Here is a 132,376-nt window from a genome sequence, read left to right as displayed (position 1 = left end):
TTCGCTTAGCTAATTACAGATCCACCTAACCGTAGTTTTGTCTAGCCCACATTTTACTAGTTTGTTTGCCAGAAGGTCATGGGGGACTTTGTCGAAGGCCTTACTGAAATCCAGGTAGGCTACATCCACAGCATTCCCTGTATCGACCCAACTCGTAACTCTATCGAAAAAAGAGATCAGATTAGTCTGGCATGACTTGTTTTTGGTAAATCCATATTGACTATTAGCAATGACCGCATTTGTTTCCAAGTGTTTGCAGACCACTTCCTTAATGATCTTTTCCAGAATCTTGCCTGGTATCGACGTGAGGCTGACCGGAGGGTAATTGTTTGGGTCTTTCTTTTTTCCCTTCTTGAAGATAGGGACCACATTCGCCCTCTTCCAATCTGCTGGGACTTCTCCTGTTCTCCAAGAACTCTCGAAGATGATTGCCAGTGATTCTGAAATAACTTCCGCTAGTTCCTTCAATACTCTTGGATGTAGCTGATCTGGCCCTGGGGACTTGAATTCGTTTAGAGTGGCCAGGTGTTCCTGGACAACTTGTTTCCCTATTTGGGGTTAGATTTCCCCCAATCCTACGTCCATTCCAGGTTGCTGAGGTTGAAGATGGCTTTCTTTTTGTGAGAAGACCGAGGCAAAGAAGGCATTAAGTAGTTCTGCCTTTTCCCTGTCCCTTGTCACCATCACCCCATCTTCTCCTTGCAGTGGCCCTATCGCCTCCTTGTTCTTCCTTTTTCTACCAACGAAAGCAAAAAAGCCTTTTTTGTTGTTTTTTATGTCCCTGGCAACCCTGAGCTCATTTTGCGCTTTTCTTTTTGTTGTATCAACCTAGAGCCGTGGATGATGGGTTGTGTTGTCAAATTTCGAAGTTGGGGGGCCTGTAGTTTTGTTGTTTTGTCCGCTGCCCTGATGCCATCACTCTTTTATATATATAGATATATATTGGGATTAAACCGCTGAGCTGCTGAACTTGCTGGCTGAAAGTTTGGTGATTTGAATCCAAGGAGCGAGGTGAGCTCCTGCTGTTAGCCCCAGCTTCTGCCAACCTAGCAGTTTGAAAACATGCAAATGTGAGTAGATCAATGATGCCTATTCCTGGGGTTATTTGAGGCATTGATTCAGAAACTTGCATTGGATAGACCATGTCATCTTTAGTTTCTTAGATATGGTTATAATTATTCTTTATGGGTGAGCAGATGGTGACTGGTATATGGCATATGTTCTGTATTTCAAAAACTAAAGCTGATAAGGGGAAACTGGTGCCATTTTTGGAATTGACAAGTCAACTATACCCAGAAGCAGGTCTAATATTTGAAGCACCAAAATGTGTGTTGTCTAGTGTAATCTTTAAATATCTGATGGAATGTCATGTAGAAGAAGGAGCCAGCTTGGGTTCTGCTGCTCCAGAGGACATAAACCACTGGGTTAAATTACAAGCCAATAGATCCCATCTAAACATCAGGAAGTATGTCCTGATGTTAAAAAGTCTTCCACAGTAGAATAAACTTCTTTGAAGACTCTCCTTCTTTGGAGATCTTTAAACTGGGGTATGTCCATATCTTGGGAGTGCTTACCTACGCATTGGACTAGATGGCCCTTACAGTTCCTTCAAAGTCAATTATTCTATGTTTCTATGATGACACAGCACTGATGGTCAACAATCAGCATGATTTCTCCTACAATTCACTGAAAAGGACAAAGGATGCCTTGAGACTGAATGCTGATAATGCTAACTAGCAACAGGAATTGTGCAACTATTCACCTTTTCTTCCTTAATGGGTTTTTTCTTCTAATAAGAGACCAAATGAAGCAATTGGAAAACATGGAAGGAGAACTAGAAACTGGTATTGATATGTCTATCTGGAAAATTTAGTGAATGCAACTGCACAATAAAATCCACTTCTGAAAGCACCCACAAACAACAAGGTACACAAAGGGGTGATAAAAAGCACAGCTGCAGCCTATAACTAGTAAAGAAGAATAGGATAAGAACTAAATGTGGCTGGGCTTAGGACACAAGAGACAGAGCTTTGGAAGAAATAAGTGAGTTTGCAACAAAAAATTAGAAGGTGCAATGCAAATTCCAAACAGTCATGCCATTGTCTGGCATAGTCAATAGTCACCACTTTACTATTTTGCCATTCTATGGCAGCTGAGCATACCAAGTCCCTGCTCTGCTGTTTTAGGTTCTTCCCACACCTTTACATTTATTTTATTTTATACTTCAGCAAATGGGGAGGTTCCCACAAGCCAGCTAATACCTCCCTCTTGTACATGGAAAATGCAATTTTGGCAATGTAGAGAAATACACTATATTCACTCTTTCTACACAGATAATGAAAGAGATATTCTAACTCTGTTCCAGAAGAATGGCTTGCATTGCCTTCCATTCTATCTTTTTAAGCCAGGATAAATTGGCTTACATATTCAATAAGAGTGATTAAAATGCCGAAATATATATTAAAAATTAACTCACCACACATTAGAAGCCAGCATTGAAAAAGAGGGCTTAAAAATAATTTTAAAACTTGGAAGTGCTATCATGAAGCAACTGAATTTTTAAAAAGCATATTTTCTCATAGCCCTAATTTTGATATAAACTTTCAGTGTAAAAATTTGTAAGACAATGGCATATAGTAAACACAATTATCTGTGAATATGTCCCATTTATCTCAATGAAACACGCTTCTATTTATTGAAGGATTTACTTATTTATTTGTTTGTTTTTATTTTTATCTCACCTAAATATGCAAAGGATTGTACTTAAGGTACACAGAAGGAAAAAATTCCTAACAGGTGTTTTTTTTTTTTACTAACTTGTGTTCTAACTTTCTCTTGAAAGTAAAGAACAATGATTTTGCTTGATTTGTTTTCAGATCAGAGAACTATAATAGTCAGCTATGTCTCTTTAATTCTTCTACTCTAAATGCATAAAATGTTTCAGTCTTGCCATTTTCCTTCTAAATAATCATTACCCATTTTATTGGGTTATTTCTTTTGACAAGTATTGCTCCTGATGCACACCATTGTAAACGCAAGCCTCGGTAATAACACAATATTTTACAATCTCTAATTCACCTGATACGTTAAATAATACATCCTTTGAGCACATTTTCCCCAGAATTCTGAAGTTGTCTATGCAATTTAATAAAATTGTCTAGACCAAAAAGGATTATGGTCTCAAGAGAAAAAATAAAAATAAAACTGCTTTATCACTAATCGATTCTTATACAGACTCTGAAAGAAAATATAGTGAACTAGTAGAATATGTTGCAGCATGAAGTGCTCTGTCCTATTCCTCCCATCTCACCTGCAATCTAACTATCCCATTTAACTACACCTCACATGATCACACTGCATTCAAAGCATGTTTATTCTCCAATGCAACTCTTTGGTATGAAATAATTTAATGGTGTTTGGTCATATCTGCAATTTCATGTAACTGTGCTCTGGCCAAGAAAGTATCCTCTATGGGTACAGAGGTCTTATTGTGTTATTCTTTGTAACATGTAAAATAAGTTTACTGAAGATATAAGGATATAGGATAATCTTTCTCCAGAAAAAGGATTCCAGATTTTACACAAAAATCGTATTATGTAAAAGGTTCAGAACAGATCCCTCATGTAATACAAGGGCCTATTGTAGTTCTTCCGTGTAGTGTATACATTAGGGCTGTGCAAAATTTTGTTTCTGCCACATTTGTCGTATCTATTTTGTAAGATTCATACATACGACCAGATATTAAGAAATAGGAGGGGCACCCACGCAAAAAACAAAATTCAAAACACTGACCTATGACTTTCAGAAGAGTTATGTAAGTCTTGTAAATGGTTCCAGTTCTCCGTTGCAAGTGCCGCTTCTCCCCCAAAGGGGCTGAATTTAGTTCACCCAAAGAGTCCTGAGGAGATGGCAAGGGCGGAGTGGAGGGAGGGAGGGATGCCTGGCTGGATGGATGGCCAAGGAAAGAAGAAGCCCCTCTGGCACATGGCCGGCCCAGAGAGAGACAGGTAGAGACCATACTCACATTGAGGCTCTAACGAGCAGAATTCTGGGAAATGTTTTATTTTTTAAAATGTTGTTCATAAAAACGTTTTAAAATGGACCTCTTGCTATATTTTAGAAACAATTTAGAAACTATTTGCCATCATCACCACCCCTCTAATTTAGTAATGAGTATTGAAATATTTTTTTTCATTAATTGCACAGGCTTAGTATCCATTATCTCTTTATTTCTGTTTGGTTGTGTAATGTATTCTTCTGCTGGTCACAGAACATCCCCACTCTTAGATTTCCCTTTGATTTCTCTAAATATGTGGAAGAAGTCTCTTGTTCTTCCTTTTTTATTGTCATCTTCCATTTCTTTGCATTATTATAGTAGTTCTTGTTCCTGTGCACACCTCAAGAACATAGAATCATAGAGTTGCATTCAGGGTTCTGACTATTTCTGTCACCTTTCATTTTTGTCTTGTCTTCAATAGTTTAATCTGTTATTCATTGAGACTTCTCTAGAGACTTTTTTCATTCCTTCCTGGCAATGTCCCTGGCTTCAGTGCAAAGTTTTTGTGGCTCCTGATCAATTAGGCTTAATAATGCAAATCTATTTTTCATGTTCCCTTTAAATTCTACGGGGGTGTTCTTTGGGTATTTAAGAATTAGGGTTGGTTAAGGGTTTTTCTTTAGTTTTACTGTAATATTTTACATTAGCAGTCCCTGACATGTGCCGCAATCTGCTCCTAGTCTTGTTTTTGCAGAAAGAATTGAGCTTATCCATCTGCGGCTTCCAGCTATACAGTCCGGTTGATTTCTATAGAAGCAATCAGAAGATGCCACTTGAAGAATGTGTTTGCAATAAACTAGCTGTTGGCCAAGCAAAATTCAGTCAGGTGGTCTCCTACTTCCTTTCGCGATCCCTAACCACATTTTTCTACAGTCTTTCATTCTGCTCTGTTTCTTATTTTTGCTTTCCAATCACCTATGATTAACAAACAAATCTGTTTTGATGTGTGATCAGTTTCCTGAAATCCAGAATAGAATCATTACATTTATTTTTGTTCCCCATTAGTTGGATTAAGTCAGTTTTCCCTGAAGTCTTTTTCACATGATTTGGTCAGACCTTGCATGATATGCTTTGATTGCTTTTGCTGTATCTCTCCTTGCTATAAATGCCACCCCATTTCTCTTTAGGTTTTTATTGCCTGAATGAAATATTGTGTAATCATCTGTCTCAAAATATTCCATTCCTATCCACTTTAGCTCACTCACCCAATGTTGTAAATAAATAAATAAATGTTTATTCTTCAATTTCTTGTTTTATTATGTCTAGTTTCCCCAACTCCCGCTTCTCACATTCTATGTTCCCATAATATGTGTTGTGCAGTTTTGAACTTTCCTTTCACCTCTCAGCACAAAAACAGATGAACATATTTCTGATCTGGATCCAGTTGCCAGGAAGCATCACTGGCACCAATACTGAGAGAAAGTGCTCAATACCAATAGTGGCAAAGGCCCCTTCTACGCTGCCCTATATCCCATGATCTGATCCCAGATTATCTGCTTATCCCAGATTATCTAACAGTGTAGACTCATATAATCCAGTTCAAAGCAAACAATCTGGGATCAGATCCTGGGATATAGGGCTGTGTAGATCTAGCCAAAGCTGCAAGTAAAAATAAGTGACAGCAGAGGGAGGCAGAAATAGCAGGCAGAGAGAATGCAGCTTAGCAAGTGGCAAGGTAGGCAGCCACCTACACCAGAAGAACAAATATCCTTGCAAGGAGTATACCAAAACCCTTGTTAAAGATGCATAAGAGACTATGGGCATGGCCAAATGCAACACCTCCTGTAACAGCTTTGTTTTGGTGCCTGCTGCATTGCGGACAGCAGAGCCCAACTAAACCACAATAGCTTTTATAAGGACTACCGCTAGAATGCGGTTATTGAGTCACTTCATGTCCTGGACAATAATAAGAAGAAACCTGTAACAGGAAAAGCTCTGGAGATTTGCCAGCCTAGTGAGCTGCCATACTTAAGGCTGCCCATTCCCTTGGTAATCTAGGATTGGTGCATAAGGTATATCTAGGAATGCTTAATCCTTCATTCTATACTTATTAAAGAAAGAGAGTGGAACTATATCTGTCCTTTGTAAGACTCCCTAATCCCCTTTTTCTGTGTTGAAACCATTCTCCCTGCCCTGCTTTTCGTTGCTGCTTATCTTGTGATAAGGAGCTGGGGTAATTATTTACTGATTATCTTCATAGCTATAATTGATTCTCTCACTATTCAGATACTAAACTTAGTAGGATCATGTAACTTAAAGAGGCTAAAACAGGATTAAACATTTCCTGCTGACATTCTCAATTATAATTCAAGGAGGAAGGTGCCAGCCAAGACAATCTGAAGGAACAACGAAGAGACAGCCTTCCCCATCCGGGACCAACTGCCAGGTGAGCTGACCTTGGAAGTCACTGGATGAGCTTACATCAGTAAGAAAGCAGAAAGCAGATGAGAAACAGAAGACATCCCCAAGCAGGAATTTAACAAGGAAAGCACAACATCATTCAATAGATGACCCTGGAACCAGATATTAAAGCTGCAGGTTTCAACACTGGTCTTTTTCTATTCAGTCTTGGAATGCCTTCCTCCTGTTGTTCTTATGCTTGTATGCCTTCAAGTCATTTCAGACTTTAAAAAATCAAAGGAAGGCTTATCACATGGTTTTCTTAGTAAGAGTTGTTCAGAAAAGGTTTGCCTTTTGCCTTCCTGTAGGACTGAGAAAGTATGACTTGCCCAAGGTCATCCAGTAGGTTTCCATGGCTGAACGGGGTCTACAGAGTCAGAGCCCAACATTGAAGCCACTACACCATACTGGCTCACTAATATAAACTGCCTTCCTGCCCATCCTCTAATTCAAAGTTTTCTGCTATGCCTTTCTCACTATTTTAACAGTACAGTATGAATCAAGGTTTATTTGATTTATTTGAGCACAGCCTCAAGTTGAGGGCCATTTTAAGCGTCTGTGGAGGTGCAGGTAAACACAAGAAACTCCTGGCTCCCAGGTCACGAGGAAATAGCACAATGGTAGATCCTCACTGTCTTCCCACTGTTGCCCCCTGGCATTCTGGTCAGAAGTTGGGGCTCATCACAGATGGTAGGCAAGGATCTGTGACACACCAGCACTTTATAGCTATAATAATAAAGCTGTGGCCTTTTAAAATTTTCTGGTCCAAAAGCTGTTTCATTCTATGACATTAATCCACCCACCTCTACCAACTTCTCGTTATTAGACATGTAACTACAGGCTATGGTTGGGGATTAACTATGATTTTCAAAAGCATGCATGTAAAGGGAAGACTTGCACAAATAGAAGGAGTAACTTTTCTTGAAAATCCAAGCACAGTTAAAAGATTTAAATAGATCGTACCTAGTTACATCTACTTTGAATCCCCAGAAGTTTTACTGCAGATTTGCAACTCTGCACAGTATACATAATTTTTATCTTGAAGTCTTCAGCAATAATAAATTATCATATTGCAGACAGAAAGACAATATAACTTGGGTTTTATTCAATAGTGATGATTTCATTTAATTAATGAATATAAAACCACACAACCGCACTCACATATACTCATCCATTTTCAACACAGAGAACACCCACACTGATGCATCAATCAGCCATTCCCAAATGAGTTAAGCAATTAAAAAAACTTATGCTTACCAAATACTATTGCTTTAGCAAAAGGCGGAAACAATTCTGTATGCCTGAATAAGTGTTTATGAATCTGCCAGAGTTCTTTGTGCAATTTCTTAAAGTCACTGTATCTCTTCCAAACGACTATCTGAAGCAAAACAGAAAACAAACACACCCATAAAGCAATTATTACTGCTAGTTGAGCATTTACCAAGTATGGCAGAAACAAACACAATAGCTTACTGTAAGGAGACATATTTTAAATCACTTGCATCCTTAGCTAAAGTAATAAATTCTCCCCACACCTTCGTCACTGCACAGTTCCTTTCCACCACCTTTTTACACTTCTTCCTAATTAGTCATTGTATTAAGAAACGGTTAGTGTCCAATACAGTCCATCAAACCACTGAAAGCATCATTTTTGCTCAGAAAATGATGGATAAATAACAGAAAAGTTCAAGCACACCATCAACCTTAAAGATCATTTCTATAATATTAGAAAAAGAAGAAAATTTGACCATGGCTTGCTTTTTGTAGAATTAATTCAGTTTGACAGCACTTTAAATGCCATAGCTCAATGCTATGAAATGCTATGCTATGGCATTTGCAGTTTTAAAATGTCTTTGCCAGAGAGTGCTGGAGTCTCACCAAGCTACAAATCCCTGCATTCCAGAGCATCAATTCATGGCAATTAAAGTGGTGTCAGACTGCATTCATTCTACAGTACAGATGCACCCTTGGTGATTTCTCATATGTAAAAATAGGAATGCTAACTGGTTGCTTTTGCCTGCCTTTTGTCAGCTCTACTAATCAGTTTTGGGGTTTCATATTAAGAATCTCTGCTATCTGGTCGCTGAGATATAGAATTCCCAAACCAACATGGCTTACCTGATTTGCAATTTGCTTTGGGGAGAAACAAATATTTTGAAATATTTGATTTGTTTACATATATGCAGGAGGCATCTTATATCATTTTAGGGAGTTTGACAAGCTTCATCTACACATACACAAACTGATGGTAAGCCACGGATGAAGACAAACAATGTTATGGTTTCCATACTGTCCCCCTATCACAGAAAGAGGCTCTCAATATCCCAAGATGGTTTGGCCTTCAACTAATGTTCTTTATGCCCTCTCACAAACCCAAATAACACCACACCACTGTCCTACATCAAACCAGAAAATAGCTAGAATATCTGTAGAGGTGTAGGACTTAAAATTATGCACACTAAACCAATGGCAGGATGGTTTCTAAGTATTTTTAGACAAACACTCCAGAAAGTTAAAAGATGGTTATAAAAAAATGTGTGAGCAAAGGGAGCAATGAACCCATTGTTGTCTTTACATGGAGAGCAACAGTGTGAAAAAAGAAAGCCTCTACTATTAATGCAGCCTTTCCACACTAATCAGAAACCCCGATTTTTTTGGTGATCTCCTTACATGAAGGGTTTATACAGGTACTGAAGTTTCCTCTTTTCAGACTATTATTTGCTATCTGAAAGGAATAATAAAAAAGAGCTGGAATTAACCTGTTCTCTTTGTTAACCCTATCTGAGCACTTGAACAAGGCTTCAGAAGCCCTCTTGAGATTTTCACACAGAATGTGTAAGCATCTAAAGGAGAGCCGGTATGCACAAGAACATTCTGGATGTCACTGGCAAGCATGCCTCCTCCACTGTTTAAAGCCCTCATGTATTCATTCAAACATCTAAATAAGAATAATTCATTGCCTATTACTCATGCACAGACTTTAGCCTGAAATATTGCATCTGTAGTAGACTGTCAGTTAACTCAACACCTAGGTTAAAAAATAAGAAATAATATTTGTTTAATTTAAAGTTGTTTTTTATACTACAACTGCAAAACAGTGAAACTGTGTTACATTAAGTTAGTAAAGGTAAAGGCTTCCCCTTGACATTAAGTCGAGTTGAGTCTGACACTAAGGTGTGGTGCTCATCTCCATTTCTAAGCCAAACAGCCAGCGTTGTCCATAGATGCCTCCAAGGTCATGTGGGCGACATGACTGCATGGAGCACTGTTACCTTCCTGCCGGAGCGGTACCTATTGATCTACTCACATTTGCATGTTTTTGAACTGCTAGGTAGGCAGAAGCTGGGGCTAACAGCGGGAGTTCACCCTGCTTCCCGGATTCAAACCTTCCAGTCAGGAAGTTCAGCAGGTCAGCGGTTTAACCTGCTATATCACCGGAGGCTCTAACATTGTTAAGTTTGCCTATATTTCTTTATTTGCTTTTAATTGTTGTATTTTGATATTAATATCTAGTCAATACAGAGTTTATGGTATGGTATAGCATGGGGTGCCATATTTGTTAGGCTTATTTTTAAGAGTAAAACTCAGGTAACCAGAAACTACATTTATCCCGCATCTCCAAATCCCCAGGGATGCCAGTTAACTGGAAGTCTACTGTACTTCTAGACACCACAATTCAAGAAGGATATTGACAAGTTGGAATGTATCAAGAAGAGGAGGGTGACCAAGATACTGACAGATCTGTAAATCAAGCCATATGAGCTGGGTATGCTGGAGAAGACTGATCCTTGCATTTGAAGCAACATCACGGAGAAGACAGAACAGGCTTTGTTTCCACTACTCCAAAATAAGACACAAACTGATAGATTCAAATAACAAGACAAGAAATGTCACCTAAATATTAGGACAGTGGATCAGATTCTCCTTTTTTGGAGGTCTTGCCACCTGCTCCATGACAGGGGATTGAACTAGATGGCCCTTGTGGTCTCTACCAACCCAAACTAAAATGCTTATATTCTATGGTACTCCAAATCCCGGACTCATTTAGAACCATCAGGGAGCAAACATCACCACAGTTTTGTGGTACCTCATAATGGATGGCAACTGTAAGAGATAAGCAGAATGATACAAATTCTGTGGGCATGACAAATACTTTCTGCCTGGTGTTAAGCACATCTTGAAGATTGGAGGATATACTAGAAATCACCAAAAATATTAGAACTAAAATTATACTACTAAAGAAATTATACACTTGCGAAAAATGGATTATACATAACCCTCTTATGTGCACCACAGGCACTGGAATTGAGAATAATTGCATCTTTTGGGTTAGAAAGAAAAAGGAAAAAGACTATAGCCTATTAAGTCCAATAAAAAGATACTGTACTGTATACTGAAAAGGTGGGTAACATTAACACTGGTTGCAAACTAAAGATGAGTAGCTGCAAAGCTTTTATTTATGATGGTATAAAAGGATTTAATCAGGGTTAGGGAACCTTTGCCTATCTAAATGTCAAAACTCCAATGGACATCCAATTTGCCCATCTAGTCAATAATTAGGGACAATGGGAATAACAGTTCATCAACATCAGGAGAACAACTTTTCTATCCCTGGCCTTGTACTTTCTCTCTCACACATAACATAAAGGGCAAGATGTGGACATCTCTTGACACACATTCAAGTGTGAAATTTCTCCATACTCTTTAAAATTGAAAGAATCAGGGATACCTGCAAGTACACCACCACATGTTCTTATTTATTTATTTATTTATTTATTTGCAGTATTTATATTCCGCCCTTCTCACCCCGAAGGGGACTCAGGGTGGATCACAATGTACATATACATGGCAAACATTCAATGCTATGTGTGTTATATGTCTAATGAGACATACAACACACATAGACAGAGACACAGAACCTATTTAACATTTTCCAGCTTCTGGCTTTGTGAGGGTATGACAGATTCCGGCCACAGGGGGACTGCTGCTTCATTATCCACTGTGACGCCGAGTCCTTGATGGAGTACGCACGCTGCTGGACATTTTTAAGGTGACGTAAATTAGTTAAATTAGCCTCCCCACGTGGGCTCCTTCCAAGGGGTGAGGGCTCCTTTAGGACGGGGAGGGGGGCCCAGTGCCCCCCCCCCCCGGGTAATCCAGAGCCTCGGATCACCAGGGCTCGGATTACCGAGATTTTACTGTATGTTATAAGGGGCCGGTCTGTGGCACAGCTGGTTAGTAGCCAGCTGCAGTAAATCATTACTGACCAAGTGATAGGATCTACATCATGTGCGCAAGATTTCTGACTGATTTAATCAATTTTGTGTTCTATCAAGACTATTCTTTTATCTGTTTCTTTCATTCACCGTAGTGCAAATAATGGACTTGAACCATTCATAATTTAGATATGCTTCCTTCTCATAGTACTGAAGGTTTTAACTCAGCCCTTACTGTAAAATAAAACCAAGGTTTCACCATTTGACTCCAAGTTTAATTTAGTCAAAGCCTTCTAATAAAAAATGCCTCTTGGTTAAGATACTGAAGTAAAAGGGGGGGGGGTCACCCAACAGGATTGTGAAGTGACCGGCTTTAGCTTTAATAGGCATTAGTACATAAAACTTACAAGATGTTACACATCAATCATCTCAAAGACGTCCATCAAGACTCTCACACCAGTTTACCAAAGAGTTCTAAGTAGCCATCTATTTACTCACAACTTGCCCCAAGACGTTTTAAATGCACCAGCTTGGTTAACTTACATAGGTAAACAGGCTCATCCACTTTTTCTGGACTAGTAACTTCTGTGGAAGTATTTATGGGAATGTTTTAATTTGGGATAGCTTTCTTGGCTAATTTAGTAGAAAGAGTAAAAAAAATAACGTTGACCACACCTTCCTCTTGAGTAACAACCAGGAGCTGGTTGGTTCTCGCAGAAGCAGAGGAAGCAGGAGGACATTTTTGCTCCCTGGCTTCAGGTAGGATTTGGCTAAGATTTGGCTAAAATTTTAAACTGAGTTTGGGCTTGGCTCCTGTGGTCAAAGTCTAACTGTTGTGTGACTGTTGTGTTGAAAGAGAGCCAGGTACTTAAGTTGATTGACAGCAGGCATTGTCCCCTGTTAATTGAGTTTCTGGGAAAGCTTTATTTGCCAGTGTGAGTTTCTGCCAGAGCCTGATCCCAGAAGGGCAGTTGGTTCTCGCAGAAGCAGAGGAAGCAGGAGGACATTTTTGCTCCCTGGCTTCAGGTAGGATTTGGCTAAGATTTGGCTAAGATTTTAAACTGAGTTTGGGCTTGGCTCCTGTGGTCAAAGTCTAACTGTTGTGTGACTGTTGTGTTGAAAGAGAGCCAGGTACTTAAGTTGATTGACAGCAGGCATTGTCCCCTGTTAATTGAGTTTCTGGAAAAGCTTTATTTGCCAGTGTGAGTTTCTGCCAGAGCCTGATCCCAGAAGGGCAGTTGGTTCTCGCAGAAGCAGAGGAAGCAGGAGGACATTTTTGCTCCCTGGCTTCAGGTAGGATTTGGCTAAGATTTGGCTAAAATTTTAAACTGAGTTTGGGCTTGGCTCCTGTGGTCAAAGGCACCTTTACTAACTATCCTTTGCAGTACATACAGGAAACAAAGCAACATAAACAAATACACAAAGACGTGGTTTGTTGCAGTCTGCACATAAAGTGCGTGCTTATTACTTAACTGTACAAAGATCCCACTTGGCCACCACGCTCACCAAGAGATGCAACAAAAGCAAAACATTCCCATCACATGCACCAGCTGTGGCATGTTCCGCTTTTTCACACAAAAACTAGACAACTACATCTGCTCCAAATGCAAACAGATGACTCTGATGGAGCAGAGGATCCAACAGCTCGAGCACCATATTAAGACCCTTAAGGACATTCAGGCACTCGAGCTCTTCTTGGACACTGCACAACACACTGCTGTAGATCAGCAGCCTGCATCACACCAACACCACCAAGACCATGATCAGGAACCTTATGGGGAGATCAACTCAAAGGTAGACAACCCTCAGGCTTGGAAGGAGGTCACCCATAGAAGGAGACCCAGGACCAGGCAGCCTCCACAGAACTCCTCTGCTCAGCTGCATTTACACAACAGATATGAAATTCTTACATCATTAACATACAATCAGGAAACACATCTTGTGGAGGACCACAGTTTCTTAGATACCACTCAGTGGACCATCCTGGATCAATGCGCAGGGGATAGCCCTGACGGGGACAGTGCATCACCACAGTCACACTTATGTAATCATGCAAATGCTCCATCCCCAATCATAGACCAGGAGCAACAGGAACATCCTTGGGAGAGTAATGGGCTCTCGGATGTATCTCAATGGATTGTCATTGATGAATGCACTGGGGATGTTGAGGAGGAGGACAACACTTTACACCTACATGATTCACTTCAACAGGAACACTCTTCAGGGGACATACACACTGTCTTGCACAAAAGGGACCCTGTCAATCCTCAAAGGAAACAGGTCTTGGTAGTAGGTGACTCCCTCCTTAGAGGAACGGAAGCCATCATTTCCAGACCGGATGGGATGGCTCGAGAAACATGCTGCCTCCCGGGGGCAAAAATACACCATATCACTCAGAGGCTCAGCAGGCTCCTAAAGTGACCATGTGCTCCTGCAGTTTGCAATACAAAGGAATGCTGAAACTAAGACAAGTCAAACACGCATTCTGGACTTTAAGAGAGCTGACTTCCAAAAAATGAAGGAATTACTGAGCGGCATTCCATGGACGCCGATATTAAAAAACAAGGGAGTTAAGGATGGATGGGAGTTTTTCAAAAGTGAAATACTCAAGGCGCAAATGCAAACAGTGCCAACAAAGAAGAAAAATAAGACAAGTGCAAAGAAGCCAGAATGGATGTCCAAAGAACTTCTAACTGAGCTAAAGCTCAAAAGTGACATGCACAAGAAGTGGAAAAGGGGAGAAATCACCAAAGAAGAATTCAAACGTATAGCCAACTCCTGTAGGGAAAAGGTTCGCAAGGCTAAAGCGCAAAATGAGCTCAGGCTTGCCAGGGACATAAAAAACAACAAAAAAGGTTTTTTTGCTTATGTTGGTAGAAAAAGGAAGAAAAAGGAGGCGATAGGGCCACTGCAAGGAGTAGATGGGGTGATGGTGACAGGGGATAGGGAAAAGGCAGAACTGCTTAATGCCTTCTTTGCCTCGGTCTTCTCACAAAAAGAAAGCCATCTTCAACCTCAGCAACATGGAATGGACGAAGGATTGGGGGAAATCCAACCCCAAATAGGGAAACAAGTTGTCCAGGAACACCTGGCCACTCTAAACGAATTCAAGTCCCCAGGGCCAGATCAGCTACATCCAAGAGTATTGAAGGAACTAGCGGAAGTTATTTCAGAACCACTGGCAATCATCTTCGAGAGTTCTTGGAGAACAGGAGAAGTCCCAGCAGATTGGAGGAGGGCGAATGTGGTCCCTATCTTCAAGAAGGGAAAAAAGAACGACCCAAACAATTACCGTCCGGTCAGCCTCACATCAATACCAGGCAAGATTCTGGAAAAGATCATTAAGGAAGTGGTCTGCAAACACTTAGAAACAAATGCGGTCATTGCTAATAGTCAACACGGATTTACCAAAAACAAGTCATGCCAGACTAATCTGATCTCTTTTTTCGATAGAGTTACGAGTTGGGTCGATACAGGGAATGCCGTGGATGTAGCATATCTAGATTTCAGTAAGGCCTTCGACAAAGTCCCCCACGACCTTCTGGCAAACAAACTAGTAAAATGTGGGCTAGACAAAACTACGGTTAGGTGGATCTGTAATTGGCTAAGCGAACGAACCCAAAGGGTGCTCACCAATGCGTCGTCTTCATCATGGAAAGAAGTGACAAGTGGAGTGCCGCAGGGCTCCGTCCTGGGCCCGGTTCTGTTCAACATCTTTATTAACGACTTAGACGAAGGGTTAGAAGGCACGATCATCAAGTTTGCAGATGACACCAAACTCGGAGGGATAGCTAACACTCCAGAAGACAGGAGCAGAATTCAAAACGATCTTGACAGACTAGAGAGATGGGCCGAAACTAACAAAATGAAGTTCAACAGGGACAAATGCAAGATACTTCACTTCGGCAGAAAAAATGGAAATCAAAGATACAGAATGGGGGACGCCTGGCTTGACAGCAGTGTGTGCGAAAAAGATCTTGGAGTCCTCGTGGACAACAAGTTAAACATGAGCCTACAATGTGATGCGGCAGCTAAAAAAGCCAATGGGATTTTGGCCTGCATCAATAGGGGAATAACGTCTAGATCCAGGGAAGTCATGCTCCCCCCCTATTCTGCCTTGGTCAGACCACACCTGGAATACTGTGTCCAGTTTTGGGCACCGCAGATGAAGGGAGATGCTGACAAGCTGGAAAGCGTCCAGAGGAGGGCAACTAAAATGATTAAGGGTCTGGAGAACAAGCCCTATGAGGAGAGGCTTAAAGAGCTGGGCATGTTTAGCCTGCAGAAGAGAAGGCTGAGAGGAGACATGATAGCCATGTACAAATATGTGAGGGGAAGTCATAGGGAGGAGGGAGCAAGCTTATTTTCTGCTGCCCTGCAGACTAGGACACGGAACAATGGCTTCAAACTACAGGAAAGGAGATTCCACCTGAACATCAGGAAGAACTTCCTCACTGTGAGGGCTGTTCGGCAGTGGAACTCTCTCCCCCGGGCCGTGGTGGAGGCTCCTTCTTTGGAGGCTTTTAAGCAGAGGCTGGATGGCCATCTGTCGGGGGTGCTTTGAATGCGATTTCCTGCTTCTTAGCGGGGGGTTGGACTAGATGGCCCTTGAGGTCTCTTCCAACTCTACTATTCTATGATTCTATGATTCTATGAGCTGACAAGGCAGGACACAGTATCCAAACCACAACTTCAGAAAATAGGGATGGAAAATAAATACAAGTCTTCTAGGTCCACAGAATGAAGATCTCAGAGTCTTGCTCACTGCACTGCTTCTTTCCAATCCTACGTCCAAGCCTTAAGTATCTTCATTCTTCTATCTATCCCTGGGCACCACAGCTCAAAAGAGATATTGACAAACTGGAAGGTGTTCAGGGGAGAGAGACTATAACAATCAAAGGTCTGGAGACCTGTGAGAAGCGTCTTAAAGAACTGGGTATGTTTAGCCTGTAGAACAGAAGGTTGAGAGGAGACATGATAGCCATGTATACATATGTGAAAAGGTGTCATAAGGAAGAGGGAACAGACTTGTTTTCTGTTGCCCTTGAAACTAGGACTAGAAGCAATGGGTTCAAATTACAGGAAAGGAGATTCCACCTGAACATTAGGAAGAACTTCCTGACCATACAAGCTGTTCAACGGTGGAACTCTCTGCCTCGGAGTGTGGTGGAAGCTCCTTCCTTGGAAACTTTTAAACAGAGGTTGGATGGCCATTTGCCAGGGATACTTTGATTGTGCTTTTCCTGCATGACAGGAGATTGGACTAGGTGGCCCATGTGGTCTCTTCCAACTCAATATTCTATGATTCTATGATCCATCTAAGAAAAAATCCAAATTCTTGCTAAGCCTGATTCTTAGAGGTAAAAACTAATTAGACAATATTTAGATGTAATTTATTTTGGAAGTTAGTTCCCTAAAAAAGAACATCTTCCTAACTTTAACTAACTAATTTTGTGGAAATACAAATGTGAGGTTCTGAGAAAGTGGAGGAATATATTCCCCCCCCCCATTTTTTTAAAATTTGAGGATAGACTATCCCCACCTTTTTTTTAAGGTTTACATCCTTTTATCCAGCAATGTAGAATATGTGTATTCTTGTAGGAAAGGAGATGTGGTATGTATGTGTGAGGATGACAAAAGCATAAAAAGAGCACAGACACATATCAACAAATACACACACAAAACAATGTTGACTGAGATCTATCAAAATAATTCTATCAGTACTATAATTAACTATTTTCCAGCCATTTCGCCCTTTTCCCCCCAGTTTTAAACATCAGACATTCCATAGGGACAAATGGCAGAATGTTTTCTGGTAGGCAGAAAAACGATTCACTGCACCTTGCGCCTGAGCCAAAGTGTACTTTTCATGTATAAACTCTGATTTTCCAAAGTACTGTCAATATGCTTTATGCTTAATGTCTAATTTGACAAATTGTTTGTATTTTTTAAATAAAAAACCCACTAATAATAATATACAAGTAATAAAATACCTGTGATTGATGCTTTAAGGGCCTAAAAGGTGCTTTTAGGATGTTTTAAAGATTTTTTTAAAATGATGTTTTTAAAATGTTTTTTAAATTGTTGATTTTAGCCGGTTCTTGTAAGCCGCTCCGAGCCCTAGGGGAGTGGCGGCATATAAGTTTGAAAAATAAATAAATAAATAAATAAATAACAGGCCTCCTTTCTGTTTTCAGTAGATTAAAATAAGAGGAATTACGTTAGAATGAAGTTCCTCCGGTTAGAAGATGTTTGTGGGCCACTAAACAATCTGCTAAGAATGTCTGAGTTTTGTTACTTCGGTGTATTTGCAAAGACAGGTAAAGTTGTGTAGGAATGTCATTGTTTTCAAAGCCACCAACGTTTCCAATTTCTTCATAACTGATTAGAAAAGATGAAATCTTAAAAATCTAAATGTAAATGAAAGCAATCAACAGCCTGGTTCATCAAGACAGAAATGAGTGTAAAGCCAGGGTTCGAGTGGCATGTTTCATTATCTTAATACCAAATTATCTTAATACTGAAGTATCTTAATACTGAAAGGTACCTGTTTGTTTGTATATGTGCCTGCAAGGCACTTGTCAACTTAAGGGGACCCCATGAATTTCGTAGTGTTTTCTTAGTCAAGGAATGCTCAAAGGTAGTTTTGCCAGTTTGTCCTCTCAAATATCACCTACAGCTGGCATTCTTAAGACTTTTCCACTCTTAATCCCTTTTACGTGTTCCCAGGTATATATGTATATAAATGATGTATTCTAACATCCGTGTCTCCAAGCAATCACATATTATGTAGAAGAATAGCAGGAGAGAAACAAAACAAAAAACAAAAAGTACAGAATGCCAATGAATGAAAACGTATTTAAGAATTTGCTATTATTGTTTTATCCGGACGTTTACCTCCTGAGATGAAAAAAGGTGATAATGCACACTTAACTTTAAAGTAAGAACTACTGAAATCACTAGGGCCCCTTCCATGCAGCTGAATAAAATCCCACATTTTCCACTCTGAACTGGGATATATGACAGTGTGGACTCAGCCCAGTTCAAAGCAGATACTGCGGGATTTTCTACCTTGATATTCTGAGTTATATGGCTGTGTGGAAGTGCCCTATGTTTGCTTCTGAAAAGTAGTTGGAACACAGAAGTAATCCCCCCAAATCCATCAAATATTCAAAGAGAAGAAGCAGTGACAAGAGATGCATATAAGCTTGAGAAATAAACTAGCAATTCAGCCTCACTCCAGGGTATTTGAAGTCCATTCCATAGAAAGTTCAAGCAATTATCTTCAGTCACCAGGCTACAAACTGCTCCTTGTCACTATCACATGAGAATGTCTTGACACTAACAAGGAAACTTTGTTCTTCTGTATTAACAGATGAATAGAGCTACATCTACTATGCTGTCTTCCCGCAGATATGAGGAACTAGAGCGCCCATCATTTCCAACCATTTGCTGCCTATGGTTTGTGGATGTGCAGAGCATCTATGTTCCTCTGTACATTGCTAAAAGCAACATACACTACATAATGAGAGGAGCAATGACAATCTGGTGCTCAACTATAATACCCAACTTTATCATACAACTTAACCACCAAACACACTCTTCTTTCAACAGAGATTTCAACCCATCTGGAGAGCACCAAGCTGAGGAAGAATGGTATTCATTACAGTTTTCATTACACAAAAGATAATATTCTGAAATATTTATGCCCAAGACTACAGCCAACAAAACTTTACAATATGCCCTCCACTTTCACAGATGTTAGGGATGCAGAATCTGTGGAAGGTCTCTTGTAGAAAAAAAACATGAAAACACTTTTTTAAAAATATGAGATAAAACCTCTTTAGGAATCTCTAGGACCTACAGCACAATTCTATGGTCAATTTCTAGAGAGTCATTCTAAAGGAGTTAAAGATTCTTAGAGAGACCATAGCAATCAAATCTGCAACTAGTCAAACAGGCAAGAGTTAAATCCACAGATGTGGAGGGGCAACTGTATATATCCTAGTTATCTTCAAAAGTACTCGGTTTCACACAAGTTGGAGTAGCCCTTCATTTAATACACCAAAACCTCCAAGCAAAGACTGTCATAGTCAGACACACTGGTTGAATCCTATTTGTTCCGTCCCCCAGGACGATGGTTTACCTTACCTATTGGTCGTTTGTTTGTTTTCCCTCCTTTGCATCTTGTTTCAGCCTCTGGCTGCAAAGCCCAGGAAAAGTGGCTTGGAATCTGCAAAAGCTGGCTGCAGTTTTCTTTGCAGTGATTGGTCAAAGAGTGCAACATCTTAGGACCGCCCTTTTTACCAGGGTCTAGTCTCCATTTTGGAGCTTCATTCTGGCTATAGTTTTCCAACGTGCTGGAGCTGTGCAAGGCTAACTGGGACAAATCATCCTCAAAACCAGGCCAATCTAAGCCTATCCAAATTAGATAAGTATTGAATTATACTGATCTGGAATAGGAATTCTAGTTAGAGGAGCAGGGTTATTCCATCGCTTCTAGAACTAATCTTTGCTGTAAAGATAGGGAAGGAAAGAGTTTCTCCTTCTAATATAGACAGCGTGATTAGGGTATAGTGGTTTTATAATCACTTTTGCCTTCTGGAACCAGGGATAATTCTGTGACTAAAACCTATAGAAATTTGTTTCATTTTCTGCAACTTTAAGATCTGTGCCAGGTTTACAACCTTGTATGAATAAACATCCTTTTTTGAAGTTATCCAGACTCAGTCGTTCAATATCTATAGGACAGCTTATAGGGATTTGCAGTTCGCCCGGATAAAGGACAGCACGTTTCAGTTTTATAGTTTTTTATTGTCCGGCGGACGGCACAGTTTTGAGGCAGATCAGCGGTTTTTCCGCTTCAGCTAGCTTGCACGGCTTTATAGTTTTTTATAGTTTAGGAAGTTTTAGTATAGGCTGCGGCTTTTCCGCCTGAGCTCAGTCTGCATACCTAAAGACTCTACCAGCGTCTGAGGCAGTGGAGCCCACTCTCAGACCTGAAGGAGTCAAATAGTGGGGCTCTATTTCCTTGCTATTTGGCTCGCGTGTGCGCACGTGGCCCAGTGGCTTTCTGGGTTTGCACAGGCTGTGCAGTTCCCAGCAACGTCCAGGGCTCCCTCGGCGGTAGACCTCGAGCCGCGGAGCACCAGCGACAGTTCTTTGGCTGGCTCTGAGGCGTGAAGCCCACCAGAACCAGGCTAGAACCTGGACAGGCCTGGCAACGCTGCTGCGAGTTCGGCCGGAGCACTCGGCCGGCTTCGACCTGCCTCATCGTCCTGCGGTGGTGACCTGCCTCATGGTCCGGCGGTGGTGACCTGCCTCATCGTCCTGCGGTGGTGACCTGCCTCATCGTCCTGCGGTGGTGACCTGCCTCATCGCCTGGCGGTGGTGACCTGCCTCATCTTCCTGCGGTGGTGACCTGCCTCATCGTCCTGCGGTGGTGACCTGCCTCATCGTCCTGCGGTGGTGACCTGCCTTATCGTCCTGCGGTGGTGACCTGCCTCATCGTCCTGCGGTGGTGACCTGCCTCATCGTCCTGCGGTGGTGACCTGCCTCATCGTCCTGCGGTGGTGACCTGCTTCATCGTCCTGCGGTGGTGACCTGTTTCATCGTCCTGCGGTGGTGACCTCCCTTCACAGCGGGGAGGAGGCGTCTCTTCTCTCCTCCTTTCCAAAGCCAGCCTCGGTGCTCCTTCGGCGGCAGGCCTCGAGCCGCGGAGCACAAGGTGCTTGAAAATTTGGCGAAGTCGCCATTTTGGCAGTTTACGTCACTCGGGCAAGGGAGGTATCAAGTGGCAAGTTGCTGTCAGTTGGCATTTTGCAGCTTGCCTACCAAAGTTTGGCGCCAAAGGTCACAATCTTTGTAAAGTATAGTTACTTAGTGATATATACTGCTATGGTTAAGTGTTGTGCATTGTGTTATATGTTGTATTTGCTTTTGTTGTAAATTTACTTGCTATTAAGAATACATAATGTCTATGCAATTTCAAGATGATACAGATGGCGTACCTCCTTCTGAGGCTGAAAGTAGGAATGAAAGGCCCCAAAGGATAAAGCACCCTTCAGCCAAGATGCTAGCCCATCTAATAGATGAAAAGGAGCTCCTCCATGTGAGGTTAGGTTCGGCATGGGAGCGAATTGTAACATTGATGGACAGAATTGAGAGCTTGGGTATTACAAGGGTGCCATCCATATTACAGACAGACCTTGAAGAGACCTTCGGTCTCTGGAGGGGTTTGGTGTCTAAGATAGTCCAGGTCCTCGAGCGCATTAACGCCAAGGATTCAGAGTTAGAAATAGTGAGTGTCTTAGCTGACACTAATGAGAAAGAAAATAAGGTGAGGGCAATTCTAGATGCCTTGGAATTTAGTTCTCCACCTGTTAATCTAAGGTCTGAGCCAAAAGGAAATCAGTCTTCCTTATGCAGCCATGAGACCAATCTTTTGAAATCACCTGCTGTGGCACTTAGTCTTAAGTCCAACCGCTCTAGCCAGGTATCTAAACTAAGGGAGCGTGCATCGTCTAAACACAGCCACTCTAGCAAGTCTTCTGCTGCTGGGAGTGCCATCTCTTCCCTAGCTGCCTTGCACATTAAGGAGGCTGCACGTCTGGAGCTAAAGAGCAAAGTAGCGGGGGCGGAGGCTGATGCTAAGGCAGCTGATCTCACCCTTCCCTTTAAAGAAGAAGAGCAACGACTGCAAATAGAACAGGCCCGTAGACAAAGCGAAATGCAAATGGAACAGGCCCGTAGACAAAGCGAAATGCAAATGGAACAGGCCCAAAGACAAAGCGAAATGCAAATAGAACAGGCCCGTAGACAAAGCGAAATGCAAATAGAACAGGCTCGTATAGAGATGCTTAGAATAAAGATGGATGCCGCAGCCAAAAGGGTAAGGGCTGAGACTTTGGCCAAGGCCCTAATTGAGCCACTCACAGAAGAAAATGTAAGCCAGTTACCAATACAGGATCCTTCTGCCAAAGTGTTTGCGCACCTTGGCAGCATGAACAGCCAGTTTTCGGATGAGGAACAGGAAGACTTCTCTCCTTACCCAGAGCAGGGCCCCAAAGTCACGTTTGAGTTTCCTGCAGAGCAGAGCGTCATAGCGGGGAGCTCACCCTTGCTCGAGCTACCTGTGCCTCCTGCTAAAACCCTAGGTCAGTCAATCAGGGCCCCAAGGCCGAGCGCTAGTTGGCCCCTACAGACAGCTGCACAGGGAACCATCGATTCGTCAGTGGTCGATGTCATCCCTCCAAGAGGCCAAAGGTTGACGCAAGGTACACGGTGGGAGTCCACTCCACAACAGCAAACTCCTCAATTGTTCCCTTCAACGCCGGAGTCCCAGCTTGTCTCCATCATCAGAAGTCCCAGAAGAGATCTTAAGGACAAGGGTGTCGAAAAGTTTTCGGACAAGCCTGAGGAATTTCTTCTCTGGAAGGCCACCTTCCAGAGAGCAATCAGAGACTTAAAGTTATTGCCTGAGGAAGAACTGACTCTTCTGGCTGCATGGTTGGGCCCAGCCTCATCCTCACAAGTTAAGAAGATCTACGCAGCCCACGTAGCCGATCCCGACAAAGCCCTGGAAAAGGCCTGGGCCAGGTTGCAGCAGAGGTATGGGGCCAGCACAGAGATTGAAGCATCTCTTATGGACAAGCTCCAAAGGTTCCCAGCTTTAAAACTCAAAGACTTCAAACTCTTGTGGGACCTCAGCGATCTCCTTGCGGAATTAGAGTCGGCCAAGGAGAATCCAGAACTGCCCGGTTTGAAGTGCCTCGATCAGCACCTGTCCCAGAGGCAGATCTTGACCAAGCTGCCCTTCACTTTGCAAGAACGCTGGGGACAGGAGGTCTTCAACTACAAGGAGGCCCACTCCCAGGCATACCCTCCATTTTCTCATTTGGTCCAGTTCATCACCAGGGCAGCCAGAGAAAGGAATGATCCACAGACGGGCCTCCCCACCTTATACCAAGGGACCCAGCCAGAGAAGGCACCTGAAGTGGACAAGAAACCACCTAGAGAGGCCAATAGACCTGTCAGCGTAAAGGCAGTCGAAACTCAACTCAAGACTGACGAACCCAGGTCGGAGGTAAAAGAGTTGCTTTGCCCTATTCACCAAAAGCCTCACAGCTTGGCCAACTGCAGGGAGTTTAGTAGAAAGACATACAAAGAAAGGCAACAGCTAGTTCAAAAGCAGGGAATCTGCTTTAGATGCTGTGGAGCAACTCCACACTTTGCATCCAACTGCAAAGAAAACATCAAGTGTGAGAAATGCAACAGCCTCAAGCATTGCACCGCAATGCACAACTCCAATATCATCTCCCACCCCAAAGAGAACGCTTCACCAAAAGAAAAGTCAGCAGTCGAAGACACCGACAAGCCAGCCGCACCAGAGATGCAGGTGGAAGTTTCAGCAGTCGCCTGTACAGAGCTGTGTTCTGACTCGCACCAGTACAGAGTTTGTCATCCTATCTGCCTAGCGGATGTATATCCAGCCAAGAGCCCTTGGCTTAGAAAGAGACTCTATGTGGCCCTGGATTCACAGAGCGACGCCTCCCTGGCTACTCCAGAGTTCTTCCGCATGTTTGACCTTAAAACCAAGATGGTCGACTACACTATGACTACGTGTGCAGGAAAAAAGAAGTTGCAGGGTCGCATAGCATCTGGCTTTGTTGTCTCCTCTTGCGACCAGAAGAGACAGTTCAAGTTGCCAGACCTGATTGAGTGTTCCTCCATCCCTCGGAACAAAAAACAAATTGTAACTAGAAAAGTTGTGGAGGCTCATCCACATTTGCGACGGTTAAAGAATGCTATACCAGCCTTTCGGCCAGATGTGGACATTGCCCTTTTGCTTGGCTTGGACTGCCCGAGCTTGTTCTGTGTGAACGACCAAGTTAAAGGACCTCCAGGTGCACCTATCGCACAACAATTGCCATTAGGCTGGACAGTCATAGGCCCAGTGTGCATAAACAAGATGCACCCACCATCGTCGTTGGACTCCAATCAAGCACAGGTGCTTAAAGGTGGACGTCCTACACTTGTGCGCAGTTGCCTAAGTCATATCTCGGTCTACTGCCAAGCAATAACTCCAGAGTATTCCTCCATCTTCAAAGTCTCTGAGAGAGACGAAGCCACAGCGCTCTCGAAAGATAAGCAAAGGTTTTCGGACATTATGAAGGCTAAGGGAGTAATATTCAGGTCAGTTCAGAGGCATGAGTTTAGTCTAGAAATAGCCAGGTTAGAACAAGGGCTTAACACCCCCAACCGGAGTTTCTTGCGTGAGCTGAACCCATTTCTGGATAAAGAGGGCATTTTAAGAGTGGGAGGGAGATTAGCTAAGGCTAAACTCAAAGTGTGTATAAGGAACCCTATCATTGTACCCCCCAATAGCCATATTGCTTTGTTGTTGGTTCGTCACTACCATGAGAAAATTCATCATCAGGGTAGAACTCTAACTGAGGCAGCCCTTAGAGATGAAAGTCTGTGGGTGGTAAATGCTAAAAGTTTGGTCAGCAGTGTTATTTTTATGTGTGTCAAATGTCGGCGACTCAGACGCAACTGTCAGAGTCAGCTGATGGCTGAGTTACCTCAGGATAGGACTTTGACAGACCCACCCCTTTCCCATGTGGGAATCGATGTGTTTGGTCCTTGGGAGGTTGTCACTAGGAAAACCAGGGGTGGTGTTGTAAATAACAAAAGATGTGCGGTTTTGTTTACTTGTTTGTCAGTACGAGCTGTCCATATAGAGGTTGCAGAGGGAATGGACACTTCATCATTCATAAACGCATTGAAAAGGTTCATAGCCCTCAGTGGGCCAATTAAGTCAATTCGATCGGACTGTGGCACCAATTTTGCATGTGCAGACCTTAGCCAACCACTTCTGGAAGAGGTGGAAGGCCGAATACTTAAGCCAGCTTCCAACCAGAAGACTCTGGCAAACCCCAGAGGACAATTTCAAGGTGGGAAACCTTGTGTTGCTAAAGGACAAAGACTTGCCCCGCTATGCCTGGCCTATGGGCATTATACTAAAGACCTTTCCTTGCCCTGACGGTAAGGTTAGAAAAGTTCAGGTAAAGACTCATAGTAAGGACAAAATGTCTGTCCTGGACAGACCAACCAGCAATTTCGTGTTGCCTGTCCAAAGTGTGTAAGTTTTATACTGTTTTATTGTTGTGTATACAAAGGTGTTTGTATGTTTTTGATTGGTAAATTCCCACATCCTGGGAATTTAGCGGGGAGTGTTCCGTCCCCCAGGACGATGGTTTACCTTACCTATTGGTCGTTTGTTTGTTTTCCCTCCTTTGCATCTTGTTTCAGCCTCTGGCTGCAAAGCCCAGGAAAAGTGGCTTGGAATCTGCAAAAGCTGGCTGCAGTTTTCTTTGCAGTGATTGGTCAAAGAGTGCAACATCTTAGGACCGCCCTTTTTACCAGGGTCTAGTCTCCATTTTGGAGCTTCATTCTGGCTATAGTTTTCCAACGTGCTGGAGCTGTGCAAGGCTAACTGGGACAAATCATCCTCAAAACCAGGCCAATCTAAGCCTATCCAAATTAGATAAGTATTGAATTATACTGATCTGGAATAGGAATTCTAGTTAGAGGAGCAGGGTTATTCCATCGCTTCTAGAACTAATCTTTGCTGTAAAGATAGGGAAGGAAAGAGTTTCTCCTTCTAATATAGACAGCGTGATTAGGGTATAGTGGTTTTATAATCACTTTTGCCTTCTGGAACCAGGGATAATTCTGTGACTAAAACCTATAGAAATTTGTTTCATTTTCTGCAACTTTAAGATCTGTGCCAGGTTTACAACCTTGTATGAATAAACATCCTTTTTTGAAGTTATCCAGACTCAGTCGTTCAATATCTATAGGACAGCTTATAGGGATTTGCAGTTCGCCCGGATAAAGGACAGCACGTTTCAGTTTTATAGTTTTTTATTGTCCGGCGGACGGCACACTATTGATTAGACCTAAGTAAACCCGACCCATTCAACAGTGACCAGTAAGTTAAGGCATCTGGAAGGCAATCAAATCCAATGGATTCAATGGCCAGAAGACTTCTCCAGCATCAAACTTTATCATCTGAAAATCTGTGTGCTGCTTATGGAAGTCTGTCATCTTGTAGTTGAAGTTGCTACTACAAGGCACATAGAAATTAATATTAAATGATAGAATTTAAAAACCAAGTAACCATCAGATGCACATCCCTGTTATTGCACATGCCATTCTGCTGCTCTCTCAACTGCCTGGTCTTGGAACTATGACTCTGATAGACAGACAGACCTCCTCTTGTTATTATCATAGTAACACAGAGAGAATTATGATTTAATCTGCTCCCACACAATAACCACAGTTCTCAGTATGAGCTGGTATGAGCTGGCACTAAAGGAAGCCTCTTTTCTAATATGATTGGGGACTGTGTGTCTAGTTTTCATTAAAACTGCATCTGAGATGGAAAAAAACTTCCCCTATCAGCAGATCGAATACGGATTAAACAATTTAACAAACATGTTACTATATACTACCTATTTAATGCAGTGTCTATCTGGATCTTCAGCTTATATTCTTCAGTCAATTTAAAGTGCTTCTCTTTGAATCCCATCTTACTGTAGTCACAGCAGCCTCATTCTCCCCAAATTTGCTTGCTGTTCCTTTCTGTACTGGCTCCAAATCATCATGTCCTCATAACTTAATGCTTTCAATCCACCCTCCTCTGACTCACTTTCTCACTCCTTTCACTGCCTACAGACTCATCTTCGGTTACTAATTTTGGATGCAAGCGTCCCACAGCCCATTCTCACAACCGGTTCTTCATGGCATATCCAGACATTGGCTTCATGTGGCAACATAATCTTTGTATAAAGAAAAAGATTTGTCCTCACACAAACTTCTCCTGCAGAAGCCTTGTATATGACAAATATGTCAAGCTACATTAAACAGATTTGTTGTGATGTTCCTCACAACTCACGGCATATTAACCATGAGCATTTTCCTCTCCCGTGGCAAAGAACAGTACAAGCAGCATTTTTTGTTCCACTGATGGACCCATCAATTCTGTTCTATACCAGGAATAGTCCTTCTGTCTTACCCTCCCTGGCCAGTGCCCAACAACGCAATTTTCTTTTCTGTTCCATGAGCAGCTGTAACTCCATTGTTCGGTATTGTTTCTACCCTTGCTCCTTCCTCCACTTGTGTACAGCTTCATATTTCTGTGGTAGAGTAGACATACTCTTCAGGGCAAAGGTCCCAGGTACGTAAAGGTTTATGTAGCAGGTAATAAAAGACCTTTGCCTCAGACTCCAAAGAGTAGCTGCTAATCAAAGTAGCTGGCATAACTGGACAAACAAACTGACCTAGTATAAAGGCAATTTCCTAAATTCCTACCCTTGAGCATTCTTTATCAGCTTCATTTTCCATTGTTTTCCTCCGCCTTCTTGATATATCACTTTTATTTATAGCAGGGCTTATTTAACATTTCCCCACCCCTTTCTGCCCAGGTATATACAGTAGAGTCTCACTTATCCAAGCCTCGCTTATCCAAGCCTCTGGATTATCCAAGCCATTTTTGTAGTCAATGTTTTCAATATATTGTGATATTTTGGTGCTAAATTCATAAATACAGTAATTAAAACATAGCATTAATGCGTAATGAACTACTTTTTCTGTCAAATTTGTTGTATAACTTGATGTTTTGGTGCTTAATTTGTAAAATCATAACCTAATTTGATGTTTAATAGGCTTTTCTGTAATCCCTCCTTGTTATCCAAGATATTCACTTATCCAAGCTTCTGCCGGCCCGTTTAGCTTGGATAAGTGAGACTACTGTAGCTATATAAAATAGGTATAAAAATTAAACACTGACTGGTAATAAATCAGCATTTGTAAAGCTTGCCTAACAGGCTGATTCTCTTTTTATGAAGTATAGAAGAAATATTACTGCAGTCTACTGTAGACACTGCACACTGTTGCTAACAGATTTGTGTAAATCAGTGGTTCCCAACCTTTGGTCCTCCAGGTGTTTTGGACTTCAGCTCCCACGATTCCTAACAGCTGGTAACCTGGCTAGGATTTCTGGGAGTTGAAGTCCAAAACACCTGGAGAATCAAAGGTTGGGAACTACTGATGTAAACATCTAGATGGAATTCAGAAACCTTTGCCAATTTTTTCACAACCTCAACATTGAGCTACAAAGACCCCATTTGAGGTGGGGACCCACAATTTAAGAAGCAATGGTGTACGTATAGTACCCAGTAATTATGGCCACTACAATAATGATGATGATGATGATGATGATGACGATGACGACATACACAATTACAGCACATATCAATTCTTCAGCAAACAAACAACTGCTACTTATAGTACCTCTTTGGCCACCTGACTTTTCACTTTCTTTCTCTGCTAGTCAGCCTCAGTTCAAGCTCTCACATTTTATTATGAACCTAAACATACATTTACAGCAAGGCTACAGTGTGCAAAGAATTAATATTGCATTTAAAAAAATCATAGAGCCCACCATATATTTACTGTATCTTCATGACATATCCCCTCCCCTCCCCCTCCACACACACACACATTCGGCTGGCACTGAAGACATGACACACACTCGTATAATTAAATTGACATTAAGTAAATATTATGAAGGGAGAAAATATGCTTTTCCAAGCTCTTTTGTTAAACATACCAATTTTCATCCATTTGAAAATTTTGTATATATCTCATATATGAGATAGAAGATCGTTAATACACACAGATCAAAGTCTCTGGAGTTGGCTTGTATACAAATAACCAATAGAATTATTATTATTATTATTATTATTATTATTATTATTATTATTATTATTTGACAGGAGTAAAGTTAGCTATCAATTATCAATATATTTCTATTAATCTGGATTCAGGCAGCTTGGGTTAAAATTATGATGCTCAGCTATCCCCACTTACTAGTGTCTACCTAGCCTAAGACAGGGCAGAGCCACACATAGGTTTGTGCCATACATATGTTGAGAAATATTATGGCAAGTGTCAAAACGGATTTTTTTAAAAAGAAGAAGAAGAAGAAGAAGAAGAAGAAGAAGAAGAAGAAGAAGAAGAAGAAGAAGATAAAAACAAGAATGTGAATAAAAGCATTGTTCAAAGTGCAAACACATTACCTCCTGGACATCTTCTGGGTTTTTCCGTGAAACAATCTGAAAAACAAAAGCAGACGCCTTGTGAGTGGTTTAACTTTTATAAATATAAAGGAAAGGATCCAATGATTAATGCAGATCAAGGGTGAGAGAATTGCATCCCTAGGGCCCCATGGAGCTTTTGAATTAATTTACTCCGCCATTGGCCAAATCACAAAAATCCACTCTTAGTGATCAGCCCCTTTTCAGATTACAATTCCCAGACTCCTGCAGCCACCATGGCTGGTAGAAATTATTCTGGAAATTATAATCCCCAAAAATGAATGTTTTGAATTTTTCAAATTTCCAAATTAGATTTCTCTTTGGAGAAAACAAGTGAGTTGTTCTATCTAAAGCAGTTTAAATGCTAAGGAATGGATTGGGATGCAAATCAGGATAGCGGCCAATACAGGGTGAGTACAATTTGTTTTGTCTCTGTAGAGAGGGCCAAAGCATAAATAACATACATTGCAGAAACCATAATTAGAGGTGCTATGTGAGAGTCCTCAGAGATACTGCACACATCTATTCAAGAATCAGATGAAGCATTTGAGATTATCTTTTCATCATTATCTAGGTTTGCATGGTTTTCGGGCCACATAAATATTCAGAACTAACCCTGTTCCACCAGAAATTCCAAAAACATGGGCTACTTCCACATACCTTCCTTTCCTGTCACCGTTTTGAAAAGGACTATAGAGAAAATTGAAGTTGTTTTGGCTAGCTGTAGGAGGTGCCATCATGTCCTCCCATAGTTGCTCACCCCTACTCTAAACCAACCATGATAAGGGGAAATATTTCTTCAGCAATAGAAATAATGCTGGTCAAGCAAGTTTGTGTGGGCTCAACCAAGTCATCACTATTAGAAATACAATACCAAATCTTTAAAGACTATTTTTAGGATGGGTGTGTATGTAGCATATACAGGATGTTTGAAAAAGAACACATTTAAATTAAATGGTGAATAGGGATTTCTTTTTCAAACATCCTGTATATTCTAGATGGACCCCCTTGTTCTATATGGCCCAGAACCAAGAAAGACTAGCTGAGAGGGCCTCTGAAGCCAAATCCTGAAGCTAGGACCCACACCGGGGGAAAAAATGTTATTAATTACCATCACTGATAAAATGATTGGACATCAAACAAGAACATTGCCAGGCAATATTCTCCATTGTGTTGTCGATGACTTTCATGGTCGGAATCACAGGGTTGCTGTGCGTCTTCTGGACTGTACAGCCCAGAAAACGCACAACAGCCCAATAAACTCCATATTTCTCAGCATGACATCCTGTGACATAGTGCACTGGCAGGGAAGGTTACCTCTAAGGCACACTGGACAGTTCCTCTTTATTGGTCAAAATTCATTCATGATTTCTCATATCTCAGAATAAGTACGGTATTCTGTAATGTCTTTCTTAGGCAGATATTTGTTTCCTTGCTATTCAAAGGACAGTCTCTTGGGGAAATCACATTTACAAGGTAGTTTTATAAGGTCCTTTGCCATCTCTGCCAAAGAACACTGGTGTGTCATCAAACTACACCTCCCAGAATTCCGTAACATTAAGTCATGGCAATTAAAGTGGTGTCAAACTGTGTTAATTCTACAGCATTACTTTAAGGAGGACTCCCTGTCCATCCTGACCTTGTGCTCCAAGCCTGAAGTGCATCAGCCTGGCTACAAAAGAACAACATAAAGTGAGCAACATGTAAACTGTGCAGGTGGAGAAAAGGAATCTCAAATTTCCTGCGATTGTTTTTTTAACCTACTTGTAAAACAGGTGGATATAAAATTGTAATCTCTTAGATCTGTCTAGATTTTTATGTATTGACTTAAGAACCTATCTCTGATTTGTGGAACCATTCCAACTTTCACTTTTTTATTGCTTGCATGCCTTGCAAAATCTATATATGCAGCCTCCTGCCCTGTATGCCTTACTTCTTCTAAATCTCTTCTCCGCCCCACCCACCAAACAACCTAAGGTTTATGATTAAGTAAGAGGACTGTCCTGGAAATGCACCAGTCTGGTTTTCTTATCTTCTGCCCTGCTGTTGTTCCTTATCTTTTGAGAGAAAGGCACTATGCTTCATTCTTCCCACACTGAAATACCTCTAGTTTTGGTGAGCTGTTGAGTTTGTATACCTTCAAGACTTTTGCAGTGTATGGTAACACTAAGGTGAACCTATCACAAGGTTTTGTTGGCAATATTTCTGAGACCAAGAGAGTGTGGCTTCCCAAGGTTCACCAGGTACATTTCCATAGCTGAGTGGAAATTCAAACCCTGGTCTTCAAAGTCATAGTCAAACCACTACAATCTGCTGGCCCTAACTATGCATTTCTTGCTGTTAACTGCATCAAGTCAACTTCAATTTATGGTGACCCTATGAATGTGAGACCAAATTACCCATAGATCCCTCCTCTGGCATCCTATTTCAAACGAATTGATTATTTTCCTACCAGCTTTATTTACTATCCAGCTTTCTCTATCAGCCATAGAAACATAAAACTATGTTGTGTACTATCTTGACTTTGGCATTCAATTACATATCTTGACACTTGATAATCTTGTCCAGCTCCTTCACAGCTGCCCTTCAAAGTCGATGCATCTACACTGTAGAATTAATGCAGTTTGTCATCACTTTAATTGCCATGGGTCAATGCTATGGAATCATTGAAGCTGTAGCTTGGTAAAGCATCCGGACTCGATGGCAAAGAAGGTTAAAGACTTTGGCCCCTTCTACACTGCCATATAACCCAGATTATCAAATCAGATAATCCAGATTATTTGCTTTGAACTGGATTATATGGCAGTGTAGACCCATATAATCCAGTTCAAAGCAAATAATCTGGATTTTATATGACAGTGTAGAAGGGGCCCTTGTAAAACTATTATCCTCATGATTCTACAGGATAGAGCCATGGCAGTTAAAGTGCTATCAAACTGCATTAAATGTACAGTGTAGAGGCACCCCTAGTCATTTTCTCATTTCTTGACTGTAGTCCCCATTTTGATTAATGACTGAGCCAAGGTATAGAATTTTTTATTATGCATGCTATTCCTAATCAATCAAAAGACCAAGCAAGTGCTTAAATAAAAAGCTGAGGTGAAGATCTTTTTGTCCCAGTGCATTTGTCTTGATGCCGCAGCCCAAACAGAAATGGGTTGACTAGTCTCTAGTAAAGGAATATTATCATAGTTTTGTGTCAAAAACATTGCATAGCAGTAAAGGATTAAGCACTGGGTTTGTGGAAACTGTTTCCCCCCTCTTTACCATACCACACTACTTTATTTTCAGGAGAAACTCTTTAGGGTCCTGACAGCATTTTCTTTGATGTTACTTTAAGCAAAGCTAGAGACACTCAGGTCTATTGTTATCCATTCAAACACCAATCCTAAATTGCTTCCCACTGAAGCCCCTTCCACACAGCTGTACAAAATTCCACATTATCTGCTTTGAACTGGGTGATATGGCAGTGTGGACTCAGATACTCCGTTCAAAGCAGAAATTGTGGATTATTTGCTTTGATATTCTGGGTTATATGGCTGTGTGAATGGGCCCCGAGAAGCCTTTGCAACAAAAACTCAAATATGTTCCTTGAAAATATTGTAATATTGTTACTTGGAAATGTTACTTTTGGGTACAATTCAGTAACCAGCTGGACATGTTGACCAAGGCATTCTAGGATCTGTAGTCCAAAAAAATAACCCTAAATGTTCTGTGTACAAGACAGTAGGCTTCTGTGTGGAAAAATTTCTGTAACAGCTTCATTTGGACAGATGGACCATACTAACCAAGACAGAGGTTAAAGCGAGCTTAGAGAGGAGCAAATGCTAAAAATGTTTAAGAAATACTCCCTCTGATAATCCGTTTTCTCTCAACTTCAGTCCTTACATCTGCAGGACTGGAAGGATGCTGATGATGATGATTATTATTATTATTATTATTATTATTATTATTAGGCCTTCAACAAGGACCCCCATAACCTTCTGGCAAACAAACTAGTCAAATGTGGGCTAGGTAAAACTATAGTTAGGTGGATCTGTAATTGGTTAAGCAAACAAACTCAAAATGTGCTCGCCAATGCTTCCTCTTCATGCTGGAAAGAAGTGACGACTGGAGTGCACAGGGTTCCGTCCTGGGCCCGGTTCTGTTCAACAACTTTATTAATGACTTAGATGAAGGGTTAGAAGGCACAATCATCAAGTTTGCAGACAACACCAAATTGGGAGGGATAGCTCATACTCCAGAAGACAGGAGCAGAATTCAAAACCATCTTAACAGATTAGAGAGATGGGCCAAAACTAACAAAATGAAGTTCAACAGGGACAAATGCAAGATACTCCACTTAGGCAGAAAAAATGAAATGCAAAAGTACAGAATGGGGGACGACTGGATTGACAGCAGTATGTGTGAAAAAGACCTTGGAGTCCTCATGGACAACAAGTTAAACATGAGCCTACAATGTGATGCGGCAGCAAAAAAAAAAAAGCCAATGGGATTTTGGCCTGCATAAACAGGAGTCTAGTTTCTACATCCAGAAAAGTCATGCTCCCCCTCAATTCCGCCTTGGTCAGACCACACCTGGAATACTGTGTCCAATTCTGGGCACTGCAGTTGAAGGGAGATGTTGACAAGCTGGAAAGTGTCCAGAGAAGGGCAACTAAAATGATCAAGGGTCTGGAGAACAAGCCCTATGAGCAGTGTCTTAAAGAACTGGGCATGTTTAGCCTGCAGAAGAGAAGGCTGAGAGGAGACATGATGAGGGCCATGTATGATGAGGGCCATGTGAGGGGAAGTCATAGGGAGGAGGGAACAAACTTGTTTTCTGTTGCCCTGGAGACTACAGGTTTCAATGGCTTCAAACTACAGGAAAGGAGATTCCACCTGAACATCAGGAAGAACTTCCTCACTGTGAGAGCTGTTTGGCAGTGGAACTCTCTGTGTGATGGAGGCTGTGATGGAGGCTCCTTCTTTGGAGGCTTTTAAGCAGAGGCTGGATGGCCATCTGTCAGGGGTGCTTTGAATAGGATTTCCTGCTTCTTGGCAGAATGGGGTTGGACTGGATGGCCCACGAAGTCTCTTCCAACTCTATGGTTCTACAAATCCCAGGATTATATAGCATTGAGTTGTAGCCATTAAATTACAGACTACATCCCTCAAATGCAGTCATGCCGGCCACATGACCTTGGAGGTGTCTACGGACAACGCCAGCTCTTTGGCTTAGACATGGAGATGAGCACCAACCCCCAAGAGTCAGACATGACTGGACTTAACGTCAGGGGAAAACCTTTACCTTTTTACCTATCCCTCAAATAGCAGCTTAAGGGGGAAAAGGAAGGGGCCTGAGGCTGTTAGGAATGGTGGGAGTTGAAGTCCAAAACACCTGGAGAGCCAGAGTTTGTCCATGCCCTGTTTACACTGTAGAATAAATGCAGTTTAGTACCACTTGAACTGTCATGGCTCAATGCTGAGAAATCTTGGGGTTTGTAGTCTAGTGATGCACCGGTATTCTTTTAACAGAGAAGGCAAAACACCTTGCAAAGCTGCAGCTCCCACTGAGCCATGACAGTTAAAGCGATGCCAGACTGCATTCATCACACAGTGTAGATGCACCCTTTTATCATGGAGAGGCCCAAAGGCAGCAGCACTCACCCGGGCGGTGACCTTATAGAGGGTATAGCCTCTCGGGTGGCGCTTGGGCTCCGTGACCGTGTAGAAGCGGGCCACTTCCCCGCCTCGGTCCCGCGGGGAGAGCATCCTGGGGGCGGAGGGTCCTCTTAGGGCCCTGGCTGGCCCGATCCAATCCCGGGACAGGCTCCGGGCGGAGGCGGAAGGCAGGGGCACAGCCGCGGGAGGAGAGCTGCGGCCCCGCCAACGCAGGAGAGCCTCCGCCGGGCGCTTCCGCTCCGCATCCCGACAGATCCCGCCTCCGAGGTCGAAGGGGAGCCGGAAGATGATGCTGCTGCTGCTACTGCGTGGAGCCTTTTCTCTTTGGATTCTCCAAGAGAATCATGGAATTGGGTGAGACCACAAGGGCCAAGCAGTCCAGCCTCTTTTTGCCAGGCAAGGAAATAGATGTATTTTCCAGGCATGGGCAAACTTCGGCCCTCCAGGTGTTTTGGACTCCAACTCCCACAATTCCAATTGTGGGAGTTGGAGTCCAAAACACCTGGAGGGCCGAAGTTTGCCCATGCCTGGTAACTTCTTTATCATCATCACCAACACTGTAGAATGAATGTAGTTTGGTATCACTGGGCTGCTGTGTGTTTTCCGGGTTGTATGGCTATGTTCCAGAAGCATTCTCTCTTGACCTTTCACCCACATCTATGGCAGAGGTTGTCGGGTCTGTTGAAAACTAGGCAAGTGGGGTTTATATATCCAGCATGAGAGAAAGAACTCTTTGTTTGAGGCAAGTATTAATGTAGCATTTGGCCACCTTGATTCGCTTCGAATGGCCTTGCAGCTTCAAGGACTGGCTGCTTACTGCCTGGGGTTTTTAGCCAAATATTTATTTATTTATTACAACATTTATATCCCGCCCTTCTCACCCAAAAGGGGACTCAGGACAGCTTACAATAAAACACACATATAAAAACTGTACAGTACATTATAAACCAGATTAAAAATTATTAGCTTACATCAACATTCATAAACACATTCCAAAATACAGATGGGCGTGTTCAAATTCAAAAGACTGGGTCTGTTGATTAATAGCAAGCTATAGCTGACAGACAGGAGCTCACTCTGTCTTGCGGATTCGAACAGGCAACCTTCAGATCAGAAACCCAACCTTCAGGTCAGCAGTTCAGCCAGCACCCATTGCGCCACCACAGCTCCCATTCAAACTGTGCTCTTTATATAAAACCTGAACTAGTGTTAGAGCAGCAGGGTATTCCTACACATCAGCACAGTGCACTGAACTACACAAAATCAAGATTTTTTTTTATTTTTTTAAAAAAATATTTTCAAGTCATTGTTGGTTGAATCTGTGGATGCAGAACCCATAGATATGGTGCTCACTGCAAATCTTGCCAAGAAACCTCTAAAATACATTCGCCATGAGTTGATTTGAAGGAACAAGAAAGATGCCCTCTATCAGAGCTTTCCAAACACATTAGTGTGTTGGCTGCAATGTGTAAACATGAGAAATGACAAAGATCTTGCAAATGTATATTATCTTACAAATCATGTATTTAAAAACATAAATGGAAGGTTTTCTTTGTGTCCCCATATATTTTGTTATAACAACTTGTGTATGTGTCCGTATCTCATATAAGGGGTTGGTTTAACTGAAACTGAATTACGGTGGAGTCTCACTTATCCAACATAAACGGGCCAGAACGTTGAATAAGCGAATATGTTGGATAATAAGGAGGGATTAAGGAAAAGCCTATTAAACATCAAATTACATTATGATTTTACAAATTAAGCACCAAAACATGTTTTACATCAAATTTGTCAGAAAAAGCAGTTCAATACACAGCAATGTTATGTAGTAATTACTGTATTTATGAATTTAACACCAAAACATCACAATGTATTGAAAAGATTGACTACAAAGACATTGACTACGAAAAGGCAGACTGCGTTGGATAATCCAGAATATTGGATAAGTGAATGTTGAATAAGTGAGACTCTAGTGTACTATGTCTAAAAAGTGTGTCACCAGCATGACGTGTTTGGAAAGTTCTTCTCTAACAAATAGAGCTGCACCTGTTTTAACACTTTGTGGTACTATGGGTTATCAGCCGAGTGTTTTAGCCACTCCAGTTTTATTGGATGGCTTTATTTAACCAAGGTGAAATTCTCATGCTAAGAACAAAGTAGCCTGCTACATATATAAAGACCATAGCTATCTACTATAAACAATATAGGGAGATTAAACTTATCACTTCATATATAAATATGGTAGGCATTGAAAAGCAAGGTAAGAGTTTTCTTTTGCCTCTGTTCAAACTTAGTGTGCACCTCTTAAATCCAAAAAGAAAAGCAGACTGTTACTATTTGTTTTTTTACTTTTGTATTGGTCTTTTCAAAGTAGTGTGAGTAGATGTTAGCTCCCTTGAGTCCCCATGGGGAGAAAGGCAGGATATAAATAAAGATTAATAATTTGATATTACTTGTTGCACAGTTTAAACTGCACTAACATTTAGTAATATGTACGTGCTATTTCCCTAATGGCAACTTGTGTTGTCCAAAACATACATCTATACATGAGCATAGCTTCTATGCATTTTGGATTGTGAGATCACAACTATAGTTCCAAGGTTTGACACATTGCAGCCAGTATTGCCATGACAACTTCAACAGTTTTCACTGGACATCCCTATTGAATTTCCAGAGGACCAAACGTATCTTGCCAACAGTATTTTCCCTTAAAGTTCAAACTACATGTGGAGCTGCAACATGGCTATAAGGTTTGTTGATTGTCAATTTATTCTGTATACAGGAACACAAATGAAGATTTGAATTTCACAACGGATACTCATGTCCCATTATATACAATGGCAAGATTGAGATTTGCTTTTCCAAATTTTTAAATATATATTCAAGATAGTGTAATCCCTGGATATAGAGCATCAATTGTTTTGTTTTATATGCTGATTTTAATTTTATTGTTCAGTTTATTTAACTATTCTTTTTGGAAGCAGTTGTGAGTTCCACTCCAAATGAAATAAATAATAAATCATACAAAGAGTATGAAACATGTTTAAATATTTCTGTGCCACTCTTCAACAAAACAAGCTCCATTAAAATGCCCTGAAGTAGCACTTCAAGAACTATGCAGTTCAAATGTATTATGGTGCCACTGCCTGGAGTCCACTGCGTGATATAAAAAGCTAAAAAAAAGAAACACACAGTAAGTCACAGTGCTAAACCTCTGGTAGCCATCGCCTCCCCATTTAGGTGTGAATCTAAATTCAAATCAAAACATGATATACATCATATATTGTTTAAGCAGGCTTTTAATGTATAAAAAGGAAGCTTTTGCTGGGGTATCTTTTTTTAAAAGCTTTTGTATGTCTTTTAAATGATATCATTTTATATCCAATTTTGTTTTTAAATTGTATCGTTCAAGGGTGGCTTTTTTAAATAACACTTTCTGGAAGTCCCCTGTGCCACACTCTTGGAGAAAGGCAGCATACAAATGAAAAAATTATACAAAGAGAAATAAAAATATTTATTTAAAATATTTCTTCAACAAAATAGGTTCCAGAGCAGTTCCCACAATTAAAATATCCTCAGGTAGCTGGGTTCCACTCCAAGTACCATGTAGTTCAAATGTGACCTAGTTCTGGAGTCCACTGCATGATACAGAAAGCAAAAAAAATCTTAAAGAAAGGGCCGAACGTCTAGTAGCAGTCACCTCTCCTGAAGGGCTTCATTCACAACTGAATCTGAATGGCACCAGGAACATAAAAAACACTGTGTGATTGTATGTAAACAGGCATTTTCGGGCCTCTCACTGGAGAGCTGTGTATGGCAAGACCTTCCAGCTTCACACAACTTTCCAGTACAGGTCTTCCAGACTTCACTAGAGAGGTGTGTGTGTGTGTGTGTGTAAAGGTTATCCTGGCTTTCCAGGCTTTCAATCTGAGTCTTCCACTGCTTAACTGGAGGAGGGTGATGATGTATGGCGAGATGTGTCAAGGCATCCTTCCTATCCTTCCACTTCTTTCCACATCAAGGTCTTTCACTCCCAAACTGAAGAGGTGTGCATATATATATAATACATCATATGCTTTCACTTCTTTCTCCATCTAAGTCTTTCACTGCCAAACTGGAGGGCTGTGTATAGGTGTCAAGGCATCATACCCTTCCACTGCTTTCCCATCCAAATCTTTCGTTCCTGAACACCTGGAAGGCCTAAGTTTGCCCATGCCTGGCTGTAGATATTCTCTCTTTCCTGGAATCACCGTAAGTCAAAGTCACAAACAAAGTCAAAGTCTTTCATTCCCAAACTGGAGAGGTATATGTATGTGTCAAGGCACTTTATCTTAGGTTGCTGTGAGTTTTCAGGGCTTATGGCCATGTTCCAGATTTATTAATGTCATTAATAAATAAATAATAATTCCCTCCTGATGTTTCACCTGCATCTATGGCAGGCATCCTCAGAGGTTGTGAGGTCAGTTGAAAACTATGCAAGAGGGGTTTATATATCTGTGGAAAGTCCAGGGTGGGAGAAAGAACTGTCTGTTTGAGGCAAGTGTGAATGTAGCAATTGGCCACCTTGATTAGCATTTAATGGCCTTGCAGCTTCAAGGACTGGCTGGGAATCCTCTGCTGGGAGGTGTTAGCTAACCCTGATTGTTTCATGTCTAGAATTCTCATTTCTAGAGTGTTGTTCTTTTTTTACTGGTAGCCAGAGTATGTTCATTTTCATGGTTTCCCCCTTTCTGTTATAATTGTCCACATGCTTGTGGATTGCAATGGCTTCTCTGTGTAGTGTGCCATGGTGGTTGTTAGAGTGGTCCAGCATTTCTGCATTCTCAAATAATATGCTGTGTCCAGGTAAGTTAATCAAGTGCTCTGCTATGGCTGACTTCTCTGCTAGAATTAGTCTGCAGTGCCTTTCATATTCCTTGATTCGTGTTTGGGCAATGCTGTGTTTGGTGGTCCCTATGTAGAGTTTAGAGTTTAAAAATCTAAAATCAGGACAGTAAATAAAGAACAACACTCTGAAAACAGGAGAAATTCAGACATGAAACAATCAGGGCCAGCTAGCACCTCCCAACAAGATTTCCCCAGGCAAGAATTAGACTGGCCTTGAAGCTGCAAGGCTTTTCAGTGCTAATCAAGGTGATTAATTACAACATTCACACTTCACTCTAACAGACAAGAGTTCTTTCTTCTTTCTCTCACCTTGGACTTTCTACAGATATATAAACCTCCCTTGCCTAGTTTCCAATGTACCTCACAACCTCTGAGCATACCTGCCATGGATGTGGGCTTCTGGAACATGGCCATACAGCCCGGAAAACTCACAGCAACCCAAAGTCAAAGTCTTTCATTCCCAAACCGGAGAGGTGTCAGGGCATCTTATCTTTCCACTTTCGTGCCTTTCACTCCCAAACCAGGGAGCTGTTTATATATAGTATGTGTGTCGAAGCATCTTATCTTTCCCTAGTCTTTCACTCCCAAACTTGAGAGCCCTGGATAGGTTTCAAGGCATCCTTCCTATCCTTCCACATTGGGATCTTTCACTCTGGAGAAGGCCTTCTTTCTTTCTGCAGCCTCTGGAGAGAGGGCAAGGCCTCCCCTTTGACCGGCAGCCTTCCATCCCTTCACTGGAGGTTCTGGGTCAGGTACTGGAGGAACATGCTTCCCAGCCGAGGCAGCTCGCCCTCCCCTTCCCCGGGGTGCATCTTGGCGTAGCTGAGGAACTGCCTCCGGAGGCGGCTGAGCTCGGCCAGGGTGACGGGGCGACGGAGCAGCCACCCTTGCGTCCCTGACCCCTCTCCTTGGAGGGCGAGAGGCACCACCTCCCCGGGCCGGGCGCCCTTCCTCTGGGCCTCCATGAGCGCCGCCACCACATCCTGCGTGAGGCGGTCGAGGCGGTGGAGGAAGTCGGCGGCCTGGAGGGGTTCGGCGCGCGTGGAGCGGTTGGGGGCGGGCGGGCGGCGCTGGAAGAGGGCGGCGCGGATCTCGGGCAGCGGCAGGGTCTCCGAGGGCTCCGCGGGGGCCACGAAGAGCGGTCTGTCCCAGCGGCTGTTGGCGTCGGGCTCCTCCAAGGGCGGCCTGTCGGGGCGGGGGGCTCCGCCGGGGCAGAGCAGCACGCAATGCGGCGTCGCGGCCTGCTTGCTGAGGCAGAACAGCTCGTAGCGGAAGCTCTTCAGCTCGCAGCCGGCGTCCACCACCACCACGTCCCTCCGGCTCAGAAGGCGCTCCGTCTCCGCCCTCAGAGCCGAACGGGCCTCGCCGTTGCCTTTGCCGCCTTCTCCCTCAGAGACGACGAAGACCCGGCGCTGCTCAGAGGCCTCGCCTTCCGAGACCAACGCCGCACGGAGCTCTTCGGCACGGCGGGTCTTGCCGCTCCCCGGGAGGCCGCAAAGCACCACCAGCGGCATCCTCGCGCTTTCCCGCTTTCTCTCCTCAGCACTGCCTTCCCTCCATGTCTTCCGCCCTCAGCCAAGATGGCGGCGGATGCGTTTCCTGTGAAGCAGCCTAAACAAACATGGCTTCCTAAACGCTCCAGTACGCCTTTTCAAACCATCCCAGGCGCCTTACCGCGAGGAAATGTATACGTCTTCCGCCCTCAGGCAAGATGGTGGCCGCTGCGTTTCCTGTGAAGCACCCTAAACAAATACGGCTTCCTAAATTCTAAGGTACTCTTGGCAAATAGAGGGAGAAAACATGGAGGCAGTGACATAGTTTTTTAGGCGCGAAGATTATTGCAGACGCAGGATGCAGCCAGGAAATCGGAAGACCTTTACTTCTTGGGAGAAGAGCAATGACCAATCTCGGTGAAATAGTGAGGGAGACGTAGTTTTAAAGCAGAATTTTCAGGATGCAACCAATGACTATAGGCCCCTTGTGTCCTGATTTACTGCCAAATGCGCCTGTTTTTGCAAAGAGCCTTTGTTTGAAGAAAAAGCTGATGGTTTGGGGAAACGTTGCTGCAGAGAAGAAGTTACTTTTCAAGGATAAAACTGGCTAGCAAGTGGATAGCTAGTCCTCCCTGTGTTTCCCAGTGGCTTGGAGTTATGCTTGCAACAGAAGAAGAGATAAGACTAATTCATTAAAACAGTCAGGGTTGGAAAACAATAGACTACAGTTGTGCCATTGTTAAGATCCCACATGTGCCTTCCTGCCTGTTAGAATTATCTTCTTCTTTGGCGATCCCTCGTAGTTCGAGGATGATGGTCCTCCATTTCTTGGAAGACGCTTGTGTGTGATTTTTTTTTTTAATGTGTGGAGGTCGGTGTACGGCCGGTCAACACACAGTCTTCACAGATTGAGGTCCCGGCAGTAGTGTGATTAACACAATGAGATTGGCTTCTCAGTCTGTTGCAGCCTTCTTCCACCTTCACAGCCGTTGTAACATTTACCATATTATCCTCCACCTGCTCCGCCGTTGAGGTCTTTGGTTAGACTTATGGAGAGCCAATGAACATCTGTATAGCCATCTTAGACCAATGAGATCATTGATTGTGGTAAACCAATGAGAATGTGTATTTAATTTTCTGTGAAAGAGATAAAAGGCCTTGCAACCCCATTTCAGGTTGCAACAAAACCTTTGATTGCATTCCTGTATGCATGTTTTGTCATTGCTAAACCTGCAAAAAATCCTTTTGTAGTAGGAATCCAACTTGTGGTCTCCTTCTTGCCCAGCTGCCTGGACCATTGAGGGGACTCCTAAGTCATTTGGAGTGCTAGTTGCGGGCCGTGCCCCTTCAGAGGCATCACATTGGCAACAAAGATCCGCATAATTAAAGCAATAGTATTCCCAGTAGTAACCTATTGATGCAAAAGCTGGACCATAAGGAAGGCTGAGCGAGAGAAGATAAACACATTCAAACTGTGGTGTTGGAGGGAAATTCTGAGAGTGCCTTGGACGGCAAGAAGATCAAACCAGTCCCTATTCCAGGAAATAATGCCCAACTGCTTACTGGAGGAAAGGCTATTAGAGGCAACAATGAAGTATTTTGGCCACATCATAAGAAGACAGGAAAGCTTGGAGAAGAGAATGATGCTGGGGAAAATGGAAGGAAAAAGGAAGATGGGCCAACCAAGGCCAAGATGGATGGATAGTATCCCTGAAGTGACCGGCTGGACCTTGAAGGAACTGGGGATAGCGACAGCCGACGGAGCTCTGGCATGGGCTGGTCCACGAGGTCACAAAGAGTCAGATTGTATCATTATTAGTATTATATTATATTACATTATAATATTATCAGTATTATATGTATTAATATAATGTAGTATATTATATTAATAACATAGCACAATATTAGTATTATATGTTATTATACTGTACTATACCACTATACTGCAATATTATTAGTAATATTACATGTAATATATAATGTACAATTTTTAAATTTTTATATATTATTATATTATTCTATATTGTTCCATAATACTGTGTGTGTATATATGTTTGTATGTATATATGAAATAAGGAGCCCCGGTGGCGGAGTGCGTTAAAGCACTGAGCTGGAGACCGAAAGGTCCCAGGTTCAAACCCTGGGAGCTGCGTGAGCGGCTGCTGTTAGCTCCAACTCCTGCCAACCTAGCAGTTCGAAAACATGCCAATGTGAGTAGATCAATAGGTACTGCTCCGGCGGGAAGATAATGGTGCTCCATGCAGTCATGCCGGCCACATGACCTTGCAGGTGTCTTTGGACAACGCTGGCTCTTCGGCTTAGAAATGGAGATGAGCACCAACCCCCAGAGTCAGACATGACTGGACTTAACGTCAGGGGAAACCTTTACCTTATATATCAAATACATTACCAGTATTATCTAATATGTTGTACTATATCATAAGTTCTCGTATATATCATATATATTAACGGCTACGGAATCCTGGGAGTTGTCTTTTTATAAGGTCTTTAGCCCTCTCTGCTGGTGCTTGTGCTTCTCCAAACCACAACTCTGATGGTTTCATAGCATTGAGCCATTGGTCAAATTGCTTTCAAACTGCATTCATTCTGCAGTGTATGTAGATCAGGCATGGGCAACCTTGGACTTCAACCCACAATTCTAAATACAGTAGAGTCTCATCCAACACTCGCTTATCCAACGTTCTGGATTATCCAACACATTTTTGTAGTCCGTTTTCAATACATCGTGATATTTTGATGCTAAATTCGTAAATACAGTAATTACTACATAGCATTACTGCGTATTGAACTACTTTTTCTGTCAAGTTTGTTGTATAACATGATGTGGTGCTTAATTTGTAAAATCATAACCTAATTTGATGTTTAATAGGCTTTTCCTTAGTGCCTCCTTATTATCCAACATATTCGCTTATCCAACATTCTGCCGGCCCGTTTATGTTGGATAAATGAGACTCTACTGTAGTCCAAAATACTCGATGGTCCTAAGGTTGCACATACCTGATGTAGATGTACAAGTTCTGAAAGAAAGCAAAATTGGAACTCAGTGAACCCGGAAGTCTACATCGCAGTGAGTCTATCTCTTCGTAGCTCTGACGTGTGCATGGGAAAAAGCAAAACTACAACCCCCATGAGCCTCCGCGGCAGCAACAGCCAAGCTTGGGCGGGAGACGGGGCTAGGCTTGGTGACGTAGCGGGAGTCGCCTCTTTTTCCCGCTGCTTGGCTTCGCCGGAGGGAAGGCGAGGGAGCCGGCGGCCCACTGCGATGCCCGCTTTGGAGGGACGGAGCCCGGAGCCAGAAAACTGCCAGGAGCCGCTGCTGCGAAGGACAAGGGAAGGGGCCCCGCCCGGAGGTGAGGAAGGCCCCACAGAGGGAGAAAGGTGTCCAGAATATGCCCGAATGCGAAGGCCACAGGTCGCTTTCCCCTCTTATGTATGAGAGACAGAGAGAGAAGAGAGAAATAACGTTCCTCTTTGTTTGTAACTTCAACTTAATGCTGATCCCAGGGAATGAGATCTACATTATAGGAATAATGCAGGCCCGTTCCACACAGCTGTATAAAATCCCACATTATCTGCTCTGAACTGGATTATATGGCAGCGTAGACTCAGATAACCCAGTCAAAGCAGATACTGTGGGATTATCTACTTTGATAATCTGGTTTATATGGCTGTGTGGAAGGGCCCTCGGTTTGACACCACTTGTCAATGGAGGTTCATGTTTTTATACTTGATATAATTTAATTTTGGTTGTAGGTTATATGTTATAATAATAATAATGATAATAAAGGCCACCCTACTGGGATCTGCACGCATCACGAAAAACAACAGGAAAAACTCAGCCGCTATCAGGACCTCAAAACTGAACTTCAAAGACTGGCAGAAACCAGTACAGGTGGTCCCGGTGGTGATGGGCGCACTGGGTGCCGTGCCAAAAGATCTCAGCCGGCATTTGGAAACCATAGACATTGACAAAATTACGATCTGTCAACTGCAAAAGGCCACCCTACTGGGATCTGCGTGCATCATCCGAAAATATATCACACAGTCCTGGACACTTGGGAAGTGTTCGACTTGTGATTTTGTGATACGAAATCCAGCATATCTATCTTGTTTGCTGTGTCATATAATAATAATAATACTTTATTTTTGTATCCCGCCACCATTTCTCGGAAGGGCACTATACAAGAGGGACAAGCCCAAACAACAACATAACTTAACATACAACAAAGTTTAAAAACAATAATTTAAAACAACATAACAGTAAAATAACAATAAATATAACAGTAACTTTAACCTGAGTCACGTTGCTACATACAATAGAGGATAACTATTACGAGGCACCAGGAGGGTCCATAGATTAAATCAGGATAAGTAGGGAGAGAACAAGGGAAATGGTTCCATTAAAGTGCTGAAGCATATAGAGTGATGTTATATGTGGGGCTTTTGGCATATATGGGTTTACCTTGGGTTTGGATGGTTTGTATTGTATTTGTATTTATTGTCTGTATCAGGCACTGAAAGTTTGCCTTTTTGTATTGGAATCTACCCTGAGTCGTCTTGGGCAGATAGGGCGTAATATAAAGTTGCTTGTTGTTGTTGTTGTTGTTGTTATATGAGTCTACACTGTCATGTAATCCTGTTCAAAGCAGTTAATCTGGATTTTATATGGCAGTGAGTCGATGAGACCTGAGTCGATCCACCTGGAATTCAGTCCTTCTCTTTTCCTACTGCCTGTTTTTTACCTTCTCAAGCATTTATGCCTTTTCTAATGAGCCTTGTCTTATTTATTTATTTGTTTGTTTGTTTGTTTTGTTTTATATCCCGCTCTCTCTCCCATAGAGTGACCCAGAGCAGCTAACAATCGGCAACAATTTGATGCCATTAAAACATAACTCAATATACAAAACATCACATATTCAAATTAAAACGAGAATACATGAAAAAAAATAGTATTAAGAATCAAGAATATTTAAAATGAGTTCCATCTCATTGCCATTTAACTCATGAAATGGTCAAAGTACAACAGCCTCAGGGCCCTTCCAGACAGGCCCTTTATCCCAGGATCTGATGCCAGGTTTTCTGTGTATCCCAGATTATCAGGCAATGGGGACTCATATAATCCAGGGTGAAGCAGAAGGCTCGGGATCAGATCCTGGGATGTCGGTCCTATCTGGAAGAGCCGTCAGTTTAGTCATCTTGGCTTCTAGGGAAAGTTCCGGTCTGATTTGCTCTAAGGCCCATTGATTTGTCTTTCATTATCAAATGTGGCACTGGAGATGATCCTAGATTTGTTCTCTGTAAATTACAACCCAATCATTTTGCAATGTAAGATAGACTTGTTTCGAAAGTAATTCCCAGGTTTCAGGGGCCTGGCTGAAAAGCAGGCATGCCTAGCATTTCACAAGACCTGAAATAATGCCTGTTTGTGCTTATTTATTCTTTATACTTGTGCTTATTTATTCTATTTATTCTTAAGGCAATTCAGGTACTGGACTGGGCTTCATCAGATGAAGTCGTAGGAAGTTTATAGCCAAGGTTATTACTGAAGTGACATGTTGGGGGAATGTGGAATCAGTAACAGTTGGCATCAGGTTGAATTGTAATTAACAGTAATGCTAGTGAATGGCAACTGTTCTCCAATTGTTTACTTTCTGTTTCAATTCTTCTCTTTTTCTACAGTCAACCTACTGTATTTATGGATTCTGCATCTGCAGATTCTACAATACAGTGTTCCCTCAGTTATCGCAGGGGTTAGGTTCCAGGACCACCCACAATAAGTAAAAATCCGCGAAGTAGGGACACTATATTTATTTTAATATTTATAGATTATTTTAGTAGTTATACACTATTTTAAGTCTTTATCAACCAATAGTGTGTTGATAAATCTCCTCCTGCTCCTCCTGTTGCCGCTTGGGCTCCTTTTCTCTCCCTTTGGCTTCTCCTTCCTCAGACTGTAAATTGTAATTTTTTATGATTTATAATAGTCTTTTAGAGTTTATTGAAAAACAGCGAAACAGCGAATCTGCGAAAAGTGAACCACGAAGTAGTGAGGGAATACTGTATAGGGCTTGAAAATATTTTGATAGGGCCTAAGACAGATTTAGTTCATCAGTATTCACTTCTAATGAAAGTTTGGATTTGATAAAACCCATGCTTTTGACTTTTTAGTAGTATCCATGGAACTGTCCTCCAGCACTAGCTTTCAAATAGGTTGATCTTTTTTTCCAGTCAACTTTCTTCACTGTCTAGCTCTCACAACCATATGCAGAAGTCATACTAAGCTAATAAACAGGACTGTGCTCTCGTTAGTTTGAATAAACATTAATGTCTTCACATGCCTTTTAATTATGCTTACCAGATGTTTGACAAAGAGATTTTCAGAGTGTTCTCAGAAATAGCAAACAGGGTCCTTTAGCTGCTTGCAGTATGTCCTTTGCGGTTGGCTGGGGATTCTTTTTTACTGTGTTGGGTGATAGTAATTCTGTGAATGAAGCTGATGCAACATTTGTGTAAGTAATGAGATTGTGAGTAACTAAATAGCATTGGAGTGCAGGAGATATCTCCATAGTGGTCCTAGTGAAAATTCTTTACTCTCCAAAAGCTATAGTTTCTATTGAGTTTTGCATAACAAAACAATGTGTGTGGACTGAATTCATGCAATTCACCTAGTTTGGCTCTGAAGAGGACTAACATAGAAAAGGGGGGCCTGTCTGTAGACCAGAAGTGAAGATCCTCTTGTTCTCCAGGTGGCCTGCCCTGCAACTCTTGTCACCATAGCAAATTGTAGGGGAGGAAAGGTTTTTGTAAACCAAACTATCTAAATGGCAATAAGACCCACATTTCATCTTAGATTGAAAATATAGCTTGTATAGTCTCTTACCAAAAAAGTCCAATTCTCTTATTGGTACCAACCATCAAGCCTTGTTTGTAGTTCTCTGGAGAAGACTATAATAAGGATTCTGCAAATGCATCAAGCCAACCCTTAAGGGCATTTGTCTTCCTTTATCCTGCACCAACAAAGGCTTACTGATATTGTTTTCCCTCCTCTAGGTATCCCATGCTGTCCCGCCATGTACAGAGGCTGGGCAGAGAGAGGAATTTTCACTGGAATCTTGCTCAAAGCCTCCTCCAGAATGGGCAACCTCTTCAGTGCATAAAGCGGACCAGGCACGATTCGTGGGCTTTTTATCTCTACACAAACTCTCAGGACTCCTTTGGCTGGAGGCTTCCTCTGTGCTGGAACTGGCAGCTCCCCACCTTTGTGCAAAATTGTTCCATCCATTTGTGTGCTGCTAAGATGAAATCTGAGGAAGATGAGCCATCTTTAAAAAGGAAAAAAAGTAGTGGGGATGAGGACATTACTTGCAGTCCTGGTGAACTACTGAATACCTCATCTTCAAACAAAGCACCATCATCTCCTCAACATAAGGAAGAAAGCAGAAAAAAATCAAGAGGTACTATGGCATCTTGTTCTGAACATTAACTGTGTGGGTGTGTTGCATAAGAAAGGGAGAACCAATTGATGATACTTCAAACAGGGTATTAGACAAGATGGCCTAAATGACCTCTTCCAGTTCTGTGGTTTACAGGATTTACGATGCGTCTATACTGTTGAATGAAAGCAGTGTGACGCCACCTGAATTGCTATGGCTCAATGCTATGGAATCATTTGAGTTGAGGGTTTACAAGGTCTTTACTCTTCTCTGCCAAAGAGTACTGGTGCCTCACTGAACTGTAAACCCCAGGATTCCATAGCATTGAACCATGGCAGTTAAAGTGGTTTCAAACTGCATATATTCTACAGTACAGAAAAATCTTTAGACTTCAAGAAACCTTGACTCACCAGCTATAATAAGAATAAGAATAATTTTGTTTATTGCCCACCACTCTTTGTGGCTAGTTAAAATGTATAATCATTGTAGAAAATTCTATAAATACACATATAAGTACATATTTTCATAAAATACACACATTAAAATGTATTTCTATAAAATACATATGCAGAACAAGGATGAAAACACAGGATGTCATTTTAAAATTCATGTTTAAATTGGCTGGGTAGACCTGCCGGAAGATATAGATCTTCAGATAGTTTTAAATTCTGACAGCTCATTTGGTTGGAGTAGACGTCCCCCAGAGGACCTATGTGTTTAGGACAAATTGTACAGGAGAAGGCGATCCTTTAGGTAACCTGGACCCAAACATGTAGGGCTTTCAAAGTTAAAACCAACACCTGGTACTTTGCCTGGAAACTAATTGGCAGCCAGTGAAGTGACTTTAGTATGGGTGTAATACGCTCACTCCTGGATGTTTCTGTAACCAATCTGGCTGCTGTATTTTGAACCGACTGGAGTTTCTGAACTTGGTGCAAAGATTGCCCAATGTAAACTGCATTCCAGAAATTCAATCTTGAGGTTACCAGCACGTATACTACCATCTTCCAGCTATCAGATGTATCTGGTAGCTTAGGGCCAGTGAACATTTTGTATCCTAATCTGGCTGATAGGTTTGTCGTGAGTATAAAATTACAAAACCCTGTATTCCTGTGTTTCCTTGGAAGAAGGATGGAATTTGAGAAGTGTCAACTATTTCCTGTATTCCATATTTATACACCCCTTTGCTAGAAATGATGAAATCCACTGATACCAAACTTACTTCCTTATTCACAGGGACATATTGATCACTAGAACACATTTTATTTCTGTATTGTTTACATAACACTGATCAGATGCAACCTGGGTCCTTGCACAACTCAAAAGAGGCAGTTTTGTCCCATCCTTGTTTATGGGAAGCTCCCTCTCCCTTCCTGCCCAGTCCTATAAATCAGATATTGAGGTTTGTGAAGACTGTGTGAAAGAGGGAATTATTTTCCAAAGTTTTCCAACAGACTCTTTCTAACAATGCAGAGGCTCTTATATTCTCACTTGTAGAATTCACGTTAATGGAATCTTATATATAGGTGTCCCAGGGCTATCCTGCCTTTTTTACTTTTTAGCCATGAAATAACTTCTCTGTGAGGATTTAAAGGCAATTAGCTGGTAATGCTGTTGTGAATAAACCAATTATTAGGGTGATTTCTCCTTTGTAAAAACAAGCTAGTTACTGCCTAATTATTAGAAGTCCTGATTAATAAGATACCTACCGTTTCTGTTGGCGTGTTTATTTTAAAGCAGCTATACCTTGTGTTTAAAAGATAGCTTTCCAGACTGGCCTGTCACGAGAGAGAGAGAAATGCATTGACACAAACTGTAAAACTTAATGAAACATTAACTCACAATTTTCTTGATGTACCTAAGGGAACCAGTGTGCTACCCAGAATCTCAAAGCCTGGATTATATCTTCTGCCATAGGCATGGGAATGCTGGGAATGATGCTCCATCAAAGGAACTCTTTGTTGCCCCTGCTAGAAAGATTTTCTCTCTTTTGTTCCTACATTCTCACAAAGAGAAATAATTACTTAAAACATAAGCTTTTATGTCAGAAACATCCATGCAACAAAGAAATTAAAGCCTTTTTTGTTTCCTTTCAGCAGGTTTGCTCAAACGGCATTGGGAATACTTCTGTCAGCAAAGCAAGAAAATGAAGACAGTTGAAGAAGAGGCACAAGTCAATCAGGATAATAAAGACTCAGGGGAAAAGTTTGATTTTACTGTTATGTCATACAACATCCTTTCCCAGGACCTGTTAGAAGACAACTCTCACCTGTATAAACACTGCCAACATCACCTCCTCACTTGGAACTATCGGTTTCCCAACATTCTTGCGGAGATCAAGAAGCTCAATGCAGATGTAAGTGGAAAGCCCACAGTTGTCAGTACAAAGACAACAGATGTGTAAACCTTTCAGATTGTAAGTGAATTTGTGGAAATTTCACCTGTTGATATTTATGTGTAATGATATCTACATGGTGCCATCTAGTTCTCTGTGTTGAATCCTTTCTCATACCATACATTGTCTGCACAATGTTCACCTGCACTGTAGAATTCATGCAGTTTGACACCACTTTTAATAGCCATCGTTCAATGCTAGGGAATCACTTGAGTTGTAGTTTGGCAAGGTCTTTAGAATCCCTTGACAAAGAGTGTTGGTGCCTTACCAAAATGCAAATCACAAAATTCTATTGCATTGAGCCAAGCAGTTAGAGTGGTGTCAGCCTACATTTATTCTACAGTCTAGATACAACCGTAGACTTTGACTTTTTCTCTTCAAGCTTTCATGCCATTTATTTGAGGTGAATTTCTTTGAACTCAGTAAGATTTAAAGACAGCTGTGTAAAGTAGACTTAAGTCTATGAAAGCGTATGCTCCCAACCTCATTTTCTCAGTTCGTTTCAAAGGTGGTACAAGATCCTTTTGCGGTTGATATACTCAGGTGGTTGGGAATAGGATAAATTGAACACAGGAGGTAGAATCCAGAAGTGTCATTCCAAAGACAGAACTACCATCATCAAAACTGGAAAAAGTACCTTCCCCTTAATTCCTCACATGAGGAAACCTCAAACCAGCTTTTCAGAGCACAGAGGGCTACATAGAGGAGGGTCAGAGAGAAAAACCCACCACACTGATATATATAGGGTCAGATTTGAGTCATGGGCATTTTTCAAGAAAACATACATAGTATTGTGGCTAAAAGTCAATCAAATATTTTTTATTTCACTGGGAGAGAGAACAAGGCACTTAAGAGATTTAGTAATCTATTTGAAATGGAAATGTTTAGTGTGGATTAATTAAACTGTGTAACGTATCTGTATTTCTTATGTGTCCTGATTTGCAATTATTTTGTGTTTTCTTTCTAACAGTGATGAACAAGGTCTCAGATCACATTCCTTTCCAGAACAGTGTGGGTAATATTTTTAGGGGATATTCAGATGTAATTGTGGTTGGTTTATTGTTACTTTTTCCTGTCTCACTCCACAGGTACTTTGTTTACAAGAAGTACAAGAAGACCAGTATGGAACACAGATCAAGCCAAGTTTGGAAGCTTTAGGTATACATGTCATAATTTTTGTTATGTAAAATAAAAGTTAGTCCAGGTAGAAGGCCAGACCAGATATGTACGTGTTTATCATTTAATTATAAAATGGGGGAAGGTGCTACTTTGTATTAGATAGTGTTAATAATTCATTTCCTTGCATCTTTGCTTTTAGCTCCAATTTCAGTATTACCAATGTTTTCATTCATGATAGCAAGCATAATAGAATCCCGAAGCACCTTTTATCAGATGCAAAATGACCTCCAAGTATTTTTGTTGCATATGCCTTCATTTTAAGGGCTCTAAGCCTGAGGATTTCCCTTGATGAATAGCTTGCTTATGCATTATGCCTCCTAGTCTTACAAAAGCTTTGATGCATTCTGATGGAAATGCACATTCAAAATTAAAATGAATAAAATAAAATACAGAATAAAAGCATACATTCTTAAAAACGCCTTCTAAACAATTAACAAGTTATTTATTACCTTTTATCTATATATTTTGTCATTTTAAAATAAACTGTCCTGGAATCTTTGCTCTGCAAAACCGTGTGTGTGTCCCTTCATGTTTTTGCCGACCCCATGAATTTCATAGGGGGTTTTTTAGATAAAGAAGACCCAGAGGTAGTTTTGCCAATTCCTTCCTCTGAGATATATCCTATAGCACCTGGTATATTTAGTGATGTCTGTCCATGAAACAGAATAGTTGTTTATTTATATCTCACTTGTCTCCCATGTGGCACCTGAAGCAACTAAAGCATTAAAACAGCATATTAAAGCTGTTTAGCTAACGCAATCTGTAATACAAACAAATTCAAACAGCATTGAACAGCGAGGCTCTTAAAACAGAATAGTTAAAAGCACATCAAAATACCTTGCAAAATACCCTTCACCCCAGACCAACCAATTACAATATTTATTTCCAAAATTCCATTGTTTCTTTTACAGGTTTTTCCCCCTTTCCTTCTATGTATACAAATTCTATAAATTTTCCCCATATCTTGTTTAAAACTGTTTATATTAAAAGGCCTCTGCCTGCAAACAAAAAGAGAGTAGATAGGGGCCAACTAAGCTTCTCTTAGAAGATAATTCCATATCCTGGAAACAGCCACTGAAAAGAATAGCCCGATAGACCTATTCCTGAGGTTATTTGGGGTACAGATTCAAAAACTTCCATTGGATAGACTACCAGCTCTAGTTTCTTAGATATGGTTATAATGATTTTCTATGGACTAGCAGATGGCAACTTGTAGATGTCATACATTCTAAATCTCAAAAACTTGAGCTGGTAGGGGGAAACTAGTGCCATTTTTGGAATCAGCAGGTAAAATATACCCAGAAACAAGGCAAACATTTGAGGCACCAAAATATGTGTTGGCCAGTATAATCCTCATAGAATGGAATCTTACTCCATGCCCCTCTTATGCACTCTAGAGAGCAGGGAATCCTCAGGAGTAGACCTGAAGAACAGACAAGGAAGATCAGAAGTCTACTTGCATGATCTTGTCTGTAGCCCACAGTCATAAGTGACTTTTTGAATGTATCTGAAATTGGTCCATCTTGGAAAGTCTGAGCACGTGGTTACTCCAACAAATCAATATTGCAAAATGAAAAACAACATGATATCCTTCCTTTCCCCTTTTCTTTTATCTCTTTTTCTGCAGGCTATCATTGTGAGTACAAGATGAGGACTGGCAGGAAACCAGATGGCTGTGCCACTTGCTTCAAGACCTCCAAGTTCAGTCTCGTTTCTTCAAGCCCTGTGGAGTTCTTCCGCCGCAACATCCCGCTCTTGGATAGGGATAATGTGGGCCTGGTGTTGCTCTTGCAACCTCGGTTTTACTGCAAGACTGGTGCCACTATTTGTGTGGCTAACACACATCTGCTGTATAATCCAAGACGTGGAGACATAAAGTTGACCCAGCTGGCCATGATTTTGGCAGAAATTGCCAATCTTGCCATTCGGGAAGATGGGCGCTTCTGTCCCCTTGTCTTCTGTGGTGACTTCAATTCCGTCCCTCATTCTCCACTGTATAATTTTCTAACAGAAGGAAAGCTGAATTATGAAGGACTGGCGATAGGGAAAGTAGGTACCCATTTGTGCAACTGGAGTTAAGAAAAATTAAGTACAGAGAGCACACATGAGATGAAATCAACATATCCTGGCTTGCAACACTATTCATTTCAAAGCATGCTATTTGGTCCAAAGTAATCAGAGTTTATGGCAGGAGCTTTCAGATTTGCATTTGGCGGAATCCCCTATTCCCTTGGGGCCTTTTTTGAAGGTTTTCTAATGAGTTGATTGATAGAGTGAGGGAGTCATCCCTAAAATATTATTTGACCATTTTGTTACATTTCTGCAGTATGCTATTGTTGGGCTGTATTAAGCATGTTCTGAAATTCGCTTACCACAACCATAGGGTAGTGGCACTTTAATGCCTGTAATGTTTATGTCCAGAAAGTATACTTGGCATTTGTAAAATAATGCAGCCAAGAATGAGTGCTGCATAACTTGTTTTTTTTTTTGTGACTCCCAAGTAGCCAGTTTTGCTCTCTACATGCTTTTGGACATGTTGTTGTTGTTGTTGTTATATTTTTTACCCACATGTACTCACGACTCGAGATGGGTTACAACATTGCTAAAACACATAATCATTTAAAAACACTCCGTAAAATACATGTATTAAAATATATTTCCATACAATACAATAATAATATGAAAAGAAAAGGAGGAACACACTGCTCTAGTGAACAAAAGTTGCTGTTAGAGCCCACCAGGGAATCGGGAATTACAATTTGCTTTCTGACCACCTGGATATATCTATGTGTTTATGTATGTGCCTTCAAGGCATCTTTCAACCTGTGACAACTCCTTGAATTTCATAGGGATGGAATATCCAATAGTGATTTTGATAGTTCCTTCCTTTGAAATGTAGCCTGCAGCACCTCTTATTCATTGGTGGTTTCCCATCCAAGTACTGCTTAGCTTGACCCTACTTCACTTCTACAATCAGACAGGAGTTGATGCTTTCAGATTACACTATGTAAAACAATTTTTGTTCCTGAGTTATAAATGTCATTTCCTAATTGGTTCTATCATAAAACATGGAAAGTTTATTAAACTGCGAAAGCTTTGTTTTTACGGTATAACCTGCAGCACATTTTGCTATAGTGGGTTGCTGTGAGTTTTCCGGCTGTATGACCATGTTCCAGAAGCCTTCTCTCTTGATGTCAAGAGAGAATGTTTCTGAAACATGGCCATACAGCCTGGAAAACTCACAACAGCCTAGTGATTCCGGCCATTAAAGCCTTCAACAACATATTTTGCTATAGTTTTTCAATGAATATCTCATCGAGTCTCAACCAATTCAACAAAGTGAGTGACAGCCACAAAAACTAAGTTTCTGGAGTATAACAACTACTTTCAAAGTAAGTACTGCAACAATTACAAATGAATAACACTTTCAAACCAGGAACAGAAATGATTTTAAATTTTGTTACATACTGTTATTTAGGTTTTCAACCATTTTGTATTCACCTACCCTGGCCTGTATATAGTGTCTCAAAGTTAAAGTAAATCTTGATCCCCTTCCAGAAATGTTTGTGTTCTTGCTTTATTTTTTTTAAGGTATCCGGCCAAGAGCAGTCTCCAAGGGGCAATAGGATACTCACTATCCCCATTTGGCCTCAAAGTCTTGGCATTTCTCAGGACTGTATGTATGAGGAGCAGGAGAAGCAATTGGGAAAAGAGAGAGGTAAATTTCTGTACTGATATCTGGATTGGTTTTGTGGTTATTTTATCTTTCCTCTAACAATGCTTGTATTTGCTAATAACGTAGACCTAAAAAACACATATTTGGGAATTCATCAGTGGTCAAAGCATATTTGTAGATGTTTCAGGACTCTTACAGGTAAATTCGGTAGAACCAGTAGACGATAATGTTCACTGTTTTGTAGCCAAGCAGCTACAGATAACTCATGGCCAAGTTTGGGGTTGATAGATAAGCAACAAGTCTTAGGTCTAATTCACCAAGGTAAGGAGGTCCATTGATTGAAGAGAACACCTTGGCATACAGAACAAGATTGGCGAACCTCAAACCGTGGATCCAAATCCAGCCCATACCTCCCCAAATGCCACAGTTCTTCCCCATCACACACATTTAGTCATTTCCCAGCTTTCTTTATTTCCCCGTTCCAAAATTTATAGATTCTTAATTATTGGCAATAGGAGCTTTAAACTTTCAGGCTTGGTCTTTTGTTTTTGCTCCCATGTGAATGAATAAAATTCAGCTCTCAGACTAAATACAGTTCAGACCACTGGTGCAGATCAAAAACAAGCAAAGTGTAACACTATAGATGTTACTGAATTCCAACTCTTGGCATTCTTTTTTGCTGCGCTGGCTAGGACGGGTACGAGTTGTAATTCATAACATCTGGAGGGCTCTATTTTGTCCAGTCTTGATGTAGAAAGTCCCAGATTAAATTCCCAATATATTGATAGGATTTTTAAATTGTTGTTTTTAAATTTGGCAACAAATTAAATGGAAGTTTTCTACCTGATACCCCAGACATCTGCTGTCATTCAGTGTAGAACATGAACAAGTAATGGTGACCTATAATCCTGTGCTTGATGCTCCTTTTTCTTTTCTTTTCCAGAGAAAAAAGAGATTAAAGAAAAAAGTTCAAAAAATTCAGAGGAGATCATAATAGAAGCAGACAGGTAAATTTTGACAAATTATTTGTTTGTTTTCTTGTAAGCAAATTTCAGGCCATATTTTTGTTTTGTTGATGTTCAAAGGGGGTAGTTGGTGTTAAAAATTACATGTGTTATTAATAAATGATGTTCCATATTTTACCAATTCTAAGATGTCATTGATTGTAAGACAAACACTAATTTTGGAACCACCACCAAAAAAAGATATATAGATATATCAAAAATTACCCATATGCTGTATTAGAGTCTTGTACAAAACAAATATGAATCATTTAATGTATTGGATATGTGGAAGTGTCAAGCTAGAACATAATGTAATATTTACATGAAGACGCAGCTTGGACATATCAGTATTCTAATCGTTGTCGTCCCCCATCATGAGAGGAGCGGAGGAAACTGGAGAATCATGAAAATTCAGGGTTTGTGTATATAAATGCTAAACCAGTTTACTTCGTGTTAGGTGCAAAATTCATCATATTTTCTCCAGAATGTAATTGCTGAGAATAAAATTACCGTGAAACTTGTATTAAGGACTGAGGAAATTCTTGTTTCGGGGCAAATGTTGCTTTATGTACTTTGGGCTTGTACCCATTATTCCCCTTTGTACTGATTCTGTTCTCTGCACAGGATCTCTATAGAGACAGAACAGTGTGTCTATAATCAGAATGATCTGGAACTCCACCAGCCTGCAGAAAGAAATCCAGTGTGCTTCATCTTAATTTTGTGTTGCAGCAAACACTGATGCTTCTCAAATATTGTGCTCCATTCTAGGTTACCAACAGACCTGCACCACAATTTTAAACTGTCTTCAGTCTACTCTCATTATTTGCCTGAAAGTGGAATTCCAGAAGTAACAACTTGCCACTCTAGAAGCTCAGTCACGGTGGATTACATCTTCTATTCTGCCTCAAAGGATGGCAGAACTGATGAATCAGGTGATGGAATTTGTAGCAAATGTCTACCTGTTAATCTTCTTTTCTGTGCAAGTCAACAAGAAGAGTATCAATAATCCTCCACAATGGAGTTGCTTGAAAAACAGAGAAACAAGAGAGCTGGACAACTAGTTCTTCTTTAATTTTCAGTATTGATTGAGCAAACAGCCAGTTCCCTTCTAGCTGTCATATTAATACTAACAGCCTAAATCCTTTAGCATCAGGCTCCACATATTTGTTTTTGGTTCACAATCTTTGTTACATTAACTAATTCTGTGGATTGCTAATAGATTTTTTAAAATGAGCCTTGTCTACTCTTAAGCATTTAACAAGCGAAATCCATGGAATTGAGCAAATGAAGTTGCTCAATGGACAGAAATAAAAGCTGTTCCTTTCTGTAGTCCAGGCTGCCATTATACCTGGCAATGCAAGGACCTGTAAGAAATCATATTCCCCCAGGCAGGAAGCTGCAAGGCCATTCAATGCTAATCAAGGTGGCCAATTTAAACATTGACACTTACCTCAAGCAGACAAGAGTTCTTTCTCCCACCCTGGGCCTTCCAGATATATAAACCCCACTTGCCTAGTTTCCAACAGACCTCAAAACCTCTGAAGATGCTTGTCATAGATGTGGGCAAAACGTCGGGAGAGAATGCTTCTGGAACATGGCCATTCAGGCCAGAAAACTTAGAGCAACCCAGGAATAATATTTTCTTCCCTATTCAATTTTATTCTGATTTGTTTCTCCCTCTGAGGGAGGGGAAGCTTAACAAACCCAAGTGCCCAATGTATTACTTATAATTGATCAATTGTTTCAAATAAAAGATGAGTAGGCAGAGCTAACATTAATTTTACAGTAGGTCCCTCCACTTTTGCAGGGATTAGGAGCAAAGGACCCCATGAAAGTGAGGTAATGCTAATGAAAAACCCACTGGGTTTTTTTTACCAGAAAGGTATCTCTAGGTCTTTCAGTGTGACTTCATGGTCGACTTCTAGTGGATGTTGACCATCAAGTCACACTAGAAGACCTAGGGATTACTAGAGAAATCATGTTAATTATATCAGTGAAATCAAATCCGTAATTGTTGGGTGGCCAACTGTAAATCATACTAATCTGGTTGTAGGAATTCCTGAAAAAGTCACCAGGTGGTGCTAGAATATTACTGTGTGCCTTCAAGGAGAATCTTATTAGCACACTAGGAAGATTAGGTCTGGCACAAATTCTTATACAGAGCTATTAAATTTAAACTTTCAAACCTATAAGGATGCCAGAACATACTTCAGCATGGAAATCTGCAAGTCCCCGAATTTTGCAGCTCAGTCTGTATCCAGAAGTGTGCATGTTGAAGAAAAGTGTACAGAGATGTGCATCTCATAAAAATGTCTTGGAGAGGGGAAAGGCTTCCAGATATACACTTTCCAGGAAAAGGGCCTATAAAAATGACACACATATGTCTCATTTCTTCAACTGTAAGTTCATTTCAGCATGTGTTTGCTTTAATATGCAAATGCAGCATACATGATACAACTTTTTTGCGTAGTGTTTTTTAATATGCTGCATTTGTACATTAAAGCAAACACAAACTGAAATGAAATTGCAATTGAGGAAATGAGACATTGACCAAACATTTGACATTTGGGTTAAAAGACTGACCTTTAAAGAAAAAATTCCAGTTCCTTAGGTAAGCCATGCTCATTCAGCTTCATGTATCTCCTGTATCACAGGAGCTGGTGGAGAATAATGGCTAGGAAAAGCAGCTATGAATGAGAATTTTTTCTTCTTTTTGTGACATTCCTGCCTCCACATTTCTAATGTGTGGGATAACAAAATTCACAAACTTTATGAGAGAACCAGGCAACCTGTTGTTAAAGTTCCCATCATTCCTGCTTACTGGCAAAGATAGCTGAGGCATATGGGTGCTGGTATCACCAATATTTGGAGAATGACAGCTTCCTCACCATAACTTCGCGTAGATAATAATCATAACAATCACAATAATAATAATTTTATTTCTTACCTGCCTGTCCTCATGACTCTAGGCAGGTTAAACATTGCTAAAGCACATAATCAAAATACATAATCATTTGAACACACTCCACAGAATACACATATTAAAATAAACAAAAGCTAGTAATAGAGTGGAAGTTTAAAATTCGTCATTAAAACACTTTGCACATAGAGTATACCTTAGTATTAAACATGTTTATATTAAGAAAAAAATCGAATCTATAATGCAATACCTGAAATACTACTGATTTCAGAAGAGCAGTACAAATCCAGGTTCTTGTGCCATCATAGTTTCAGTATAACTGCAATTGGTTACATTAGGAGTAAGCAACAGAGTAAGATGTTGTTGGACTGCAAATCCCGCTAATCCATCACCAAAAGCTATCATAGCAAGGGTTGATGGGAACTTTAGGCCAACAAACATCTTGGAGGGCTACAGCTGCACATAGTTTGGTTCACAACAGTTTGTTCCACAATAACCTGCAAGTTGTACACACACACTCATCTCAGTTTTTTCTTTCTCTTTCAGGAGCTGGACATGTTTTTGATGGCGGTCTGAACATGCTTGGTCGATTGTCTTTGGTCACTGAGCAAGATCTGTGGGCAGTCAATGGACTTCCCAACAATATCAACTCTTCTGATCACCTCCCACTTCTCGCTAAGTTCCAACTGGAGGAATAACACCCAGATCGTTAAGACTGGTTATCTTTCCTCCAACCACAAAGACTCAAAACAACTGGAGAGAACATGTCTCCTTTGTGAGCTTTTAAATAAAACATATTTTGTAAATTATCACCATTACACAGATAAAGAAACAAATTCTACTTTTACATCGACACCTTTTTAAAAATAATGGAAAGTATTTGTGCTGTATTTTTTTAAGAAATTCAATTGGTTTTCAAAGATATGATATAAAGTGTTTTTTAAAAATATAGTGATCGATTTTATTTGTATTCTTAGCATAACTATTATTCTTTCAATCCTGTGGGGAGATACTTGAGTTCAGGATGACTGTTTGGTTATTTTCCCATTAGTAGTCAAACATCTTTACCACACTTGGTGGCCTCAAGCCCAATGAGATCGGTTAAGATAGGCCCTCTCAATTTTAACTTTATGCATATGTTCCAACCTCTTGACTTGGCATTAGTTTTATTCCCTAAATGTCTGAGTAATTCATCTAATGTAGGCATCGGGTAGCACTGTAACCAGGAACTGAATGTGATATTTCATACAGGCAACTGAGGGCCCTTCCAGACAGGCCCTATATCCCAGGATCTGATCCCAAGTTTTCTGTTTATCCTAGTTTATCTGGCAGTGTGGACTCATATAATCCAGTTTAAAACAGAAAACGTGGAATCAGATCCTGGAATATAGGGCCTGTCTGGAAGGGCCCTCAGTATGTTGAAAAGGCATATTTGACCCTCCCTATCTACAGATTCAGGCATGCAACAAACAAAATATTCCTGAAAGCAAATCTTGATTTTGCTATTTCATAAAAAGGGACTTCATTTTACTATACTATTGTATGCAGTGGTATCCATGTGGGGTCCTGGAACCAAACCACAGCAAATACTAACAACCCAATGTACATCCCTGTTAGTTGCATGCATATCCCACCCTTTCTCCACTGAGCTCATGTAAATCCTGTTTGCATTCACTTATGTAAATCCTTATAACCACCCTTTATCAGGCTGGGAGACAACAAATGCTCACCCATTCAGTTTCATGGCATCATTTGGTGAATTTTATTGATCACTGGGGACTAAACCTAGCTGTCAGTCCAATACTGTAACTGGTACACTACACAGATTGTCCAAGTTACAGATCAGTCTGATGTAGGGCTGCAGTGATCACCAAATGCCTGGTTTGAATAAGTCTGGAATCATTTTTCCTGCCCCATATCCAAGTTTGTTAACCATTGATCTTTGTCTAGCATGCCATTTTTGGAGTGGCAGGATTGTAGGCTTGAGTAGCTTCCAAGGCAAATGGATTGCTTCTCATGTCATCCAGAAGAAAACAAGATTTGATTTACCATGGAGGTTCATTCTAAGATGGCATAAAGAGCGATTTACGCTACTAAATCAAGAAATACACAATAAAAGCTCCAACTGCAATATATACCGTGTTTCCCCGAAAATAAGACAGTGTCTTATATTAATTTTTGCTCCCAAAGATGTGCTAGGTCTTATTTTCAGGGGATGTCTTATTTTTCTATGAAAAAGAATTTACATTTATTGTTGAACAACAAATTAACATTTATTATATACTGTACAGTAGTTGTCATCACAAACCAACATAACCAGACAAACTCTGAATCCTATCAAGAATTTTTTGTTACTACCATTATTTCCATGTACAGCTGGTATGTACATTTACCTGCATGCTCTGGTGTTCTGTTTGGCAGGCACTGGGCATGCTTCCAAACAAAAACTTTGCTAGGTCTTACTTTCGGGGGAGGCCTTATATTGAGCAATTCAGCAAAACTTCTACTAGGTCTTATTTTTCGGGATGTCTTATTTTCGGGGAAACAGGGTATTTTGTATTTCTTGATTTAGTAATGGTTCACTAAGCTTAGGTCTAGAGAAAGTAACTGGTGAAGAAGCAGGGGTCCCAATCGGAAAAAAATGAAGACAAATGTGTACACAAGAGAAACCTAATCATGGTGGGTTGCTCCTCATGCCATCCCAGAATGAACCTTCTCATTCTATGCTTTAGCCTCATTGGATGGGAATTTTAATCACTAGGTGTTTATGTTCCTTGCCTCTGATACAGCTGCTGGAAGCTCAGAACTTAACCTGGCAGTTCTGCTAGCTCAAGAGAGTAAAGCCCTTTACCAAGAATACTATGGTTGAGCAGTATTCTCCATTCTCCAGTATTCTCTCAGAAGCCATTGCTCACTTGTGTTCTGCAAGAATCCTACCAGCTTAGCTGACATTCATATATTTCTGTTTAAAATAGTAAAAGGCATACACAATCAACATTTGAGCAGAATGTGTAGAGGCCATGCACCTGAAATGCACTTTGTATTTAGAGGTTGAAGATTTTAAAAGAAAAAGCCAGATTGAACTTCCCCATGGGTTTGACTGAACAGATGGAAACACACTTTGTGAGATTAATCATTAGAATATGATTACAGCTCAGTCCTCTAAAGTGCACTCGGAAAGAATTTGCTAATGGTATAATGTGACACACATAATATATTCAAGGCACATGGGAATATATTGATTACTGATGAAGGGCCCAAAGTCTGCAGTGAATGAATAGGCTTTTACTCCCATCCTGTTGGTATGAATTGTGACCAAACAGTTCACTTGTGTAGAATTTTAAGAAGCTTCCTTCCATTTCACCTTTTGTCCTTGGCATTTCGATTAGTAAAATCATCCTCTGAGCATTTCTGTATTTGAAGGGCTGCTGTTTAGTGGCAGAGCATATGTTTTTCATACTTATATGTAGTCCTATATTGTCCACAGATTGCTCATTACCCTCTTACTTTAAACAGAGATATGAAGCAACTTGGGATACGATACAGTCTATGGACTACAATTCATGGAATCATGGAATCGGAGTTAGAAGAGAACACATGGGCCATCCAGTCTTACCTATTGCCATGCAGGAAAAGCACCATCAAAGCTCCCCTGACAGATGGCCATTCAGCCTGTTGAAAATCCTCTGAAGAAGGGACTTTCACTACATTCCATTTTCTAATTATTGCTCCCACAGTTGATTTCTTCACACAAGCTGCTTGCTTATTGCAGATTCATTCGTCCCAGTCGTGCAGGGCTACAATTTTGTTTCTGGTGTCCTTGGACAGCTCTTTGGTCTTCACGATAGTGGAGTTTGGAGTGTGCCTGCTTGAGGTTGTGGACAGGTGTCTTTTATACTGATAACAAGTCCAAATCGGTGCCATTACTACAGGTAATTAATGGAGGACAGAGGAGCCTCTTGAAGAAGTTACAGGTCTGTGAGACCTAGAGACCTTGCTTGTTTGTAGGTGACCAAATACTTATTTTCCATCATAATTTGCAAATAAATTTGTGAAAAATCAAACAATGTGATTTTCTGGATGTGTTTTCTCATGTTGACTCTCATAGTTGAGGTCTACCTATGATGTCAATTACAGGCTTCTCTCATCTTTTTAAGTGAGAGAACTTCTACAATTGGTATCTGACTAAATACTTTTTCCCCCACTGTAGATTTCCAAGATGAAAGTGGTCACAACAAGGGTTTGCTTGATGCGCCTTCCCCTTGGCATGTTTCTCCCTTTCACCATTTATTTGTGCCTCTTCAAAGCCCATAGCACCATTGGTAACAGCTGACCTCCAGTTACAGCCCTAGAGTGCCAGGGCTTTCCTTTTTGAATGATTGGGTGGCAAACTAGTAGCAGCCACATTCAGGGGCGGCTGTCTCCCTGAGATGGTCTTCTCTGTAGAATGACCCTTGACTTATCCATGGGTCATATCAAAATTCATAATTTTTCCCCCCACTCCAAACCTTTGACTAATACCTGATTATATATGGATAAGTAGCTTCACTTTCAGATTTTTTTGATAAAGGGACAATCTCTAGCATATCTGAAAGTATAGTTTGGGAATAACACCCATTACAATGCAGGCTCAGCTGAAACCTCAGAAATCAGAAAGATGCCTGATAAATTTCAATATTAGCAGTGTTAATATCAGCTTTTTCGATAATTTAGAATAGCACAGCACCTTAGAAATATGGTAAATTATATAAATTATTCAACTGCATAATTTAAGCAAATTAGAGCATTGGGTGGAGGCAGGTTAGTACAAAATCGGAAATACCTTGTGAAATTTGTATTTTTTCTCCTTTTACTTAAGAAGAGACAGCCCTGTTTATGCCCGGTTGCACACATACCACTTTCTAGAATCTTTGTGAAATGGGTTGCATCTATCCCAAACCTGCATATTGAATTGGTTGGAAATCTGCTTAGCATTACTTGTCTGCAAAAAAGAAATGAAATACAATTGAACTGTTCTTGACCTGAACTTGAAATCAGTAGTGCCTTTTCAAATCAAATACTTCAGAAGAATTGCTGATGCCTTTTGGAATAGCTTCCTCTGATTAATGCCTGTTCAAGTGCTATTCGAGTCCTGGCAAAAAGGAAGGTGCAAGAAAAAGACACAGAGCTGTGTAGGGCAGAGCTTGGTTGCAGCTTTATCACTTTTACCTGTCCTATACAGCAACTAAGAAAAGAACCCTTGCCCCCAAACCGGCTTATATTGGCCAGGGCATTGCTCCATCTAATTCAGGATTGTCCTTAGTGTGAGAATAAGTTGCTACAAATAACAGATTGCTTGTAATCCCCTTTTCAAATAATAAAGATGTTAAAAGAGGCAATGTGCTTGCTGTACTGGTTTGAGCATTGGACTATGATTCTGGAGAGTGGGGTTGGAATCCCTGCACAGCTATGAAACCAACTGAGTAACCTTGGTCAAATCACTCTCAGCATCAGAGGGGCGCCCACGGTGGCACAATGGGTTAAACCCTTCTGCTGGCAAGACTGCTCACTGAAAGGTCAGCGGTTCAAATCTGGGGAGCAGGGTATGCTCCTGTCTGTCAGCTCTAGCTCCCTTGCGGGGACACGAGAGAAGCCTCCCACAGGATGGTAAAAACGGCAAAACATCCGGGCTTTCCCTGGGCAATGGCCAATTCTCTCACATCAGAAGCGACTTGCAGTTTCTCAAGTCGCTCCTGACACGAAAAAAAAGTGTCAGAAAAGGCAATGGCCAACACACTCTAGCAAATCATGCCAAGAATACCATGTGATAAGTTTGCCTTAGGGTTGTTATATGTCAGGAGCAACTCAAAAGGCACACATCAGCAAATAAATTCCATAGCAACCATAGCAAGTGAAGGATAATAATAATTTTCTTTTTCAGCCTAACTTCAGTTTTATGTGTGTATTTGTGATGTTTTTGCTGTGCTTATGTGTTTTAATTGTTCTGTAACCTGCCTCAAGTCATGATGAGAGCCAGGTAAGAAATAAAATAATAATAATAATAATAATAATAATAATAATAATAATAATAATAATAATAATAATCCTTTTTTTGAAATGGGGTAATCACCTTTTCCAAAATAGTGACTATAACAGAAGCCACATACTTTCCTCTTCAGTCTACAGTTAGCATCCTGCTATTAAGTTACAATGGCATAACTCTGCTTTATGACATCACAACTCATCCTGCTTTTTATTTATTTATTTCGTGTCAAAAGCACTGCATAATAAATAAGTTTAAAAGTGATAAAATAAAGGAATCACAAACAGCTAAATAGTTTTGGACCAAAAGCGGGCAACAGCAATCGCATTGTCCGTAGCTTTAAACAACTCCTCCTCCGTGCATGAGGCAGGGCATTGTGGGCAAGCATACATATGAGGAGTTGTTTGTTCTGCTCCACAGTCACACAAGGTGGAAGATTCCTCCAGGTAGTGCCATCTTGCCAGGTTGTCTTTTGATCTGCCCACTCCGCTTCTCAGTCTATTTAGGGACTTCCTAGTTGCCCATTCTTGGTTTGCCCCTGGAGGCAGACTCTCATGGGGGGCCATCCAGTTAGAATTGCCTGGTTTAGCTGTCCAGAGGGACACCCTTGCTGTTGCTGGGGGGACATCAAGACCCTGAGTCTACCATAACAACTAGCAGCCTCTCTGACTGAGGCTATGACAATCACAAACAATATTCCTGTTGCAATTTCACATCGCTTAAGGTGGAGTTCAGGGGGAACTTGCAAAAGTGATAATAGTGCCACAATTGTGAATGTGGAGTGCAAGCGAAAAATGGAGCACTTATGAATCTGTAACTGCAATGTATGTTACTTACCAACATTATTCAATATTACCAGGAGAGTAAAATGATAAAGAGCTCTAAAATCCCTTTTGATCTGTTTTCTATAAAATTTTGAAATATCTAAAGAGTCTAAGGTCGTCGATGACTCCAAGTCTTCAGCAGTCTTCCTAAATAAGGTACCTCCTAATTCCAAAATGAGCTGGAGTCCAAAGAAAGTACCAACAGGCACCCAGTACAGTATTTACAATGTTGTAAACTGGGCTTGGATTCAAACTACAAGAGATTCCACCAAAATTTTAGGAAGAACCTTACGATAGGAGGAACTGTTCGACAATGGAATATGCTACCTCAGAGTATGGTGGAGTCTCTTACGCTGGATGTTTTTAGACAGAGTTAGGATGATTATCTGTCGGGAGTGCTTTGACTGTGTATTCCAACTCCTGCATGGCAGGAAGGTGACTGGATGGCCCCTTGTGGCCTCTTCCAATTTTCTGATTTTTGAATTTATGTTTATAGGCATTGCACAAATACAGTTACCAAAGGTCCTTCCATCCACACAAACCCATCTTGGAAGCCAGGCAGGACCATAAACACAGGAATTTCCAATGTGCTTGGAAATTGGGTATTGAATTAAGAAGAGTTCACCCTTCTCCCAGTAGCAAGACACTTTCCAACCAGCAGTTGTGACAGAACCCATGGTGTCACTGCTGGAAGAGGGGTGGATGCTTCCTCATTCACCATCCTACTCCACAATAACTCAGAAACACATATATTGGTGCAGTGCCTGATGGTTTTGGAAGAGTTACATTAGGAGATGTAGATGTGTCAACAGAATTTTGTCATAGCTAAATATTCTACTGTAACATCTCAGCTAACATTTCTAAGTTTTAAAACACATTTACCACCTTGGAATTGCTTCCGCAAAATTCTCTTTAGGAGGAGCTTCTGTGAACCCACTCAATCAGATCCAGACAAAGTAGCTTTCCAAAGCAAATCTCAATCATGTTTTCTAAGCTGCTTTGTGAGATGGGTATCATATAAAATAAATGATTATTCCTTCAATCACTTTAATTTAAAAGACAACAACACAGAAGGCTACTTAGAAAAAAAGACTTCCAAGACATTTTATTAAAGTTCCATGCTGCACTGAACATACAAATGGTGACAAAAGCAAAACATCATGCACTTTTTTTATCCAGAACAGAACAGCATTTGACAAAATGATGGCAATTAGAAACCTAGTCACTAAAATCACAGTTTCTCATATTTTAAAAGTTGCAGGTATGTGTTGTGATAGAATAGGATTCACCTGTACGTTAAGTAAAACAACACAACACCTGGATACAAAATAATTCACCCATTTTAGAAAAGCATTAGACTACAGAAGGGATTTGGAATGATGAGCGAAATATAATGTTATATTTTTCCTGCATCGCTTCTCTTAATCTTGTAATGTAAAGTAGAAGTGATGTTCATGATGGTTTGTGCCCAAACTCCTTCCAATGGATTAGAAACATACATAATTAGGAAAAAAGAGATCTCTGAGTAACTCTGAAGATCTGAGAGTTTGTGAAACAGAGTTTAGTTACCAAATTTAAAAATAATTGCAAGAAGAAGAAAAAAACTTATATTAATCGACCCCAGTGGTGGTTGAACACTTTTGTAAAAAGAATGAAGAAAGAAATATTTGTTCAAATTTTTACAAAGCAGTGAATTGATCAGGAACACAACCACACACTCTACAAAAGGGCACAACCAGAGTTTTGGGAACAATACTTTCTGGACTTGGCAAAGTTGGCTAGTTTATTCTGGGAGTTCTAGTCCAGAAAAAGTAACATTTTAAAACTCTTGGTAAAAAGAGGGCCCTAGTGAACTTTTTAATGCCTCCCTGCAGCCCCTTAGAAATGTGTGCTTGTTGTCGCACTGCATCATGCTATAAGTGTGAGATCCAGCTGTCAGATACAGCTATAACATCACTAATCTCTTATCATAGGACTTGATCACACCAGCTTAATCACAATCACATTGGAAATATGTGATTTTGGATTCACTGACGAATTTTCCCCATTATTGAAAAGAGATGAGTCAATCATGATTCAGGTGCAATGCGATTACAAGAAAACACAACATCTAAACGTGTTTTTATCCTGCTGAAATTGCACTTCATCAACTTTGTGTGATAAAGTTTTTAGTATGGTTAAGAGATTGAAAGCAGGCTCACATAGTCCTTCACCTCTTCAGACCAGTTGCTACCATCTTCTGACTGCTAAACCTTGGTTTCGAACTTTATTTGCAGTCAGGCAAGTAATTGTTAACTTGTTAGGCAGATTAAAATTATAGTTTGAAATAAATTAGTAGCCCATGTTTTGTAAAAGAGGTTAGATAAGTTATTTTTGGACAAAATCACCAGGATTTTTCATTTAGCATGAAAGATTCTGGGAGCTGTTTTTCAAAGAAGTGTTTTTTCCAAGGTCTGCGTTTTATGGAAACCTGGTTTTCATTAATTACATAGGCTTGAGACAAAACAAAAATTTTAAAACATTGTAGCTCTTTTTAATATATTTTTGGATGCTCAGTTCTGAAAGCAATAAAAATGTTGCACCACACATACAGCTCTTTCCCATATTTCATTACTAATTCACATACTGATTTAATTGAGTCACCTCTTGCAACACAGAAATATCAAAGAAAGTTGTGAAAAAACTGTACATAATGAAGCAAATCTGAGGTTATTTTGAGAATCAGAATGTCAAATTCCTATCAAACCTGCAAGTTTTATGAGCCTCAGTTGTGCATAAGGAATAAGACAAGCTTTTCTTATGGTGGAAAATCAATCTGAGACAAAGGGGAATGCAGGGTGTTTGAAAAAGAACTCCCTATTCACCATTTAATTTAAATGATGAATAGGGTGTTCTTTTTCAAACACCCTGTATATTCTACCATGGCCTACTATTAGGCAGCAATCCCATGCACAATTACTGGGAAGTTACAGTCATCCCTCCACATTTGCAAATTTGACTTTTTCAGATTTCATTATTCATGATTTTATTTAAAATATTCTCTCTAGGACTCTTTAGTTCCTCCAGTGTGACTCTATAATCAACTTCCTACAGTTATGCTGGAGGACCTAGAGATTTCTACACAGAGCACCTCTGCAAAGAACATCTCTCCAGGATATCTAGCTCCTCTAATGCAATTCTGTAGACAGTTTCCAATGGAAGTTGACCACAGAGTCATGCTGGAAGACAGAGAAATTTCTACAGAGATGTTCTCCCAGGTAAAAGATAGCAATGTCTTTTTTTGTTTGTTTGCAGTTTTTTGTTTTCATAGAATGTTATGTGTCCCTAAGTGCAGAGGGTTGACTGTATTTTCAAATAAGCATGTATAACATTGGTTCTCAACCTGTGGGTTCCCAGATGTTTTGGCCTTCAACTCCCAGAAATCCTAACAGCTGGTAAACTGGCTGGGATTTCTGGGAGTTGTAGGCCAAAACAACTGGGGACCCACAAGTTGAGAACCACTGGTGTATAGGATCCAATGATGGTACAATCTTAAACTTGCCCACTCAAAAATAAACCTCGCTAAGATCAAGCAAAGGGTTTGGACCTTTAGCATGAGCCATCCATTCCTTTCCCTACAATCTGCTGGGGAAGAAAGAAGAAGGAAAAAGAGAGGGCATGATTCTGAATCTCCTACACCTCTCCCTTTTCCTATAAGAGAGAAAAAGCATCAGGAGAAAGAGAAGGTGGTGGTTACAGAAATAAAAGAGAAGGGAATACTCCTGTTAATGTAAAAAAAAAAAATCATTTCCAGTCCCTGGTATACAGATTTGCACTCTCAATCTCTTAACTATATTTGAGAGACCAGTAGTGTTATAATTACATCTGGCCAGAAAAATATCTAGAAACTCACCCTTCTCCATATCCCAACCAGCAGCTCACTGTATTGTTTTTTTCTTTCAACATTTCCCTAATTCAAAAAAAGTACAACGTCATTGCTGCATTGCATACATTTTCTTGGCTGTGGATGCATTCCTTCATTTTTATTTGAATGCTGTCTACAAGAATGGTTGTTTCCTCCAAACGCATTGGCCACAATGTCAGTCCTGGATGTTTGAGGATCTTAATATAAGATGTCAAGACATCATATATTGGGGTCTCAATTCATTTGAAGATAACAATTTCAAATAACAATATATCACAAAGAAGAAAAGTACATTCTTAAGGGAAGCCCATAGATTCTGCTATTGTTTTTAAGAATATCTGACACATAAATGTGACTGTAACAAGAATGTTCATCCTTACAAAATCAATGCTCGCTAGTTCTTTAGAATGATCCAAAGTTTCCCTGGGCTCTGTGTAGATCTGGAGCATGTTAGCCTTTTATTTTTCTGTTTTGAAAAGTATTCCCCAAGGATAATGGATTCCCACTGGATGTGCAGAGCACTCCATGGTGCACAGAAGAAAATGGAGTTATAATTGCAAGCTCAGAGCTCCACATGAACATGGGAGCCTCAGGGATTCAGAACCTCTGGATCATTTCACTTGTGCTTGTAAAAACTGTAGCTCATGAAGGATAAAAGCTTGAGATGAAATGCTATAAAAACCTGATATTTACTTAATTAATACAGGCCAATTATCCCTTATTCAAAATTCTTGGAATCAGAAGTGTTTGGGGTTTTGGATTTTTTCAAACTTTGGAATACCAGCATTTGCTTATACATGCATAATGGGATATCTTGGAGATGGGACCCAATTCTAACCATAAAATAGTTAATGTTTCATATACACCACATTTTAAATAATTTTGTGCATGAAACACAAGTTTGTGTACATTGAACCATCAGAAAGCAAAGGTATCACCATCTCAGCCACCTATATGGATGATTTTGGATTTTGGAATATTTTGGATTTCAGAATTCTGGATAAGGGATGCTCAACCTGCATTGGTCATTTTTTTCTTGGCAGACCATTAAGTTTTCTCTATCCCTAATATAATGTAAGACTTCAGTGCTTTGAAGAGGACACTTGTATATCATGACCATTTTAGTCCTTTGTCACAGATGAGCAGAAATAGGGAATAAGGCAGAATGGAGTAGAACTGGGAAGGGTGCAGTAAATGCTCTGCTACTGGAGAAGCTGGGAACACAATACAAACCCATTACAAAATTAAAACACTGTCAGTTTTGCATATCTATTGTAAAGGTTTTTGAGGTAATATTGATATTTTGAAGGGGGGAAGCCCACTAGTGTAACTTCTGGACCACATTTTTATTGCTGAATGTCACATTTAAAAGCTGGATTCAAAACACAGTCTTTCAGCAAGTTCCCTTACACCGAGTTAGAGCTTGGGAAAGGTTTCTGGAATCTCCACCGAGGTCCATTGATGTGACTCCAGTTTGTCCTTATTTTCAGTGGAGGCTGTAGAAAGCAAGTTCTCAGAAGACGATTCCTTTCTCGAGTTTGCCCCCAAGCACTTGAAAGAAAAAAACTCCACAGAGGAATATACTTTCATCATTGCCACTCCTAAATCCTACAGAAGACACACAATGCTCCAAACCAATGCAAAGTAGCCACTACCAAAACAATCCAAATTTTAAAAAGCCAAGCCACACACATCACCTCCCCCTCTTAAGTAGGATGGAGGATTAACACCATTATCATTAACATTATTATTTCTTTTTAAATGTCCTTTTTTCCTTGATTCCATTTCATGACTCGAAAAGTAAAAAATAAAAAAATCACCACTGTCATTTCTCCTAAGTTCTAGGTGAAATCTCGAGTAAAACTCTCACATTCATAATAAATACTGGCAGCCCCCTTTCCCCCTCCCTCGATGTCCACAGATCACAGGGTAAAGTGTGGCAAAGAGCACCCCGGAAACCAATGCGCTCCGTCTCTAGCCTGGTCAGATGCGCAGTTGATAGCCAACTTCATTCAATGTCGAGAGGTCTCCTCCCTTCTTGTCCAGCACAGCCGGCCTGGAATCAAAGAAAGAAGGAAAGGGAGAAATGGAAGTTGCTACTTTGTTTTGTATTGATTTATTGGTTTTTAACTTCTGTATTATATATTGTCCCAATTGTATTCTGTTTTCATACTGTAAGTCCACCCCACTTCAAAAGGACTGCATGGTATAGAAATTTTAGTGTTTGACCAGGAATCTGGAAGACCAGGGTTCCAACCCAAGCGCAACCATTGAGACCTCCCAGATGATCTTCAGCAAGTCCATGTTCTCAGTCTCAGTGCAAGGCTATGATCAGTCTCCTCTAAACAAATCTTCACTGTGAGGCCACTATAAGTCATAAGAAGAAAGTACAACAACATCAAGTCCATAAAGAGACCATGTGTCTCACCAAGCTACATCACTCCTGAAGGTTTAGAGGGCATGGTTATCAAGATTGCAGAGGACACCAAATTAGGAGGGATAGCGAATACTCCAGAAGACAGGATCAGATTTCAAAACGACCTTGACAGATTAGAGAGCTGGGCCAAAACTAACACAATGAATTTCAACAAGGAGAAATATAGGATATTACACTTTGGAAGAAAGTATGAAATGAACATATACAAGACGGGTGATACCTGGCTCAACAACAGAACATGATATTGGAGTCTTAGGGTCCATCCAGACAGGTCCTATATCCCAGGATCTGATCCCAGGTTTTCTGTTTATCCCAGATTGTCTGGCAGTGGGGACTCATATAATGCAGTTTAAAGCAGAAAACCTGGGATCAGATCCTGGGATATAGGGCCTGTCTAGAAGGGCCCTCAGTGGACCACATGTTGAACATAAGCCAACAGTTTGGTGCAGCAGCTAAGAAAGCCAATGGGAAATTTGTATTTTCAAGAATATTTTTCCATTCCTCTGGCTTGGTTGAAAGAAAAGAAAGGTTCTTATTAAGATTATGCAATTTTGGTTCCTTACACATAAGTGAGAATCACATTTGAGTTTCCACAGATTATTTAACTTTTGCTAGCAGTCATCTGTATGCTGCATCTCTATGGGTCATATGATATTAGAGCTGCTTGGAATTTGGTTGAGAGCCACATTTATCCCTCAGGCATTGCGTTCTCCACTTTTCATGTCCCATATGCTTTTTCCTTTTGTAATGTACTTTGGGCCAAACTAATGACCCTATACTATCTTTGCAGGATGAGAAGCAAGCTCTAAACTGCCAAACCCAGGATGGAAACATGAAGGTTAAACTCGAACCATAGCACTATAATTGTACAGTATTGCTTGCTCATTAATACTATAAAGTTACTGTTTACTGTTTCTTCCATCCATTTTACATTTTCTAATCTAATCTAGACTGAAATCCATTTTGTTCTTGCACTCATGAAGCCCACATTTTCAAAAGTTCACCTAGTATCAAATGTGAAGATAATCAATTTTGTTGGTGACATTTTCAAGCAGCCACCGCTGCTGCAGGGTGTTGTTACTTCCAGTTCTCCAGATTGAAAACAAAAGAAGGTTGCTTGTTTTATAACAATGAAATCACAAGGTCAAACCAGAACAAACAAAAACTGAACTGAAACCAACAGCCTCTAACCAATCCATCCACAGTGTTTCCAGCTACTAGTTGGTAGAGAAACAGGTACCAAGACTCAATAAGCTTTGGTTGCCATATTGAAAAACCTTCATCCATCTTGTTCAAAAAAAGACAATCCTTGATTTTAGAACAACCTAACGAAGGCAACTGATGTTGAGCACAACTGAGGTTATTGTACTTTGGACATAGCATGAAATGACATTGGAAATGGCAATTGACTCTCCCTTAGCCGGAAAAATGAAATATTCCATAACCTGAAACTTTATGCTTCCAATCACCCACTTCCACCTTTGGGGAAAGGGGGCTGGTCACACATCCAGTGCCTGCTATATATTTCCCCAAGGAACCCTGGGTGGTGGGAGAAAAAAAGAAGATGTCTTCACTTACACAAAGTACCTATAAAATGGAAATGTCCCAGATGTCCCCATGTTTACCTTCCACATGGCCAATGGCAGTGCAAAACAGAGAAGACATTCTGAATCAACAGTGTGTTGAGGCCGTTAAAACAGCCAATGTGATTCTTGGCTGCATCAATAGAAGTATAGTGTCAAGATTGAGGGAAGTCATAGTCCCACACTATTCTGCTACGGTTAGCACTCACCTAGAAAAACAATGTGTCCAGTTCTGTGTACCGCAATTCAAGAAAGATTATTAACAAGCTAGAATGTAAACAGAGAAGGGAAACCAAAATGATCAAATGTTTGGAGGCCAAGCTCTATAAGGAGAGCCTTAGGGAGCTAGGTCTGTTTAGCCTGGAGAAAAGAAGGCTGAGAGGGGACATGATAGCCATGTTTAAATATTTTAAAACATGTCAAATATTTAAATATGTTAAATATTTAAAAAGAGGGCAAGATTCTTTTCTGCTGCTCTGAAGATGATAACATGGAGAAATGGATTCAAATTGCAGGGAAAAAATCCATCTAAACATCAGGAAGAACCATTCAGCAGTGGGATATGCTGCATCAGAGTTTGGTGGAGCTGCTGTCTCTGGAGGTTTCTAAGCAGAGTCTGGGTTGCCCTCTGTCGGGAGTGCTTTGATTGTGTATTCCTGCATAGCAGGGGTTGGATTGGATGGCCTTTGTGGTCTCTTCCAGCTCTATGATTCTATGATTCCTGGCTATTAAGCTAAAAGGGTGGGAAGTGTGCTGATGGCCACAGAAGTGTCTGGGATAGCTGCTTTTTTATGGTGGCCTCATATAAGTGGAAGCCTTCCCCCTTCTCCCTCTTCTCTCTTCTCCATCAGGAGTCCTGGAAGAGAAACTCGGCAAGCACTGGATGTGTGACTAGCCCCCTTCCCCACTCCCATCCCCCATTCACTACATATATGCAAACACAGATATTCCAAATCCAAAAAAACTTTCTCCCAAGCATTTCACGTAGGGGATAATCAATCTGTAATGCTGAATAAATTTTAAAAAGGGGTAAGATCACATCACACATGGTTTGATTTAATAAAGGAAGCACAGCCTCAAGAACAGATGAAGAATCCGTTCAACCTAGAAAGGGTTGTTGACAACTTGGTCTCATTCATAGGTTTGGCATACATCAAAGCCAACTTGGCAGTGCTTATGGAATCATGGGAGTTGTAGGTTTACAAGATCTTTAGCCTTCTCTACCAATGCATCACCAAACTACAAGTTTCATGATTCCATTGTATTTTTTTCGTGTCAAAAGCAACTTGAGAAACTGCAAGTCGCTTCTGGTGTGAGATAATTGGTTGTCTGCAAGGACATTGCCCAGGGGATACCCAGATGTTTTGATGTTTTACCATCCTTGTGGGAGGCTTCTCTCATGTCCCCGCATGGGGAGCTGGAGCTGGCAGAGGGAGCTCACCCTGCTCTCCCCGGATTTGAACTGCTGACCTGTTGGTCAGTAGTCCTGCCGGCGCAAGGGTTTAAACCCATTGTGCCACCAAAGGCTCCATCATATTGAGCCACTGCAGTTAGTGGTGTCAAACTGCACTAACTCTATAGTGTCAATGCACCCTATGCCATTTTCTCTTTCTTGGGGTCCAAATCAATTTGAGCTGCACAGCCTGGGCTTCACCAGCATAAACTACCATTCTGCCCTCTGGGGTAGTGGGGATCCTACAATTTGCCTGAATAAGGTAAATTGGATGAGAAATAGTGGCATGTGGTCTTTTGTCTCACGGTCTGAAAAATTCAGACCAGGGATCATGTTGACTAGGGGAATTCTGGGAGTTGTACAAACAAATAACATTTCCAAGCCCCTATATTTTGTGTTTGGGTGAACTAAAAACTAATGTGAATTTTGGCCCTGAAAGAATCTTACATAAGCTCCTGACACGAAAGCTTTGAGCAATAACAGCTTGTCACTAAGAAGCCGGCGCATCCCCCTCAGCGAATGCCAAGTTGCTTATTCAGCCTTAGCCAGACAAATTATGCAGCTCAGGGAAGGCAAGGAAAACGCTGAGTGAAGTCCTGTCTCCTATCCTGTCACTTGATCGGCTATAATTAGCTTACCCAAATAAAAACATTCATAAATGATGAAGCAAAGCACCCTCTGTTGATATTAATTATTCTAACTGGGGAAAGGGAGAGGGGCTGAAAGCTACCGCCTGCTAATTAATTTTGGTAAACTAATGCCATGAATTTAAAAGATCTGAAAATGATTATTGTTTGGCCAGGCCCATAGCCAGGATTTTGATTTGGGGGGGGGGGGAGGGGGGGCTGGGATTTTGGTTCCGGGGGCTGAGTCTGAGTGACAGAGGATCTACCCTAACAAACCTTTTGTATCGTTATCCCAATACCCCCATGCATATGGGATATATTGAGCATGGTGATCAGATCATGATAGAAATAAACATAACAGTTTAAATAATAAATGGAAGGCCTTCTTGCGGACCACCCTAAGAATTTCGGGAGGGGGGGGCTACATGCCTGTTGTTTGGCAAATCCATGCATTCCCAAGCTACCGCCAGCCACCCCAGAGACCACTTGGAAATTGAAAGTGGACCACTTAATTTTATTTATTCACTTATGGTTATTGTAGCCCTCAGGATAAGCAAAGTTCTTGGTTTGCAAAACGTTTAAAAATACGAAATATGAACAATGGACAAATATAAAACCAGTAGCAAATAAAATTGAACAACATGTAATAAAGAATGTAATAAACTTTGGGGTTTCAATATAAGTCAAATCATAGTTCAATACTTGTATTTTAGTAATGACCCTGCCCATGTCTTGGGATTTTTACTTTCATATTTCCTCTCGTCACTTCCTTAACAGATGTTTGCACAACTAGAGGAAGGCAGGAGGTCAACTTCTGGCCCAAGAACACCATAGAATCACAGTGGAAGGGTAAAAGATGCCCACAAATACTTCTATTTTCTTGGTATTGGCAATTGTCAAAGATAAGGCAGTCAAGCAAGCAGTCTAGGGAATCAAGCAGCAATCCAGGAAAGACTGCCATTGCATATGACAACCTCAATTTCTCAGTATATTTTGGACTACAACTTAAACTGCAGAAAATGAAGATGCAGATAAGGGGGGGGGGGTTAACTGTAGTATGAAAATCACAAGGTTTGAACCTGGGTTTTGTTTGTCAACTTAATAATCTATTCCTGGTCCAACTAAGGCCATGAAAGCCCAAGCACATATATTTGTTTATTTCTCCATAAACCTCTTGACTTGGACTCAAATCTACATCAGGCTGCTTGCCTCTATTGTTTGTTTATTTATTTATTTAAAACATTTATATTCCACCCTTCTCACCCCGAAGGAGACTCGGCGGGAGCACAGCATATATCATTCCATGCCGGACATAAAATAATTATAAATATACACAAACATTAATTCATTTAGATTCTGGACATGGATAAGTGGCTATCTAAGGCTGGATCTACACTGCCATATAATGCAGTTTGAATCTGCATTCTATGGTCATTGTAGACCCATATAATGCAGTTCAATGCAGTTAAACTACATTATATGGGTCTACACTGACCATATAATGTGAATTAAAGCAGCATTATATGGCAATATAGATCCAGCCTATGAAAAAAATCTAATAACAATAAGGAAGGAGTTGGCGACTTTGCAGCTGTAGTCTAAGTACACTATAAGCATCAGATCCTATCTCATCTTGGAAACTAAGGAGAGTCAACTCTTGAGGCCATCAATGGATACTAAGTGCTATAGTCTATCTTTTAGAGAAAGGAAATAGCCAAACCACCCGTGTCTAAGGGTGCATTTTGACTGTGTAATTAATGAAGTTTGACATCACTTTTAACACTCATGGTTTAATGCAATGAAATCCTGGGAGTTACAGTTTGATGAGGCACCAGCACTTGTTGGCAGAGAAGGTTCAAGCCCTTGTAAAGCCACAACTCCCAGGATTCCAAAGTATTGAGCTAAAGTGGCAGTTAAAGTGGCATCAAACTAGATTGATTCTACAGTGTAGATAAGCATTCTAAGAAAGCCCTATGACAGGGAACTTGAAGGCACACATGCCCCCACACTGTGCAGCTGGTGTTTGCTCAGCAGTTGTCTGATGCTCAAAAGGACTGCTCAGTTGACATGCCTTGGTCAAACAGATATCTCCCTCCTTGAACACTTGTGCCATCCTAGCAACTGTGAACACAGATTGGGAAACATGATTAAAGTATCCCCCAAAGAAGTGCGATGAAGCAGGACAGAGTTACACAGAGATCCGCAACCAACCTCTGACAACTATAATTATCCAAACACGACACGGAGGCAGGAACTCCAACCAAGCAGCCTCCAGGAATGTTCTGATGTGACTGTAGTATGAATTAGTGTGTAAAATGGAAACTTGTGGTGCATTCAGCAGCTGCTATGATTGCTGGAGTAGGTATATTTAGAAAGATATTCTGGTGACACCTTCAGTACTATATATACTAATGATAAATCAACCTCATGCATAAGTCAAGGGCAAGTTTGTGGGCCATAACTGAGAATTTTTGTATGAATTGTGGGTGTCAGGGATCATTCCACAGAGAAAGGATAGCACCAGGGATGCCTTCACCATTTTCTTGCCCAGGCATTAGAATAGATCAGAAGCAGCACCACAATGGAGAGAGTAAAGGGGATAAGTGCTTCTGGACAGATTAAGCTTTTGCCTTTCACTATTCTACCCACCGAAGGGATTGGTTCTTTTTTTGATAGTGTGCATACTTATATTGACGCATGGACAAGTCAACCCAGGTTTTTGGGATTGATGTTTTGACTAACTTTTCTAGATGTATACATGAATATGTATAGTATTTAAGAAAAAGCAAAGAGACCCTGACTGGCCACGAGCCATCCGCATAATATGTTATTCTCATTGCTGCTCTAAAACCTGTAAAAAAGTAGATGCCTAATGATGCCAGATGCCAATGGCAGATCTGCATCTAGGTCTACAATAAGTTAAAAGACTTCCAGACACGTTGGCCTATGTTTCTTATTTTAGCAATAACTATTTCTTATATACCACACTCTTTGCCAAGCCTATGAATATTCTCACTATGAAAACATATGTGGACACTTGATACCTGAAAACGTCAGTCAGCCGAATAGGACTCAGTTTCTGCCTAAAAAAGTCAAGAAAGCAAAGTCTGTTGTTGGATACATTCTCTTGCTTTAAAAATCTGTACTACACTTAATCAAAATTCCATTTAAATAACTTTGTAGTAGAGTCAATCATTTAACCATATGAACCACTTTGTGGTATAGGCAATCAGTCATTTTATCTTCAAGGCAATCTTAACCTCACTTCAGAATATACAAAAAAGAGTTTGTTTTCAGTCTTTGGGAAATCTTTTCCTAATCATGGAAATCAGTGGTCCTCCAGCGCAACTTTATGCTCAACCAGCATATATGCCTGGCGTTGTCCAAATGTGTCAGAGGGACTCCTGCTCTGTCCCTTCTTTCCCTTCTTTCTCTTTCTTTGCCTCCTCTCATACATTTTCCCCTTTCATTTCTCTTCTTTCCTCCTCACCCCAACCCTCCATTACTTTCTTCTCCTTTCCATGTCTGTCATTCTTTCTTTCTTTCTTTTCTTCCTCCCTTCCCCTTCCCCTCTTCCTTTTCCTTCTCTAGCTCTGAGAGGGCAGACCTTACAATGTCTCCATGGCTCTGTTGGTAGCTCTTTCTTTCCTTCCTCCCTTCTGCTCATCATACACATCATCTTTCTTTCCCAGTGACGACACCTAGCAATAGCCAATCCTGCTTGAGATAGCAACCTTCCCAAGCCTCCTCTATTTGATGTTTGTCTGTTCATAATGTATCAGATTATTTCCTTAAGTGTATGTCTTATTTGGTCTGTGGTTTCCTTAGCTCTATGTACTTAAAGCAGTGGGAGGGGCTGCAGACCATGTGACCGATTCAGTGACTGAATGTTCAGTTTTAAAAGGATGACAGAAGTCAGTTGAGGCTTGAGTCTGCCAGAGTGCTGAAGCCAGTGTTATGAGTTAGAAGACGTTGAGGCATGAGTAAGTATAGAAGCCAATGCTAGAAGTTAGAAGTCAGTTGAGGCTTGAGTTTCTTTGGAAGTAGACTGTTATAAAAAAGAGCTATACAGAGCAATATAGTTTTGAAGAGACTATAAATTAAAAATACAAACTGAAACATTTTAAAGTTTAATCTGACAAGAAATGTACCTGTATATTTGAATACATGAAGTTATGAGTAAAACAAACATGTTTTCCTAAAGAAGCCTACTTGAATCTTTGCCTGCTGAGAGTGTGGAATATGTGCCCAGTGATCATCCATTATTCAATAAACTAAAGGAACACTCCTGAAACTCTGCTACCCATTATGTTATGATCCTAATATGTCATAATCCAATAGCCCAATAAATCCTTCATCTAGGAACAGCCAATCTAATAACACCACAGAGGGTCACTTCACCTAGCAAAATCCTTTGTGGAACCAGCAAACAAATATAAATACATTGACTTTTATTTATATAGATTTCTGACTGCAGTTGAGCCTACAGTTGTGCTGGATAATCTACTGCAGGTCTGCACAACTTGTGGCCCTCCAGGTGTTTTGAACTTCAACTCCCAGAATTCTTGGCCATTGGACAAGCTGGCTAGGGCTTCTGCGAGTTGGAGGCCCAAATATCTGGAGGGCCACAAATCGTGCAGTCCTGACTTCGGGATTCCTAACGAGAACATCTCTCTAGGAATCTGTAAGTCCTCCAGCACAACCACAGTGGAAATTGGTCATACAGTCGCACAGGAGGACCTAGAGATAATAAAATCCACAAAAGTTAAAACAGCAAATCTAGAGAGTCAAGCATAGTCATAAAATGAATCAATGATATCATAGAAACTATTTTCCAGGATTGTTTTTGTTTTACCCTTCTTTAGAGGAACCCACATAAATTTCCAAGGACCCCAATTTCACCTCTAGATGGGAACAAAATCTGACATAACAGAGTCTGTGTGAGCTATGCACCCACAGCTCTGCATAACTATACTTACGACTTGTCTCTTCGGCACGCCCGCCTCTGAGGACTGGCCTGTCTTCTTCGGGGAGACAAGGACTTTCCTCGTGACCTCTGCTTGACTGGGGAATGGGCACTTGCGGGCTTCAAAATCTGCAAGAGGTTAATGAATTCATTAAGAAAAGTTTTCCTTTGTAATAGCTTTCACTTTCCAGATAAAAGATATAATGCATGTTTGGCAGGCCTTATTATAAGTCATGAAATATTTGCATTTTATAAACTTCCACGGCAAGGTTTTGAATACATAGAATCCATACTTGTATCTAGCACTATGACTTTCAGAGTTCACTAAAGAAAAGAGTGTTGGAGGATTCTACAAGTTGTACTGTAGTCCAAAAAAATAACATTTCCAAATGAAAACCGAGACATGTGTGCTAAAGCAGCATTAGAGGGCAGTCAAGATGGCAGAAGCAATAGAATTGAATAGAATAATTTTATTGTCATTGTGCTACTGCACAATGAAATTAAATGCTTTACCAAGCACACGCCACAAAACAACACACTCATCCATCCACACTCCAACGATCACCACACAGCCCCCAATACCACATTAATGTGAAATCATGGAGTTCAATATCATTACAGCTCTGCGATAAAAGCTATCTCATAGTCTGTTTGTCCTTGTCTTTGTCACTCTGTACGGTATGCCAGATGGCAATATTTTAAAAAACGAATATGCCAGGTGAGATGGCTTTCCGAGAATGCTCTGAGCTTTCTTAAGGCTCCGGGACCTATAAAGTTCTTCCACAGAGGGGAGAGGGCAACCAATGATTCCCTGTGCAGAAGAGGTGACTCTTTGGAATGCCTTCCTATCTGCCACTGTGCAGTTACCAAACCATGGGCAGATGCAGTATGTTAGAACGTTCTCTATAGCACTGCGGTAGAAAGTCACCAGCAGTTTTTCATTCAGCTGTTAGTTCTTTAAAAGTCTCAGGTAGTACAGTCTCGGCTGGGCCCTCTTCACCCAGGTCAGATCTTCCTTCACAGTGACATCCAGGAACTTAAAGGGCTGGATTTTTGGTCTGTTCGTTCTATAGTCCCTTGGTCTTATTGATGTTAAGAACCAGATTATTGTCCCTGCACCATGAGAGCTGTCAATCCATCTCATCCCAATAGGCAGATCTCCTTCAGAGATAAGCCCCACCACAGTTGTATCATCTGCAAATTTGGTAATGATATTGCTATGGTGGCCAGGAGTACAATCATATGTGTACAAATGTAAAGCAGAGGACTCAACACACAGCCTTGCGGTGTCGCAGTGTTGAGAGTGAGAGCTGACGAGGTATGAGAACCAAATCTAACCCTCTGGATAAGAAGTCCATAATCCGGGAACAGATTGAATATGATAATCCAAGATTCATATGTTTATACACCAGTCTATGTGGGAGGATTGTGTTAAACACACAACTAAAGTCTGCAAAAAGCATATTTACATAGTTCCTCCATCATTCTAGGTGGGTCAGAACAATGAGGAATCATACACAACTTAGGGGAGGCTAATTTTCCCCTGAACCCACTGGGAAAAATAAGACTCACCTCCTCTTCTCCCTAATGCTCAATTAACTGAGTGTGAAGTATTTGTACACTTTATAATAAGTTTACACCAGCTGAAGTAAACTAAGGACAAATGAAGAAAGTGAGAGGAAGAGAGTAAAACTGGGACACCTGAAAAAGTAGGATTATAGAGGATTAATATGCTAAACTGGGACTGTTGGAACTAGCTAATCTAATCCACTGCTGCCACCCCTATTATTGCATCTCTTTCAAATGTCAACACCACTCCTCCAATCCTCCAACATTACTGTTGCCAACTGTGTGACCTATGTTTTACCTGAGAGTGAGATAGTAAGAGATCAACACAATTTTCCATAGAGCAGGCTAGTCTCATATACAAGGCTCTGATAGGTCATGCCTTAGGGCTTCATCTTGTAGGCAGAGTAGCCATGACTCTATGCATCACATAAGATGGACTTCTAGCTCCATTTCCATGTGCTTTGGAAATAGAGCCCTATGGGAGTCCCACAGAGGCCATCACATGGTATAAGGCCACTTCCACAGAGCACAGAAATGGAGCCAGAATTACATAGAGCCATGGTACTCTGCCTACAAGGTGTGGCTCTAGGTATGACCTACAAGAACCTTGCCTATGGGATTGGCCAGCTCTACGGAAAACAGTGTTTAACCCAAGAGACATTTTTTTTAAGATAAGTCCTCCAGGATGACTCTATGGTCAATGTCTGCCAGGCACTAATTACAGAACCACACTTGAAGAACTTGGTGTTCTCTCTGGGAATTTAAGTACGGCATAGCTCCACAGAGTGAATATCCAGTGGAAACTGAACACAGAGTTGCATGGGAAGCCCTAGAGCAGAGCTTTCTAAATTTTTCATGTTGGTGACATGATTTTTAGACATGCATCCTCTTACGACACAGTAATTCAGACTCAATGGCAATGTGTGTGTATGTGTTTGTGTGTGTAAAGGTAAAGGCTTCCCCTTGACATTCAGTCTAGACTTGTCTGACTCTGGGGGTTGGTGTTCATCTCCATTTCTAAGCCGAACAGCAGGCATTGTCTGTAGACACCTCCAAGAAAATGTGGCTGCCATGACTGCATGGAGCGCCGTTACCTTCCTGCCAGAGTGGTACCTACTGATCTATTCACATTTGCATGTTTTCGAATTGCTCAGTTGACAGATGTTGTGACTGCACCTTCGGGGATTATGGTTGATGGGGATGGAATTCGAAGAGGAAGAAAAAACCCTCGTGATGAGGGTTCACTGGAGGAGTTGCGCAGGAAGCGACTTAGAGAGCTATATGGGGGATCTTCTGAGGAAGATTCAGATGGGGAGATGGATGCTGAGGAACAGGTGGTGGCTGGGGAAGCGGGCACTGAATGGGCACAGCCACCGGAGATGTCTGGGGATTTGGGGTCTATGGATACTTCTGAACCTGGGGTTTCTGCAGGAGCTGATCCCAATTGGGATGCTTGGAGAAGGGAGGATGGTTCTTTAAGTGTTCATGGGGCTAAGTGTGGGCAGGATGATTGGGACTCCGACGAATTGCTAGGTACTCCAGATCCACGAGCTCTAGCTGTGTGGAGCTCAGACTCTGAGTAGATTTGGGACACCTGGTGTTTGGGTGTGAGTGTTTGGTCACCCAGGAGGAAGGGGAATAAAATGGGAATGTTTGGCCACTGCACTTTGCGTGTGGCAAGGTGTTGCTGAGGCGCCATTGGGATCTCTGTGTTTCCATGAAGACTGGACTTGGACTATGATTTGAATCTGTTGTTATCACCTAGCTTGGCTCTCGCTGTGTCTTATCGTGGACCTGTTTTGGATGACTGCACCCTCTTCAGACCTTGGATCGGAATTTGACCTTGCTACTGCCTTCGCCCTGTGATTGATGACTACTATTGGCTTTTGACTCCTGGCTTGCTCTTTGGACACTGCTGTTATCTCCTGACCTGACCTTGGAATCCCGGACGACATCTTTTCACCATCCTTTTGGAGCCTTCGGCTTTATCCATATTGTGGAAGCAGTCTACTGCATTCTTAGTTTGTTTGTTTGTTTCTTGACCAATTTGGTGTTTTCTTTTGGGAACTGTTCCTTTGAAAACTACAGAGCCGGCTGGCAGGGCTTGGACTCAGAAAGTGCAGTTTGCACTAAGTTTGTTTAGCTTTGTTTTTACCTGCTTGTGTTGCTGAATTATATTTTTGTTTGAACTGCTCTTGAAGCACTGATAGTGAAGTGTTTCAAGGTTTTTTCTGTGTTAACATTACTTTTTGGCTTATCTGCTGAATAAACTCTATTTTTGTTCGCTAATTGGCGTCTGACTCTTGACAACAGAAGCTGGGGCTAATAGCGGGAGCTCACCCCACTCCCCGGATTCGAACCGCCAAATATATATAGATAATAGATATAGATAAGTTTCATATAATCTTTGCTATATAAATGAAGTTTGGCATTTGTTCTATTACACTTATGTACTACAGTTGATTATTGTGTAGTTTTCTCTATAGCCACTCCACGTAGTCCATCACAATCATCATTCTCAACAGATTTTCTTTTCTTAATTAGAAACTTACCAATTTTAGTGACAATTACTGCAACTGGAGACAACACTTAAATCAAATCTGTGAATAACTGTAAGTGTGAAAGTCAAACCCACAAATTTGAAGAGCCGACTGTACATGACATGATCTAACTGGGATTCTCCACATCTCATCAAAGAAATAAAACATACCTTCATTCTCATATCCCTGGCATATTTCTCCAACTCCTTCCTGATCTCGGAGCGCATCATCTTTGACACATTGAGCACCAACTGCCTCCATTCGATGGGCTGAAAGCTGTGTGGCTCATGAGGAACGTACAATCCAATTTTCACTTTCTTCACCGAGTGCAAGTACCTTTTATAAGACTCTTCAAATTCAAAGATGAGGTCACTCAGAGTTCGGTAGATCAACGGTTTGTCCATCAGCTCTGATCTTCGGCTCATGCCCAGCGATCCATATCGGCCATTGAAATAAATTCCAAGCACCACATGATGAAAATTGCTCCCTGAGAAATGGGATTTAAAGCTGATTGGGAATCGTTCTACAGAAGGCTGACCATTGGTTAAATATCTGGCAAGGCTGAAGTCAAAGGCAATGACACACAAAGATTCACAAGGGAAGGAAATGTTCCCTATGACGAGTACGATATTCAAAAAGAATGTAATACAGTACTTTATTAAATTGTAAAGCATAAGATCAAACAAAATTAACTATAATTCTTTCTCCTATTATCTCTCTCCACCTTCAACAATTCACTCTACAACAACAAAAAGTAAAAGAAAAGATGTAAACCTAATTCTTACCCAGACCTCCCACTAAAATATAAAATACAGGAAAATTAGTGCAAACTATCCAAATTAGTCATCCTCCTTAAAACTGTAATAATTTCTACCAATCAACCCCATATTTATCTGGAACAGTGGTATCTGTATCTTCATTATTAATATATTGAATATAATGAGGCCCTTGTGACTACAAAACCCATTTCCACAGTTTCATTTACCGATTCACACTTCCCAAATTGATACACAAACCAGACATTATTCTTCAACATTATTAGCACTTCTAATAGTCTGATGATGTTCCCCCACTTTAAAAAAAACTGTGTTTCTGTGAGTTTTCTGGACTGTATGGCCATGTTCCAGAAGCATTCTCTCCTGATGTTTCACCACATTCTCTCCTGATGTTTCGCTCACTTTCTTTCATTTACCAAAAAATATGTATTACGCAAAAGTATGTACACAATATATGTAATTGAAAAACAGTTTACAAAATAGTTTTATACAGACTCTAAAAAGATTCAAAAATCAATGCAGAAATGGCATGAAAGAAACTTAATACTAAAGAACAGAGAAATAGAGAAAACCTAAAATGGGTGAAAGGGGTGATTTGGGAACTGACCCCAATCACTGAAAATTACCCGAGTTCGCCAAGCCGCTATGAGACCATTAAAGAGCCCAAAATTGAGTTGAGGACAAACACCTTTATTGGTAGCTACCGGCAGACAGAGTCACACAGCGGTGTGGCTGGCAAAAGCTGTCGGCCTCGAGCAAATCTGCCCGGGGTCTTTTATACCCTACTTGTTTACGCATTTCTAGTTCCCCATTCTGGACTGGACTTTACTGGAAAAACCACCAGTACAGTTTGTGGTGAGCTAGAGTTTCCTGAGTTGTAAACAAGTCCAGTATGTTCTAACCGCAAGATTTCAGCAAGATTTAACGTATATATGTTGCATTACCCTAACCACAAGTACAAACTGATTATTGCTAAACTTAGACACATGCTGCAAAAACAGCAAGTTGCAATTCTTTATAATTTAGAGGGGAGACTGATCCTCCATTTCAAAGCAGACAGGCAAATCTAAAATGGAGTCACATTGGGCTATGTGACCCCTTCATTCCCCCGTTTTTTCTTGTAACCAAGGAAGACATTTTCCTGGTTACACAGGCAATTTCGAATTATAGTGGGGTGGTGTCTTGCTCCATGGTGTTTAACTGCATATACATGACACGTTGAACTTCCCTGTGCTGACTGAAGGTGGCAGTGATCAGTCTCGCCATCATGTTTCTTAAGCATGACATAATACAAGGCAAAAAGAGCAAAGCAAGAAGTATAATTAGGAGGACTATAAACAATACTTTGATGAGGTCTCGTAACCAATTAAGATTTGGGAGCCAGCCAAAAAGCCAATCCATCCAGCCAGTTCCCTTGGGGGTGTAAGTAGCCCTTATGGTGGAGACAACGCTGTTGATTTTGGCCACATCAGATTCAATAAGTCCAGACTCATTGACATAATGGCAACACGTTGTGTTTAGCCAAACACATAAGCCACCCTCTGCCGCCAGAAGGTAATCTAATGCCATCTTGTGTTGCATAAGGACTCCTGCTAGTGAATCAATTTCAGTCTGGAGTGCCTTCATGCCTATGACGGTTTGATTGGCCAAAATTTCCAGCTGTGCGGAAAGCCTCCTTAGTTGTTTGACATTTAGGGCAACTCCCACCCAAGGGAACAGGATTGCTCCAAATCTCTCTCCCTCTGTTAGGTATGTATTCTCAGGATCATAGCCACGTTTTTCATCATAGGATCTTTTAGGCCTGTTCCACCGGTCAGCTGCTTCCAATGCATGCAGGGGCTGCTCTCGCGGGTGTATCCCAATATTAGTGGGGATTAGGGTACCAATAGTGCAGGTACCAACCCATAGTGGGGGTAAGACTTTACCTCCCCACTTTCCACATATCCAGAAGTATCCCGGAGGCAATCCTCCCATTGCATGGTTATCAAGCAGTATACCGGGTCTTGGCCTTCCAGGAATTTGGTATTCCATTGGAAAGTTTCCTTGCGTCCGGAGCAGATCTTGCCGCGGTGGGGGTGCGGCTCTCACCACTGGTGATCGCGGTGAAGGAGCAGCACCACCCACAGGCGGTTGTGGTGGAGCCGCCGCTCCCGCCTCAGGTGGTTGAGTTGCTGCTCGAGGCAGCTCCGACCCGGGCTTAACCACATATATTTTGGGGGGAGTGTTAACTCTCCCATTACGTGCCGAACGAGGAGGGGCAGGAGGGGGCAGTTTCACCTCACCCTCCTCCGGTGGTGGCGTAGCCGGACGAGAGGGCGGTTTCTTGCGACCCCCCTCTGGTGAGGCCACTTGTCTTTTTAATCTCTGCAAGTGGCCATTTTGTTGTGACTGTGGCTGTTCAACTCCAAAATGTATGTTGTCATAATACACGGGGAGAGTGAGATTACAACGGGGGTAATCTCCTACTTTTATGAGTTTGGCCTGGGGGAAGTTCTTATGATCCACTTCTGAAATCCCTTCTTCTGACCGTGTCAGACAGGCTGATGCATCTGGTGCAGAATCATCAAGGGCCAATAAAAATTGAGCCGAATCAGTCAACCCCTCTGGGCTCGCATATGTCCAGGGAGTAAACAATTTCCATCCAGATACATCCAGCAGTGGCCCTGCCTTCATGACCCAGCCCTCATATTGAGAGTGAGGACTATGGGCACAAATCCAGCAGTCTGTGACCTCTGCTTCTTTGGCTATTTCTTTAATTAATTGGTGGAACATGTTCTTGTCCCAACCCATCTGAGTCTGCACCAAAGGCATCATTATCAATATCAATAAGTACAATTGTGTCCTCATTTTCACAGTGGTGTTTGTCCTTAATGTCACAAAATTTCAGCCAACACAAAAACAAAATACAACCCACACAGGAACCCCCAATTCCCCACACCCAAAACCAAGTGTCCATTCGGTCTTTTGGGACACTCTCGGAAGTGTACCCTCCTTCCTTCTTCAAGGCGGTTCTTGGTAACCTGACCTCTGGGGCTAGCTCTAGGTAGCTTCGGGCCCCTCCTCTTCAGGGCAGCTCTTGGTAGCTTGACCCTTAGGGCGTGTGAGTGTGAATTTCAGTGGATTGTCCTTGTGTAGGTTTACCTTCCAGAACTCAGGATCTTTGGTGGTATAGTCCTTCTTGACACGAGTGTAATGTACCCACGGCTTTATACCCTTCAACTTCACAGCAGTAGGGGTTGTAAGCAACACCTCCAGTGGTCCCTTCCACCTTGGGCCGAGGGGATCGCACTTCCAATCTTTCAGCCAAACAAAATCTCCTGGTGAGAAAGAATGTAACGCAGTAACGGGAAAAGGGTAACGCAGCATGCCAGTATATTTATACAGTTTGTTTAACACTGTACCCAAAGCTTGGACCTCTTTTATCAACTCTTGTTTTCCTAATTCATGTATGTCTCCTTGCAGAGGTCTAATTTTCAGAGGGGGTCTTCCATACAACAATTCATAAGGTGACAAACCCAAAACCCTGGTGGGGGTGCATCTGACCTTCAGTAATGCCATTGGCAATATTTGAACCCATGTCATCCCAGTCTCTTGACACATCTTTGAGATGGTCCCTTTCAAAGTCCTGTTCATCCTTTCCACTTTACCCGAAGATTGGGGCCGGTATGCACAATGCAATTTCCAAGCGGTTCCTAACAACTGGGCTAGGCACCCTAGGACCTGGTGGACAAAGGCCGGGCCGTTGTCACTCCCAATGTGCAAAGGTATTCCGTACCTAGGGATTATGTCCCTCATCATGGCACGGCTGACCTCTACAGCCTTCTCAGAGGTGGTAGGATATGCTTCCACCCACCCTGAGAAAGTGCATACCATCACCAACATGTAATGAAATCTTTGGACTTTTGGCATTTCAGTGAAATCAACCACTAAAGACTCAAAGGGTGTTGTTCCCAAATACTGAACTCCAGGTGGGAGCAATGGCCCCATCCTGGGATTGTTCTTTGCACAAATTTCACATCTTAGGGCAGCAGTTCTGGCCAAGGCATGCAAGCCGTCCACCCAGATTTGCCGTTCCAAGAGTGAAGCCAGTCCTGTTGCACCTAAATGGGTTTGTCTATGAACCTCCTTCACCAATCCCCATCCCAAAGCTTTTGGGACGTAGATTTTTCCATTGGGCAATATGAGAATATTACCCTTCCATTCTGCCCCTTCTGCTAGGGCCCACTCCTTCTCTTGTGCAGAGTAAGTCATGGACTCTACTGTGGGTGTGATATCCAATTGCAAAACTGATTCCTCTGATGTGCTCTCATCTGCTGCTTTCCTAGCCTGTTGATCTGCCAGGCGATTTCCTTGTGTTACCTGATCCTCACCATACTGATGTCCCTTGCAATGCATGACTGCTACCTCCTTTGGTTCCCAAACTGCATCTAAAAGCTGTAAAATCTCTGTTGCATTCTTGATTTGTTGTCCGGCAGAGGTCAGCAGTCCTCTTTCCTTGTAAATGGCACCGTGGGCATGCAAAGTGGTGAAGGCATATTTCGAGTCAGTATAAATATTGACTCTTTTTCCTTTAGCCAATTGGAGGGCCCTGGTCAGAGCAATCAACTCGGCCCGCTGTGCGGAAGTCCCCGGAGGCAACCCCTTTGCCTCTAGGGTTTCCCCATCGCTATTCACCACTGCATACCCTGCTCTCCTTTCAGAACCAACCACACGACTTGAACCATCTGTGAAAAGCACCCATTCTGGAGTCTGTAGTGGCAGATCTTTGAGATCTGGCCTGCTTGAGTATACTTCATCCATCACCTCTAGGCAATCATGCTGCATCAATTCTCCTTCTTCCACCGGCAACAAGGTAGCTGGGTTTAAAGTGGCGCACACTGACAATTTAACCTGTGGATTGTCCACCAACATGCTTTCATACTTGAGCATTCGGCTATTGGTGAGCCAATGGTGTCCCCTGTGTTCCATTAGAGTCACTACTGCATGGGGACACTTTAAAATCACAGGCTGCCCTAAGGTCAGCTTGTTTGCCTCTTCTACTAGAACTGCAGCAGCCGCTACAGCTCTCAAGCATGGGGGCCATCCACAGGCCACATTGTCCAGTTGTTTAGACAGATAAGCCACTGGCCTGGGCCAATCGCCTACCAACTGAGTCAATACTCCCACAGCCACTCCTTTCCGTTCTCCTACATACAAGTAGAAAGTTTTGTCCAAATCAGGCAACCCCAAGGCTGGGGCAGACATCAAGGCTTTCTTCAATTGCTCAAATGCCTCCTGCTGTTCTGTTCCCCACACCAAGGGGTCTCCTGACTTCCCTTTTGTAGTCTCATGGAGGGGTTTGGCATATAGTCCGAAATTCGGAATCCATATACGACAAAACCCTGCCGCTCCTAAGAATTCTCTGACCTGTTTCCGAGTTTGGGGGGTAGGGATGGAGCAGATGGCTTCCTTGCGCTCCACCTCTAGCCTCCGAACACCTTTAGCCAAACGAAAACCCAAATACTTCACTTCCTGCTGAACCAACTGAGCCTTTTTCTTTGAGACTTTGTAACCTTTCTCTGCCAAGAACTGCAACAAGGTCTGAGTTCCTTCTAGACATTCTTCTCGGCTGTCTGCACAGAGAAGAATATCGTCTACATATTGGAGAATGGTCCATCCTTTCTCATTTTTGACCATAGGCAGCAAGTCCTGTGCCAGGGCTTGTCCGAAAATGGTCGGGGAGTTACAAAACCCTTGCGGCAACCTTGACCAAACGAGTTGACCTTTGGCCCCTGTCCCAGGATCCTCCTTTTGAAAGGCAAAAATCTTCTGGCTTTCCTCAGCCAGTCTGATACAAAAGAAAGCATCTTTAAGGTCCAGGACAGTAAACCATTGGTGATGGGGTGGAATAAGGCTGAGCAGTGTGTATGGGTTTGGAACTACCGGGTGAAGAGGGACTACTAATTTATTTACAGCCCTTAAATCTTGGACAGGGCGATAAGACCCATCCGGCTTCCTGATTGGCAACAAGGGTGTGTTCCATGGAGACTGGCAAGGAACCAGTATTCCGTATTTCTCCAACCTCTCCAAATAGGCGGCGATTCCAACAATCGCCTCCCGAGGGAGCCGATACTGTCGGATCGCCACCGGATTGGCGAAGGGCTTTAATTCAATTATGGCCAATGCACCAGAAATGAAAGGGGTGATTTGGGAACTGACCCCAATCACTGAAAATTATGACTGGTGGAACATCCTTTGCCAATCCCGGAGGGTTATCTTCTGCCCATACCTCTGGGACATTAAATGCTTCCCAGTCAGTTCTTTCTTCCAATACAGAATATAATCTCCACTCTTCCTCCATAGGTAGTTCCAAAGCCATTTTCAATTGCTGTTCTACCAGTTGCCTATCCGGACCTGTCCTGAAGCCTGCCAACATTGAACCATCTTCTTCAAAAAGCAAAGCAGCTCGCATTTTGCACAAAAGGTCTCTTCCCATTAGAGGCACTGGACACTCAGGCATATAAATGAACCTATGCCTGACCAGATGCCCCCCTAGCAAACATTCTCTCTCTGCCAACAAGGGACAAGCTTTTCGTCTTCCTGTAGCTGCTACAATATTTACATCTTCTCCAGTTGGGTGAGACACAGCCGTGTTCACCACAGACTTAGAAGCCCCGGAATCAAGCATAAACTCAACGGATTGATTTCCAACTTTCATATCGACCATTGGCTCCCCTGGTTCAATCCTAACCACTCCATGGCTACCCGGGGATCCGGGAGCCGGTCTGTCCTATTGCTCATACTCATCCTCCTCCCTCACGGAGGCTAATCCATGCACATCTAACGCGGGGTCTACCAATCCAGCTGCAACCGGAGCCCATCTGGGCTGGCCGGCAGTCCCACGGTTCTGTCTTTTCCCTTTCCAGTTTCCATTCTGCACTTTCCTATTCTGTCCTTTCTCAAGATCCACTTTGCAATCAGCTGCCCAATGCCCATGCTTGTGGCACCTTGCACATTCATTCTTTCCCAGTGGCTTGCCCCCTGGTCCTTTCTTTCCTTGTTCTCTCCCTTTCCAGCCTGATCCTCTGGGTCTTTGCTGCTGTCCCCCTTGGAACACAGCAGCTATGACCTTGGCCCTGCGAGCCACCGCTGTTTCATCTTTCTTTGCCTGCACAACCTCCCGAGACAAGTAAACCTGATTTGCAATCTCCAAAATTCTTTCCAAAGTCAAATGAGCCAAACCAGCATCCTTCTGTAACTTTCTCCGTATGTCTGGGCTACACTGGCTTGAGAAAACACTTTTCAACACTATCTTTCCTGCAGCCTGATCCCTCTGATCATCCATGTCATAGGGAGAAAACTTCTCAAACGCTTCCCTGAGCCTTTCCAGAAATGCGACCGGGCTTTCATTCTTCTCCTGCTCCATCTGGTAAATCTTTTTCAAATTTGGGACCCTTGGAACTCCTCTCCTCAAAGCACGCACAACTAAATTCTGATACAACCTCAGAGCATCCTTACCAAGGCCACGTGGTTCATTCAAATCCCAATGTGGGTCTTCCCTCACTGGGAATACCCTTTCCTGGTACACATCCACCGCATCTACACTATGAGAGGTTGCATGTTCCTTTGCAGCCTCCTGTCTACCCACTTGGGTCAACAACACTCGTTCTTCTGCCGTCAACAAAGCCTCTAACAATTGTTTCAAATCTACCCAGCTAGGATTGTGTGTCTGAATGATACCTTCAACTAGGTTCGCCATGCCTCTCGGATCCTCTGACCAGGCGGGGCGGTTTGTGCGCCAGTTCAAAATGTCCGAAGAAGTAAAGGGAACGTGTTGAAACAAGGTCCTAGTCTCAAACCTAGGGCGCCCCTGATCATCTAAGGACAATGGCACAAGTTGCGGCACCTCCCTTATGGGGCACAATGTTGCCTCATCATCACTTGATTCACTATAACAATGGGCTTGCTTCAATTCTTCCAACTTCTGACGAGCATCTATTTTTGCCTGCCTCTCCGTTCGCTTTATCTCTTCAGAGGGGTAGAGCGGCTGGGGGCCAGAACTCACAGCAGGCTGCTCCTGCTTGGGGGCGCTTGCCGCCGCCGTGAGGTCAAGTTCCCCCACCGCACCTCCCCTTGCATGTGATGTCAGTGGAGTATAGAGGGTAGGCATATATGGGGGAGCCGGCATGGGTTCATCAGCCGGATTCCCTGAGTCCTGATAGGGGGGAGGTTTAGCAATTTGCCTTCCCCCTCTCCTTCCCATTGGGGTGCCAATTCCCCTCTGGGAATTACCTGAGGCAAGTCCTCTATTCTCCCCAGACATCACCTCTTCAACCACCATGCATTTGCATTCTCTCAACCAATCAGGCGGTTTCCTTACAATATCATACCAAGCTGAAATGTATTTGGCCTGATCAGGGTGTACCTCCCCAACAAATCTATAAACATTTGCAGTCAAAGCAAGATCGAGTGACCCTTCAGGAGGCCACTGGGGAGTGAGGGGGAATGAGGGCCATTCCACCTCACACAGCGAGCGCAACTTATTTGGTTTCATTCCTTTCTCATATGTGTATTTGGAAAACTTATCAAAATTATCTAACATGCATTGGAGAGGGGTCACCGACCCCTCTGCTCCTTTGGATTTCTTTGATCCTTTCCCACCCATTGTGGTATGTGGAGTCGACTCTGGCCGGCACCCCCAGAAGATCAATGGTCAGTAACCGGGAACGCAGAGTCTTCTCCGCCCTCCCACAAGATGCGAAAAGAGAACACAGAAATAAATTTTTCAATGGAGTATGTCCCTTGGACTGTGGTTGGATCTCCCGTGCACGTCCAGTCAATAGGGCTTGCCTCCTAGACCTGGTTGGATCTCCCTATCAGGTCTCTCCTAGAGCTCTTCCCTTTTGGGTTTCTCACGTTTTCCCAAGGGCTTCTAACGGGACCCAGAACAATTTCTACAATTTAAAACTCTCCCTCCCCGCAATGCTAAACAACAGCGGTTTAAGAGATATACTTGCCTATCTGGCGTTCTGTCCCGCGGCGGCCGCCTTCCCACGAGCGATGGTTGTCTCCCAACAAGTTGGTTTTGGAGGAGAGCTCACCTTTCCTTGCCTCGGGTGTCACGTAGGGAACCGCTGGTCTTTACCTCGAGAGGCCGTGCACGTCTCAGCGCGGACCGTACGCGGCACCCCGGAAGGGGGAAGTGGCCACGCCTTGCTCCCAAGAGCAGCTCTTGAGTGGTCTACAACGGAACCTTGGCGAAAAGCTTTCCCGGCCAATGCACCAGAAATGAAAGGGGTGATTTGGGAACTGACCCCAATCACTGAAAATTACCCGAGTTCGCCAAGCCGCTATGAGACCATTAAAGAGCCCAAAATTGAGTTGAGGACAAACACCTTTATTGGTAGCTACCGGCAGACAGAGTCACACAGCGGTGTGGCTGGCAAAAGCTGTCGGCCTCGAGCAAATCTGCCCGGGGTCTTTTATACCCTACTTGTTTACGCATTTCTAGTTCCCCATTCTGGACTGGACTTTACTGGAAAAACCACCAGTACAGTTTGTGGTGAGCTAGAGTTTCCTGAGTTGTAAACAAGTCCAGTATGTTCTAACCGCAAGATTTCAGCAAGATTTAACGTATATATGTTGCATTACCCTAACCACAAGTACAAACTGATTATTGCTAAACTTAGACACATGCTGCAAAAACAGCAAGTTGCAATTCTTTATAATTTAGAGGGGAGACTGATCCTCCATTTCAAAGCAGACAGGCAAATCTAAAATGGAGTCACATTGGGCTATGTGACCCCTTCATGGGTAGATGAGGAAAATTTACTCATAAAGTAGTAATTTATACATAATGGATAGGCTACACAAGCAGAGGGTGATAGTTTTAAAGTATTACTACATTGCCTTTCAGTATAACTTTTCTAGGACAATGTTGGCATGGACACACACTGATTACACACATAATTTAATAAAACTAATATGCCTCCTTGAAGCTTAGCTTTTCAAGTAGCAGCTGCAGTTCTTTGAGGAACATTAAAATAAGTAAATGTAAAACCAAAATCACAGCTACTGCTCAATGCCTATTGTGTTTCCTTTCTATGTAACTGACTCCAAGATCTTCCATCCCTTTTGTTAGCTTCTATCAATATTTTCATGCAGTGAATTATCTACTGGAATTGCTCCCTGAAATACAAAAGAGTTGTAACTCCCTTTGATGCTCTCTGATAAGCTTACACAGCTGTTCCCTGTTCCCAGCAGCCCTCCTATGTCACAGGTCACTAAGGCATTGCAATTTAATCTCATTAGCTCTAAGAGAGAGAGAAAAAGTCCTTTGGAGGAAGGCCTTGCATACTATCACATTCCACAGAAACAAGGGCTGGGGAGGGAATCCTGACATACGAAGCTCTGTAACCAAATGCAAGCCAGTTGCTTTAGGTCATTCCCTTTCTTTTTTGGGAGCATGCTCCTGTGTATTTTTGAAAGCCGTACAACAGGCATCGGTGAAACATGGAAACCACTTCTCAATATTGCATGTATGAGATGCAGCATGGAATCATTTTTAAAGGTAAATCACCTGACAATGCATTCCTATGCATAACAATTCAGAAATATATTCAATTAAATTGATACCCGGGATGTGTTAATACAGTCTGACACCACTTACGATCGTGGCTCAATGCTGTTGTATCCGGGGAGTTATAATTTGTTAAGACATCAACACTTTTTGGCAGAGAAGGCTAAAGAGCTTGTAAAACTACAACTCCAATGATTCCATCGTAATGAGCCGTGGCAGTTAAAGTGGTGTCAAATGGCATTAATTCTGCAGTGTAGATGCACCCTTACTCCCAGGAGAGTGGGCATAGGCTCACAGCCTTTTAAAAAATCCTGCCCTGATTAAGAGATTTTAGATTTATAGGCACGTACAGTCTCTCATTCACAGATGTGCCTTAAGCAGAAGCTGAATTGACAGCCAAAAACAACAAATATCCATAGTGAATGCTTCTGTTAAACTCTTATAATGTCTTCCTCTACCAAGACAGCCTTGAACAGTGCAGTTAATTGCCTACACTCATATAGCTGTATTTCAGAGGTATCGAGACCAAAAAGGGTGCAGTAAAATATAATATGATATACAAAGACAGATTACAGAAAATATTTTTTAAAACCTCGCAAAAGCTGGCAGTGCAAGCTGTCAAGCAACCCAATTAAAATGACTTCTCACTAATCTGCTTCACACTGGGAAAGTTCATTAACTAATTTTTTTTTTTTGATTGGGTCTGTCCTAAATGCAAAGAACACCGAAACCCGTCAGTTCACAGAAGTTAGCATGGCCCATATTATATTCCAAAGAAGGAATGGGGCTTAAGCAGCTCGGTTATGGTTTCAACATTCCGATGGCTGTCTTCCTGATTGTCAGCTGGATTGTAAATAGCCACTGGCCTAGTCCCCTGTGGTCAAAGCACACGCTTTTTCTGATGAGAAATGTCTATATTAGACGAGAGATGGATCTTTCAAACACACTTTTAGGCTTTTAATATGCCACCAATGCCTAGTTTGATTAAGTATTGCCAGAAAAATGAAATACGCTAAAAGCACCAGATCACGTTTGAGACTGGAAGTTAAACAGTACTGAATAGTACTTGGATGGGAGACTATTAAACAAACCTTACTAAGAAAACCACATGAATAGTTCGCCTTAGGGTTGATAAAAGTAAGACAATACTTGAAGACACATAACAACAACAACAGCAACAATGCACCGGATAACAGCAATGATTAGAAAAAGGTAACAGGGTCTGCAGAGGCAAAGGTGAGAAAAAGAGGGATGGAGAAGGCAACCAGTCAAGGAATGGAGATCCATGCAGTTCTTTGGATTGGAGAATGGAGCCATACCTGGATGCTATTCAACACCCATTGCACAGTGGCTGCTTTCTAATACATTTTTTAAAGACAGTTACACTTAAATCACCCCCAATAATCCCAGAAAAAGTCAGCAACCTGCTTTTGTCTTTTTCCAAAGCTAACTCTCATTGAATTGGGTTGTTGTGTGTTTTCTGGGCTGTATGGCCATGTTCCAGAAGCATTCTCTCCTGACGTTTCACCCACATCTATGGCAAGCATCCTCAGAATAATATATGTAAGAAAAGAAACATCTGGTTTGGATTCTTGCTTTCCCTGCTTTGTTATTTAAAAAAAACATGTGTTGAAAATGCTACGAATTGACATAAAAGTGTCCTTACATTGTTTTCAAAGTTTGCATGGAAAAAGAGTCCCACTTCCAGCAATCAACATTTGTATGTCAATTTACCTTTTACTAGTATTACTAACAACATAAAAGAAGTGTACATCTTTCAGTTACCACGTCATTAACCCTTTAAGAGACTGAACAACAATCGTGTACATAAAAGGATACATCCCCAGGATAACTGCTTCAAGGCATTTGATAGGTAATGATTCCCTGGTCATTTCTTTTGCCGATTCCATTAGCCTAAGAAAATAAGGGAGAAAGAGAAAACCGAACAAATTATTTGGAGCCAATAATTATTTTTCTGAAAGTTGCTGTCACATCCAGTCATTTAGGGATTTGTATCTATCTTCCATAGAAGAAAGAAATAATGGGTCATAACAAGCCCAATTGAAATAAACAAATTATCTTCCAAATTACCATAGACTCCTCTTGGAAGACCTAGAATATTTCTAGAGATATCCTATGAAGGAATTTGCTAGGTTCTTTAGGACAACTCTATAGGAACTTCACATGGAAATGTAACATAAAATCACCTGGCAGACATTTAAAAAATCCTTAAAAGGACATATTTTGTTGGATGTGGCTATGTGAAATCACAAGTTCCAGTCTTGTAGATATAACAAAGAAAAAAATGCATGCACACATTTATTTAGCAGAATGAGTGAGTGAGAGAGAAATGCTTCCTACATAGTGTTTTCCCCTTAATCCAGCATTGGATGACTTTATAATCACACAAATATAATAGAGGAGGTGTTTTCAAGTTGTATAGGAAGATCGTATCTTAAATTTTCTGTGCTGAGTGTGGAATCCATGTCTTGAATTTCTCTGCAAGCCTTCTTGGATGTGCTAAATTATGGGAAATCTGTGCCGTAGTTAGGCCTAGACCAGGCATGGGCAAACTTCGGCCCTCCAGGTGTTTTGGACTTCAGATTCCCACAATTTGGGAGGGCCGAAGTTTGCCCATGCCTGGTCTAGACTGTTGTAGTGTTGCTGCTTTTTATTTGATTTAAACATGAACATCTTAAGTTATTGGGAGTTACAGAAGACCCACAACGGAAGAGGCATAAAAGAGCCTAGTCCTCCAGATATTCCAATCCCTTACCATTTGGAAATTTTCAACATCATCAACATTACTTAGACTTTTTCAAAGCAGCAGAATGGACAATACAGCAGCTGTTTCAATAAGGCAGTCACAAGCTTCTTGTTGATTGCTCTGGTTAACAACCAAATTGTTGCATTCTAGGCCAGTTGTACAAGGGAGTCACATGTTTCTTGTATGCGTATATTCATCTATAACACAGCCCAACAAAAATATCCTTGCTGTCTTGGCTTTTAGGCCTGTCCCTGGGGATATTTGGGGCACTGATTTTGTAAATTGCATTGAACAGACTACATCGGCAATAGTTTCTTAGGTACAGTTATCATGATTTTCTATGCGTGAACAGATGTAGATTGGTAGATGGTATATGTTCTATAGCTCAAAAACTAGAACCAATAAAAAGAGGAAAACTGTGTCATTTTTTAGAATCAGCAGATCAAATATGCTTATATTCAGGTCAGCTTATACCCAAGATGAGTGTATAGGTAATCATAGTTGGATGATCTTATTTTGTTATATTGTATTGCTCTGGGCATGGCCCCATGTTAGCCGCCCCGAGTCCCCGTTGGGGAGATGGTGGCGGGGTATAAATAAAGTTTTATTATTATTATTATTAAAGTCTTATTATTATCTTAAATTACAGCTTTATGTAAATATTCAAAAACATTTAACCTACTGATGCCTCAATTAATGTAATTTTATTGGTATCTATTTTTACTTTTGAAATTTACCAGTACATTAAAAATATGGATAGATTGACTTTTTTGGGGGGGGAAATCCACTGGGAGACCAATGAGAGAAACGAACTGGTCACTTTTTGAAGAATATCTTCAAGAAACTCTGAAATGAAGAAACCATATCAGCTGTTGATGGAAGCTAGAAGATTGGAAGTCTACCCCCCGCCCCCCTGGGTAGGGCTACCTTCTCTTGGAGTCTATTAATGGACTCCATCTACCCTCCCAAAACCCTCCCCAATCCTCTTTTCCCAATGTTTACCTTATTATATTTTCTTTTCTTTTTTTGTCTCCCTTTCTCTATTTCTCTTTTTTAGTTATATGCTATATGTTATATGTACAAAGTAACTTTAGATAATCATTTACCCCATTCTCTTTTCCCTCCCCTTCCCTTCCCTTCCCTTACCACACCCATCCTTCACTTTTCCCCTTAGTTTATGTATATGTATCACTGCAAAACTTTAATAAAAAATATTTTTTTAAAAAATAAATTTACCAGTAGCTGCTGCATTTCCCACCCTCGTCTTACACTTGAGTCAATAAGTTTCCCCAGTTTTTTGTGGTAAAATTAGGTGCCTCAGTTTATATTTGGGTCAGCTTATACTTGAGTATAAACAGTACCTAGAAAGAGGATTAATGTTTGAGGCACAGTCCAGCTTACCTTTAGGAAAGCTGATGTGATTGCCCCGGGGAGTAACTAATGGTCAGCTCTTCTTCCTAGAAACCTTAGCTGCATGGGTGAACCACATTGTATATGCCACACAACCCTGTCCTAGGGTTTCCATCTTAACTAGTAAGCTCACTAATTAAATTATTTCATTTATTTGTGACTATGATAATAAATTAATGTCCCATTTCATAACACTTAATGCTATCAATCTATTTTTCAAACCAAGTGTTCGAAGTTCTACTTGAAATAAGATTCAGCTACCAGCATGAGTTGACACAGTTTGACAGCACTTTAACTTCCATGACTTAATGCTATGGAATCCGGATATATGTAGTTTGATGAGGCACTAGCACAATTTGGTAAATGAAAACCACAAAACAACAGTTCTCAATATTCTATGGCATTGAGCCATGGTGGTTAAAACAGTGTCAAACCGCATCAATTCAACAGTGTAGGTGCACCCTTTGTCTCCAGAAACAAATTGTTTTGGATGAGCCCCGAATAATACATTCCACACTCTCTTCACCTTTGCAGAGTGCAGACATTGAAAACAGAGCTTGAGAAAAAAATTATAACTGGGTAATTCTTGAGGCTAGAGTCCCCCAAAGAGGTAATTTTCCTAAACTCTGAAGGAAAGTCATACAAGGACACCACTAGTGCTGTTTCAAATCTGATTCCCAGATACAAGCAATAATTCCAGATCAACAGCTTCTGCCACTGAGCAGCTTCCAATGTGACAAGGACACAGGAAGGCATAAGCGCAGGTTCATCATCTTAGTGTAGTTTTGCTCCTGTGTCTCATTGGGAGAAGGAATCATTTTTGCAACTCCCCTGCAGGGAGAGAGTGAAGTGAGTTTCTATTTTTCCTCCTTTCCCTCATCCTGCCCTTCCCCATCTGTCATCGCAGCCAAAGCTGCTTAGAGTCACAGATCCAAAGGGTATCAAGGATCCCATTCTGAGCACGGCTTGAGGCCTTGCTTAGTTTAACGTGTTGTTCACAACAACTCCTATTCATAGATCAGGATTCTCACTTAGGAAATGCAGCAGCTAAAATACAGACAACACAGTCTTTGCTGTGCTAAGACGTGATGGCACAAACATCCCCCCTTCTCCCCTCCAAAGCACTGAATGTACTTCCTATTAAAAAGCATCTCCCAGACTTCATGCTCAAAAGAAATCATAGACACTCCTTTCCAGGCATAGCTTTTGGGAAGTTACTTTTAAGGGAGGGAACTCACAGAAACTCACAGACAGCATGGCGACTGGTCACGCTGAATATAGTTCCCAGCCCCCCTTTCTGTACCAGCAACTTTCTGTAATAAACTAAAAATTAAATGTTCCAAGCTCTGATGTCCAGTTATAGCATCTACATTGTTGAGTACAGCAGCTTGCCACAATCACAGTGGTTAGGGGAACAGGACACTACAAAAGTGAAAAAAGGCCAATAAATAACTTTTTTTAAAAAAAAATCTGAGATGACACCTTTCTAGAAATTTCAAGATATTACATCACAACTTTGTGATCAATTTTTGTTGGAAGTTGGCCACAGAATGCCACTGGAGGGCCTAGAGATTCCTAGAGAAGTGCCCTCTCTAAAAATCTCTAAGCCCTCCAGCATAACTATAAGAAGTTGGGCATAAGAGTCATACTGGAAGATCTAGAGATTCCTAGAGAGAACATTTTTAATCATATCCATGAATAATCAAATCCACAAAAGTCAAAACAGTAAATGTTGAGGGACAATCATATACCAAAATGCCTTGAAATTCAAGGAACAGTCCAAGAAGTGCCAAAGCAAAAGAGGTTGATTGAATGGGCAGAGCTGTTTCAAAATATAGAAGTAGAGATAATTTATAAAAACCAAAACTAAATTTCCCTCTAAGCAGAAAATGAGCACTGAAGCAATAGGCATAGGACAGGCCCAGTAGTGACTGGTGGCTTCCATTTCACTGACTCAATGAATCCACACTCAAGCTTGATGGAGTTGTCCAAGGTGCTAAACTTATCCAAAATGAGTCCAGGATCTTGGACTCATTTCAAACTAAAATCTGTACGATTAACACTGCCCCACGGACAATGATTGCCCCTCTTTTCAATCATGGCACAAACTGCCTTAGGTCCCTGTGTAGAATGAAAGGTAGGATGTACAACAAATGAATGGTGAAGGGAAAGACATATTATCCTGCCATAGACAAGATGGCCAGGTGAGATTCAGGTAGCCCTTCAGATGTCATTAGACTGCAATTCCCAGTATTCCTCACCATTGGCAATGCTGAATAAGTCAGTTGGGTCTTAAGTGTTCAACATCATCTGGAGCAGCTATGCGATAATAACACAAACCAGCCTGTGAGTTTGTGGAGTGCTGTGACCAGCAGATAATAGGGGCTTCTCTTAGTTAAGCAGCAAAATGCCTTGCATATTGAATTTAAATCTGCCTTAATAGCCAACCCTTCAATATGTTAGAGATAAATGGATCAAGACAAGTGAGTTCATGCTCTGGAAATGGAGTCTGCATTAAGCCCAACATGGCCTTTTAGATAAGGATATATCGTGGCTCATTTGCTCTGTTCAACTTTGTGAGATCTGTCAAGTACTGATATATTTTCTCCACTTGGATGAATTTTTGGGGCAAGAAAGGAGAGAATTTGAGATAATAGCAATTATCTTGTAAAACTCAGTATTGTGAAAAGTTGTCAAGAAGACTTCTTTTCTGGCAGTGAGGAAGATATTGTGACATAATACATGACTTTGCATGTGTCATTGCTCACGGCCTCAAACTTTGGTGTCAGAAGTTGACAAGGCTTGAGGCTGCAGACTTCCCTGTGGACAGTCAAAAGGCTGTTGGCTACTAATCTTTCCTAGAATATGTATTAACCCAGTTGAAGGCTGACTGACAACTAGCCTCAACATCCTCCAACTGGAAGAATCCAAAGGACATGATCTTGTGTCAAAAACACCATTCAGGGGAAATGGAATGAAGCTCCCTAATTGCAAGCATTTTGCTAGTTCCAAAGAAGATCTGGTAAGGGCCTGTCAAACTATACTTTCTGAATAGTCGTGAGAAAAGGGAGTGGTTTGACAGATGATCCACTTTTTGTTATATTTATATTCTTCCTTTCATCCAAGAAATTGAAAGTAGAATACACAGCCCTCTGATCCATTTTTATTCTTAGCAACAAATCTGAATGATAAGTTACAGTAAGAGAGAGTTGTCTGGTTCAAAACCAACCAGTGAGCTATATGTCTAAATTGGGATTTACACCCGTGTCACCCAAGTCCAACACTCTAAGAGTGGCTCACACTGGCTCTCCTAACACCCAACTCTTGAAGATGAATGAATTTTTGGTTCCGTTTCCATGCACAGTGGAAACAGAGGCCCACGGAGTCCCAGCAAAAGGGCCCTTACATCATGTGATGGTCTTCATAGGAATCCCACGGGGTTCCGTTTCCGCAATTCATGAAAGCGGAGCCAAAAGTCCATCTGATGAGGTCCTTCTTTCATCTTTCGCCATCCTTGCTTTTGATCTGTTTCTTGGGACAAAAGGCAAGTCTAGACTGTTCCGGAGTATCTATGATGAAGTCACTTCACAATATGAAGGGCCAAGTGTATATAAAAAGGACTGCATAAAAGGATTTTTAAAAACCCTCTTGCATCAAGTTCTTAAATATATCAACACAGACTAGCTGTCTCATGGCAGTGCTATTTTCACTTCCAACAGGAAAGGAAACTTGCAGAATTTAGTACAGTACATGTGTCTCATTTAGCAAGAAACAGACACATTTACTCTGAAGATACTCTAAAATTATCAGCACTTGTTGTTACTGGTGTGTGTGTGTATGTGTGTATTAACAAGGCAGTTTTCTATACAAGTCTATGTTTCAGTTTCAATCCTCCAGCAAGAGTAGGAGACAGCAGCTGGTGGCTCTGCTATCCACAGGGTGATGAAGTGTACTCTGAGTTTTAGTTCGAACTTTAAAAAAATAATCCATGGGACTGAACACATTTGGAGATAGGGTTCAACCCCCTCAAATAGCTCTTTTATACTCTGGATACAACCCTGACTGCTTTCCTTACTCTAACGCTATGGAAGCTACCAGTGACCACTATTAGAAAAGTCTGACATCTACAAACCTACAGAGATCTTGTCGGTCATTGTCAATAACACTGGCCTAAATCAGGACATTGGAACTGTATTAGACATGGGGGGACTCAACACTGGAAGGCAGGTTGTTCTTAATTTTGATAATTTGCAATATATTTTTACAAAACAGTGAAAATAAAAGACATGACATTAAGCCAGTTGCTATCACCATGACCATTATCCAGCTGAGTCTAAGAATCTGTGTATCACTTGTATAGACAACATTCCCCGCCCTTTTTGTTTTGATGGTACATTTTTTCTTTATTGTTTTGGCAAGTTCACCCATCCCAACTTAAGTCTTACACAGGACTGAACCCTTCCCAGCCTCCCCACATTTTGGTCCGCGGCCCATGCATTTGCTCCCCTGCATATAAAAAATGGCTCTCAGCCAAAATGGGGTGAAACGATAAATGAGGCAATGTCTGAAATACCAAAGATCAGACTTGAGTATTAAACATTTTCCTTTTGTTCCCAAAACATAAACAAAAGCTTTCACAAATACGACAGATTGGGAGCACTATATATTTTTACAGACGGAACTGGCATCATTTTACAATGGATAATATGAGGACCAAAGGAGAAGAAGCATTTGAGCATAAAGCCTAGATTTTCTATCAGATTTCCCCCCCATGAATATATCCAAATCTGCTTAAAACTATCTGAGTTGACTGATTCACACAACTTCCTTTGGCAAAGAATTCCACAATGTAACTGAGCACCAGGGAACACTATCTGAGATAGAGATGAGACATTCACAGAGGTCCTCAACTAGAGTGGTATGTTATCAATGCATTGTATTTGCCTCACATTTTCATTTTAACCAAATACAGCTGGAACTAAACATTAGGGATCTCCAACAAAACCAATGTTATGTTTACTTACCCACTTAGAGGTCTTGATTTCCTAATTTCAAAAAATTGAGTTCCCGTGTGATTGTATCTGGGTTTTATTAGTTAAGGCAAAATGATTATAAAACGGAAAGTGGCAGGAGGATGAAATAAGGTTTAAGGGAATGATTCAATCACACTTTCTTCTAGAAATATACATCAGTAATGTAAAATATATTGAGTCTAGACCCAGTGCTCAAGTCCCAAAGGTGAGAAAATGCAATTTAATTTTGCTTCACAATTTCCCATAAGAATTTAATCCTCTTATTTTGGGGGAAAGCACTTCAGTAATCAGAAACTGAGATCTAATAGAACCCAATTGAATAATAACATTTTTATATGCCCAGACCAATTTTACAGTAACTTCAACAGAAAAAATAAGAACAAATTCTTGTTTATAGTACAGCAGTAAACCTTCCTGCAATTTTTATCATTTACCATTTAAAATACTCCCAGTGTTAATTTCTGTCAACTCAAAACATGCACAACATCTCCTTATCTTAACTCAGAAGTATGGCTACGGGATGGCAAAATGGGAGTGTTGATCCCCAATATGAATCCCCACACCAAAAAAATTCATTGTTCCCAAATATCTTGAATTGCAGTACCTTTAACCTGCAGTTGAACATTCAGAAATACAGTTTAGGCATCAAAAGCAAAGGGATAGACAAGATTTGGAGACTAAATGAAAATTTAATGTGGGGAGAATATAGTTCCCTTATTTGGCCTCCTCTCCCATAATTACATATTTGTCTTCACTTCTCCAGAAACACAAAAATAGCCATTGGCACAAATCAGACATCATAGCCAACCCATGATCTGGTAGAGTCAGAAGCAGAATTGTGTATGTCTTTTTGTTTCTGTGTGTGTGTGTGTGTGTGTGTGCGTGTGTGTGTGTGTGTGTGCATCTCCTTAAATCTAAAGATATATTGGCCATCACAACAGGCCGATTCTTTAAGTTACAGTTCAAAAAAATAACTCTTACCAACTCTGGTCAGGTGACACCATCTCTGAATCCTTCACATTACCCAAAGCCCCAAGTTGGGACCTCCTGTGCTATTCAGACTTTATTGAACTCCAGTTCTCACCAATCCTACCCAATTTAACTAGTAGTGACATACGATAGGATTGGGCTTTCATAAATATCTGGAGGGATTTATGTTTCCCCACTCTTGTTTAAGAGAGTGATGGACTCTCTAACTCTGGATTGTGGCCACCCAAGCTATCTATTACATCTTCCTACCCAGAAAGGACTTTACTGTACATGAATTCCTGTTTTGCCTAGAACTTTGAGCAACAAGGATCTGCTCGCCTGACTAATTAATTAGACTTGATTTATATCTCACTCTCCCTCATAAGGAACCCAGATTGGAGAGGATGTGGCATAGTGGGATCCCTGCTACACTTGTGGCTTTCGTAACAAAAGTATCCTTATATTGCAAGCAGGTTTATAATTAGCTCATATCAATGATGACCCAGCCACTATAACCGTTGTCATACATCTTTAACCCTAACTTATAGCAACTCTATATAGGATTTTCTTGGCAAGATTTATTCAAAAGTAATGCCATGAATTTTGCCAGAATTTCTTAAGCAAGGAATACTCAGAGGTGATTTTGCCAGTTCCTCCTCTGATATACAGTCCACAGAACCTGGTATTCATTGGCAGTCTTCCATCCAAATACTAACCAGAGGTGATCCTACTTAGCCTCCAAGATTTTTTTGTGTCAGGAGCGACTTGAGAACATACTGCAAGTCACTTCTTATGTGAGAGAACTAGCCATCTGCAAAGATGCCCGGATGTTTTGATGTTTTACCATCAAAGGCTTCTCTCATGTCCTCGCATGGGGAGCTAGAGCTGACAGGCAGGAGCTCACCCCACTGCATGGATTCAAACTGCCAACCTTTCAGTCAGAAGTCCCATTGCGCCACCGAGGGCTCCTAGCTTCCAAGATGAGATGGGATCTGGTGTCTTTAGGGTATTTACAGAATGCTGACAGTTGTTGAATTATTAATATCTGCAAAGTGCCTCTTAATTCATTGGACACTGGAGTTCCTCATTCACTCTGATGTTCTGTCAAGAGGTAGGGGAAAAGCTTATGACTCTGTCATGTGACAACTTGCCAATCTATGACAACTTTGAACAGACTGATCTTGAAAGATAGATTTCATCTACCCTGGGTCTCAGCTGGATTCCACATGTGGCCAATGCAGTGAGTTTATATTTGATACCATTTGTAATCAATCCCTGAAGCAGGATGTCAGATGAATAGCCAAGTTGGTATGAAATGAGAACATCTGTTTCCAGCTTGGAAGTATGACTTTGGGAGACAGTCATTCATCAAAAAGGGAGGAAAAGTACTTTTATCATGTGCCCTGTTGTGGGCATAAGTGAGGAGAGTATACAGAACTATAGTTAGCAATAAATTCAGAAATATTTCAATATTTTGGCTATAAAGCTGCTCAAACAGTTTAGCCAAGCGTTGAACAAGTAATCACCTTCACTGTATCCCTAAATTCATTGTCACAATAGGATGGCTGTGAAACCCTGAACTGCACAGGTCAGACAATGATATCCAGGTTTCCATTGAAAAAAAGAATATAATATTCCACTACTTAAATTGGGAGTGGGAAGCTGTGGCTCTCCATATGTTATTGGATTACAATTCCCTCTACTAGGAAGAGTTGCAAGCTTTAAACAGGGACACAGTTGCCCACCTTGGACTTAGACAAAGACTCCTTATTTGGAGGCTTTTAAGCAGAGGCTGGATGGCCATCTGTCGGGGGTGCTTTGAATGCGATTTTCCTGCTTCTTGGCAGGGGGTTGGACTGGATGGCCCACGAGGTCTCTTCCAACTCTATGATTCTATGACACCTAAATCATGTTTTTCTTGACCTGGCAGGAAAGACTGCATGTTATTGCTATGGGATAGGACTCTATTCCTATGGAGACACCCCTCAACTTAGAAGCATATGAAATCTAATTTGGATATATACATATTCCCTACTTTTCCTCCAAGTTAGGCTTGGTTAGCATTTTCATTGTTCTGTAAATCAAACCATATACACAACCACATTTTACTGACATTCTTAACTTCAGCAGTGGCATCATTATCGAAACCAGTAATGCTGGTTTTACAAAAATGATGGGACTTAGAACAGGCTCATGGGAGGGGTACATATATTCTTAAGTTTTAATAACTCACTTAATAGGCTGCATTATGGAAACTCACTAGGAGACCTTGAGCAAGTCACACACATACTCAACCCCAGAAAACCCTGTGATAGGTTCGTCTTAGGTTTGACATAAATCAGAAATGACAACCATCAGGATATTCAGTAATGTAGTCCTGATCAAAAGGAGGAAAATAAGTGCAAGCACACTTGTATAGACATTTTAACTGTTTCACAACCTTTCTGAAGACTATCTTAAATGGAGCTCATGGAGTGGCCCATGCACTATAGTTTGAGAGAAACTACACCAATAATCTACCCTGACATGTTATTTAAAATGTGTGCCACTGCACTTTAGACTCCTTTGTTTCTGTGCAGGCTACTGGGGCTTTTCAGGGGCATGTACAAAATGTTGATCAAATGTTGATCAAAACCAAGTGAGCATAGTTGTGCCATGTATCATCCTGAGACTTCAATTCCTCACTGCAAAGGCCTCCAAATTCTCCTCCCTGTGACCCTGCAGCCAAGCCAAGTCCACAAAGGAAGCTTCTCTGGATAGATGTTTAGCTTCTCTCTTCAATTACATCCTCTCCGGCATCAGTTAATTCTTATTACCGGCCCTAAACATCCAGCGAGCAAGATGCCTAGGCAGCCTCACAAATCTCCACAAGCATCGGCCAGGAATGCAAGGGCATTTCTCTCCTGCGCCTCACATCAATAAATCATCCCTTTCCTCATTCATTCATTAACATCTCAATGGCTTAGCATAACATCACAGCTTGCTCACTCCATGCCACCTTCAAAAAGGAAAGGATACTGCAGCATCTTCATGTAATTCTGTATTGCCTGGAGCCATTCGGGGATCGTCATGGAAGCCTTGTAGTTTGGCACAGAAGGTACTGAAGGCTACACATCAGGGGAGAGAGAAAGAGAGAGAGGTTGAGAAAGGTTATTACTTCAACAGCCAAAATGAAGCTATACAGCCAGCCCTCCACCATTGATGTGGTTTCCATTAGGGGCACCCCAGTGAAAGTGAACAATTGCAAATAATAAAATTGCTAATTTTTTTAGCAGAGAGAACACTTCTTTAAGAATGTCTTCCAGCACAATTCTATGGCCAACTGTCACTGGAAGCTGAACATAGCAATGCATTGGAGGACTTAGAGCAGTGGTTCTCAACCTGGGGTCCCTAGATGTTTTTGCCTACAACTCTAGAAATCCCAGTGAGTTTACCAGCTATTAGGATTTCTGAGAGTTGAAGGCCAAAAACATCTGGGGACCCTAGGTTGAGAACCATCGACGTAGCAGTTCCAAGAAACACGTTCTGTCTAGAAATCTCTAGGTGCTCCAGCATGACTGGAGAACGTGGACAATAGAATCGCACTGGAAGACCTGGAGAAAACACTTCAAATCAAATCCATGAAGAACCAACATCACAAATGTGGAAGTAGGATATTGCTTTATCTGCCATAATAGGATAACTTTGTTTGATTCACATAAAGTCCCAGTCTGTCCTTTTTTTTTTTTTTTTAGAAATAAGTCCATGAGACTTATTCCCAAAGAAAATATCTCTGGGGCTGCAAATTTTGCCACAGACAGTTAGAAATGCAGTGCTTAAAAGAGTAACTGAAAGGTCAGTTTTTGTCTCCGGTCTAGCTTGAAAGCCAGCCTTTCCAACACGAGGAAGCATTCCTAGTCTCAACTCAGAAGACTGTCTGCCATCACTCAGCACCGCCTCCACATTGATCCTTCCCTGGAATCCATTGCCACAGTTGTTGCTGCAACTGTAGAAGGGAGCTCATTATGATATCACATGGCTGCATTCTGGGCTGGCATTTGGCAAATGGAAATGGGCCCATGAAATAGGATGCAGGAAACAGCTCAACCATTGGGGAATGTGGCAGGAGACAGAGGACATTTGCCAAGCACCTGGAGGACAAGCAGGCATCCCAGACTTCTTTGGCATGACAATGTTGAATAAGAGAAAATTGCTACTTGTTTAAAGACGTGTGTGTGTGTGTGTGTGTGTGTGTGTGTGTGTGTGTGTGAAGCTGGAGGGAAAAATATTAGGCACCTGTTTGTATGGATTCCTAAGAATCTGAAAATAGCGCACAGAAATATAATATTTTGATAGCTCTGGACAAGGTTTAATCTCTAAAGTGGGCTTCCCAAAATGGTAAATATGTTCTTGGCTCTTTCACTAACTTTTATACAATAACCCTGCTAGTCTATTCGCCCAGCACACAAAGCAGCTTCAAAGTAGTGGTGGTAGATGAGTCTTCTAGTTTTTAATTTGAATTTGACAGGATCTATTTAAGGTGCTGAACCTATTGTTCAGCCCTTTTAAGAGTTGGTTTAAAACTCAAGGTGACTGACCAAGCCATAGACAAGGAACCTACCAACTTCCACTCTTCCCATGCAAATGAAGAGATGAAATTAAATGGAGGTACTAGACTTTTAGCTCACATCTAGGGGCCCTTCCAAACAGTCATATAACCCAGAATATCAAGGCAGAAAATCCCACAATATCTGCTTTGAAACTGGGTTATCTGCGTCTACACTCTCATATATTCCAGTTCAAAGCAGATAATGTGGGATTTTATTCAGCTGTGTCAAGGGGGCCTAGGTCTTCTTGCAACAGTGACAAAATATTCGTTGTCACCAGAATCTACTTTTTGCTACTATGGGATCAGACAGACCTCAGTCCACACTGGAACCCCACATGCCATTTTCCTCAGTTTATCCCCCCTCCAGGAGAGTGGGTTAAAAATACACACTACTGGAGGAGATGGGAGTTGTAGTACAACAGCCCTGGAGGGGGCTGGGCTGTGAAAGGCTAATTGATGCCTTACAACAAATCATGACTTCAGCTCATGTTTACAGGAGAGGAAAGCAAAAACCTCAGCCTGAAGACATCCTCCTTTCCTGCACTGATTCGAATGTCAGAGTGATGGATTGAGCAACCCTCCCCAAAGCTCCCCAGTATTTAAGACATCTTGCAGACAGAACAGGTGGCTGGAAGGGTTTCTGCCTTGGGAGCATTTCCATCTCTATGTTACCAGCTGTTTCCTCCATCAGGGGAGCCCAGCCAACCTGACGTCACTCGGTGGAATTTGAAATCCAAATGGAAAGCAGGGAGAGGGTGAAAAGGGGAAGTAGGTGTTTGGTTTGCATTGGCAAGTGGGATGTTGGGATGTTCACAGAAAGCCAACTCCTGACTCTGTTCTGGCAAAAGGGAAATCTTGTCTATGCGCGCCTTGCCTAGGAATGCCCTAATAGGGAAACCATCTCCAATGAAAGATTTAATGCATACAGCACATGCCAGATTTCCATACCTTGTAATACAACACCTACTTCATATAAGTCTACTCATAAAGATTCCAATTCAAGCCAACAACTGAATAATAAAAATTAAAAAGAATGGAATGGAAAGAGAAGTGTCTGCCTTTTGTTTCTTCCACCATAAACGCAGTGGATGGAATTATGGAGTTAAGAGGACCAGAAACTGCATTTACACTGAGGAATTACTGCAGTTAAACATCACTTTAACTGCAATGGCTCAATGCTATGGAATCATGAGAGTTGTAGTTTTATAAGGTCTTTACTCTTCTCTACAAAAACTGTTGGTATGTCATCAAACTATGATCCCTAGGATTCCATAGCACTGGGCCATAGCAGTTAAAACAGAGTCAAACTGCATTAATTCCACAGTGTATACACAGCTTCGGGTAGCATACGTTTTGTACCTATATAGACATTATAGAATCATTTTTGTGTGGAGAAGGGCATTGAGGAAATCAAGTGAACCTTTGTAGACTAATAAATCCAGAGTATTTTATCCAGTTTTGGGCACCAGTTTAACACCAACAGACTGGGACACTTTGTTAGGAGGGTGATGAAGATGGAAGCCGAACTGAGACCAAGTAATTTGATGAGACACTGAAGGATTTGCTTATATCTAACCTGGAATGCTGTGGTGTCTTCAACTTGTATGTAATTTATGGCAATCCTATGACCACCCTATCACAGGGTTTTCTTTGCAAAGTTTGTTAAGAGGGGAGTTATCTCTGCTTTTCGCAAAGGCTCAGAAAGCATGACTTGCCCGAGGTTATCCAGTGGGTTTCTTTGGCAGAGCAGGGATTGAAACCCTGGTCTCCAAGAGTTGCAGTCCAACGCTCAAACCATGACAACATCTGAAGAGGTTACACATTAGATGACAGAGCAAATTTGTTTTATGTTTTGCTAAAGGTAGAACAAGACACACACAAAAACAAAATTTGCTTCCAACAACAAGAACAGCAGGCATCTGAATCCAATCTTGATCCATGTTGACATCCTTATCCAATGAACATTAAACAGGCTTAGCCTCTTAATGCAAATGAGGCTGTGCCTCTAAATCCAGTATGGCCAAGTTTGTTTGTTTATTTATTTATATTCAAAGGATTCATAGTCTGCCCTTTAGTCAGAAAGACTCCCAGATCAGTGAACAGATCAGACAATATGACAGTCCCAGCTTTCAGATTTGTTTCGAAAGACATATGGGACAAAAGGAGAAAGAAACCTGGAGGGAAAAGGAAAATAAGAAAACTGACGCATCAATGCTTAATGTAATATAGATGTTATAAGAGCCAGCAGAAGCAATGACATAATAAAATTGTGATAATGTCACAATCTGTTGGTACAGAAAATAATGATGTGTGACTGGTTGCCCATGGCAGTTAGGATCACAAAGGTTGGTGTATGTGATAGTAATACGTAAGAAGATGAAGAAGAACAAAGTAGAGCTTTATCCATTCATTACACTTAAACATTTCCAGTCTTTACATAGTTTCTTGTCTCCAATCACTAATCAGAGAAAATGACGGAAGAAGCATGCCTTTAGATGGGAAATCCCCACTCTCTCCTCATTCTAGTCAGGCATAATATCTATACTAAATGCTTCCCTTCCCAATCAGGTCAATATAAACATCTGATATATTTTTCATTACAATGAAAGAAACATATGGGCTAGAAATCCATTTTTGCTTCCAGGGAAAAAGTCACAACTTGGTCAAAGATAACCAGCGTGACTCTCAAGTTCTGTGGGAAGGATTGTGTGCACTATACCATTTCCTCGCACAAATGCGAAACAGAATGAGCAACCTGAGAATTATAGCATTGGTTTAACAAATACATTTTTAGTCATTATGACTAAAGCCTGTCGACATGTAGCTGCCCCATGAATTGCATAGAGTTTTCTTAGTCAGGGGACACAGAAATGGTTTTGTCAGTTCCTTCCTTTGAAATATAACATACAGCACCAGGTATTTACTGGCAGTCTCCCAACCAAGTAGTAACTAGGTCTGATCCTGCTGAGCTTCCAAGATCTCTCAATGCATTGCTATCAATGCTTTGAATGAGCAAATTCATAGGCTGCCTGATTGAAAAAGGCTGAGTAAGCATATCTGGACACTTTAAGCACATAATCTAATAAATCAGACCAAAGTTCTTTCCCATCCAGTATCTGTTCACAAAGCAACCCAGCCAACGACCTTTGAGAAGCAACTGCATCTCCATCTTGCCTCTTACATTCCTCAGCAAGTGATCTCCAGGGCATACTGCCTCTGATTCAAGTGACAACTGGTGTCTTTGATTTCCAAGAAACACTGAATCTGTTCTGTGGCTTAGTCTGAAGTTCAAAGAGGTCATGCCAGATTATCAAACTTAGTTTGTGGATATGAGTTAGCAGCTTGTATAGCTTCTGTAAAATTCAGACTAAAACTGGGAGCAGATTCGCCATCACTGTCACAGAAGCTGCCACTTGCAACAAGGTGGCACACAGCCATCTCGACGAGCAGCCAAGGGAGTATCAACATTGTGGAATTAATGTTGTTCACCACCACTTTAACGGCCAGGGCTCAATGCTATGGAATCATGGGGAGTGTCATTTTACAACGTTTTTTAGCCTTCTCTCACAAACTACAACTGCCAGGATTCCAGAGCATTGAATCCTGTCAACTGCATCAATTCCACAGTGTAGATGCACCCTAGGATGGCTCCTCACCTCCACGGATTTTGTTGGGTTTCATCCGTAGACTGCACAAGTTTTTATGTCATCAAGTTTCTAGTCCTCAATGAGTAGCTAGACTAGAGACAGGGTTAAGCTGAAGGATTCCTTTCCCCACATTCCTATGCATGTTTTCCTTTGGGACTTTGCCTTTTGTCTTTACTGCTAGCCACTGTCTCCTCCCCCTTTGATGACATAGTAACAGCATTTCTGCAAGGAAACTTCCTCTTAAGTTTAAACTGCTCTGGGTTGACCATGTGGTCTCCACCATTTTAGGGTCTCTTCTGCTTTTCCTTTCGCCCTATGAGGATGCACATTTTGCCTCTCTCTTGGCAAAATGTAGCTGCATGGATATTTTTACATTTTACCTTCTTTAGAAGATGAGTTAGTCCCAAGACCTTTTCTATCAGGAATGTATTTCTTTTACTACAGTAAATATTATTGAACCAAAGTTCTGACTCTGCAGTTCTAAACCATCCTGAGCAATGAAAGCTTATCCCTTTGCACCACACATAAGTTTCTGCTGGATATGGAGTTTATTCCTGGAACTCTGCTATATTTTGGTGGAATTGTCCCAAATGAGGGTTATTTTGAGCTCAACAGCTCAGATTCCCCAACAGATTTATCAACCATCTTTTAAAAACCATCAAAGGTACATCTTGTGGCTATGAGTTCCACTAAGCCCCATGACAGCGAGTTGGACTAGATGGCCCATGTGGTCTCTTCTAACTCTCTTATTCTACGATTCTATGACACTTACTTTTGCCAGATGGGCAGCATTCCTGATGGTCTCGACCACCTCTCGGCCCGAGGGGTGCACCTTGGCCACGTGGCCCCACATCCTCTCCCAGGTGTGTCCATCGATGGGGAAGCCACTTTTGTTGACGAGGAATGCCACCCCTCCATCTTTGTCCTCCTCCTCAGATCCCCCGTTGTTGGCAGTACTGATCGGCCGGGCATGGGAACTCCGGGAGCGCCCACCTTTCTCTCCCTTGGGATGAGCTTTGCGGCAAGCATTGGCGCTGGACCCCGTCATGGTCACTAGGCACCTGTGAGGAAGCGAATGGGTCTGGAGCCGGGCAGGAAAAGGCAAGAAGTTCAGTGGCCCCACGAAGCCGCCCTCCTCATGCTGCCCTCGCACCTAGGGAATCAGGAGGGCATGGAGTCGGTTCAGCTAAGAGCAGCAGACAAGCAGATCCCCAACAGCAGTTTTCTTCTCCTCCTCCTTCTCTTCCTCTTCCTCCTCTTCGTGCAAGCAGAGTCTGGAAAAGGTGGCAGAGAGGGTGAGAGGTGACACATGGCATGTGCCAGCTAAACAGAGTAGGTGGGCATCGCGGAGTGGCGGGAAGGCGAGACAAGGCAACCCATGTGTTATCGAAGGCTTTCATGGCCGGAATCATTGGATTGCTTTGAGTTTTCCAGGCTGTATGGCCATGTTCCAGGAGCATTCTCTCCTGATGTTTCACCCACATCTATGGCTGGCATCCTCAGAGGTTGTGAGGTCTGTTGGAAACTAGGCAAGTGGGGTTTATATATCTGTTGAAGCTGCAGGAGTCTACCAAATACCATGCAGCTGTGGAAAGCAATGTCCAAACACCAATCAAGGATCATGAAAGGCACTGCAGACTAATCCAGCCAGAGAAATCAGCCATAGCAAAGCACTTGATGAACCAACCTGGACACAGCGTATTATTTGGGAGCACAGAAATGCTGGACCACTCTAACAACCACCATTTCAGACTACATAGAGAAGCCATTGAATCCACAAGCATGTGGACAATTTCAACAGAAAGGAGGAAACCGTGAAAACGAACAAAATCTGGCTACCAGTATTTTAAAAAAACTCTAAAATCAGGACAGTAAATAAAGAACATGTTGTTGAAGGCTTTCGTGGCCGGGATCACAGGGTTGTTTTATGTTTTCCGGGCTGTATGGCCATGTTCCAGAAGTATTCTCTCCTGACGTTTCTCCCACATCTATGGCAGGCATCCTAACATCTCCCAACAAAGGATTCCCTCAGGCAGGAAGCAGCCAGGCTTTGAAGTTGCAAGGTTCTTCAATGCTAATCAAGGTGATTAATTGCAACATTCACACTTGCCTCTAACAGACAAGAGTTCTTTCTCCCACCCTGGACCTTCCACAGATATATAAACCTCACTTGCCTAGTTTCTAATAGACCTCACAACCTCTGAGGATTTCTGCCACAGATGTGAGCGAAGCGTCAGGAGAGAATGCTTCTGGAACATAGCCATACAGCCCGGAAAACTCACAGCAACCCAAAACAATCCATCTCCTACCAGCTCTATGAGACCCTGGAAGACGGCACAAGGCATGGCACCACCACTTCTCCCCTGACACACACTCCCACGCATCACACAGGCAAAACACACACACAAACAGACTTGCCGTTGTCAGCCAGAACTGGCAAACAATAGAAAAGGATCCTCATCAAAGCTGGCAGCAATCCAGACTCACCTGTCAAACAAAAGAAGTAGCAAATCCTCCACGTTCTTTCAACCAGCAAAGCATCCCTAAGTGCCTCTCTCACCAGGGGGTGGCAGCAACCCAGAGATATTTAGACATCCCTTTTCCACTCAAAATATAGAATGATAGGATGCCTTTGAGAAGGAGCATCACACAAAGGGGATCCTCTCCTCAATATGACACCGGTCTGGGTTCACATCTGTCTCTGCTGTCAGGCAGAGGCAACTGATCGCCTGCTTTAAAGTAACAGTGGGCAGACAGACGCCTATGTGGCTAAAGACCCCAGGAGGAGCAAACACAGCTAAACACAAGAGGCAGTACTACAATCCTAATTCTAATCTCCCTGTCCGGTGCAGCCTGCCTGGCATGCGGCAAAGCCATTAGGAGGCTGGTGCAAGTCCAAGGATGGGGCTGAGCTCCCCGCATTTCCAGAAGGAGGGCGGAGGGCAATTTGGGAGGGGGGGGTGGTGGGAGAGCCATCATGAAATGAGCTCGACTGATTCATGCATACTTCCCTACAACAGATGTACTTGACTAAGTCCCATCCTCTCCATGCCTTGGTGGCAGGGAATGATGGGAGTTTATAGTGGAGTACACTTAAAAACTACCTGAATTTTGGGGGGAGGATGAGAATATTGGAATTCTCATGCAAATGAGCTTGACTAAACCACACACATACATCTCTGCTACTTGACTACAAATCCCACCCTCTCCATGCCTTACTGATAGGGGATGATGAGGTTTGTAGTGGAATATATTCTCAGGGTTCGGAACCGCCATGCAGATGAGCTGCATGATAGCTCTGTGCTACAGTAGATATTTATTTATTTATTTTGGTATATTTATATGCCGCCTCTCTCACCCCTGGGGGGACTCAAAAGTATTTAACAACATATTAATGGCAAAAATTCAATGCCCACATACATACCGTATGATAGAAAAAATCATAACAACTAAACACTAACATATAACTATAAATTAAAATCATTAAAACCATCAAACATTAAAACCATCCAGAGCCGAGGAGCCACCACTGAGAAGGCCCTGTCTCTCGTCCCCACCATTTGCTAGACTACAAGTTCCATTGTCCTCATGCTGAAAGGGATGATGTAGTTTGAAAAGGATTGTTGGGGGGGGGGGGTAGAAACAGGCTTGAGTGATCCATACATGCATTTCCACTGCACATGTGCTTTGATTACAAATCCCATCATCTCCAAACCTTGTCAGCACAGCGTGATGGGATTTGTAGGAGAGTACAATCAAAGACTACTTGGAAATTTTTTGGGGAAGGAGAGGTTGTGGCTGGAACCATTGTGTAAACAAACTGGATATCCACACTACAGCCCCTCTATACATGACTACAAGTCCCATCATCCCCACATGCCTTGCTAGAAGTGTTTGTACCCCCCAACCTCCCCCCCCCCGGCATAGCCCTTTTCAAAACACACCATCTCTTTCCAGCAAAGCATAGAAATGATGATGATGATGATGATCATCATCATCATCATCATCATCATCATCATCATCAACATCATCTCCATGCTTTGCCGGAAAGGGATAGTGTGGTTGGAAAAGGGCTATTGGGGGGAGGGGGTTGGAGGTACAAACATTTCTATTACACATGTGCTTGACTACAAGTCCCATCCTCTCCGTGCCTTGTCAGCAGAGTGATGGGATTTGTAGTAGAGTACAATCAAAGACTACTTGGACTTTGGGGAGGGGGTTGTTGTCTTGACTGATCCATAATACATTTCCACTACACATGTGCTTTTACTACAAGTCCCATCCTCTCCGTGCCCTGTCAACAGAGTGATGGGATTTGTAGTAGAGTACAATCAAAGTCCTGGACTACAAGTCCCATCATCTCCAAGCCTTGTCAGCACAGGGTAATGGGATTTGTAGTAGAGTATGATCATCATCATCATCATCATCTCCATGCTTTGCTGGGAAGCGATAGTGTGGTTGGAAAAGGGCTATCGGGGGGGAGGGGGTTGGAGGTACAAACATTTCTATTACACATGTACTTGACTACAAGTCCCATTCTCTCCGTGCCTTGTCAGCAGGATGATAGATTTGTAGTAGAGTATAATCAAAGACTACTTGGACTTTGGGGAGGGGGTTGTTGTCTTGACAGATCCATAATTTCCACTACACATGTGCTTTTACTACAAGTCCCATCCTCTCCATGCCCTGCCAACAGAGTGATGGGATTTGTAGTAGAGTACAAGCAAAGACCTGGACTTTTGGGGGGGGGGGAGTTGGAACCATCATATAAACAAACTGGATTCACCCATACTACAGCTCCTCTATACATGACTACAAGTCCCATCATCTCCAAGCCTTGTCAGCACAGGGTAATGGGATTTGTAGTAGAGTATGATCATCATCATCATCATCTCCACGCTTTGCTGGGAAAGGATAGTGTGGTTGGAAAAGAGCTATGGGGGGGGGGGGAGGGAATTGGAGGTACAAACATTTCTATTACACATATGCTTGACTACAAGTCCTATCCTCTCCATGCCTTGTCAGCAGGATGATGGGATTTGTAGTAAAGTACAATCAAAGACCTGGACTTTTTTTGGTGGGGGGTGTAGTTGCAACCATCATATAAACAAACTGGATTCATCCATACTACAGCTCCTCTATATATGACTATAAGTCCCATCATCCCCACAAGCCTTGCTGGAAAAGGACGATGGGGTTTGTAGCGGTGCCTATTCAAAAGGCACAGAATAGGATTGGAGGGGGGGGGGGTTGTGGCTGGAACCATCATGTAAACAAACTGGACTCACCCATTCTGCAGATCCTCTATATATGACTACAAGTCCCATCATCCCCACAAGCCTTGCTGGAAAAGGATGATGGGGTTTGTAGCGGTGCCTATTCAAAAGGCACAGAATAGGATTGGAGGGGGGGATGTGGCTGGAACCATCATATAAACAAACTGGATTCACCCATACTACAGCTCCTCTATATATGACTACAACTCCCATCATCCCCACAAGCCTTGCTGGGAAAGGATGATGGGGTTTGTAGTGGTGCCTATTCAAAAGGCACAGAATAGGTTTGGAGGGGGGGTTGTGGCTGGAACCATCATGTAAACAAAGTGGACTCACCCATTCTTGCAGCCCTTCTATACATGACTACAAGTCCCATCACCCTCACAAGCCTTGCTGGAAAAGAATGATGGGGTTTGTAGCAGTGCCCATTCAAAAGGCACAGAATAGGATTAGATTGGGGGGAGAGGAGAGGTTGTGGCTGGAACCATCATGTAAACAAACTGGACTCGCCCATTCTGCAGCCCCTCTATACATGACTATAAGTCCCATCACCCTCACAAGCCGTGCTGGAAAAGGATGACGGGGTCTGTAGCAGTGCCTGTTCACAAGGCACAGAATCCAAAAGGCATTCTGATCACAATGTATCCCCCTCCCCAAAAAAACAGGCTGCCAATGAAAAGCAATGCACCTCCATCTTGCCTTTCATCCACCTTCCCGGCCACTGATCCCCAGGAATGTCTCATTCTGGGGAAGGAAGAGGAAGGGGTCCCTGGCTGTTCCACTCCCTTGCACCCCCCCCCTTTTTTCCCCCTTCCAATGGGGTTGCCCCCCCCTTCCAAGGACCCCACCCTTGCCCCCCCATTTCCCTCCCTCCCTCCCTCCCTCCCTCTCTCACCTGGGACTCATTGCCCCGGAGCCTTCCCTCCCGGCGGCTGGGGCTGGTGCTGCCTCTGCAGCCGGTCCATGGCCCGCCTTCGCCTCAGTCCATGTTCCATGATCAAGGGTGACTCTCCCTGACATGTAACCATGTTACCCGGCAGCCGCCGACGTTCCCCGCCTCCCCATTGGGCGCCGCAACAAAGAAAGGCGGGACTAAAGGCCCCGGGAAGAGGTGTGCGCGCCTCCCATTGGCCGAGCCTCCCCCAGTCCCGGGAAATCTGATCGCTCGCCTTCGGAAAAGCCATTCAATCATTATTATTTTTTATTATTATTGTTTTAAGCAGCAGCGGGTGCAATAGGTGCGTGGTGTCTATAGGTAGGTACGAAAAAACCACATGGAGAGGGAGATGATGGTGGGGGAAAAGAAGGGATCTATGTTAATTGTTGTAATAACATGTTTCATGCATATGTCTATGTTTGATGTTTTTATAGTTTTAATGGTTTTAATCTATATTTGTATGTTTTTATTTAGATATATTATATCTAAATATATATCTATATATATATATATATATATATATATGTAAGGCATTGAATTTTGCCAATGATTATGTTGTGATAAGAAAAGCAGTTAATAATAATAATAATAATAACAACAACAACAACAACAACAACGTAGTCTCAGTTATCCAAGCCTCGCTTATCCAAGCCTCTGGATTACCCAAGCCATTTTTATAGTCAATGTTTTCAATATATCATGATATTTTGGTGCTAAATTCGTAAATACAGTAGTATAACATGATATTTTGGTGCTTAATTTGTAAAATCATAACCTAATTTGATGTTCAATAGGCTTTTCCTTAATCCCTCCTTATTATCCAAGATATTCGCTTATCTAAGCTTCTGCTGGCCCGTTTAGCTTGGATAAGTGAGACTCTACTGTATATGTAAGGCATTGAATTTTGCCATTGATTATGTTGTAAACCGCTTTGTGTCCCTTCAGGGGTGAGAAAAGCTGTATAGAAAAGCAGATAATAATAATAATAATAATAATAATAATAATAATAATAATAATAATAATAATAACAACAACAACAAGGTTTGGATCATTGATGTTGCCATCCCAGGTGACAGTCTCATTGACGAAAAACAACAGGAAAAACTCAGCTGCTATCAGGACCTCAAAAGTGAACTTCAAAGACTCTGGCAGAAACCAGTGCAGGTGGTCCCGTGGTGATGGGCACACTGGGTGACATGCCAAAAGATCTCAGCCGGCATTTGGAAACAATAGTCATTGACAAAATTACGATCTGTCAACTGCAAAAGGCCACCCTACTGGGATCTGCATGCATCATCCGAAAATACATCACACAGTCCTAGACACTTGGGAAGTGTTTGACTTGTGATTTTGTGATATGAAATCCAGCATATCTATCTTGTTTGCTGTGTCATACAATAAAATAATAATAATAATCTGCACTGTAGAAGGAATTGCAGCTTGACACCGCTTTAACTGCTTTGACTCAATGCTATGGGATCCTGGGAGTTGTAGTTTGTTGGGGCACCAGAGAAGAAGGTTCAAGGAGCTTGCCACAGCTCCTAGGATTCAATAACACTGAGTCAAAGCAGTGGTGTCAAACTGCATTCATTCTACAGTGTAGATCAGGCATGGGCAAACTTGAGCCCTCCAGGTGTTTTGGACTTCAACTCCCACCATTCCTCACAGCCTCAGACCCTTTCCTTTTCCCCCTCAGCCGCTTAAGCTGAGGGGGAAAAGGAAGGGGCCTGAGGCTGTGAGGAATGGTGGGAGTTGAAGTCCAAAACACCTCCAGGGAGGGCCCAAGTTTGCCCATGCTTGGTGTAGATGCATACATTGACAGGTTAATTCAAGTAGAGATGGAAGAAGTTACTTTTATGGACTACCATTCACAACCCCAGATTAGGATTCCCCATGCCTGAGAGACCCTAATCCTATAAAAGATGTTGCGTGTTCCATATACCAGCAGACACCAGCCAATCCCTCTGTAGTGCCAGAAATACAAACGAATGGTGTAATGTTAGAAAATGTTGACCATTTCCACTACCTTGGCAGCCACCTCTCCACAAAAGTCAACATTGACAGCTGGGCTCTGTGAGTGCAGCATTCTTCCAAATGAAGCAGAGAGTGTTTGAGGAGCAGGACATCCGTAGGGACACCAAGGAGCTTGTTTATAAAGCCATTGTCCTCCCAACCCCGCTATATGCCTGCGAAACATGGACCATCTACAGACATCACACTCAACTCCTGGAACGATTCCATCAGTGTTGCCTCCAAAGAATCCTGCAATTATCTTGGGAAGACAGGCGGATAAATGTTAGCGTGATGGAAGAAGTAAAGACCACCGGCACTGAAGTGATGCTCCTATGCCATCAATTCCGCTGGACTGGCCACATTGTCAAATGCCCAATCACCATCTCCCAAAGCAGTTACTCTACTCCCAACTCAAGAATGGAAAACGGAATGCTGCTGGACAGGAAAAGATATTTAAAGATGGGCTTAAAGCTAACCTTAAAACTGTAGCATAGACACTGAGAGCTGGGAAGCCCTGGCCCTTGAGCGCTCTAGCTGTAGATCAGCTGTGACCAGCAGTGCTGTGGAATTTAAAGAGGCACGATTGGAGGGCGAAAGGGAGAAAGGGTGCCAAGAGGAAGGCGCGTCAAGCCAATGATGATGTGCTGTGTACTAATATAACTAAATGACCTAAAGCTGTCACTACTTATTTTTTCCAAGAATAGTACTCTACAAAGTATTTATGACTAACTTCTTGCACAGTCTGCTGCCTGATCTACAATTAGAGTTGTCGAATCTGAGGATGCGTCTACACTGTACAAAAAAAGCACATGTTATCTCAGGGTGCAGAAACTGTAGAATGAATGGAGCTTGACATCACTTTAACTGCCATGACTCAATGCTATGGAATCCTGGGAGTTGTAGTTTGCTGGAGCCCAGCATTCTTCAAGAGAGAAAGATAATGACCTTGTAAAGCAACAACTCTTTAAGTATTGAGCCTTCTTCAATCAGGCAGTCTTTGAATGCAATTTCCTTCTTCTTGGCAGGGGGTTGGACTGGATGGCCCATGAGGTCTCTTCCAACTCTATGATTCTATGATTCTGTGAATCTGTGAATGTACTCATAGTAATGCATTGAGAGAATGGGGCTTACAGTTAAAATGGTGCTGAACTGTATTAATTATCTGGTGTAGGTGCACCCTTACAATTGGAAGGGCCACCTAGTGTAACCTACTGTTCAATGTAAAATCTACAGCGGAACAATTCCCAGCAGGTAGCTGTCCAGCCTCTTTTTTGAAAATATTCAGAAAAGGAGCCCCCTCCACCAATCAAGGCAATTGGTATCATTGCCAAACTCCTCTCAATGTCTACTAGTTTCTTGTAATGTTCAATCAAAACCTTCTCTCCTGTAACTGAACATGTCACATTTCAGTGGAAACTCTTTTCCTGTAGTTTGGATCCATTGCTCCATGTTTTAGTCTCTGGAGCAGCAGGAAACAAGCTTGTCCCTTCTTTAATGGGACATCAATTCTTATATTTAAACATGGCTATAATGTCACTTCTTCAGCTTCTCTTCTCCAGGCTAAACATGCCCAGCTCCCAAAGCCATTCCTAATATGGTTTGGTTTCCGGTTCTTTTGCCATTTTGATCGCCTTCCTCTGGTTGTGTTCCAGCTTTTCAATATACTTCTTGTGTTGTAGTGCCTAAATATGAACACAGTATGTCAGGTGAGATGGGATTCAGGCAAAATAGAGTGGTACTATTCTTTCCCTTATGCATTAAATTCCTGTTGAGGCACTTTAGAGCTGGTGTTGACTCATGTTCAGTTTCTGGTCTACTAAAACTACATGATTCCTTTCACGTGTTGCTTTGCAACGTCTTGCAGACCCACAGATCTTGCAATCCCCGTTGTGCCTGAACTCTGAAGTTCCAAATAAGACATGACAGGATGAAGGCAAGAGCAAAGATTTTGTTCACTTCGGCAAAAGAAGTGGATGTTGGGGGAGAAAACACGCCATAAAGCGATGAATGGATACATTAACATTTATAGGGGTTTGACAGCTGCTTGAAACTGATTGGTGTGGCTTATGGTCCATGTGCTGATTGGTGGACGCACTGTCTGCCGTTGCTGTTGATTGGTTCCCTGGTCTGGCGGGAAATTTAATGAATGGTCATTGCTCAATTTGAAGTTTGCAGCCGTTTTCTGTATCTGCTTCCTTTGGGGTGCTTAAGGGGGAAATGTGGGCAAGGTACAGAGTTAATAGCCCTTAATGGCTTAATCTGGAATTTGGAATTTCCCAATGGCTGAGGAAACAATGAGTGTCGAAACTCCTTAATGGGTTCCAGGGAGAGATGAAGACAGGGTGATGGGTGACTAGGTGAACTTTCGCACTGATCAGGGATTAATTCATTGCTGAGCAGAAGGATTTATTGTCGGAGAAGTGGGTGTCTAGTGATTGTGTTATCCGCCTGGAGGAATGATAAGATTAGCCCTGTGTTCCTCTCAAGAGTGCTTATGCCACTGTATATATGGGAGAAAGATCGCTCCTGAGTATCCACTGGTGGAACCCTCCATGGTTATCCAGTCAGACCCCTCCTGGACACGGGTTTTGGGGTCCTGGTTTTTGACAACAAAGTGTACTATTTGGGTTTCACTCATCCCAAATCTGTGCATTTCTGCTCAAGTGTTGTAAATTGCATTTTTTTCTCTATTGAAATGTGTTAGTTTAGGCCCAACTGTCGGATCTATTAAGGTCATTTTGGATTCTCATTCTGTCCTCTGGGGTATTCACTATCTCTCCCAATTTAGTATCATCTTCAAATCTAATAAAGCCTGCCTTCTTTTCCATTTTCTAAGTCAATAATAGAGATATTGAATAACACTAGGCCCAGGACAGAACTCTGTAAAACGCACTGGTCACTTCTCTCCTGAATGAAGAGGAACCATTCATGAGGACCCTTTGGGTTCGGCAAGTCAAACAGGAAACAGCTGCTCTAGGTACTTTGCAGGAACAACATAAGGTTTAAAAAGGAATTTAAAAGGAAATAAGCACACACAAGCATGACTACAAATAACACCTCTCTACCTTTAAATTTCCCTCAGATATATGAGGGCCATTTTCTTTTAGAGATTCAATGTAAAATAAAACAGTTGCTTTGATTCTGATTACAGCTTTAAAATGTGGCAGTGGAGCTGTCTTTAAAGTAGCCCAGAATAATTTGCTTTCCTTTTTGTGCCTGATCGGCAGTGGCATAATCCGGTTTACGAAAGTCCCATTATTAGGATCAGAGGATTTTGGCAGCTAGACCTCAGATTCCCTTTATATCTGCCCCAGATGGCAGGAAGGGATGATGTAAAATGAACATAAAGACTGAACTCTTGGATGACATAGGGAATAAAGGCTATTATTTTTATCCAAACATTTCAGGTTTTCCAAGTTCTTTTTCTATATCACACAGTGGCCTTAATCATGGAGCCTACAGCTGCATTTGAGATCAAGTTACCAGTGACAACATTCCTGAGGATTCGGGTATGATGAACTAATCTTACCGATATTCCAGTGTGTGTCCATCTGTCGGTGACAGCACATTTCAGAAAATGTTAATCAACAACACATGGTCAAGGAGAATCAGTGAGAATGTCACTGATTTAGAAACCTTCAAAAAGTTGTTTCATCATGTCTAAATTTTCCCCCAGACAGAAACATCATACTCTCCCAACATTACAGAGATGAAAACTGGAACACATATAGCCAATTAGCATTACATTATGGTTAAGAAGGCAAAGTTATTAATAACAAAGAGCACAGAAGCTAGGAAAGGCTGCAGCAATTTGCTTTTGCCAGAGTCTATTGGGAAGGACAAAAATGCTGCCTTCTCCTCCCTTCTCCTCTCTGCTGAGTTATCTACAGATGCATTTTGAAATTTTGCAGCTACTGAACAACAGGAGAACTGAGAGGAAGAGAGAGAAATTGGGCCATTTTAAATCAATTCAACAAGTAGGATGGCAAAGGATTAATCAGGAATTTCCATGAAAAATTGCTGCAATTGGGAGCTATGCACACACAGAGTCCATTCTCAACACTGACTTCTATTTTCTGCATGAGGTTGAATATGTAAATTTCTTATATCTTCCTCTTTGGATTTTTCCTTCCCTTAGGCAGGCAGGCAAAGCTTTTTCTCTTTAGACATATGTATCTAACAAGCTTCTCATCGAACCATATGATCCTCCTCTCACTCTTGAGATCATCTTTGGTGACAAATAAGCAGAAACCCTATTATTCTTTGCATATAAAGTAGAGTCTCGCTTATCCTACCTTCGCTTATCCAACATTCTGTATTATCCAACATAGTCTGCCTTTTAGTAGTCAATGTTTTAGTAGTCAATGTTTTCAATACATTGAAATATTTTGGTGCTAAATTCGTAAATACAGTAATTGCTATATAATGTTACCATGTACTGAACTGCTTTTTCTGTTGATTTGTTGTAAAACATGATGTTTTGGTGCTTAATTTGTAAAATCATAACGTAATTTGATGTTTAATAGGCTTTTCCTTAATTCCTCCTTATTATCCATCATTTTCGCTTATCCAATGTTCTCCCAGCCCGTTTATGTTGGATAAGCAAGACTCTACTGTAGCATTATTTTGTTGTCAAGTCGACTTTGTCTTATGGAGAGCCCATGAATGAGAGACCTCCAGATCATCCCATCCTCTACAATCCTGCTCAGGTCTTGCAGGCTCAGGGCCGTGGCTTTCCTGATTAAGTCTATCCACCTGGAATGTGATTTTCCACTTTTCCTGCTGCCTTGTACTTCACCAAGTATGCTTGTCTTTTCTAGTAAATCACTTCTTCTCATGATATGGCCAAAATACGACTGTCACTGGCAATGGGAAAAGGTGTTACTTTACTGATGTAAAGAGTAGCCATTTCTATTTATTTCGAAAATTACTTTTCAAGGGTATTTAAGAGGCACTTATTGACAAATGTTTTATGCATTATGCCATTCTGTTCTCAATCCTGTTTTTAAAAAGCACCACAAGAAATATAGGAAAATATTTTTCAACATTGTAATTAGTGATGAGATCAGATTATGTTCCAGGCAGTATAATGAATGATGGGTGTCAATTACTCTTTACCAAATTACTTTCAGAGTTCAGCACTGACTGCAGTAGGCTAAACATTTGGAAGTCTAGCTCTAGCCCTTATATTGTTTCTTATAAAAGACAGTCAACATCTTTGGTGCTTTAGGACTCAATAACATGTTGATTTTATGTTTATGTTAATCTCTAGCTCCAAACAGTCCATGGGGAACTCAGCAGTTGTCTCAGCCAGAAGCCTTCTCAGTATGGAATTGCTGAACCCCTTCATTAAAACATGAGCTCCAGCGATAGAGACCATGGAGGTATTGTTTCAAGAACTCAAGTCAACCAGCTGTGTGGGTCTGCTGTGTTGTCCAGTGTGTATTTCCAGCAGAAAAAAGCATTTGGAGAAAGCACTATGAACAAAGATGCTTCTCATGGCAATGAAATTTGCTGTGTTTTACGGATTTTCAGTAAATCCTTGGCTTCTGTCGTGGTAACAATGAATGAAATGCAAGTGATTTTCAAACCCAATGTACACTCTGTTTTCCTCATTGTCTGACTGGGGGGGGCAATTAAATTTAGGTCAACTTGGACAAGAGGTATTTCTCGTTTAAGGAGCACATTGCTTGCATACAAGAGGTCCCAAAATTGAGCACCCATAAATCCCACATCTTCAAGTAAAGCCAAAAGATGTCTGAACTGGAAAATCCCTGTCAGTCAACAGCAATAATACCAGAATGACTGAGATGACATATAGCATATTCGTAGTTCAGGTTTACTATGGGGTTTTCCCTCTTGAAGTCTGTGGGGCTTTTTTGTAATCCAATGGTATAGAAATGGTATAGAAAAATGGTGGTCCTTGTATTAAATAGCTAAATAAAAATTGCCTTTGGGAGGAAAATGGTGAATATTTTTTAAACTGTGGATGGCAAAACCTAGGGATGCAGAATCTGTGGATACAGAGGGCTGACTGTGCATAGAATATGGTCACTGGATGATTAGCACAAGCTGTCGAAAAGAGATGCTGCCATCTGCTGCACAAAATGGGCAGCATCATTCATGTTCCATTGCCTTGGCTTGAGTTAGCTTCACATGTATGCAGTCAGAATATCCCATTGTGATATTTGCTGCCTATAACATTGGGTGCCATATGTACTAATGTACTCATTAGTACTGATGTAGTACCATTTTAAAAATTATTTTGGTGAGGGGGAATGATAGCTTATAATTGTTTAACATACACACAACATTGGGTACCTGAAGGCTAGATTAGCAAGATCTACCCAACTGGTAAGGTTTTGATCATGATCCTGGAGGTGGAGTCATGTCTCTGTTGTATGCGCAAAGTATAAACAGGTTCTTCACCAGAAGGATGGCCACCAGGTGACACGTGTGCCATGGCTTGTGTGCATTGGACAACTGTGACTTGCATCAGTGCAGAAAATGCCATCAACCTTGAAATTAAATTCTTCCCAGTGTGCAAGGAATTATCAATGAAGAGATCTGCAAAATGGAATATTATATGTTAGGAATATAACCATTATATCATTTTTTCCCTTCATTGTCGGTTTAGCCAATCTTCCCCTATTTTTATTATATTTAATTATATATAAATGTTTGTACTTTATAAATCAATACTTTTCCAATATTTGATCTTTTTATAAGCAGAACAATCAGTTCAATTGTGTAAGTTTTTTAAAAAAGAATTCCCAGCCTTGTGTTGCTGTTAAGAGATTGTATTGGCCATTGTATTCTTCCAATGCTGTGGACTGTTTGTCCCAGCAGTACTAGCTAATATAATTAATGGTGAGGAATGTGTAAAGTTATAGACCAGCAACACCCAAAGTGCTGCATATTTCAACTCAGGTTTTAAACTGGTATGAATTGGCTTATCAGTAATTTCACTTACATTATAGTAAGAAATTTTGACTGCTTGAACAGCAACAAATGTTGTAGGCTATATTTGAAGGAACCACCTCTGAGTATTCCTTGCCTAAGAAAACCCTGTGATATTCATGGGATCACCACAGATCAACAGGCAATCTGGAGGAACACACACGCATTCAGAGACTTATATTCAACATATTTTGAAAGGACCCAACAAGTGCACAAAACTAACAGCAGAGGTCTCCCTCTACTGAAAGTTAAGAGAATTATCTCCAGCAGGCTTGATCGATCCACGAAAAATTTGATTCTAAACTCGTTTCAAAACTAGAGGGGGGCAGCTTTTCGTTTCTGATGGTATTTCCGAATTTGGCCCCCCAAAAAATTCGAAATTAACGAAAATTCGTTATTTTCTAAATTAATTCGTTAATGGCGGACGCGCATGCGCAATTCCCAAAAACAGCACAGAGGGAGAGGACTTTACAGGACTCTCCCACCCTCATTTTTTGAGTGATCTTCTTCCAACTTGGTACAGTGGTAGAACACATTTAACACTGATAGCTCACCAAAATTTGGAACGTTTCCCTTATCCTCTGAGTTTTGGCGAATTTTCATAGCTTTTATAATAAACCATTTTTTAATAATTGCAGAAATCTGTTCCTGGTTTGAAAGTCTTATTTCCTGTTAAATTGGGTTGTCTTTACTGTGAAAGTCATTGTTCTACTTCAGAAACTTTGTTTTTGTGGCTGAAACTTTGTTAAATTGGTGTGTGTGTGATATATACTGTGTATATATAATATATATATAGTCCTTGCATAATGTGTGTGTGTGTGTGTGTGTATATAGGTAAAGGTAAAGGTATCCCTTGACGTTAAGTTCAGTCATGTCTGACTCTGGGGGTTGGTGCTCATCTCCATTTCTAAGCCCAAGAGCCAGTGTTGTCCATAGACACCTCCAAGGTCATGTGGCCGGCATGACTACATGGAGTGCCATTACCTTCCCGCCACAGCGGTACCTATTG

The 132,376-nt window shown here is 41.6% G+C and overlaps 4 protein-coding genes and 1 long non-coding RNA gene across 13 annotated transcripts in view; 2 read left to right on the top strand and 3 right to left on the bottom strand.

Annotated features, from left to right (window-relative positions):
* rps6kc1 (ribosomal protein S6 kinase C1) overlaps positions 1 to 35,766 on the bottom strand; it is a 143,755-nt gene extending 107,989 nt beyond the window's left edge. The window contains exons 1-3 of one of the 2 annotated variants that reach the window (XM_008125839.3): positions 35,487 to 35,766; positions 29,820 to 29,855; positions 7,715 to 7,835 (exon numbers count right to left, since the gene is read on the bottom strand). In XM_008125839.3, coding sequence (XP_008124046.1) covers positions 7,715 to 7,835; positions 29,820 to 29,855; positions 35,487 to 35,591 — 262 coding nt within the window. In that variant the 5' untranslated portion in view covers positions 35,592 to 35,766. Of the gene's footprint in view, positions 1 to 7,714; positions 7,836 to 29,819; positions 29,856 to 35,486 lie in introns of those variants that run through there. The other variant, XM_016990665.2, reaches the window with a different exon arrangement.
* Positions 35,767 to 37,950: 2,184 nt separating this feature from the next.
* On the top strand, positions 37,951 to 61,458 carry angel2 (angel homolog 2). Of its 4 annotated transcripts, none has more exons than XM_062971967.1 (9): positions 37,951 to 38,251; positions 48,953 to 49,356; positions 51,435 to 51,691; positions 52,819 to 52,888; positions 54,537 to 54,958; positions 56,501 to 56,627; positions 57,529 to 57,592; positions 58,358 to 58,521; positions 61,056 to 61,458. In XM_062971967.1, exons 1-9 carry the CDS (start codon positions 38,226 to 38,228, stop codon positions 61,205 to 61,207), a joined length of 1,686 nt encoding a protein of 561 aa, XP_062828037.1. In that variant the 5' UTR covers positions 37,951 to 38,225; the 3' UTR covers positions 61,208 to 61,458. The 4 variants fall into 4 exon arrangements, with proteins under 4 accessions (XP_062828037.1, XP_062828034.1, XP_008124043.2 ...); XM_062971964.1 differs by having other exon boundaries at positions 37,953 to 38,251; positions 51,432 to 51,691; XM_008125836.2 differs by lacking the exon at positions 37,951 to 38,251 and adding an exon at positions 42,082 to 42,160 and having other exon boundaries at positions 51,432 to 51,691.
* On the bottom strand, positions 38,783 to 41,960 carry kti12 (KTI12 chromatin associated homolog). The gene has a single exon (XM_062971998.1). The coding sequence runs from the start codon at positions 41,900 to 41,902 to the stop codon at positions 41,120 to 41,122; it is 783 nt and encodes a 260-aa protein (XP_062828068.1). The 5' UTR covers positions 41,903 to 41,960; the 3' UTR covers positions 38,783 to 41,119.
* A 6,976-nt stretch (positions 61,459 to 68,434) lies between the features above and the next one.
* vash2 (vasohibin 2) lies at positions 68,435 to 122,504 on the bottom strand. 4 transcript variants are annotated; one of them, XM_008125834.3, is made up of 9 exons: positions 122,353 to 122,503; positions 116,954 to 117,455; positions 110,965 to 111,053; positions 106,969 to 107,025; positions 99,607 to 99,681; positions 86,604 to 86,985; positions 82,338 to 82,453; positions 80,403 to 80,441; positions 68,435 to 73,315 (listed from the first exon to the last, which is right to left on the bottom strand). In XM_008125834.3, exons 2-9 carry the CDS (start codon positions 117,227 to 117,229, stop codon positions 73,243 to 73,245), a joined length of 1,107 nt encoding a protein of 368 aa, XP_008124041.1. In that variant the 5' UTR covers positions 117,230 to 117,455; positions 122,353 to 122,503; the 3' UTR covers positions 68,435 to 73,242. The 4 variants fall into 4 exon arrangements, with proteins under 4 accessions (XP_008124041.1, XP_003216064.1, XP_008124040.2 ...); XM_008125833.3 differs by lacking the exon at positions 68,435 to 73,315 and adding an exon at positions 73,360 to 73,626 and having other exon boundaries at positions 122,353 to 122,504; XM_062971990.1 differs by lacking the exons at positions 68,435 to 73,315; positions 122,353 to 122,503 and adding exons at positions 73,360 to 73,626; positions 118,669 to 119,022.
* Positions 122,505 to 122,509: 5 nt separating this feature from the next.
* On the top strand, positions 122,510 to 132,174 carry LOC134296616 (uncharacterized). Of its 2 annotated transcripts, none has more exons than XR_010003413.1 (3): positions 122,510 to 122,712; positions 127,846 to 127,916; positions 129,680 to 132,174. It is a non-coding gene; the product is annotated as an uncharacterized LOC134296616 (long non-coding RNA). The 2 variants fall into 2 exon arrangements; XR_010003412.1 differs by having other exon boundaries at positions 127,815 to 127,916.
* Positions 132,175 to 132,376: the final 202 nt, after the last annotated feature.

The sequence above is a fragment of the Anolis carolinensis genome, chromosome 1 (assembly GCF_035594765.1).
Source record: "Anolis carolinensis isolate JA03-04 chromosome 1, rAnoCar3.1.pri, whole genome shotgun sequence".
In the NCBI taxonomy this organism is placed as follows: domain Eukaryota; kingdom Metazoa; phylum Chordata; class Lepidosauria; order Squamata; family Dactyloidae; genus Anolis; species Anolis carolinensis.
The sequence above is the reverse complement of the archived record's forward strand: the minus strand, read 5'-3'. Positions and strand labels throughout refer to the sequence as shown.

Bases quoted from the DNA above. Each gene is read 5' to 3' on its own strand.
- angel2 (XM_062971964.1), top strand. From the start codon at position 38,226: ATGTGGAGCTGCAACATGGCTATAAG. The intron at 51,692-52,818 runs GTAAGTGGAAAG...CTCACTCCACAG, and splicing joins TCAAGAAGCTCAATGCAGAT to GTACTTTGTTTACAAGAAGT. The intron at 57,593-58,357 runs GTAAATTTTGAC...GCTCCATTCTAG, and splicing joins ATCATAATAGAAGCAGACAG to GTTACCAACAGACCTGCACC.
- kti12 (XM_062971998.1), bottom strand. From the start codon at position 41,902: ATGCCGCTGGTGGTGCTTTGCGGCCTCCCGGGGAGCGGCAAGACCCGC.
- vash2 (XM_008125833.3), bottom strand. From the start codon at position 117,229: ATGACGGGGTCCAGCGCCAATGCTTGCCGCAAAGCTCATCCCAAGGGA. The intron at 86,986-99,606 runs GTATCCTTTTAT...CAGCCTTGCCAG, and splicing joins GAAGCAGTTATCCTGGGGAT to ATATTTAACCAATGGTCAGC. The intron at 73,627-80,402 runs GTATCAAGTGTC...TATGACTTATAG, and splicing joins CGGCTGACTGACGTTTTCAG to TGGCCTCACAGTGAAGATTT.